The sequence below is a fragment of the Rattus rattus genome, chromosome 9, assembly GCF_011064425.1.
Source record: "Rattus rattus isolate New Zealand chromosome 9, Rrattus_CSIRO_v1, whole genome shotgun sequence".
In the NCBI taxonomy this organism is placed as follows: Eukaryota; Metazoa; Chordata; class Mammalia; order Rodentia; family Muridae; genus Rattus; species Rattus rattus.
The window spans coordinates 916,531-1,051,658 of record NC_046162.1 but is presented as its reverse complement, the minus strand read 5'-3'; the positions used below and the strand labels follow the sequence as shown (position 1 = coordinate 1,051,658).

General features: G+C 51.8%; 11 protein-coding genes and 3 long non-coding RNA genes across 17 annotated transcripts; 8 read left to right on the top strand and 6 right to left on the bottom strand.

Moving 5' to 3' along the window:
- Positions 1-2,170: 2,170 nt before the first annotated feature.
- Positions 2,171-4,426, bottom strand: LOC116910128. Its single transcript, XR_004389136.1, has 3 exons — positions 4,244-4,426; positions 4,061-4,171; positions 2,171-3,971 (listed from the first exon to the last, which is right to left on the bottom strand). It is a non-coding gene; the product is annotated as an uncharacterized LOC116910128 (long non-coding RNA).
- A 3,097-nt stretch (positions 4,427-7,523) lies between these two features.
- Kremen2 (kringle containing transmembrane protein 2) lies at positions 7,524-11,939 on the top strand. 3 transcript variants are annotated; one of them, XM_032914113.1, is made up of 10 exons: positions 7,524-7,584; positions 8,221-8,389; positions 8,633-8,807; positions 9,520-9,611; positions 9,687-9,811; positions 9,979-10,132; positions 10,416-10,748; positions 10,828-10,971; positions 11,035-11,113; positions 11,339-11,939. In XM_032914113.1, the coding sequence occupies exons 2-10, from the start codon at positions 8,299-8,301 to the stop codon at positions 11,547-11,549; spliced, it is 1,404 nt and encodes a 467-aa protein (XP_032770004.1). In that variant the 5' UTR covers positions 7,524-7,584; positions 8,221-8,298; the 3' UTR covers positions 11,550-11,939. The 3 variants fall into 3 exon arrangements, with proteins under 3 accessions (XP_032770004.1, XP_032770006.1, XP_032770005.1); XM_032914115.1 differs by lacking the exon at positions 7,524-7,584 and having other exon boundaries at positions 8,299-8,389; positions 10,072-10,132; positions 10,828-10,953; positions 11,339-11,549; XM_032914114.1 differs by lacking the exon at positions 7,524-7,584 and having other exon boundaries at positions 8,299-8,389; positions 10,828-10,953; positions 11,339-11,549.
- A 754-nt stretch (positions 11,940-12,693) lies between these two features.
- Positions 12,694-16,388, top strand: Paqr4 (progestin and adipoQ receptor family member 4). Its single transcript, XM_032912464.1, has 3 exons — positions 12,694-13,239; positions 14,760-14,981; positions 15,095-16,388. Exons 1-3 carry the CDS (start codon positions 13,074-13,076, stop codon positions 15,526-15,528), a joined length of 822 nt encoding a protein of 273 aa, XP_032768355.1. The 5' UTR covers positions 12,694-13,073; the 3' UTR covers positions 15,529-16,388.
- On the bottom strand, positions 16,374-26,733 carry Pkmyt1 (protein kinase, membrane associated tyrosine/threonine 1). Of its 2 annotated transcripts, XM_032912463.1 has the most exons (8): positions 26,518-26,733; positions 20,282-21,396; positions 18,832-19,325; positions 18,068-18,174; positions 17,768-17,940; positions 17,423-17,580; positions 16,689-16,766; positions 16,374-16,612 (listed from the first exon to the last, which is right to left on the bottom strand). In XM_032912463.1, exons 2-8 carry the CDS (start codon positions 20,630-20,632, stop codon positions 16,501-16,503), a joined length of 1,473 nt encoding a protein of 490 aa, XP_032768354.1. In that variant the 5' UTR covers positions 20,633-21,396; positions 26,518-26,733; the 3' UTR covers positions 16,374-16,500. The 2 variants fall into 2 exon arrangements, 1 of the variants encoding a protein (XP_032768354.1); XR_004389044.1 differs by having other exon boundaries at positions 17,423-17,940; positions 20,282-20,769.
- A 16,341-nt stretch (positions 26,734-43,074) lies between these two features.
- On the top strand, positions 43,075-43,696 carry LOC116910428. Its single transcript, XR_004389151.1, has 3 exons — positions 43,075-43,103; positions 43,194-43,229; positions 43,642-43,696. It is a non-coding gene; the product is annotated as an uncharacterized LOC116910428 (long non-coding RNA).
- A 722-nt stretch (positions 43,697-44,418) lies between these two features.
- LOC116910427 lies at positions 44,419-46,855 on the top strand. The gene is made up of 7 exons (XR_004389150.1): positions 44,419-44,457; positions 44,913-45,043; positions 45,188-45,232; positions 45,524-45,565; positions 45,681-45,713; positions 46,668-46,727; positions 46,825-46,855. It is a non-coding gene; the product is annotated as an uncharacterized LOC116910427 (long non-coding RNA).
- Positions 46,856-60,789: 13,934 nt separating this feature from the next.
- Positions 60,790-62,367, top strand: Cldn9 (claudin 9). The gene has a single exon (XM_032912532.1). The coding sequence runs from the start codon at positions 61,300-61,302 to the stop codon at positions 61,951-61,953; it is 654 nt and encodes a 217-aa protein (XP_032768423.1). The 5' UTR covers positions 60,790-61,299; the 3' UTR covers positions 61,954-62,367.
- Positions 62,368-62,975: 608 nt separating this feature from the next.
- Positions 62,976-63,958, bottom strand: Cldn6 (claudin 6). The gene has a single exon (XM_032913441.1). The coding sequence runs from the start codon at positions 63,871-63,873 to the stop codon at positions 63,214-63,216; it is 660 nt and encodes a 219-aa protein (XP_032769332.1). The 5' UTR covers positions 63,874-63,958; the 3' UTR covers positions 62,976-63,213.
- A 3,258-nt stretch (positions 63,959-67,216) lies between these two features.
- Tnfrsf12a (TNF receptor superfamily member 12A) lies at positions 67,217-69,232 on the top strand. Its single transcript, XM_032912413.1, has 4 exons — positions 67,217-67,368; positions 68,069-68,173; positions 68,403-68,537; positions 68,630-69,232. The coding sequence occupies exons 1-4, from the start codon at positions 67,275-67,277 to the stop codon at positions 68,683-68,685; spliced, it is 390 nt and encodes a 129-aa protein (XP_032768304.1). The 5' UTR covers positions 67,217-67,274; the 3' UTR covers positions 68,686-69,232.
- Positions 69,233-69,456: 224 nt separating this feature from the next.
- On the bottom strand, positions 69,457-71,081 carry Hcfc1r1 (host cell factor C1 regulator 1). The gene is made up of 4 exons (XM_032912412.1): positions 70,985-71,081; positions 70,624-70,723; positions 70,016-70,144; positions 69,457-69,804 (listed from the first exon to the last, which is right to left on the bottom strand). The coding sequence occupies exons 2-4, from the start codon at positions 70,707-70,709 to the stop codon at positions 69,669-69,671; spliced, it is 351 nt and encodes a 116-aa protein (XP_032768303.1). The 5' UTR covers positions 70,710-70,723; positions 70,985-71,081; the 3' UTR covers positions 69,457-69,668.
- On the top strand, positions 71,066-76,102 carry Thoc6 (THO complex 6). The gene is made up of 13 exons (XM_032912414.1): positions 71,066-71,174; positions 73,845-73,960; positions 74,063-74,127; positions 74,206-74,309; positions 74,399-74,436; positions 74,518-74,566; positions 74,668-74,739; positions 74,822-74,924; positions 75,161-75,210; positions 75,283-75,345; positions 75,428-75,538; positions 75,623-75,757; positions 75,836-76,102. The coding sequence occupies exons 1-13, from the start codon at positions 71,136-71,138 to the stop codon at positions 75,914-75,916; spliced, it is 1,026 nt and encodes a 341-aa protein (XP_032768305.1). The 5' UTR covers positions 71,066-71,135; the 3' UTR covers positions 75,917-76,102.
- Positions 76,103-76,139: 37 nt separating this feature from the next.
- Bicdl2 (BICD family like cargo adaptor 2) lies at positions 76,140-84,488 on the bottom strand. Its single transcript, XM_032912411.1, has 10 exons — positions 84,420-84,488; positions 82,909-83,203; positions 79,143-79,358; positions 78,893-79,009; positions 78,663-78,809; positions 77,744-77,941; positions 77,483-77,632; positions 77,012-77,142; positions 76,713-76,833; positions 76,140-76,621 (listed from the first exon to the last, which is right to left on the bottom strand). Exons 2-10 carry the CDS (start codon positions 83,188-83,190, stop codon positions 76,460-76,462), a joined length of 1,524 nt encoding a protein of 507 aa, XP_032768302.1. The 5' UTR covers positions 83,191-83,203; positions 84,420-84,488; the 3' UTR covers positions 76,140-76,459.
- Positions 84,489-97,900: 13,412 nt separating this feature from the next.
- On the top strand, positions 97,901-110,843 carry Mmp25 (matrix metallopeptidase 25). The gene is made up of 10 exons (XM_032913819.1): positions 97,901-98,161; positions 98,573-98,705; positions 100,836-100,971; positions 101,070-101,359; positions 108,169-108,345; positions 108,446-108,530; positions 109,301-109,383; positions 109,750-109,902; positions 109,981-110,238; positions 110,415-110,843. Exons 1-10 carry the CDS (start codon positions 97,901-97,903, stop codon positions 110,684-110,686), a joined length of 1,848 nt encoding a protein of 615 aa, XP_032769710.1. The 3' UTR covers positions 110,687-110,843.
- Positions 110,844-124,885: 14,042 nt separating this feature from the next.
- Positions 124,886-134,147, bottom strand: Zscan10 (zinc finger and SCAN domain containing 10). The gene is made up of 6 exons (XM_032913871.1): positions 133,989-134,147; positions 129,373-129,822; positions 128,206-128,467; positions 127,948-128,009; positions 127,742-127,799; positions 124,886-126,624 (listed from the first exon to the last, which is right to left on the bottom strand). The coding sequence occupies exons 2-6, from the start codon at positions 129,766-129,768 to the stop codon at positions 125,069-125,071; spliced, it is 2,334 nt and encodes a 777-aa protein (XP_032769762.1). The 5' UTR covers positions 129,769-129,822; positions 133,989-134,147; the 3' UTR covers positions 124,886-125,068.
- Between the last annotated feature and the right edge of the window lie 981 nt (positions 134,148-135,128).

Here is a 135,128-nt window from a genome sequence, read left to right as displayed (position 1 = left end):
TGCGCTTGGTGACAACTCTTTCCACTCTTCCAAACACCCAGGACCGTCACATTTCCTCAGAGGTCTCCCCGGAGGAGCACTTGGACTTTGGGTGGTAACCAAGCGGGATGGGTGGCCTGCAGGCCTGCCCCATGCTGCTCTCACCGTGACCTTAGCTGTGGAGAAGTGTGTGTGGACTGATAGACCTCTGCCCACTCTGCTGTCCAGGCCTCAGCACCATCTGCTTTCAGAGTATGCTGTCTGAGCTTTCCAGTGGGGTGTGACCCTGTGCGAGTGAGCATGGACTTCAGCAAAATGGAAGTCATCCCAAGTCAGGATATGTACGGGGACTTCCTGCCACTCTCTGAAGACAGTGCAAGTCACAGCAGGGTTTTGTTTTGTTATCTCTTAGGGACAGGTGTGAGGCCTTCCTGGTCTTTTGTCACTTGCTGCTTACTAAGGCACATCCAGCCCTGACCGTGGCAGAGCAGGCCAGGCTGAAGGCTTCGCTGTACCTTCCTGGCAGACTTTGCATCCTGTGTTCTTTGCTAACTTAAACCTATGTCCACAGTTCTTGGGCACCAGCCCAGAGGTCAGGAGGAGGTGACACCAGGTAGGCATGCTCTGGTGGCAGCAGCACCACTGAGAGTTGCCCACCTAGTGTCACATGATACACAAGGTCAGTAGGTGGCATCAAGCCCGCCTCCTATAGAAGAAGCTAGTTGGACTAAGGAGCCATGTTAGCAGTTTGCATTCTAGTGTCCCTGGGAATGCAGAATCTCCTGTGTGCTGCCCCTGGCCAGAGCTGTCCTCACCCTGTCTCAGAGCTGCATGCTCCTCTCCCTTAGCAAGCAAGCCATGGAGCAGCCACCCCTGTGGGATAGTAATGGCCTGGTGCCTACCACTGGCTTCTGCTCATCCGCTTCCCTCAATAAACCCTATGTAGTCTCACGGTACAGAGCTGCTGTGTGTCAGTAATTGTCTATGCTGCCACAAAACCACATGCCGTCTCTGCCAAATGCTGGACATCATGGGGGGTTGGTAACTCCTGGGCAGTGGTGTTTACTTGGCCTAGATCAAGATTTGGAGGGGACCTGCTGAGGCTCTATTCCCAGCCACAGAGAAGGCTAGCCCTCAGCTTGAGTTCTTTTGAGCTCATGGGAATGAGTTACAGTGAGCTCCAAATGGAAGTGGTACCCAAGCAAAGGCCAGGTTTGCTTCTGGAGACCCTGGATACCTCCTGGGCAGGTAACCCCCACTTTTCATCTTAGCTGTTACCCAGCTCTGACTGCCAGTCATCCTGGGCCTCCACCTGAGATCTGTCTCCAGTCAGAGAGGGTCTGGGAGCTGCAGAACGGCTCAGTAAAGTACCTGAGTCAGAATCCCAGCACTCCTGTGCACACGTCCGAAACCTCAGCACTGGGTAGGTAGAGAAGAGAGGATTTCAAGCAAAAACTCAACAGTGGGGTTGGGTTTGGTTTTTCGAGACCTGGTTTCTCTGTGTAAGTAATACCTCTCGGTAGTCCTGAAACTCACTCTGCAGACCAGCCTGGCCTACAACTGAGACCCACCCACCTCTGCCTCCGGAGTGCTGGGGTTAAAGATGTGCCACCACCTCCCAGCAACGGGGGATTTAATACATCCTCATCCCTCTGCTTCCAGCTCACCTGGGGCCCAGCTACTCGCCCTGTGACAGGAGCAGCTCCCATACCTACTTGTGCCTCAACCTGCCAATGCAGATTCCACAGTTCCTGCCATGGAGTTCTCTCCCCGGCTGGGTGTGTCAGGTATGATTACCTGACTTAAGGACCAGATACCAGAGATGTACTTAGGATGTTTCCAGGGCCCACTTGGGATACCACAGGCTTTAGGCCTTCCTCCACCTGCCTCAGCCTAGAGTCTCTTGCTCTGGAAGGCCAAAAGCTATCCAGTACTCTGGGGAGACCAATCTTCTGTTCTTATTCAGGAGGATTCTAATAGACTCAGTGTAACCTACCTGACCATAGCAGGGGCTCCTGCTGAAAAGGAGTGTATTAAAGATATATTTATTTATTTAATGTATGTGAGTACACTGTAGCTTCAGACACACCAGAAGAGGGCATCAGATCCCATTACAGGTGGTTGTGAGCTACCATGTGGGTGCTGGGGCTTGAACTCAGGACCTCTGGAACAGCAGTCAGTGCTCTTTTTTTTTTTTTTTTTTTTAAAGATTTATTCACTTATTATATATAAGTACACTGTAGCTGTCTTCAGACACACCAGAAGAGGGCATTGTGTGATCTCTTTACAGATGTTTGTGAGCCACCATGTGGTTGCTGGGAATTGAACTCAGGACCTTTGGAAGAGTAGTTGGATGCTCTTAACCGCTGAGCCACCTCTCCAGCCCCAAAAGGAGGGTGTTAGAAGCTCAGCAGGCTCTCCTGCAGCCCTGCCCACACTTGTCTCACTCCTCACTGCCCTCAAGCCCACCCTCCTGTCCTGTCCAGCGCACACGACTGCTTTGGAACAAATTACTGAGGTCAGCTGCCAAAAACTCATGCATTAGCTCATGGCTTTCGGTGAACCAGGACTCTGCGAGGGCTGAACAGCGTTCTTTGCCTGGGGGTCACACAGCCACACTCAAGGCTGTTAGCTCATCCTCTCCTGTGCAGCTATGGCAGAATCTAGACTCCAGAAAGTTCACTGACCAAATCAGGCCATCCGCCGTCCAGGTTCCAGGCCAGTCAAGCAGACCCCACTGAGAGTGAAGGCAGCGCTGTGCTTTGTTATCTAGGCTGACCTTGATGTCTTAGCCTCAAGTCATCCTGCTGCCTCAACCTGCCACATTTAGCTGAGCCCACAGCTGTGCCCCAGTGCTCCTGGCCCCATCTCTTACTTAACTCAGAGACGATTTAATTAATTAGAGACTATAATTAATCTGCATCAATCCCTCCACCATCTCCACATAGTGTGGCCTAATCAGAAGAGTGTTAGTGCATGCAGGGTTACGTCTACACTCCAGAGAACTGGCTCGTGACCCCGTGCATCTCCTGGGGCAGGAGTCCCTTCCAGACTCTACCCGACAGACCCTGACCTACGGCCATTACTAAATTCACCCTTCCTGACCCAGGGAAGCCCAGGAAAAAGTAATCAAGTGGTGCTAGGTGATCTCGGGGGTCCAGGTTATAGTGGGCACAGGGGGGTAGCCTGCAGCAGTGTCCTGACCCGGGAAGTTCCACGGGGCCTCATGCTCACCAGCCAGGGACCCCTGATCTGCTTCAGTGGGCCCCAACTTCTCTGGTGCCTGGGCCAAACCAAGAGAGCTCACGGGCTCCAAAGAGTGAGATTGCAGTGGTCCCAGGAAGGAGCCAGCTTAGACACGAGACCCGAGACCCCGAGAACCAAGAGCACTGTCTGGGCAGTGACAGAGCTTTTGGGAGAGGAGGTCAGACTGCTGAGGGGAGGTCCCTCTGCCTGCTGAGCCATTCATTGGCCACTCTGGAGGGCCTTGGGCTTTTGCTTCTAGCTCATGGCTTCCCCTTGGGTCAAGGCCTGACCCCCAGAAAAACGGGCCAAGATGGAGTAGCCAGAGCCTTGGCTTCTTGAGGGTGACTTTAGGGAGAGAAAGTTTCAGTGCCGTCACAAGAGAAGGCAAACACTTCTGCTAGCGTCACCTCTCCCTCATGCCCCACACCCGTGGGGTGAGAACCCACCCCTCGCCCCACATTATCACATGGATTCAACCACTAACACTAACAGCTGTTACAGGTGCAGGGGGCCTGGCAGACACAGCCACCTCCTCTGGAACATGGGTGACTCCAGACCCAAGGCTGAGGAGCTGTCCTGGGCCTTCAGAAGGACAGTGGAGAAGGCAGTGGAGCGCCATGGGGCTCTGAAGAGAGGGTCCCCAGCCGGCCCTGATCTGGGCAGTGGACGAAGACAAGCTGTAGGCTCTTTCCAGTTGGAGAACATGTCCAGCCCTCATGGCAAAGCTTCCATCTGCACTTCCAGGCCTGGGCACAGAGAGAGTCATGAGAAAGGGGAGCAGTTTCTAAGGAGAAGGCTGTGGGCAAGAGGCATAGAGTCAGGAGAAGGAAGATACCTCTCTGAGAAAATAACAAGCCAATGCCAAGAGGGCCAGAAGGGCTAGGACTCCAGCAGCAACTGGAACCCCCAAGGGCATTTGCAGCTCCCAGCTGGTGCCATAATTTTCCTGAGGAAAGAGGAAACAGAGTCAGGGGTCTGGGGAAGCAGGAAGGGAGGTTGGGCAGGGTGCAATTCCTACCTTTCTGCTCCAAACCAGTGGACTCTGAAACCAAGTCATGGTTGATTCCTCGCCAACCACTATTGGACCTCCAGGCTCTCAGTCTTCTTCCCAGAGGTCCCCACACCCGATACCCCGTCAGGTCAGTCACTGTAGCAACCACAAGGTCTAGTCTGATTGCAAGTGACCGAACAGGGCCTTTCTGTTTAGCCATCGCATCTTTCGAAAGTGAAACCCAGGACTCCTGTGAGGGAGGGGCAACGAAGTACTAGTATAACCCATAGCCCGAGTCAGTAGCCGCCCTTCCTGAGAGGCCCCTTCAGAAGAATTTCATGGGCGGAGCAGACGAACTGACTCCACCTCTCAGAATCACCAACCACAACGGCAACAGAGTTCTCTGGCGCCCCCTGGAGGCTGGAGGCAAATGTAACTAGCAAAAGTCGCTACCCTCCTTCCTCCCAGAGGGCCAACCTGCTGCAAGACGGCTGGACACACGTTTCCCCAATTGTGACATCCCTGTAGGGAAACTGAGGTAGAGGTAACTCAAGAAATGTTTTGACCTCACAGTAGATGGACAAAGTCAAGAGGGTGTCTGTGGCTAAGTGTTTCCCAGCCCTGCAGAGGCTGTGAGCGCTTATGACAAGCCAGCAGCAACTTATGTTACGATGAAGGTAAGGGTGGTCTGGAATTTCCGGCCTCAGAAACAATCACACATGCTCCCAGTACACTGGGGCAAGTGCTAAGCCCTGCCCTCTCACAGTTGGCCAGGCGGTGATGCAGACAGAGGAGCGAGGCTCAGGAGACTGACAAGGGGTAGCAATAGGCTTTAGAGAGCCAAAGCAGCAAACAGCACCCACACAAAGGTCTTTCATAAGACCTGTGACCAGGGAAGCAAGATTCAGGGAAGGTGTGATTCAGACCCAGATGTCAGATTGGGAATGGTGGGCTGCTGCACTGGGATCTACTCTCGTCCCGATGGATTCCCAAGAAGAAATGAGATGGGCTCAGATGTACCCTGGGTAATGCCACCTGATGCCTCCACCCTTACACACATATGTGCACACACATGCGCCTATACAAACACACACACACACACACACACACACACACACACACACACACACACACACACACACTGGGCAGGGCAAATCTGATATCATATGCTTCCAAGGAAAGACAAGAAAAGGCCACCCACCCTCATGTCCAAATTATCTGTTCTTTTCTCTCTGCTGTCCCCACATGACAAGTCTGTGCATGCAAATCTATTGAGGAAATAACAGGCCAAGAAACTTCTATGTCCACCAGCGTCAGGCTTAGGCACTGTGACCCTACACTAACTTTCAGTACTTTGGTTTCCCCAACTGTGAAAAAGCTCTACAGGGGAGCCTGCAGTGGGATTGCAGCCCTTATGGGAGGCATAGGAAAAGTAATGGGGGCTAGAGAGATGGCTCAGTGGTTAAAAGCACTGACTGCTCTTCCAGGGGTCCTGAGTTCAAATCCCAGCAACCACATGGTGGCTCACAATCATTTGTAATGGGATCCAATGCTTCTTCTGGTGTGTCTGAAGAGAGTGACAGTGTACCCACATTAAAATAAACAAATAAATCTTAAAAAGCAAAAAGGAAAAGTAATGGGACCTCTGGTCCAGGAAAAAGAGAACTGGAAAGTGGGCACGGTGACCCATGCTTTTAATTCTGGCACTCTGGGGGCAGAGGCAGGGGAATCTCTATGAATTCCAGCCCAACTTGGTCGACTACAGCAAGCTCTACAGTCCAATCAGGGCTACAAGTGAGACCTTGTCTAAAATATATAAGAATTTTTTTTTCCGACAGAGAGAGATATCTGGTGTCCCTCTATAGCACATGGTTCTGTGGAGTTAGAGAACCCCAAAGATGTGGATAGGGACAGTGGTGTCAGTGCCTAGCACCTAGATCAGACTCTGCTTGAAACCGGGCTTCGACCCTGAATAGCTAGTGAGCCCATGGTTGCCAAGGGCCCCTGAGCCCCAGTTCATGGATCTGCAGAATGGGGAGGTGCAACTGTTCCCCGAGGGCCTTGGGAATGCTAACAGGCTGCTGCCTGCACAGGGCTGAGTATGGAATGCTGGGGAAGTGTGTGCATCGAGGGGTGCAGGGCATGAAGCCTGTCTTACCTTTCAAAGGTTCCACAAGTGGCAGGGACACTCTTCCTCTTTCCACTCAGTGTCCCCAGCCTGGTAACTGAGCGCTCTTGTCCCTTTGCAGGAGACGGGATTGGGCAGATCCATCTTAAACCGTGGAGGGTTGTTTTAAGGCCCACTGTTCCTGGGCCAACTCTGCCATGCGTGAGGCCCTGAACGCTCACTTTTGTTCTTTGCTTCTTCCTCCACAGGACTGACTCTCTCACATCAAACGTGAGGGGACAGAACTACAGAGCCTCGACTTTCTTTTTTTGCCCTCAGGTGGAAAGCGAAGGAAAACCCAAGACAGGTCTTCTTGGGGCGTCCTTGTTAGATGTCTGGAGGGCTCTGGTAGGGTCAGTACAAGAGGGGGACTCCTGGGTCGAAGCTCAGCTTGGCTGGAGAGCGAGCTACCAGAGGTGACACCCCTCACTAGCCTACAACCTAAGCTTGTCCATCTCCTTGGAATACCCCCTTCCCGTCGCACTCCCTCCACCCCTCAAGAACCTTCGCATGAGGCATCAACTACACAACTGTAGGGCTCCCACAGCGAATCACTGATCTCTGCCGTGTGCCCTTTTGCCCCTGAGAATCCTCTCTATGAATCTTGCTTCTCCATCTGCTTCAGGACGCGTGTTAGGTAATAAAAGCTCAGGACTGTCAGAGCTGGGCCAGGTTAGTAAAGGGTGGGCAGGCTGGTCTGATGGGCAAGGGGTCTGGACTGGGTAGGGCTGAGTAGAGTTCCCCCCATCTCCCTCCCCTGCTCCCCGCCCCCGCCCTCCCACGCACCTGCGCTGGCCTCCCCCCAAGCCCCGGGGCAGCACTGGGAGATCAGAGGACTCGGAGGAGTCGGGCTCGGGGGAGGGGGCGGGGAATTTCCCCCCACGCCTGCCTGGGCCTGCTCCCCTCCCCCTCCCCTGCCAGGTGGGGGGCACCGCTTGGGGAATTCCGCCAAGGCAAGGCTCCGGAGAGCCTGGGCTGGGGTCCTAGAGAGTGGGAGAAATGGAAGCGGGAGAGGGGGCGGGCTGGAACCGGGGGCGCAGCTGCCTTCCTCCCCAGACACCAGCTGCCCCTGCCTGTCGTGGACTGAGAGTCCACGATTCCAGTCTGTCTCCCGAGATCAGGGTCAGGGAGTGGCGCTTTCTTATTCAAGCCAGCCGCGGCGGGACCTGGAGAGACAGAAGCGTGAGGATTCCGGGAAGATGTGCGTGTGAGCGTCTTACAATGAATGAATGGATTGAATGGGAGTGCGCGCGCGTACTTAAATCAGGGTGCTTGTTCCTTTTGACTGGGTGCTGCTGCGGGGAGGGAACCCGGTAACTCTCCCTTTAGTGTCTTCTAGAGGTCTGCTAACCTAGTCTCTGTCCTTCCATACCCTCCCAATAGAACCCACACCGACCATGGAAAAGAAAGAAGAAAGGGTGGAAAGGCATGTGTTGGGACGGTGGGGGTCCCGGGGATAGGCGTGGGAGGCGTCTGGACCTGCTGCCTGCGCTCCAGTCGCGGGCGGGGCTTCCAGTCTTCCCTAGGGGTGTGGGACAAGAGGGGAGGGACCTGAAGGGACACAAGGGGGGCAGGAGGCAGTGCTTTAGAGACCTGGGTGAGGGAGTCTCAAGGTGCAAGGCACAGTTCGATGGGTGAGTGTGGGGGCCCAGACACGGCCCAGAGACAGAAGGCCGAGCCTGAGATCATCCTCCGGCCAGTTACCTTCCCTAGAGACCCCTGAAGAGCGACAGCCGGGTAGAGATCCCGGGAAGATATTTCCTGGTCCCAGACGGGCAACGCTGACAAAAGTAAGATCAGGACAGAAGATCAAAGGACAACGCCCCCTGCCCTTCAGGTCACCTGGGAGACCCTAGACCCCGTGGGCATCCCAGGCCGTGTTCCGTCCAAGGCACCTTCTCTTTGGTTAGGGAAGATGGGGACACCAGATCTGCAGGGCCTCCTCCTCCTCTTCCCGCTGCTGCTGCGGCCGCACGGGGCCTCAGCAGGGAGCCTGCACAGTCCAGGTGAGTTAGGCAAGGCGGTCAGGCCAAAGTCACTGCTCGCTCCCGGGCTTCTGTCCCCAGAGAATGGGTCCCAAAGCTGGAGAGGCGGGACAGCAGGCGCCTTGGAGCAGTTGAGCAGCCCAAAGGCCCCCTCGGGAATGGGAACTGGGGGGGTACTGGCTAGGACCAGGCAGGAGTTGGGTGACGAGTGAGGAGGCTCAGTGAGTGTCCAGACTTCTCCAGATCCCGCGGTTTGCCGGGCAGGCCTGTCCGAATGTTTCCAGGTGAACGGCGCTGACTACCGCGGCCACCAGAACTACACCGGCCCGCGCGGAGCTGGACGCCCTTGTCTTTTCTGGGACCAGACGCAGCAGCACAGCTACAGCAGCGCCAGCGATCCCCAGGGCCGCTGGGGGCTGGGTGCGCACAACTTCTGTAGGTGAGGAGCGGGGGTGGATGGGTGGGAGGGTGGATGGGCGGGAGTGGGAGGGAGGGTGAGCTTCAGCAAGGCTGGACCAGTGGTGGCAGGAGGCGGGGCAAAGAGGAGTCGGAAAGATTTAGGGGCGGGCCCTATCTCACACGAGGTTCGCAAGGTTTGCAAAAACCCGGTTTTAAAGCTATGTGGGACTTAGGTGATAGTTTTCTACAAAACCTCTAGTCAGGGCCAGAACAAAAGGTTTACATTTTCAAGGGGCCGGGGGATGCCGAGTCTGGTTGGACCCGCCCCTGGAGTGATTTCACTGGCTCTGCCCTACTTGCTGGAGCAGCATCTACAACCCGCCATGTGAGGAGTTCAAAGCCACAGTTTTCTGCTGGAGCATCATCCGTCAGTGGCTGATGTGGGGGCCACTTTTCTGCCCAGCCACAAAGCTTAGAGCTTATCATTTGCACCAGTTTTATGCAAGAGTAGTGAGGACCCATTGAAGTCGGGGGGTGGGGTGGGGTGGGAGGGCTCTCATATGAGATCAAGAACAACAACCAGAGAAACAAACAAACAAACAAACAAAACCCTCCAGGCTTTTATAGAGACGTCTCCTTTGGGAGCCGGTGGAGAAAGTGTGCGGACAGAGAGAAGCGTGTCCTCTGTAACACGCACTGCTTAGACCATAGGCCGGAGAGTAGGCTTCTCACCACCGTCCTCCCAAACCCAGGAACCCGGACGGCGATGTGCAGCCCTGGTGCTATGTGGCAGAGACAGAAGAGGGCATCTACTGGCGCTACTGTGATATCCCCACGTGTCACAGTGAGTCAGCTCAAGAGCCCGCCCTGCCTGAGGGTCACTTTCAGAGCTGAGACTCTGACTCTGCTCCCTCCACAGTGCCTGGGTACCTGGGCTGCTTCGTAGACTCTGGGGCACCCCCTGCTCTCAGTGGTCCCAGCGGCACCTCCACAAAGCTCACAGTCCAGGTGTGCCTTCGATTCTGCCGCATGAAGGGCTACCAGGTACTGTCCTAGAGCCCAGACCAGTGACCCCCTGACCTTGACCTCAGGACCCTACCCAGCTCCCAACACAGATACCAAACTTGACCCTCACCACCCCTACTTCCACCCCACTACTCCACCCATATCCACCATCCCTGCCTTTGGGGTCACCCAGTCTGTGCTCCCAGCTGGCTGGCGTGGAGGCTGGTTATGCCTGCTTCTGTGGCTCTGAAAGTGACCTGGCCCGGGGACGTCCAGCCCCTGCCACCGACTGTGACCAGATCTGTTTTGGCCACCCAGGCCAACTGTGTGGAGGTGATGGACGACTGGGTATCTATGAAGGTGAGGTGTAGACCAGATTGAAGGGTGGAGTCTAGTGTACCATCCCCCCACCCCTGTAGGAGTGAAATCGGGGAAACCTATTGGAGTGGGGCGTGCATGATAGGGAGACTAAGAGGCAGGATCTGTAGTGGAATTGGTCTGAAGGCGGGGCCTAAGAAACTGGGCAGGGCCAGTACTGGGGCGGGAATGAGGCCTAGTGTGAAAAGGGGAGTCTTTCCATCCGCAACTCTGCGCTGGAAAGGTAGGCTGGCCTCTGTTTCTTGACTGCCTGCTCTGCCCACAGTGTCTGTGGGTTCCTGCCAGGGAAACTGGACGGCTCCTCAGGGTGTCATCTACTCCCCGGATTTTCCGGATGAGTATGGACCAGACCGGAACTGCAGCTGGGTACTGGGCCAACTGGGCGCTGTGCTAGAGCTCACCTTCCGCCTCTTCGAGTTGGCTGACTCTCGAGACCGGCTGGAGCTACGGGACGCCTCATCTGGCAACCTGCTCCGTGCCTTCGACGGCGCCCATCCGCCGCCGCCCGGGCCGCTGCACCTGCGCACTGCTGCACTGCTGCTCACCTTCCGCAGCGACGCACGAGGCCATGCTCAAGGCTTCGCGCTCACCTACCGGGGTGAGCCAGGGACCGGTCCTCCTACTGCCGCCTACATAAGCGTACTCCTGGTCTCCTCACCTCATACCTCTCTCCGCAGGGCTGCAGGATACAGTGGAGGACAGAGCGTCTCCAGAGGATTCAGCTGAGACTCTGGCAGGGAACCCCGATGGGGCTAACGTGAGCTGCAGCCCCAAGCCTGGAGCGGCACAGGCTTCCATAGGTGGTGAGGCTGATTTGCAAGGTGGGAGTTAAACATGGAGTGGCTTCTCAGAGGCCTGTCCTCATCGCACCCCTGTGCCCGCAGCCCGAGTCTTCTCCACCGTGATGGCCATCTCTGTGCTGCTGTTGCTGCTCCTGTCGCTACTGCGTTTGCTGCGTCGACGGTGCGGGCGCTGGGGCAGGGCCTGAGGGCAGAGCCCGCACTGGGCACCTGATGGCCTCGTGCCTCGGTGTGGGGTCTCTGGTGGGAAGCTTGGGCTGGGGAACAAAGTTAGGAAGGTCCTGGGTTCTTGAGTTGGCAAGGCCTTGGGAGAATTGGTTCGCAGGTAGAGCAGGATGTTAGAGGCAGGACTGGGTTTGGGTCCAGCTGACGTCTGCTCCCTCTCTAGGAGCTGTCTGCTGGCTCCAGGAAAAGGGTCTCTGGCCATGGGACCTTCCCGGGGCCCCGGGAGAAGCTGGGCTGTGTGGTACCGCCGGCCCCGAGGGGTGGCCCTGCCCTGTCCCCCAGGGGACTCTCAGGCTGAGGGTCCTGCTGCGGGCTACCGGCCCCTGAGTGCCTCCAGCCAGAGCTCCTTGCGCTCGCTCGTCTCTGCTCTCTGACCACAGACGTACGTGAGTCCATCACCTCTTCTGCCAGCGAGATGGACATCTGAGATATTATGCAGCACCCTACCTCGACCTTGTGCCCCTTTAAAGGCAGCTCGGTCTCTGGTCATCTCAGGGAGACCAGAAAAATCGGACAGGAAGCATCCAGTGCTATTTTGGGAACTTGGCTTGACCCTTGGGGTACAAATGGCTGAAGCCAAAGGGCAAGGGGAATCCAACACCCTAATTCATGGACCTTGATGCGATGGGTGGTGTTTGGTTTCAGGGTTCTTTGCGCCTCTTTTGGGGATGGTCCTGGACTGCTGTCCTCGATGAAAGGTTAGGGGCCAACAAAAGTGACCTAAAGACTCACTATAGACTTTAAATAAAAGGCCTATTTTGGTAGAGGCTTCAAGTTTTTTGCACGAGGAAAGACCTATGTTGATAAGGGTGTGGGCAGGGGAGCTGCAGGTGAGATGCTGGGTGTTCACAAGGTGAGCTTTCTCATGAGAGGATGTGGAAGTCGACCATGGGTAGTTTTATGAGGAAGAAGCGCCTTCCTTGTCCCTGCCAGAGTAGAAGGGAACCATGGGACTTTCCCTTTCTCCTGCCTTTGCCCGTTCCTTCCTGTACTGGGCAGGGCTGAGGGTGTGCTTTGTGGGCGATAACAGGGAATGAGTTGGGAGGAACCCAAGCTCTAAGCAGCCTAGCCGGAAGGGCTGGGCCTCGCTAAGGGCTCCAGGTGCACTACACGTCTTAGACGCTGATGGAAATATACCCCAAAGTGGGTGCGCGCCGGTGCTGCTCGGGACTCATCTGAAGGGGGCCTTAGCCAGCAGCACCTTGGACAGTGTCTGACTGTGAGGTTAGAGCTGGGTAGCCAGGTTGTATACTTAAGGTAGTTGCCCAAAGGTGCGACAACCTGAAGGTCATTAAGAAAGCCGGGGTGTGAAATGTTGGTAGACCCAAGGCGCTAGGCCACCCCAGTGGAGGAGCCCGACACCGAACATAGCGTCCCATGCCAATAGCCACTCCAAGCAAAGAAGGCTGGAACCGCATATGTTAAAGAGAAGGCCTGGGCGGTCTCGGGGCGGAGCATCCCCGCCCGCAGTGCTCATTGGTCCCTGCAACGTGAACGTCAGGAATCTAGCGCGCGAAACACAGCCAGGGTGGCGGGGGCTAGGAGCCGGGGTGGAGCTTGCTGTCCCCTCCGGCGTCCGGCCGCGCCCGTCCTCAGGGCTGCGGCGAGACGCCCGGCTGCCGTTGCGGCCCTCCGGAGCTCTCCGTCCGCCGCTTTGCCACGGTGGAGCTGAATGCACTGAGCTCCGACAGTGGGGTTGCCAGCTTCCTCTCCCTTGCGGGGGCGTCGAACTCGCGCGTGCGCAGCGTGTAAGGGAAGGGGGCCAGGACCCCCGGCTGACCCGGGCAGGGCGACCGGACAGCCGGAGGTGAATCGGGATGAGCTTCCCAGCGCTGCAGCTCCACTGAGAAGGAAACCCAGGAGCAGAGGGTCGCCGGTCGGCCGCAGTGCGTGAGGCCATGGCGTTCCTGACCGGGCCGCGTCTTCTGGACTGGGCTAGCTCGCCGCCACACCTGCAGTTCAATAAGTTCGTATTGACCGGCTACCGGCCGGCTAGCAGCGGCTCGGGCTGCCTGCGCAGCCTTTTCTACCTACACAACGAGCTGGGCAACATCTACACTCACGGTAGGTGAGCCGCACCCCGATTCATGCTTCTTGCACTCGCGGCCGCCTTGCCTGGGAGCACAGCAGCCCCCCAAGCCCAAGTCCTCGGCTGTCCCTGCCTTGGTTGGGTCAGGCGCTGTGGTGACAAAGCTGCCATTGTCCCAGGCTTCGTTGCCAGCTTCTGCTTTCCCAGTAGTGCCCCAAGGCAGGAGAGGGGAGCAGAATGGGAGCCAGCTTAATCCGGCTGAGCTCTAAGGGTAAGAATCTTGGTATCCCCTTGGTAATCCTGCGCTTTGGACACCCTCCCCCTCCAGCGCTCATCCTGGAGATGGGTGTTCACTGGCTAGGAGGAGTCAGAGAGAAGAAGACCGCCCCAGTCTGACCCTAGCCCCTCCTCGCGGTAGCCTAGGGTCCCCGCGACCAGAGCAGTACCGTGGGGCTCCGCCTGGTGGCTCATTCCCCACCCCACCCCCCCAAACACACTTCTTGCGGGCCCCTAGAGCTCTGCTGACACAGCCCTGGCCTGTCCTTGAGGCGCCCCAGCTGGGAGAGGGAACTAGAGCCAGCTAGGTTTAGAATCGGGCTTTTCTCTAGAGGAAGAGCGCTATTGTTCAGTCAGACCCCCACCAAGAGTGGGGCTGATGCCTGCATTTGTCTTCTATCCAGGCATTGCCAACTGCCTGTGGGGAACGGTGGGAATGTCCAAGAAAGGCCAGCATTGGGAGGAACCGAGCTCCTTCCTGAAAGCACCCCAGTGGAGATAGGATAGGCTTCTTCCAGTCCTTTCCCCTCCTTCTGGCCTTTTCTGGCTTTCTTTCTTTATGGAAAACAAAAAGACCCAAAGCCTCCATCTGCCTGGACATTTGACAGTGTTAAGTAACCCTGAGGCTGGTATGTCCCTCCTGTCCTAATCAGAACTCAGGCTGAGGTCATGCTTCTCCAGGTTTCTGCAGACACTCCAGGACAGACAGACAGACAGACCGACCAACCTGGTCTGGCCTGTGAGGCAGGGAGGAGCTGTGGCTTTAGGTAGGAATTAGGCTGCCCTGGTTCATCATCCTCTAAGCTTTGCCTACTGACTGGGCTCAGCTGGGACGGGTTACTCCAAGCCTGTTTCTGCACCTGCAAAGTGGGGCTCACTGCCTCTGCTTCCTCCACCCTGACAGGATCCCTTCTGAAAGTTTGTAGCCCACAAGACCTGCCTCTGTGTGGGCAGGCAACAGCACTGAATTCTGCCTTGCTCCGTCTTCCCTTTGTTCTCCATAGTCAGGCAGCTTTGGGTTTTTATGTTTATTTAACATTTATATATTGGTGTATGACTGGGTGGGTGGGTGTACTTCTGCCCAGGAATGAAGGTTAGAAGACGATCTGTGAGGATTGGTTCTCTCCTACCAGGGGGAGTCCAGGATCAAGCTGAGGTTGTCAGGCTTAAACAGCTTTCACCAACTAAGCTGTTTTCCTGGCTCCCACGGATACCTTTGTGGATGTGCGTCTCCTTTTACGCTGAATGTGTCTGATGTATAACTCTCCCTCCCGTCTAGGGCTAGCCCTGCTGGGCTTCCTGGTGCTAGTGCCAATGACCATGCCCTGGAGTCAGCTGGGCAAGGATGGCTGGCTAGGAGGCACACACTGTGTGGCCTGCCTGGCGCCCCCTGCAGCCTCTGTGCTCTATCACCTCTTCATGTGCCACCAGGGAGGCAGTCCTGTGTACACCCGGCTCCTTGCCCTGGATATGTGTGGAGTCTGCCTTGTCAACACCCTTGGTGAGCCTGGGCCCCAGGAAGGTGGAGGCAAGGGCCACTGGTGGGAGCCCCGGGCTGGGAAGGTCAGTTTGGACTTAAAAAACGTTCTCTGCTCTCTCTCTCTCTCTCTGCAGGGGCCCTACCCATCATCCACTGCACTCTGGCTTGCAGACCCTGGCTTCGCCCAGCTGCCCTGATGGGTTACACTGCACTGTCAGGTGTAGCCGGCTGGAGAGCCCTCACTGCCCCCTCCACCAGTGCCCGGCTTCGAGCCTTTGGTTGGCAAGCTGGGGCCCGCCTGCTGGTGTTTGGGGCCCGTGGAGTGGGGCTGGGCTCCGGGGCTCCAGGCTCCCTGCCCTGCTACCTGCGCATGGACGCACTGGCTCTGCTGGGAGGGCTGGTGAATGTGGCACGACTTCCAGAGCGCTGGGGGCCTGGCCGCTTCGACTACTGGGGCAACTCCCACCAGATCATGCACTTGCTGAGCGTGGGCTCCATCCTCCAGCTCCATGCTGGGGTTGTGCCTGACCTGCTCTGGGCTGCGCGCCACGCCTGTCCCCCAGACTGAGCTGCCTCCTAGCTACCAAACTGGCCTGCCCACAGCTTTCTGGGACAAATTACACCACCTTTCCTCCTGCTGGTCTGCAAGGGGCTGGTTCCCTGGAAGAACCAGCACATGGGACTTCCTAGTTGGGAGACCACTCTTCATTCCTCCCCATGGATTAACCTCTTCTTGCACCCAGGCCTTCAAACCCCAGCTACCCCTCTCCTTGCCATCTTCCCTCCAGCATACTGGTTTGCCGTCATTAGAAGGAAACCATTTTTTTTTTTTTCCAATTTACCCTGTTTGACCTGTGAGTCTCTGACAGTTGAGTCCTGCCAACTTACCAAGCCTCCAGCCCAGAACCACTACCCCTATGTTGCTGCTCCCATCCAACACCTCCTGGATTCTTGGACTAGCCTCTCTGACCCTGCTTCCTGACCTCCATCTTCCTGCTCTGCATGCCACACCTCTCAGCAGCCAGAATCTTGCTGTCCCTGTCATTCCTGCAGTGAGGGTGCAGAGGAGAGGACCAGGACCTTCTCTCAGAACCAAGTGGGCATTGGTCCTGCTTGTATTATCTGACCAAGAGACACGAGGGGAGCTGCTGCTTTTCCTAGGCAAAAGGCGCAGATGTGGAATGGAGGGGTTGGACTCAGGCTTCACTGGACCAACAACTCATCTCTTCAGTGCCATGGTCTGACTGACTGACCTGCCCATCAGAGACTTGTCTGCTCAGGAAACCTCTACACAGTGGATGACTCCAGCCTGCTGGCCCAAGGGCACTCTATAGCAGGGGATTGACTCAGAGCCAGACATCCCAAAGGCCTAAGACCCTAGGCAACATCAATAAAGGGACAAGAAGCACTCTGTTGCCATATGAGCAACCTTGGGTGTTCCCAAGACTCATTACTTTTTATTAGATACAGAAGTTTCAGGGGGAGAGGTGGGCAAGAAGTTCAGAGGTTTAAAAGCACCAAGGCTGACTGGGCCTGTGGCTCAGGCTGGGTCTAGGGAGTCCTCAAACAGGCTGAGGAGATTCCTTGGCTCAAAGGTGGGGCAGGGACCTCTTGGAGGCTCTGAGTCCATATCAGTTAGGTCCAGGACATCCCTTGGGGGAGAAAAGAGTTGTAAGACACGGATCCTACAGACAACTGTGACCGCCCACAGTTGGCTCACCTCCTCACCTTGGTGTGTACCTGCCCCGAGGGGTAGAGGTTCTCCTCGTGATCCGGGACAGGATGGTCTCTGGGGAAAGTGAGGGGCTACAAGAAAGAGGACAAGCAGAGCATTGAGGATTGGGCAAAGCAGGATAAAAACAGCTCTGATCCTTCTGAGTTCCAGGCCCCTGTTTGGTGAAGGAACAAGGCCATAACTGAAATAAACACTGGCAGCTGACAAGTCCTCCCATCTGACCACGTTCACGGGCTAGCTCTGTCCCTTTTCAGGTTCAACTGAGCTGGGTGTCCAGTTTTGGTAAATGAAGCTTTTCTAGCATTTTGCTATGTTAGAGTGAGCCTTCGGAGTGCGGGGAATGGCACTATAAAGGGAGGAGTCCTGAGAGTGCATGGTGTCTCACTGCAGCAGTTTCTTAATTATATATGCACTCTCCCTTGGCAGACACCCGGGAGCAAGGGAATCCTCTCAGGCAGGGCTTACCAGATGCTGGGAGGCATCCACTCAGAGGAAGACAGCACTTTATCTCTGAACAGGGGTGGCCTCTGCAGAGGTGGGACTGCAATCCTGCACTGAATGTCACGGCTGCCCACACAAACCACAAGCTACCTCTACACTAGCAGTCTTTGTCCCCTGAGTGTGACAGAGGCCCATTCACCCACCTTCTGCATAGGGCCCGAGACCCCTTGCACTGACCAGTGATGTACACACATGCCACCCCTGTGTCCAGGATTCTCTCACCCACCCTATGCTGTCATCATCCCAGTTGCTGGAGAGGGTGCTGTCCAGGAGGGGACTGCATGGTGGAGAGCCAGGTGGTGTGGCTGGTGGGCCTGGAGGCTGCAGCCAACTGGCAGGATGAACTAGGCCATGCCAGAGCCAGCAGAGCAGAGTGACCAGGACCTAAGGAAAAAGTGAGCCTCAGAAACCAAGCCTGTGACAGATCACAGCACTTGTGAGGCTGAGGTAGGAAGATGAGTTCAAGGACAACCCGATCCATACCGTAAGTTCAGAAGAAGTGAGCCTCAGGAGACCAGGAAGGCCCCCTAGGCAAGGTACAGGTAGGATAGCCCAGCACATAAAGGCTTACCTGCCACAGGGCCCAACCTCGACTCAGGGCTTCTGCAGCCATATACCACAGAACATTCCAGGGACGTGGCTGCCTCAGCATGGGCAAGGCCAGCAGGGCCTCAGCCGTGGCTCGAAGCTGGGGGTCAGGCTCCAACATCATGGTGAGGACAGAACGCAGCTCAGAAGACAGACCTGCCAATGAGGCAGGGCCATGTCAGGGGTCAGGGCACTGACTGGGCCCTTGCTGCAATGGCGCCCCCTAGTACTTGCCACCCCTTGCCAGAGCTGTGATAGCTGGCTCTTCTGAACCCCCACTCACCAGCAGTGAACTCGGGGGGCAAGTACCCCTGACGCAGCTGCTGCCATCCCTCCCCACCATGGGGCAGTTCCATGTTGCAGGCCACTTCCAAGATGGTGAGACCCAGACTAGGAAGGACGGGGCATGAAGACAAAGAGGCAGTCAGCTGTGTGATGCAGATCCAAGATACTCAGCATCTAGGTGGGAAAGGGCTGTTCTCTTCGACTGTAAACCTTAGTCAGTGAGACGTGAGGAGCTTTGAGAGAGCCCTGGAGGGCCAGTGAGCAGCAATTAGGATGGACTCCGTGTTATGAAATGTGGACCCCACATTCAAGCAGTTAACCCAGTGCATAGAGTCCATCAGAACCACACTGACATGCAAATTGGTTTCCATGGTTATTAGGGCTGGCATCAACATTCTGTAGTCGTAGGCAGAGCACACTGACACAGAGTAGTAGAAGTCAGTATGGACTCAAAACCCCGGGCCTGGCTGTAGTCCCAGATGTCAACTGTGGACCTGACAAGTCCCTCTGCCTCATTACTCTCCCTGTCCTGGAGCACAGCCACGGAGCTGCAAGGAGGTGGCCAGCCTATAACATAAAGGGGCCTCTGGCGGGCTTGATGCTTACTCTGGAAACCTCTCAGCTAGCAGGGAGGGGCAGCACCTCCCGGGCCTGAATGCCTTCCTGCCCTAGTGCCAGGAAAGAACTCCTCTATTGGGCAGTCCCTTCCTTTTTGCTGATCAGCCACCAATAAAGGGCTGACAGTCCCCATCCCAGCCTCACCTGAACACATCTGCAGCTGTCCCATAGGAGCCCCGCAGCAGTTCTGGAGCCATGTAGCGAGGATCTCCCTCCTGGGCCTCGCCAGCACCGGCTGAACCCAGCTCCACCAGTAGTCCAAAGTCACCCAGCTTGCAGCGGCCCCGGGGGCCCAAGAAGATGTTGGCAGGCTTAACATCCAGGTGAACTAGGCCTTGACTGTGTAGGTGGTCCAGAGCCAGAAGAGTGTCCCGCAAGTAGCCCCAGACCTGGGCCTCTGGCAGGCTGGCCCCCCAGGCTTCACAGTGTTGCTGCAGGCTGGGCCCACAGAGCTCTGTCTGCAGGTATAGGATGCCACCCTCCTCCCAGGCCCGCTCCAGTCTCACACAGTGTGGGTGCTGCCCCACCTTCTCGTGGCCGCCTACCTCAGCCAGCTTACGAGTCCGATCTTTGGGGCCTCGAAATGGTGACATGGAGCGCTTAACAGCATAGAGTCGCCCATCTTCCTTTGAGCGCACCTGGAAGGGAGGCGTTGCCCAGAAGCAGAATTTGGGGGGGTGGTGACAGTCAAAGAATGCTGTCACAGTTGCCCAATGTAGGGGAATACATGCCTTAGACCTCTGCATGATAACTGGACGCATGTGCACTGCAGGACGGTGCGCCGGAGACCCAGCAACAGGTTAGACCTATGCTCTGACCAGTCTAGTGCCAAGAGGATATAGAAGTCCCCAAATGTGGCAGTGTGCTCTGCTGTCTGAGCTCTCCACTGCTGAGGAAAGCTGGTCTGTGGCCTGGGCTGCTTGCCTTTGAAATAAAATTGCTTCCACGTAATGCTTGCATAAAGGAAAGCTATTATTTTACAAGATATATACTTGGAAAATTAAAATCATATTAAAGAAAATAATGGGCTGGAGAGATGGCTCAGTGGTTAAGAGCACTGACTGCTCTTCCAGAGGTCCTGAGTTCAAATCCCAGCAACCACATGGTGGCTCACAACCATCTATAATGAGATCAGATGTCCTCTTCTGGTGTGTCTGAAGACAGCTACAGTGTACTCATATACAAAATAAATAAATATAAAAATAAGTGTTTTTTAAAAAAAAATCTTAATAGAAAAGAAAATGATGACGGACCAGGGGAAGGAACAGCTTTTGAGCCTGCTAGCCTAGGGACTGCGGTGGGCACTGGGATCAGCTCCAGTCAGACAGACCAGTCATGGAGCCCAGCACAACCATCTCTAGGCAGAGCGGAGACCTGCTGTGTGCTGTGCTAGGCCTGGACACGAGGCCAGTGTGTTCGAGGCAGCTCTCGGAGGCACTTGATCTTGGGATGGGGAAGTGGCTGTTAGCCCAGGAGAGGCAGGCTGTCAGAGAAAAAGGGCAGCAGGATGCCTAAGACACTATCCCACCGACGGGGGAGGGGACCCCACGGCAGAGGCTCCCTGGAGAAGCCTGGGAAACCACCCTTCATTTACCTTGAAGACTTCTCCATAGGAGCCATGACCCAGTCGGCTGAGCCTCTGGAAATTCTGCTGAAAGAAGGACTCTGGCCGGCTCGGGTCGTACCCAGGGCTCTGCAGCGTCTCTGAGGTCTCGCACAGGAAAGACACCCTCCGGGGCTGGGGCTGCTGCCAGCCGGGGGTCCGAGGGGGGAATAGACGGCTGACAGGGATGCTGCCCTTGGCAGGGGGCCGAGGTGGAAGGCTCCGGCTGAGGCCCCCAGGCCTTTTGAGGGAGAAACCAGGTTCTGCATGTCGGAAGTAAGCTGGAACTGGGATGGGGGTACCACTTAGGGGTGGTGGGGTGCCCTCAGTGGGCATGGACATGGTCAGTGCTAGAGGATCAGAGCACAAGGCGGTGTGTCCCCTCAAACAGAGCTGGATCCTGTGGCCCACAAGAGAGCCACTTCTTTGCTACACACAAGTTCTATTGTCCGCATGAAGGTTGTGTAGGACACAAGTACCTGCAGAGAAGGAAAAGGACAGGCCATCACACACCTGTATCAGTGCCGTCTGAGGTTGGGAGGTGGCAATTATACGAAGTCAGGACCAGATCCTGTGTCCCTGGATCCCTGAGGGCCTCATACTTGGCAGGGAAACGCTAAGCCTGGCAGCCCCACAGTTGTCCATTCAGCCTTCCTCCCTGAAGCCTCCCCCAAGGTCCCTCATCACCAGTTTAAAACAATAAAAACAACTTCTGAGTTCCAAAACTTCCTTCCTCTATTTTCAGAGTTATCGTACTAGAATTGATTCTCTTCTAGAATATCCCTACTTAATATGAGACCTGGGGACTTCTCCTCAGAAATAGAATAGAGGGGAACTATGCATCTTAAGTCTCTGAACGTAGTACTACAGACGGAGAAGTGAAGGGTTTACAGAAGAAAATCTAGCAAATCTTGCTGAGAGTGTGGAATGGTCGCCGGCTGTGTGCAGGGCCCGGAGGTGAGGCTCTGCTGCCTCTGCTCCCTGTCACAGTTAGTGTTTGCCTGGAAGAGCAGGCTCTCAGCATCACTCAGTCTCTCAGCAACTCCACAGGGCAGAGGCTAGTTTTCAGTTGAGTGGTAGACTAGCCAAGACCTTTCTTCTCTCTCCTGAAAGACAAGATGGAAGTTCTACATCGGGCCAGCAGGGTGAGAAACCCATGGTTCAAGCCCCAGCTCATTCATAGGAAGAGTTGCACATCAGAAGAGGCAGTGAGGGATGCCAGAGGCCTGGGCATGTCTCAGCACTCTGCTTCTAAGGCAAGAGGGCTAGGCAGGAAAAAGCGCATCACTGTCCCACAGTCCAGCTTAGATACACTGCCCAGGGTAGAGGCGATCTGTTAAACAGAGCCCCGAGGCTGTGCCCAGGGAAACTTGACTTTGAAATACTGAGATGTTCATATCTGACAATACTGTTTAAAAAAGTAAGAGAGAGGGCTGGAGAGATGGCTCAGTGGTTAAGAGCACTGACTGCTCTCCCAGAGGTCCTGCGTTCAATTCCCAGCAACTTCGTGGTGGCTCACAACCATCTGTAATGAGATCTGATGCCCTCTTCTGGTGTACAGACAGATATGCAGGCAGAACACTATACATAATAAATAAATCTTTTTTTTTTTAGATTTATTTATTTTATGTGTAAGTACAGTGTAGCTGTCCTCAGACACACCAGAAGAGGGCATCAAATCTCATTACAGATGGTTGTGAGCCACCATGTGGTTGCTTGGATTTGAACTCAGGATGTCTGGAAGAGCAGTCAGAGCTCTTAACCACTGAGTTATCTCTCCAGTCCCCAATAAATAAATCTTAAAAAAAAAAAAAAAAAAAAAAGAGTAAGGTGGAGGGGTGAAAGGAGCTGGGCACAGTGACTGTCACCTATAATCCCGGTACTTGGGAGGCAGAGGCAAAAGGATAAGGAGTTTAAGGCTGTCCTTGGCTACAGATAGAGGTCAAGACCAACATGAGTTTAAAACCCAAGTATCCAGATTTTGTCTCAAAAAGAAGAAAAAAGGGGCTGGAGAGGTAGCTGAGCAGTAAAGAGGAGCGACTGCTCTTCTAGAATTTTCAGCACTCGCATGGCTGCTTGGGAATCTGACACCCTCTTTTAGCCTCCACCCACACTCACTTATAAAACACAGGATACATTCAGGCAAAACACCCATATACATAAAATAAACAAAACAAACAAGCAACTAGGAGGAACTGCTGGGCATGATGGCGGATGCCTTTAATGTTAGCATTCGGAAGGCATAGAATCTTTATGAGCTTGAGACCAACTCAAGATCACAGAGAGATCCAGGCTAGCCAGGGCTATATATATAGTGAGACCCTGTCTAGAAAAAAAGGAAAGGAGATGGGGGAGAGAGGGAGAGGGAGAGGGAGAGGGAGGAGAGGGAAGAGAGGGAGAGGGAGAGGGAGGGGAGAGGGAGAGGAAAAAGAGGAGGAAGAAGATCAAGAGGAGGAGAAGAAATGTAGCTCACTAGCTCAGTGGAGGAGCACTTCCCTGTCAAGTGACCGGCCCTGGTTTGATCCCTATTACCCAAACCAAAATGAATGGATCTATGCTCGGGGCACAGATGTCCTTGTACTCACAGTCAGCACTAGGAACACCAGAAACATTAAACACACATCGTTGTCTTTTCAGAAGGCTAGGAATAGAGGTGACTAGTAGTCTAATCCCTGTGCTAGAGAGCCTGGCCATACCTGTCTCCCCAGGCTTCCCCAAGCAGAACGGAGGTGGCTAATAGCTCAGATGACTACTGACAGTTCCTCCCCTAGGCCTTAAGATAACACATATAGCCTATCTACAGAACTGAGGGGAGTTTTGATCTAGTTATGCTTCCTTGTGCAGAGGGGATTCTGTTACAGCAGGAAGCCCGTTCCAAACTGTATTATAGTTAAATATACCAATAATAAACTACCCAGTGTCAAATTCTACAAGTTTGAACCAACACCAGCTACTGAGTCGGGTTGAAATGGATTTTCTTCTTGCCTCACAGAGATCAATCCTTTGCAGGCCCTAGTGGTTGCAGAGACCTCCCCCCCACACACACACATGCACATAGGAAGAACTAAAGGTCTAACTAAAAGGGGAGACCTGTTCACTGCAATGGTCTTGAAGTTGCAGACTGGTATACAGTTACAGTGTTACCAGGCTTTCCTCAGTTCACACTGTACAATCCTGGATCCCCGCTAAGATCCCAGCTGGCTTCATCACTGAAAGCAATGAGCATCCTAGCCGTGGTGGTGCACGCCTTTAATCCCAGCACTTGGGAGGCAGAGGCAGGTGGATCTCTGTGAGTTTGAGGCCAGCCTGGTCTACAGAGGGAGTTCCAGGACTGCTAGGGTTACAAAGAGAAACCTTGTCTCAGAAAAATGAAAGTGGGGAAAAAAAAATAACAAGTTGCTTCTATAATTTGTATGTGAGTTCAGGAGACCCGAGCACCCCACTTCCAGTCAAACTCTTGTAAAAGACTAAATTTGGAAGACTCATAATTCCAAATTTTCAAACTTTCTACAAAGCCACAGTAATCAAGAAAGTTTATTTGCATAAAGATGAAGGGGTAAACTAAGGGTTCTAAAACTTATGGTTAAATCATTTTTTCTTTGAAGCTGAGCACAGTGGCACACACCTTTAACCCCAGCACTTGGGAGGCTAAAGCAGGCTGATCTGTGAGTTCAAGGCCAGTCTAGTCTATAAAGCAAGTTTTTTTTCTTGAGCTGAGGACCGAACCCAGGGCCTTGCGCTTGCTAGGCAAGCGCTATAAAGCAAGTTTTAAGACAGCCAGGTCTACACGGAGTGACCCTGTCCTAAATTTTTTTTTTTTGTTTTGTGTTTTTTCCCCCTCAAGACAGGACTCGTTATGTAGTTCAAGCTGGCTTTGAGCAGCCTCCTGGCTCAACCTCCAGAGAGCTGGAAATGCTTATTTCAAAAAGGGTGCCGAACAATCCAACAGGAAAGAAGAATCTTCTCACAACTGGGCAGCTCCACGAAAAAAAAAAATTACTTCAGGGGAAAAAAAATCAACTTTATCTAGTTTTCTCACCCAGAAATTTATAGTTTTGTTTTGAGAAAAGTCTATGTAGTTTGGACTGATCTTGAACTTGAAGCAATCATCCTGCCTCAGCCTTCTGAGTGCTAGAATTACAAGCATGAGCTAGGACCATTAGCTGACATTCAAGGACAGAAATATTAGTGTTTGATCTTGGAATGGATGCCCCAGATTCACCAGGGGTGGGGATATATAGATATATATAGATGTATATGAAAGCGTATATACATTATAACATATATTATATATAAAAAGCATATGTATATATATTATATAAAGCATATATCCATATGTATATATATGCTTTCTTAGGATGCTTATTCATTTACGGATCAAACCGTTATTTAAAAGCTATTAGTCACTATGGGTCAAACCAAGGGGCTAACAGGCCAGGAAAGCATTCTAGCAGAGCTACACCTCAGGCCTTCATCTGTGCTTTCTAAATCTGAGATTTATTTTTGTTTTGTTTTGTTTTCTGAGACAGGTTCTCTAGTGTAGGTTGTCTTCAAGCTCTCTGGCTGTGCAGTCAAGGAAAACTGAGGTTTTGATCCTCCTGACACCATCTCTAGGGAGCTAGGATCACAGCCTTGTCCCACTACATGTGGGGCTATATATTGAACTTAGGGCATGATTCATGTTAGGCAAATGCTAAACCAACAAACTTATTAATCTAACTCCAGGCCCTAAATCTGCTCTGCACGGACATACAGAACGTTGAAGGACTTAAGACTGGTGTCTAGCATGAATGCTAACTGCTGTCTTAATCAGTGCTTTAGCTAGTAGTTGAAATGACTCAAGTATAGTAGTGTCACCGTGTCAGAAGTATAGTAGTGTCACCGTGTCAGTTAACTAACTGTGTGTGGGGGGGGCAGAAGGGGCAGAAGGTTGCTACAATGTTGTAATTGATACAAAGGTAAGAAAGCAACAGAAAGAGTCCATTTTTGGGGAAGCCACAATGTATCAAAAGATGCCACACCTAGCCTCTGGTGCTGGGTAGATCAAATTACTACTTTGGTTAGGTACTTAAATTAAGAGGCTTGGCTGGAAGGCTCTCTTGTTATGGCTCTATTTACTTCAAGAATCCCATCTCAGAGGTGGCCTTTAGCTTGGTGATAAGAGTACCTGCCTAGCACAATCAGGGTCCTGTGTTTGATGCCCCCTCACCCCCAGATAACAAACACAAATCCCATCCCAGGTCTTCTTGAAGGAATTAGACTGCCACGATCCATGAGAATGCTGATTAATTAAACCTACAACTGTGAAGGGACAACCTTAAGGGGGGTGGGTGGTAAGAGAACTTGCTGCCCTTCCAAAGGACCAGGTTTGTTTCTCTGACACACTGACATCACAAGCATCTGCAACTCCAATTCCAAGAGGTTCTGACACCCTTTTCTGACCTATGTGGCACTAGGCACAAACGTAGTGCACAAACACACATACAGACAAAAATACCCATATGTTAAAAAAAAAAAATAACAAGAAGACTTTTTTTTAAAGGAAGAAGGAATACAGATTCCATGCCTAGCACCTAGGAGTCCATCACCTTCTGTCTTCAGCCAGAAAGGCTCTCTCCTCTTAATGTCATCTTCGTTTCAAAGTCACTGGTCATTTACATTATAATACCTCTGGCCTGGTCAAACAGCCTTTATGGGGTGAAAAGGGTTGGTAGTGGAGTCCTGGCTGCGTCCAGAGTGGTCCTGAGCCACCAGTCAGCCAGGAGACCTCCGAGGTTTCCAGGGGCCTCACCCTTACTGAGCTGTGGACACATCTGATGACCACCATCTAGCTTAGACTGAGTTCCTCTCGTGCAGGGCCGCTGCTAAATTCGCTCAGTGGGCTGGGGAACTCTGACAAACAATTGCGTAGACAGGCTGTCACTAGGTCAAGGGGCTCTTCCCAGAGAGTGGCGGGAGAGGGGGGCGGAGAGGGGCAGACCCAGTGGGAAGGGACAGAGGGCCCGGGGGGAGTAGGCGGGGCGTGGGCGACAGCGCTGACCTGGCGTCATCCGAGGGCTAGCCGAGCCCGTGACAAACAGGGAGGGGTGGGGCTGCTGCAGGGGTGCGACCGGACACTGAGGGGAGGCTGGGGGTCCGTCACGGGGCGCAGTGCAGCAGGAGCGCGGGCCAGGGCGCCGGGCAGAAGAGCGGCGCGGCCGGGAGATCTCACTCCGGTATGGGCTCACCTGGGGAGGCTGGGCGGGGCGCAGCACGGCGCAGCAGCGAGGTCCCAGGTTCCGGGTCGGCGGAGGCCGCTGGGGACCTCGCAGAAGCCAGGCAGGCCGGGATCGGGCAGCGGGGCCTCTGGACACCAGGACGAAGCACCCTCCAAGAAGGGGAACGGCCCGTGAACGCGCGCGGAGCCAGCTCGCGCCAAAAATTCCAAACCGGCCTCGAGGCCCCGCCCAGGCTCGTCTGTGGCCCCGCCCCCTCCTGGTACAGCCGGTCAGGCGCCCGGGGCACTGGCTCCGCCTCGCGTCCTGCGTGCGCACCGAGGTCTCCCCGCCCCCGAAGTTTGGCCAAGCGCTCTCCCTGCGCAGGCGCACCTCTTCGGGGACTATTGCCGACTAGGTAGCTAAATTCTTAGTCCTAGATACCAGGTGGGAACGATCCTTGACCTGTCGGTGTCCTCCGGACATTTGTCGGCCTTCAAACTATGGTCCTCCTACCCTCTGCTCTCCATTGGCTGCCTTAATATTCATGTCCATAAAAGGGGCATTTCCTCAGGAAGTTGCCACTGGGGCAGCTCAAGCTAATGTCCCCGCTACGCATGATCTTATGCACATTCAGATACCTGTTCTCTTCACCACAGGATCGCGATTAAGAGTGCCTCGTCTAAGATGGAGTCTCCTTACTTCAGTTACTTCTGAGGCAGTTTACATCCTTTAGTTCTGAACTTAATGTTCAACTCAGACCCCTCTCAGTCTCTTCCTGCCCTCATAACTGCCGGTACATGCTGGGCATTCCCAAGCTTGAGATTGTCACCTCTCTTCGAGACATGGAGCCAAGGAACCTAAGATGATTTCTGCAGAAGGCCTGCGTGAGCAAACGTGGGATGGTGCTTGCTTCTGCAGGAAAGGGACCTTTATCGATTTCATGTAGAAGTGAGGTATCATGCTTTACAGCCAGTCTCCCTAAAATGTTCTGGCAATCTCTTAGGAAGGAAGGCCAGGCCCTACCTAGACCCAAGATCAAGAGCAGCACACTTCCAAGCCCTTCCCTTTGCATTAGCGTCTCTGAGAGCCAGAACCTTGTGACCTGGGTTAGTCCCTGTTGAGGACCCCAGGCAGGTCCCTCTCCAACTATTTAGAACTACTTTCTGCCGGCCCCATTTTCTGGACAGGCCCTGCCCCCTTCTAACTACTCATTCCTCAAAGTCTAATTCATAATGATTAAAACAAACAAACAAACAAACAAACACAATAACTAAAAATACTGCAACGGTACATGCCTATACCCCAAGCACGGAGGCAGCTGAGGCAGAATGAACACATGAGCCCAGGAACTGGAGGCCAGTTGGGCACTATAACAAGACCCCTATCTTAAAATCAATCAAATAAACAATAAGTAAAAGTTGGGTAAAGTGGTATATAGCTCTGTAACCCAGCACTGAGGAACGGGAGGCTAAGGCAGGAGACTACCCTAATAGAAATCAGAAGTTCCAGGCCCTTTAGAAGAAGGAGGAGGAAGAGGAGGAGGAGGAGGAGGAGAGGGAGAGAGGGAGGGAGGGAGGGAAGGGAGGAAGGAAGAAAGAAAGGAGGGAAGGAAGGAAGGAAGGAAGAAAGGCAGGCTGGAGAGATCCTCAGCAGTTTAGAGCACTGACTGCTCTTCCAGAGGCTCTAGTTCAATTCCCAGCAACCACATGGTGGCTCACAACCCTGTTCTGAAGACAGCTACAGTGTACTCCTATACATAAAATAAATAAATCTTTAGAAGAAGGAGGAGGAGGGAGGAGGGAGGAGGAGGAGGAGGAGGAGGAGGAGGAGGAGGAGGAGAAGAAGAAGAAGAAGAAGAAGAAGAAGAAGAAGAAGAAGAAGAAGAAGAAGAAGAAGAAGAAGAAGAAGAAGAAGAAGAAGAAGAAGAAGAAGTTGTTGTTGTTTCAGGCCAGCCTGGGCTACATAGTGAGACACTGTCTCAAAACCCGGGGCAGTTTTAGCAATTTGAACCCTGTTTCATAAAGGCAAGGGAAAAGGGAGTAAAAAAGCTAGGATGTCAGTTCAGTGGTAGCTAGCGGGTGTGAAGCCCTAGGCTCCGTCCCCAGCATTACAGTGAGACGTAAAACGGTTTCAGTGGCATACGGCAGCAGTCAACATCGCACTCTGCAGGGAAAGACCATACTATAGATGCAATCAATATAAATTAGTAGCGGTTACAGGTAAAAGTGTACGGATGTTGTATTAGGGAACTGAAGGCTGTAGTCTCCACACGTGTAAAATGAATAATAGCTCCTCCCTACCTGAAGGAATGAGCGCTAACTGAGAAAATATACATGAATCGCTTTTGTTGACGGAGGGGCAGATTAGAGGTCTGCCCTTTTCTGCCCAGGTTCATGGTCTCATTGGTTTAAAAAGAAAACATGACTAGAAACAGATGGCCAGCAATCGAAAGTTTGGTTTAGAAAGTGAAAGTTAACACTGAGAAGCATCAGAGGACCGCCCCCCCACACATATCTGCCAAAGTTGGTTTAGTGCTTTTTATCAGTATGGGTGAGACCCACTAGTGTTCTCAACCTGTGGGTCACGACCCATTTAGAACCATCTACAGATTTTTTTTTTTTTTTTTTGAGCTGGGGACCGAACCTAGGGCCTTGCACTTGCTAGGCAAGCGCTCTACCACTGAGCTAAATCCCCAACCCTCACTGAGCTAAATCCCCGACCCTGATTTTTTCACAGAGGTTGCCTAAGACCATCAGAAAACACAGACGTTTACATTAAAGTTTATAACAGTAGAAAAATTACAGTTATGAAGTGGCAGCAATGATAAATTTATGGTTGGGGGTCACCACAACATGAAGCAGAAGTATCAAAGGGTTTCAGCTTTAGGAAGGTTGAGAACCACTGATCTAGTGTAAGAATCTTCTCTCCCTTTGATGCAAAACGGGCCCACAGGTTGCATCGGTCAAGGCAAGAGCAGCTGCTGGGTAAGTCGGGAGTCATCTTTATCCATGCTGCAATGGTACAGACAACAGACAGAGGCATGTTCCCAAAGGGATCAAAACCAGGACTCTAGGGGGATGGGGGAGGGGATAGGGGGTTTATGGATGGGAAACCAGGGAAAGGGGATAACATTTGAAATGCAAATAAATTTTTAAAATATCCAATTAAAAAAACAAACCAGGACTCTTAGCTGGCCATGGCAGTGCACGCCTTTAATTCCAGCACTCAGAGCCAGAAGCAGGCAGATCTCACGGATCTCATTGCAAGTCTCAGGCCACAAGACTACATGTAGAGACCTTGTCTCATCAACAACAAAAGCAAAAAACAAAACACTAGGACTCTTGCACTGAAGACTTCAAACCTCCCCTAGGTACTCTTCCATAAGCCCCACCCCTCATCCAGCACTGCCAGTGTGGCACTTCACCACAATAGAAGTACAGAACTGTACACACTTCCAGACTCTTAGGAAGATTCTCTTGCTCAGATGCACAAAATGAGTGGAGTGACAAGAAAGGAAGGCAAAGATGATCCTCAAATGGAACCCTGGAGAACGGAAGGAAGCCTTGACGGTGGCTTCTGAGGACTGGCTACCTTCTATTTCTGTTGCATAGTGTTTGCGAGCATTTGTTACAGTGTATATTTCTGTCTAGTGTATGCTCGCTTCTCTATGTATATCACATTTCACGGTTGCAACAATTCTAATACTTGACAGGAGTGGGAGAGGAGGTTAATAGAGGTCAGCTTTACCCATTTGTGGGTAACTGGGTAATGTCTGGGAAGGTGTCCCAAAGGCAGCCAAGGGAAATCGGAAGCTCAGATCCAGCCTAAAGAGCTGCCGACACAGGGTGGAGGGGGGCAGCTGAGGGGCAGCAGCACAGCTGCTGGTACAGGAGGTGTCTGCCCACAGGCGCCTGACTGTGCCTCCAGCTGTCCTCCCAAATTCCCACCCTCACAGGTGCTGCTGGAGGTTAAGCAACTGTGAGGGAATCCTTTAACACAGACCGCCATTTTAAGTACCATTTGTCCTAGACATCAGTCCTGCATGTCCAGCAGCTACTATCTCCTTGCCCTTGATCCCTGCCACATACCTCTCCTGTTTAGATATTTAGATACTCTGTCCCTTGTCCCCTTCACCTCAGGGTGCTCAGCAGCCCAGACTAGTGCTCTAGGAGGGGTGGTTTGAGCTCCCAACTCTGAGTTCTTAGACTACCTGGATGGAGTTGGTGTGGTGATCCTGCAGGGCTTGAGTAGAAATCAAGCTGACCTGAGGACCAAGACTGGCTGGTATTTTCCACAGGGCTGTGCCAGCTCCCAGGCAGCCTGGCACTGGCCAAGCAGGCAGTCAGAGTACCTCCTGTGTAGCCCCTTGGAATCTCTCCCTCTACCTCCCTGGCGCCGTGCAATGAGTACTGTGTGTCTGTATGTCTGGCTCTGCTTAGGGGGCCTTCAGCTGCCCCAGCTCTGAGTCTTACTGACATAACTGGACCTGGGCCTGCTCAGGAGAGCGGGGAAGTTTAAGAGCAGGAGAGAAATGGGGAGCTTCTACAGGATGAAATCTGGACTAGAGGATGTCAGCCCTCTTCTGGTGTGTGCTGGCAGGGATGCCAGGCTGCGGCCATCTGCCATCCCTTCCCCACTTTGGATACTTTTTGATAATATAAATATATCTGTATATTTTACCCTAAAAAAAAAAGAGCAGGAGAGAAAACCCCTTGGTTTGAGTGCTTGGATCCGACTCTAGGCCATCTTAGGAGTTGTACCATTTGGACCAAATACCTTTCCTTCTCTGCCTCGGTTTCCCCAACTACAAAACAAGAAACCCCAGTGGCCCTGGCCCCTGGCTTTTACTGCCAGGACTCAGCCTCAGAAAGGCCATATGACTCCCCAAGGTCCAAGATCAACTCACCACCCTGCCTAGGACCCACTGAGCTGGGTCCTTTCAGGGAAACCAATCAGAAAAACCAAGGCCTTGCAGGCAGTGTAGCGTGAACGTTCTTTCTATCCAGTTGTCCTGGACTCGAAGGTAGTGGTTGGGGCCAGAACATACCTGCATCCTTCTCGGTGACTAGTGGAAGATACAGTCCATTTTCCTCCAAGCAGGATGGAAATGGGCAAGTGGGGTGCTGATGTACTGAGGTGCTGGGCTAAGGGACCCTGCCATTGGTTTTCACAAAAGGTGAGGTTTTGGGAGAAGACAGAGAGACACCACGGGACTAGTCATATGCATGCATGTCTATAGTAGTCCAGAGTAGGGCGATATTACCAGTGGGGCGTAGCCCTGAATTCAGGAGGTCCAAGAGTGGAGTGATCTATAGAGCTAGCTTGGACTGGGGTTGCCTATGAGTGAAGGGTACTGAGCACAAGACTGCTGGCTGCTGGCTGCAAAACTGGGCTTCAAAGTGTGGTGGGCTCAGAGGTCCCCACTGTCCTATCCTTACTGCTCTCCAGACCTCCACCCTGTCTGGAAGCCAGCATTGGCAAAGTGGCCTCCTCAGCCGGAAGCTCCAGGAGGGCCTGAAGTTTGAGAAGAGCCAACAGACAGACAGGATGTGGGGCTTTCTGGACTTGAGTCCAAGGTCCAGGTTCTGAGTCAATGCTGTCCTTAGCCAGCTCAGTGGGGTCCACAGATTCATTTTGCTATGAGTGGGGACATTTCCTGGCCAGACACCATCGTTGTGTATCCCAGGCTTGCCTCTCCTAAGCACAATCTGCCAGGCCCCCTGAAGCAAGCCCAGCCCCAGGTTCAACTGCCCAGGCCCCAAGAATGAAAGGTGCACCCGCACAGCTTGCCCCATCCATCCTAAGCAACAGATCCTGAGTTTACCCCTAAAGTCAATTTGGACAAAGAAGAGAAGACAGCAGAAAACGGAGTAATTTGTCCCTGTGTGCCACTGCCCCCATGGGGAATGAGGAGAAACACTGGATGAGGATTGGAGATTGGGGTACCCCTCTAGTAAACCAGTCCTCAGTTAGGGGCAAAAAGATCTGTTTCTAGTGATCCGTGGAGGAATCAGCCAGGACAAGAGCAAGCTCTTGCGAAGAGTTCACATATCCCAGGCTTGGATAGCTTCTGATACACTGTTGCATCGCCTCTTTGCCTTTCTAGTAACATAGTTAACTTTCCTAGGGCTCTGGACCAGCTATGCACAGATCTCTGGCCCTGCTCCCACCTATCCCACAGCTGTGTTTAGGCTGAGCCTAGAGTGCCAGCCTGCTCCTCTCCAGCTGCTGGGGGAACATCTGAACCCTTCCAGTCTGGTGCCAGTCTGACAGGGTGGAGGAGCCCCAGGGAGGCCTATCCCAGCTGTCAGCACCAATGATGGATGAGGGGGTACATCATAGGGAGGCCCAGAAGACCAGGCGCCTTTTCTGCTCCAGGGGGGAGCCCCTGGACTGGCCTCCTGGGGTCTACAAGCAGAGTCTCTGCCCCTCCCAGCTGGGGACCTGAGGAATATCCCGGTAAGGCTGCTTAAAGGCCCAAAGGGTGCTGAGCCTTCCCACTCTCTGGACATCATGGGCATCTGGGTCTTTCCCATTGCCCTCTTCCTGCTCTGCCTGACTTCTGAGAGCCTGCAAGGCGGTGAGGGTGGGCTTCTCAGGAGGGTCCAGGCTGTGCCTGGGGCTGAGATTTGACTAGAACATGAGTTAGCTGACTAGTTTCTGGGGGGTGGGGATGGAATGAATGCAGTTGGTAGTGTTTCCAATATAACCAGAAGTTCAAGATCATTTTTGACCTCATGGCTATATAACTACAGAGCAAGTCTGAGGCTAGACCGGGGTACATAAGCCCTCTCCCAAAAGTTTGAGCTCCAGCTGATCAGGGTTGGGTGGGCATTGGGGTTAGGGAAGCCTGGGCAAGCAGAGAATTCAGATTTTGGGGGCATTGCACTGGAGGCAGATGTAGGTTTGAGTCTTACCTCCTTTCAGTTTCTGAGATCACAGCCCTGAATAATAAGTACCCTTTGCTTCCCTAGGACTTCCCCGACTCCCTCCCAACCTGGGGAAAGGTAAGTGGCCCTCTGGACACTTTTGACCCCAGGGACCTTTGGAGCTTTCTAGATATTCCCTTAGATATTCCCCAGCTCTGAGATTCCAGTTATGAAGGCCAGGGGAGCGAGGAGTCTCCTCCCAGCAGGCAGCAATAGCAATGTCTTCTTGAGGATGTGGAGCTCAGAAACCCATCGTCTTGGGAGAGTTGGGAGGTTTGACCCTGAGAACACAGGGCCCCTGAAGGAGGGGCCTGGAGGGGGCTGGGACGACAGGGAGGAAGGAGGCTCTGGCAGCATCCAAGGGCAGAGTGCTGGAGTGGAACGGGAGGGGGACCAGTGAGCTGAGAGGCTTCAAGACTTTGAGACTGAGCATCATGAAGGGGGCCTATGGAGTTCTAAGGTAGGAGGAGGGATCCTTGAGATTGAATGAAGAGGAGGAGAAGAGGGAACAGGAAGCATCCATAGATGAGGCTGGGGGTGGGGGAGGGCCCTAACACAGTGAATAGGAGAGTGAAGTGTGCTCTGCCCCTCAAATATCCAGGGGTATAACTTGGACACCCCATCCATGCCAGGAAACAATCTTCAGTCCCCCAATCCTAGACTATCCCCGGTTCTGTCCTTATACCTCCTGTGACCAGAGGGGAAACTGAGGCAGAGATTCGGCATCCTGGTTCCCTTCTCAATTCTCCCCACTCAACAGGCCAGATGGCTATGTATGAAACTAAGTCTTCAGAGATAGAAGCAGAGTGGACCGGAGGCTCCTGCCCTGCTGTGTCCCTAAACTAAACCCTCATTTCTCCCCCAGGATACAGCCCCTCCGGTGGCCTGGGAACAGGTGAGATGAAGGGAGAACTCAGGAACCAGGGCCAGGACACTCTGGTCTCTCTCCCCAACAAAGGAGGGCAAGACAGCAGCAGAGAAAGAGGATACAGGCAATCAAACATCTCAGACTTGTGGAAAGCTGGGTGTGGTGGTTCACACCAGTAAAACCCCAAACTCAAAACTTGAGGCAGGAAGGTGTCTGAGAGCTCAAGTGAGTGAGCCTGGACTACAGAGTGTGAGTTCCAGGCCGGCTTGGGTTACAGAGTAAGACTGTGTTCTATCCCCTCCTCCCAGAGGAAGGTAGGGATATAGTAATGGGCACTGGGTACTGGGTAGATACCCATTCTTCTTCACGTGGTTTGATCTAAGCATAGTCCCAGAAAGTGGGGCGACCCACTGATGAGAATGACTATGTAAGTAATGGGTAGTTCTGAGGAGACCCTCAGCCTGGTACCCCTAGCTACTCACATGCTTTCTTTCTCCCCCAGCCTTTGGAGGAGATGCTAAACCTCAAAAGTCAGGTGAGCTCTACCAGCCTAGCTCTCCACCTTTCTGTCTCTCTTCCTCACACTCTCCCCTCCCTAACCAGGACTCAGGAACCCCCGGCGAGCATCAGATGGTGGGAGGATGTCAGCATCTGAGATCTTCTCTTGTCTCTGAGGCAAACTGGTGGCTGAGGAGACATTTAAGATATTTTGTTTCGGGGTTGGGGATTTAGCTCAGTGGTAGAGCGCTTGCCTAGGAAGCGCAAGACCCTGGGTTCCGTCCCCAGCTCCGAAAACAAAAGAAAAGGAAAAAAAAAGATATTTTGTTTCTAGTTTAATCTCAGGGAAGAATTTCAAGGCTCCCACACCCCCACTTCAGCTGGGACCCCCACACTTCCTCAACTCTGCTCTTTTTCTCCTCACAGGCTCTCTAAGTCAAAATGGCTATGGAACAGGTAGAAGTGGGGCTGCCATGGGGAGAAAGAAATCAAGGGTTGTCCTTAGGAAGAGGGAATCCTGTGACCTTCAGTTGACCTTCATCTCTTTCTCAGGTGTTGGAGGCGGTATGGAACCCCCAAAGCCAGGTGAGCCCTCCTCAGCTGCTGCCTGTTCTCCCCACCTCTGCAGCCTCCCTGTATATCCTGGAGACCTTCCCTGCCTCTGCCCCTCCCCCCCAAAAAATGTGCCTCCCTGACAACCCTACCCTGTCTCTGTGGTGTTTGGTAATGGCCTTGCTCTAGAAGCAGGAACTTTCCCAAGTAGAGCATACTATTTCTGAGGTGTAGGAAAATGGGGGTGTTCCTGTTTGGGGGTACGGTGCCACTAGGTTAATTCCCCTGAGCCTCAAGAAGATAGACCTGCTGGCTTAGGGAAGGCAGACAGGAGGCATGGCGGCCTCTGGCGTCAGATGTAGGAAGGGGAGAACGGGGCACCCTGTCTCACCACTGCTTTAGCTGGGCCCCAGACACCACCTTAGTTCACAATAGATACAGAACAGAGAGCCCAGGAGGAGGCTTGGTCCCAGGGGTTCCATCATCTGCCTCCTCTCTCTCCTCAGGCTTTGGAGGGGCTGTGAAGCCCCAGAAATCAGGTGAGAGCTGTCTCCATGCCTGTCCCTCTCTCAGCCTGGTGCCCCCACACCCCTTTATTCTTCTTCCTGGCTCTTTATCCTAGGATATGGACTTGGGCTGAGAGTCTTTCCAGGAGTGGGAGCTCAGCCAGGTAAGGACCACTGGGTACAAAAGGAAAGACGCTGGTTCTGGACAATGGCAGGGCTTGGCTTTCTACCAGCCCGGGCCTGGAAGGGGAGAAACTCTCAGAGCTGGGGGCTTGAGGTTCCTCCCTACTCATGTCTTAGCTCCATCTCTTTCCCATGGCTCCCTGTGTCCCTCAAATATGCCCACCCATGCCCCGCAGCCTTCTCCCCAGGATTTAATGGCAGGAATGGCTTGGGCATCAGTGCATCCCCTAAGGCAGGAAGTTTGCCAGGTGAGAGTTACTGAGCAGGGATTGTGGGGGAGCAGGGGTGTGAAGAGGACAGGAAGTCAATCTTGTTATGTCTCTCTCTGGCCAGGAGGGGGCACGAAACCTCAGAAACCAGGTGCCTTCTTCTGCACCAGTTCTGTGTGTTTGTTTGTTTGTTTGTTTGTTTCCTCCCTGTGATGCTGTATCCTCAGCTCAGCTCTGTCATCTCTAGGTTCCAGCTCTCCTTGTCCCAGCTCTGTCTGTGCTTTAGCCCCCAAGAACAGGTCCCTTCACTGGCTGCCTTGAGAAGTAGTGTCCAGTCTAGGGATGGTTTCCTGAGCTGATCTTTTAGTTCCCTAAGAGAACTGCAGAGGGCTTCGGACACAAATGTCTGGGGTAGGGATACCACAAGAGTGGTCTAGCCTCATACCAGCCAGGCTGTAATCTCTGCCTCTTTCTACTCACAGCCCCTGCACCTCAGAATGGCCATGGAGCAGGTAAAGGAAGGAATGGAAGGGGTTGGGGTGTTTAGGCTGGGGCTCTGGGGAGCTCTCAGTTCCTCATCTGCTCCCTATGTCTTTCTCAGGTACCAGCGAGGGCATGAAACCTCCGAAGCCAGGTGAGGTCTGCCCTGTGCCAGTGCCCGTGGGCAGCCCACTCACCCCACATAGCCTGGACTCCCTTACGCCTTTCTGCTGTCTCCCAGGGTTCAGCAATGGGAACGGAATAGGAGCTGGGGCCTTCCCAGGAGTTGGAGCCCAGCCAGGTGAGGGAGCCAGGGAACTGGGGCTCTGGAGATGAGGGTAAGGGATAATTGAGGGGAAATCAGGAAATCATGGATTAAGAGAGCAAAAGCTGACTCCTGGTTCCTGGTGTGGTGCACGTCTTTAATACCAGCGCCTAGGAGGCAGAGGCAGGTGGATCTCTCTGAGTTCTGGGTCAGTCTAATATATGTATGTAGAGAGAGTTTCATGTAAGGTAGGACTGCATAGTGAGACTTTCTCAGTAAATAAACACATAAAGATAAATTGGCGGTGCACACCTTTAATCCCAGCCCTCGAGAGGCAGAGGCAGGCAGATCTCTGAGTCCAAGGCCAGCTTGGTCTACAGCCAGGCTGTAGTTTCAGGATAGCCAAGGCTACCCTGAAAAACTCTGTCCCAAAATAATGGAAAGAGAACAAAAAGGTAAAGGGGTGTGTGTGTGTGTGTGTGTGTGTGTGTGTGTGTGTGTGTGTGTGTGTAAGAAAATACCAAATCCATTAAATTCATGAATAAAATTGTCAAAGAACTTTAAAATAGATTAAAATAAATAAAGTTATGGGATATAGTTTAGTGGGAAGGGCATTCCCCTGGTGTGCATAGAGCCTCAAATTTAACCTCTAGTACTGAAAAGAAAAAGAAACAAGAAAATGGATTTCTTGGACAATAGGAGTAGTAACAGGGTCTGCACAGGGCTCAGTTTCCCTGGGTCTTTCCGCAGGCTTGGGAGCTGGTACGAAGCCTCAGAAGGCAGGTGAGCAGGCCCCTGTCTGTCCCATTGTCCTCTTGGCTGTGTCCCCACCCACCTGAGACCTTCTACTCCCAAGCCCTCCTCAAACCCTCTGCTCACACCCACTTTTCTCCTTAGGATTTGGCAATGGAAACACCTTGGGGGCCCAGCCAGGTAAGCACGGTGAGGGTGGCATGTCTGAGGCCCTGCCTGGGGACCTGGAGCCGGCGTTTCTAGGAGCTCACTCACTTGACCACTCTCTTCCAAGTTCATCCCTCAGCCAGGCCTGAGGTCGAGTCCTATGGACACCATGGAGCCCACGTTCAACTCATACACAGGCTGAGGGCTCACTTTATAGGTCAAGAGCCAAAGCTCCTACAGGGCATGTTGGCTTACACCTGGAATCTCCATCCGGGGGCCAGGGCAGGAGAATCAAGAGTCCCAGGGAGCCATGGCGAATCCCAGACTAGTCTGAATAACGAGGACGAGCTTGGTGGTACAAGTCTGCAAACCTAGCACTTGGGAGGTAGAGACCCTCTTCGCCCTAGGCTGATATGAGTTAGAGGCCCTCAGCTACAAGAAACATTGTCCTGAAAACAAAACAAAGCTAAACATAGTGATAAAGACCTTTAATCCCAGCACACGGAAAAAACAGACATGTGTATGTGAGTTCAAGGACAGCCTATTCTATAAAGAGTTCCAGACCAGTTAAGGGACTACATATAGTGAGACCCTGTCTCAAAAACAAACAAACAAATGAACGAGCGAATGAACATCCAACTGGAAAGGGATTTAAAGCAGAAGAACAGGTCCACGAGCCGAGAGCAAGCTGAGCAGTGGCTTCATGCACCTTAAGGTGCATCCACACAGTTCCTGTGTCAACTCTCTCTTCTCCTAATCAGGTCCTGCAGTTCAGAATGGCTTTGGAGCAGGTAAGGGGTGGGGGTGGGGGAGCAGGGCCAGGGCCAGATGCACAGTGTCCTTGGCAGAGTTTCTGGAAGGGAGCTGCCTCAGAGAGGGGGGCACCCACCTATACATCTCTCTCTTCCAGGCTTTGGAGGGGTTGGAAAAGCCCAGAAGCCAGGTGACACTCTTACTGCATCCACTCTCGTTCATATACAGCTGCACTCCTCCCAGACTCTAATCTCATTCCTTTTCACTGTCTCCCCAGGACTTGGGAACGGAAATGAGCAGGGAGCTGGGACCATCCAGGGAACTGGAGCCCAACCAGGTGAAGCCCGGTGATGTTCCAAGCACCCCTGGATGGGAGTGCTAGTGTGGAGGCCTGAAAGTCTCTCTTTTTCCCCAGGCCTTGGAGGAGGACTGAGACCCCAGAAGCCAGGTGAGACCCACCGGCTTAACCCCACACAGCCAACACTCAGTCAACAAACCACGCCTGCAGCATGGTACTGAGGCTAGATCACAAGAGCCAAGCTGAGCATTCTAGAACAGAAGTAGAAGCTAGGAAGTAGGCTGTGGTCCACTAAAAATTGAAGACTTGAGGAACACTGAAGAGAAGTCCACAGAATGACGCTGTGGGCTCGGGAAATGGCTGAGGGAACAACAAGGCAGGAGAGAGTATTGATGGAAGAGAGGAGGAGGAGGGGGGGATGAGGAGGAGGAGGAAGAGGAAGAAGAAGAGGAGGAAGAGGAGGAGGAAGAAGAGGAGGAATAGTTTTGTTTTGTTTTGTTTTGTTTTGACTGAATGTGATACCCAAAGAAGGACCCAGGCAAGTGGAAGTGGATATGGCCTCCAGAGCTTTAGAGAGGCAAGACCTAAGAAGAAGGTTAAAAGGCCCATTACCACAGACGACAGAACCATCACCTTCTAGAGCATGAACAGAAGAAAGGGACCCAGGAAAACCCAGGAAGAGACCGAGAAGCAGCAGAGGACAGAAGAGGGACAGAAAGTGAGGGACTGCCAAAACCCAGACCTAGGGGAAACAGAAGCTCAGGCATGGCTGCCATATGCAATGAGGGTCTGACTACCCAGAGGCCACTAGGGCATAGAGAAGGTGAGAGGAACCTGACATTCAGAGTCTCTTTCTTTCCCCCTACTAGGCCCTGCACCTCAGAATAACCACCAACCAGGCAGGAGCAGGGCTGGGTTCCTCGGGAGGTCCCAAAATAGGAATGTAGGTCCTTCACCTTGATCTGTCTTTCTTCCAGGCTATGGAGGAGTGAAGTCCCAGAAATCTGGTAAACCCTGTTCTGACCTGTTTCTCTGTCTATCTCTCCTGGAGCCCCCAGCTTCCCTTCCCTCAGTCACACCCTTCTGTGCCCCCAGGATTCGGGAACAGGAGTGGATTTGGCCTGGGAGCCCAGCCAGGTGATGGAGGTGGGCTCTGGGGTGTATTCCCCATGCCTATAACTTGCTTTTCCCTCCTGGGCTTTGAGGGGCAAGGCCAGTCAGGGAGGAGGAGGATTAGGGAAGTCCTCAGGGGCCCTAGATTTTCACCTGGCCTTAAAGTGGGGACTTTGTCCCTTGTTCATCCTTCTCTTTCCCACAGGTCCCCCAGCTCAGAATGGCCATGGAGCAGGTAAAGGAAGGAATGGAAGGGGTTGGGGTGTTTAGGCTGGGGCTCCGGGGAGCTCTCAGTTCCTCATCTGCTCCCTATGTCTTTCTCAGGTACCAGCGAGGGCATGAAACCTCCGAAGCCAGGTGAGGTCTGTCCTGTGCCAGTGCCCATGGGCAGCCCACTCACCCCACATAGCCTGGACTCCCTTACGCCTTTCTGCTGTCTCCCAGGGTTCAGCAATGGGAACGGAATAGGAGCTGGGGCCTTCCCAGGAGTTGGAGCCCAGCCAGGTGAGGGACCCAGGGAACTGGGAGAGGTCAGAGCCAGGGCGCTAGGGTTCTGAGGGAGGCTTTCTTGAGTCCTCCCCGCTCCCCACTTCTCTCTCTTGCAAGCAAAGCCTCGGAAGGCAGGTGAGAGTCACTCCTGCCAGTGACTCTGTCTCCTCCCAAGTTTAGTGCTGGCTCCTTGATGGTCCCCGGGGTTTGGGAATGGAGCTGGACTGGGAGCCCAGCCTGGTGAGATAGGAACCTGAGGGACCCAATCTGGGGTGTCCTGTGCTCCCCTTCCAGGCCACAGAAGGGAAGATTTAGGGGGTTGCCTAGAGCCAGGATTCTAGGTTCCTAGTTTTGTTCGGGAGAGGAGACCTTCCCCTTCTCCTCTGCTGAACCCCAAATCCTATTTTCTCCTTCACACAGGCCTGGTAGCCCAGAATGGAATTGGAGCAGGTAGGGGCAGGGGCCCAGGGGGGACTGGGAGTCTTTTTTTCTTTTTTTTTCCCCTTTTCTTTTCTTTTCTTTTTTTTTTTTTTCCTGGAGCTGGGGACCGAACCCAGGGCCTTGTGCTCGCCAGGCAAGCGCTCTGCCGCTGAGCTAAATCCCCAACCCCGACTGGGAGTCTTTTATATGTGTATGAGGGTGGGGGCTCACCAGCTGTGCATGTCTCCTACAGGTTTCAGAGAGGGCAGGAAACCCCAGAAGCCAGGTGGGCCTTGTCTGCTTTGAGTCTGTCCCTGCCTTAGTTTGGGTTTCTATTACTGTGGTAAAACACCATGACAGGGCTGGAGAGATGGCTCAGTGGTTAAGAGCACTGACTGCTCTTCCAGAGGTCCTGAGTTCAATCCCCAGCAACCACATGGTGGCTCACAACCATCTGTAATGGGATTTGATGCCCTCTTCTGGTGTGTCTGACGACAGCGATGGTGTACTCGTAGACATAAAATAAATAAATGTTCTTTTAAAAAAAAAAAAAAACCAGGGCTGGAGAGATGCCTAAGTAGTTAAGGGCACCGACCTGCTCTTCCAGAGGTCCTGAGTTCAATTCCCAGCAACCACATGGTGGCTCACAACCATCCCTCTTCTGGTGTGTCTGAAGACAGCTACAGTGTGTTCATATAAATAAAATAAATCTTAAAAAACAAAAAAACAAAAAAAACCAAAACGGGGTTGGAGATTTGGCTCAGTGGTAGAGCGCTTGCTAGGCCCTGGGTTCCCCAGCTCTGGGTTCGATCCCCAGCTCCGAAAAAAAGAATAGAAAAAAACAAAACAAAACAAAACACCATGATAAACGTAACGTAGGGAGGGAAGGCTCTATTTAGCCTTCAATGTCCTGATCCCAGTCTTTCATAAAGGGAAGACAGGGCAGGAAAGAGGCAGGCACTGGAGCACAGCCCTTGGAGGCTGTTTATTGGTTTGCTCCTCCTGGCTTCCTCAGCCTGCTTTCTTGTACACAGGACCACAGCACTGTGCACAGTGAGCTGAACCCTTCCACATCAGTCAGCAATCAAGAAAGTGCCCCACAGGCAGGCCAATTCGATGCAGGCATTTTCTCAGTTCAGGGGCCCTCTTCCCAGAAACTCTAGGCTTGTGTCGAGTTGAGAAAAACCAACCAGCAGAGTGCCCTGACCAAGCACTCCTGAATCCACACACACCCTTGCTCCCATCTCTCTGGAAATGCACTGGGAGCTGGGGCCTTTCCTAGAACAGGATCTCAGCCAGGTGAAGACCTGGTGAAGGCCTTAGGCAAAGACAGGCCTCTTGGAGGTCTGGAGCTGGGACCACGCAGGCCTGATTGAGTGGTGGACAGATAGGTGGTCTGTCCTGAGGCTTGGATTCTGTCTTCCTTCATAGACCTGGAAGGGGTATGAAGCCCCCAAGCTGGACACCTAGGAGTCCAGGGGAGGGGAAAGTCTTCTCATTCCCCTGCCTGTCTTGGAGATTACCTCCTCCTGAGGGCCCCATTTCACCCCACTCCCTTTTCTTGCCAGGATATGGGAACGAGAATGGACTGGATGCCCTGCCAGGTGTGGTCTTCTGGGCACGAGTGTTGGGAAACCAGGCAGAGGGAGAGATGGGCTAGGGCAGGTATCAGGAGGACAGGGGGGTGAGGGGCTTTTCTGACACAAGTGTTTCTTGACAGATGTAGGAGTAGGTGGGAAGCTTCGGAAGACAGGTGAGGAGAACCTGTCCTTTCTATCTGTCTCTGTCACCGTCCTTGGTCCTTAAGCTCATGGTAGGAGTGGTTTTCCTGTGCTTGACTCCAAGGAGAAGTCAACCTTAGTTCCTAAGTGGAAAAGTGGAAGGGAGTATATAAATCAGTAGAACTGGTGGGGATCCTGGAGCTGGGGAAGGAGGTAAGGGACGCTAAGGGACCCCTCGCTCTGGCCTCTGCTTCTGTGGTCCACTGATGTCATTTCCCTATCCTCTCACAGCCCCTGCTGCTCGAAATGGCTACCAACAAGGTAGGAGCAGGGTCATGCTTATGAGGCTGAGAGGCAGGGAATGTAGCAGCTCTCACCTGTACCCTGTATTTCTTCCAGGTTATGGAATGGACTTGAAGGCTCAGAAACCAGGTGAGCCCAGCTCTAGCCTGTGTTTCTGCCTGGCCACCAGCCCTACCCTCTTGTCACCTTTTTTAATGTTCCCTCCATCTGTATTCCCAGGATCTTGGAATGGCCATGGCCTTGGAGTCCAGCTGGGTAAGGGAGCTTGTGTCTGGCTCCTCTGTCACTGTCCACTTTCAGGTCAGCAGGGGCAGGTCCAAAGAAGTCTCCAGTTTCTGGCTTGAGTCTTTAAGGAGTCTAAAGTCCCTTCCTCCCTAACTTTAGCTCCACCCAGTTCAGAACGGTAATAAACTGGTACTAGGGGCTGGGGGTGGGGTGGTGGCTGGGAAGGTGGAGAAAAGGAAACAGATGGATGCTCACTCTAGGCCCTATGTGAGGGACCCCATGGCTTCTGCAAAACCAGAAGCAGACTCTTTCTGCCAAATAGACATTGCAGTTCCCGTCAGCTACGGAGCAGGAAGCAGAGCGGAGGTGCAGTAGGCTAGAGGGTAGATAGAGACGGGAAGAAAGGTCTTTAGAGGAGGGGTAACCCCACTTTTCCCCATAGGGTACAGAAATGGGCTGGGGCCTAGAACCTTCCAAGGCCAGGGGCCACGGCCAGGTAAGGGGAACAAGTCAGCTCATGTACAAATGGGAAGGGGCAGGGGCAAGGTGGGGTTCCCTGTCCCCTGCACATCTCAGGACTGGGGGAGGCTGGGCAACTTCTGAAGCCAGGTGAAACCCTTTCTGTCTCTCTTCCTGCTTCCCTTGGTATTCCCACCCCTAATGTCCACCCCGTCCTCATAGTCTTCCTTCCTCCCAGGGTACAGGTTGGGAATCCCACTAGGTGAGTGCTGGGGAGTGTGTGTGTGTATGTGTGTGTATGTGTGTATTTGTGTGTATTTGTGTGTATTTGTGTGTGTATGTGTGTATGTATTTGTGTGTGTATTTGTGTGTGTATGTATTTGTGTGTGTGTATGTGTGTATGCGTGTGTATGTGTGTGTATGTCTGTGTGTGTGTGTGTGTGTGTGTGTGTCTGTGTGTGTGTGTGTGTGTATATGTGTGTGTGTGTGTATGTGTGTGTGTGTGTGTGTGTGTGTGTGTGTGTGTATGTGTGTGTGTGTGTGTGTGTGTGTGTGTGTGTGTGTGTGTGTGTATGTGTGTGTGTGTGTGTGTGTGTGTGTGTGTATTTTTGACCAATTCTTTCTGTCTCCCCCAGGCCTGGGAGTAGGTATGAAACCTCCGAAGGCAGGCAAGTGAGAGACCCCTGCACCTCTGCTTCCTGTCCCTGCCCCTCCCCGCAGCCCCACCTCATCCTTCCCCTCCCTTACCCTCTTTCTTCTCCAGGATACAACCTTGGAAATGGAGTGGCAGCCCAGCCAGGTGAGTGCTCCAGCCAAGTTGAGAGAGGGGTCAGATGGCATGGCCAGGAGGTAGAGGGGTCGGGTGGCTGACAGTAAGACCCTTTTGCCTATGTGAGCTCCCTTATCCCCCTGAGCAGTATGGCCCACTGAAGCTGGGCTGTCTCTCACCTAGTAGATGTCTCCTGAGAATGGTGGGAATGTTCTCGGAGCCACTGCAAACCATGGCTTGTCCTAGTCCAGGTGTCCTGAGAGGCACAGGGCAAGCAGCTACCTGCAGCCAGTTTCTCTCTCTCTCTCTCTCTCTCTCTCTCTCTCTCTCTCTCTCTCTCTCTGTGTGTGTGTCTCTCTCTCTCTCTCTCTCTCTCTCTCTCTCTCTCTCTCTCTCTCTCTCTCTCTCTCTCTCCCTCTCCCTCTCTCTCTCTCTCTCTCTCCCTCTCTCTCTCTCCTCTCTCTCTCTGTCTCTCTCTAATCTAGGTTCCTGCAATGGTGGCATTGCTCCACCACAATTCCTCCCTGGGCCCCCACGACAGTCCCTTCAGATAAAGGAGGTGACTGGATCTTGAAATCTCAGCTCCCACCACCAGTGCAGAATGGTAAATTCCCAGGTCAGTGTGGAGCTTGGGGTAGGCGGTACCAGCAGGCACATGGCTCTGGGAGGGACTGGGCCTGCCTACATATTCTGGTGTCATAGCTGAACTGAAGCTCAGAGAGGCACTGTGTTGGGCTCATTTCTGTGTTCCTTGTTGTAGCACCAACCCCGGCCATTCAGTGGGGACCGAAGCCTCAGAAAGCAGGTATGGATGTCACCAAGTCCTGAATCTCAGAGGGACAAGCCCTCTCTGCCTGTCTCTGAGTATCTGGGCATCCACCACCCTGTTCTCAAGCTGCCTCAGGGACCCTAAAGCCAGGAAGGCCCTCCTACAGTCTACCCTCGAAGTCTCTTGTTGCTAAGGTCTTCCTGAGTTTCTATTCCATGCAAACGGGGCAAGTCCCTGCCTGTTCCTCAAGGTTCCGTAGGTGAAATGTGGCCCCTAAGGAGATCACACGGTCTCTGCCCTCCATCTCTGACCTCTACTCTTCCACAGGTTACCAGCCCTCCAATGGCTATGGAGCTGGAGCACAACTGGGTGAGAAGGCTGTTTCCTCCCCCTCCCCTATATCTCTTTGTCTTCATTCCACCTCCCAAAAGTGGGGAGGGAAAGGCCAGAGTCACGTCTGACCCACCGTCTTCTCTCCCCTCAGGCTTCCATGGTGGCCTCAAGCTGCAGAAAGTTGGTGAGCCCTCCAAAATGGCCATCTGGGCTCAAGCAAGTCTATCTTATGGGCAGACCCTCTGGCCCTCTCTATTTATTCTGGCCCCTTCTGTCTTTGTCGTCCTTTTGTGTTTGTCTGAACAGAATCTCACTACCTAGGCTGGCCTGAAATTCGTAGAGCTCTGCCTGCCTCTGCCCCTCTGCTGCAGAGCACTGGGGCTACAGGCATGTGCCACCGCTGTTCTGTTCCTTATTCACCCAACACCCAGGCCTCCATGATGGTGGCCAGGGCCAGTAGTGACCCTGCCTGACGTGAAGGAAACTGGGAAGAAAGCAGCTTTAGAAGTTGCTGAGAAGGAAAGTCGGGGAGGGCTTCCTGGAGGTGACAGTGGGCAAGTTGAACTTGGGGGTACAAGAGTGGTCAGGGTGAATGTAGCCAAAACTATCACAGCCTTTTTTTTTTAAAACTTTTTTTATATCATCATCATCACCACCACCACCACCACCACCAGGTTTTGTTTTTGGTCTTTTGAGACAGGTTCTCTCTACATAGCCCTGGTGTCTTGGATCTCACTCTGTAGATCAGGCAGGCCTGGAACCCATAGAGGTCTGCCTGCCTCTGCCTCCCGAGTGCTGGGATTGAAGGCGTGTACCACCACACCAGGCCTTTTCACTCTTTTCAAAAATGTATTGTTATGAGTGAGTGGTGAACGTACCTTGACATACATATGGGGCTCGGAGGATAACTTTATGGGGTCATCTCTCTCCACCTTTGTGTGGCTTCTAGAAATCACACTCAGGCTTGCACACCTGGGCTTTACCCATTAGCATCAGCCTCCCAAGTGTTACACGCCTCCAACACCAGGGGGCGCTCTGCCTGTGCAAGCTGAGCTGATCTTTCTGTATTGCCTCGCTTGAGAGCTGGCTACTGGGCTGCCCTGCCCTGGCCCTCCCTGCTTCACTCTCTCTCGTGCAGGTTTCCATTATGGAAATGCAGCTCTGGAAGCTGGAATTTTGCCAGAGACTCTGCAGTCAGGTGCTTGGGGAGGGGACGGGACTGGGGACTGAGATGGCGGACAGGAAGGTCAGGTCAACAGCACTGCCCTCTCTAAACCTTCTCTTTCATCCTCCAGGGTTCCCCATAGCCAATGGCTTTAGTAATGGTGAGTTGGGCTCTGGGTACCAGAAACGATGAGGAAGAGGATGGGTTGTAGTCAAACAGTCGGATAGGAATAACGAGTTGATCCTTTGCAGGACTCAGGGAGGAGACTCTTCTCTATCCTAAAGCGACAGTTCCAACCCTTGAGAGACACGGTAAAATAATAATGATAATAATAATAATAACAACAACAATAACAACAACCACCACCCAGCAAGGGAGGTCAAGAGGGTTCCAAAGTCCAGAGGACTGGGGCTTCCTGAGCACCCAGTTCTGGGGGGATGGTGTACCTACACTAGTTCTCCTCTTGCAGGTCAGGCTGGGGCCTTCCAGCCCTGGGGGGCTGGAGTGAAGCCAGAATATGGATATGCAGGTCTTGGGATCCAGACAGGTAAGTGGGGTATGTGAACAAGGGTGGGTAGGCAGTATCAGGGCCCTGAGTCCAGGCCTAACATACAGCGCTGGGGGATGGGGAGGAGCACATACCCATAGCTAAGGGAATGGCATGAGGGTACCATAAGGCTAAGTGGAGGCCCTGAGCCCAGCCTGAACTCTGCACTGAAGTTTGAAGGAAAAGAAGTCGGAGGATATGTAGTTAATCAACCATAACCCCTCCCTTCCAGGGCCCTATGGGCAGCTGAGGCCAGAGCTGCGTCTGGAGCATCTGGGTGAGTTGAGCATCTTTATGAGCCTGGGATGAAGGAGCTGGGAAGGCAGACGTCCCTGGTGTCACACATATCCCTGTTTCGTGGTCCGTGTTGTAGGGGATCCTGAACTGAAGACATATACCAACAGCCCGTTGGGAAATGGTTACAGAGGTAAGAGGAGTCTTGGTGGCTCATAGGTTCCTCCCAGGTGTCCCAGACCTTGGCAGGGATAGCAGGCTCCAAGGCCTTAGAGTGCTGAGTAGCGACCCTAGACATCACCGGTGTCCCACCCTGTTCTGCCTCTCCCCAGGACACTGCCCCTCTGGGGAATGCTGAATGGAAGCTCCCCTGCCTACCCTGAGGGTCTCTGCATTACAGCCTGGCTGGAGAAGCACAGCAGGAGGACTTGCCTAGGCCACTGCCCTGTCCCTGTCTCCTCTGGGCTGAAGTATTAATAAAAGCTATATGGTTCCCCGTTTGCCTCTGTGTGCTGTGGGGGGATGCCGACTTCGGGGAGGGTGGCACACGGCACATCCGTTCATCATCATCCGCCCATCAAGCGACAGCGGCCTCTGTGATAGATAGGTCTCCAAACGGAAGACAACCTGAAAAAAAAAAAAAACAAAAACCTGTCCCAAGGGGGGCTGGGGATTTAGCTCAGTGGTAGAGCGCTTGCTTAGGAAGTGAAAGGCCCTGGGTTCCGTCCCCAGCTCAGGAAAAAAAAAAAAAGTAAAAAAAAAAGAATGCTTTATAGCTTGTTTTAACTTGTAATCCATTTGCTAAGGTTGCTAAAGAGGCTGGGTGTGATGGCCCCATCCAAATGAACGGGGGAGACAGGAAGTCTGAAAAGCTGAGGCATGGGAATTCAGAGTTCAAGGCTAAGCGCAGGCTACATGGTGTGATCCTATCTCAAAAAAAAAAAAAAAAAAAAAAAAAAAAGTTGGGGTCTGGAGGGATGGCTCCGTGGTTAAGAGCTTGCTGCTTTTCTGGAGGACCCAAGTTCAATCCTCAGCCCTTACATGGTGACTCTCAACTGTCTGTAACTCAAGAGATCCAGCCCCCTCTCTGGCTTCCAAGGGCGCACATAGCATACAGACCGGCATGCAAGGAAAACACCCATGCACATGAAACAATGATTCAAATAAAAATGTTTCCTAGCTTAATTGACTTATTATTCTTGCACGTGTGTGGCTTGTGTGGCATGATGGTAGGTGCGTGAATGGCACTGCTCACAAGCAGTGGCCAGAGGACAACTTTTAGGAGCCAGTTCTCCCTTCTACTGTGGGTTCCAGACCTCAAAGTCAGGTTGCAGTCAGGATCCCAGGCCAAGCCGGCTCGCCAGCCGTGCTCTGGTTCCTTGTTCTTGTCTTTTTTGTTTTGAGGCAGGATCTTACAGTTACATAAGTGAGAGGCTGGCTCTAACTTGCTGTATAGCCGAGGCTTGGTTTGAACTCCTGAGCCGTAGAGGTATTTACAGAGTTAACTGCTTTGCTCTGGCAGGTTGCTCACTCTCACTGCAGTGTCTGGATTCTCAAATGAAACACACACACACACACACACACACACACACACACACACACACACAGAGTTAATTTTAATGTGCCTTGAGTAGCTCAAAGGCTGGGCAGTTCTAATCCTCCCAGCAGCTAGCACACATCTCTCTCTGGTACTCCTGGCTTAACACCCTCTTAGTTCTATATTTTATCTTTGTTGCCCTGGCTCCTTCTGCGCAGCACTTCCCAGGGACACATTCCTTCTCACCATTTCGGATGATTTTCCTTCTACAGCTCTGGCAGGCTGGAAGAGGGCACTCGACCCCTAGAACTGAAGTTACAGATGAGACATGGAGACACCCAGTGGGTGTTGGGAATCGAACGCTGTGTCCTCTGCAGGATCAACAAGTGCTCTTAACCACGGAACCGTCTAACCACTGCCCTCCAGTTCAGACTTTGCAGAGATCGTCCCCTTTCCCCTTTCTGCTCCTTCTTTTGTTGTTTCATTTCATTTTTGAGGTAGATTCTTGGGCAGTTCAAGGCAGCCTCAAACTAGCTGTATAGCTGAGGCCAGTCTTGGGTCTCCTGATCCTCCTGTGTCCACCCCCAAGTGCTAGGATGACAGGCTTGAGGTTTTTTTTTTTTGGTTTTTTTTTTGGTTTTTTTTTCGGAGCTGGGGATCGAACCCAGGGCCTTGCGCTTCCTAGGCAAGCGCTCTAACCACTGAGCTAAATCCCCAACCCCCAGGCTTGAGTTTTATTTATTTATTATTTTCTTTCTCTACCAGAATCCCACCCATTTGCCATTCAGAATTATTGGGAACCTTAACGTATATACTGCATATGGCCACCAATCTCCCCCACTCCCTTCTCAGGATCTCACCTAGCTAAGACTAGCCTTGAATTTGGCTATGTGGTTGAGGTCAACCTCGAGCTTCTTCCGATTTTCCCGCCTCCATCTCTCCTGAGTTCTGGCATTACAGACATTATACCTGCTTTGCGTGGGGCTGAGGACTGGACTCAGAGCCTCATACACCTACGGAAGTACTTCATCAGCAGAGCTGCACACTGAACCCAAAACACTGCATCTGAGTGCTTTTATTTACATTTTGCTTATTTATTTAGTGTACGTGTGCGTGTGTTCCTGACACGGGTTTGGGGACACCGCCGGGCTTGAGCTCGGGACCACCGCCACCCTCGGCGCTCGCTCTAGTTCCTGACAACTAATAGGAGTTGGTTCTCTTCTTCCACTATGTGGGTCTCCGGATTGAACTCAGTCCTTAGGCTTGGAGGTAAGCAACCTTACCCACTTGGTGGTCTGTAATCCCAGACCCAAGAAGAGGAAGTAGGAGGACCTCGAGTGCAACAGCATCCTGAGCTTCTTATTGATACCAGCCTGGGGCACCTTTTCTCAAAAGAGAAAATGGGATGAAAATATGCATCATTTCAGAGTCACCATGGACAAACAGCAACAATTGCGGAGCGGCGACTCATTCAATACCGGTGCCACACGGCCTGGAGATTGCAGCCTCTCAGAGCACCGTCGGACCAGGAGAGGGCGCCCAGGGCGCGTATGCACCAACCGGAGCATGGCGGGACACGGTGATTGGTTGGGGTGCCGAGGCAGCAAGCGCACCAGCTTGTGTTTGGTTGGCATGCGTTGCAGGCGACTCCAATAGGCCGAGCGGACCTAGCGGACTCGTAGCCCATGCTCATAGGCTGCGGCGGGCAGCGTGCACTGGGTCCTGGAGTAGCAGCGGCGGCCAAGCTGGCGGCGCGGTGGCCCCGCTCCCGCTCGCACCCGCGGCGCGACCGCGGCCGCTTGCACTCTCGCCTGAGCCGGTCTCGCGCGTCCCTGCCGCCCACCTCGCCGCCCGCGGAGTCCCTGCCGCACCCGCCACTGCCGGGGTTACCGCCGGGCTTGAGCTCGGGACCGCCGCCACCCTCGGCGCTCGCTCTAGCTGAGTTGCCCCCGCTGCCTGCACTCCCGCTGCGCCCGGAGCTGCTGGCGCCCTGGGGCCCCGGGGTCCACCTGGCTCTGCCCGAGCTGCCGCCCGAGGTCTGCGCGCCCGCGCCTCCCCCAGCCGCGCTCGCCCTTCAGGATCTGCCGCGTCTGCCTGCGCCCGCGCCGCCGCCCGCTCACTTGCCTCTGCCGCCGCTGCCCGAGGCCGCGGTCGCCGCTATCCAGGACCGGTGGGTGCTCGCGGTCGGCCCCCGCTGCTTGCCGAGCCTCCCCGCAGCCGCTGCCGCCGCTGCCCGCGCGACCCTCACCCTTCACCCTGCTGGCGCCGCCGCTCCCCCGCGAGCCCTGGCCGCTCCCGCCTTTCCCCCGCCGCTGCCGCCCCCGCCTCCGCCGCCCTACTTCTTCCTGTCGCCGCCCTGCTGACCGCCTGACTCCGCGGGGGATACAAGCCGGTGAGTCCGTGCCTGGACACCGGCAGGCTCGGAAGGCCAGGCCAGAGCTCGGCTGGGAATAAGACCAGAATGCCAGGACTGCAGCCAAGGCTTGGGGAGAAAAAAAAAGTAAACCTGGCATTAAGATGAGGGATGTCAGCTGGGGCTGGCGGCACACTCCCGTAATCCCAACTTTAGGGATACTTAAGTAGAGAGATCACGAGTTGAGAGGTCAGCCTTTGTTACTTCGTGAGACCCTGACTCAAAACAATTTAAAAGAAAGATAAGGGATTTTTTGCCCCGCCCCCGCCCCTCTTGTCCTGCCGCGTCCTCCCTAGGTAATTGGAGAAGTAACTCATCAAAGTACTGATAAAACTAGCAGTTGCTTTGGGACTTCGGAGCCCATGTGAAAGAAACCTGGGTCCTGTGGATGAAAACAGAAGGTTGATTTTTTTTGTTTGAGTTTTTGAGAGAGATCTTTTTTTGTTCTTGTTGTTGTTTAGGGCTTTGTTTTTGTTTTTCAAAACACGATTTCTCTGTAAAATAGCCCCGGCTGCCCTGGACCCGCTTTGTAGATCAGGTTGGCCCCAAAGTCACAGAGATCCACCAGCCTTTGTTTCCCAGAGATAGACTTATTTGCTATGTAGTACAGCTGTACCTGGAATCCAGCAATTCTGTTATCCTGTCAGCCTTCCAAGGGCTGGGTTAAATAGTTAAGATACCAAGCTGGGCTTAGTGATCAAAAACTTCAAACGCCACAGCCAGGGTCTGGAATGACACATTGTCCTTTATCCACGGTGTACGTGCTCTACTGAGGCCTTCTTCACTTACCTTCGGAAACTCTCGAGTCTTAGGAGTCAAACTTCCAACTGAAATAGATCCAGGAGTCCTCCTACCCACACATGATGCTGGTGGACAGTTGATACTGGGCATGAGAATCACATGCAAGGACTATGAAGTCATTTCCAGGAGAGAAGAGACTCCTCTCCCCGCCTTCCCGGCCCCTCACCCCCACTGCTGGTTTCTGTGCAGCCAGGGCACCTTAATTAATATAAAGTTCTCTTTGTTTCGCAGGTAGCCTGGGCTTGGGTAACCAAGTGGATGGCAGACCTCTTCGGCACTCAGGAGTGGTATCAGGAAGCCAGCCTTGACCTTGGGGGACCTCTGAGAGCCCAGGTCCCATCAGCAAGATCAATTTTTTTTTATTAGGTTCCTGTGACTGGAATAACAAATTATGCAAACTGGGTGGACGGACAATAGGAATGTGTTCTCTTAACAGTGCATGTGGCCAGAGGTCTAACAAAGGATCTGCAGTGTCCACAGCAGCCTGAGACGTGGCCTCCCTTTCTGCCTTTGACAGGACTTTGTTCTTCCTCTGGTGCTAGGGAAGTACTTCCTTTACCTCAGCTTCTAAGGTCATTGCCTTTCTTAAATCTGAGTTGACGTCTTCATATTGAGATCCTCCATTGAGCCATGGTACTTTGATCAGCTGGATGTGGTGGCACATGTCTTTATTTTTTTTAATTAATTAATTTATTTTTTTTAAAGATTTATTTATTATATATAAGTACACTGTAGCTGTCTTCAGACACACCAGAAGAGGGCATCAGATCTCATTATAGATGGTTGTGAGCCACCATGTGGTTGCTGGGATTTGAACTCAGGACCTCTGGAAGAGCAGTCTGTGCTCTTAACCGCTGAGCCATCTCTCCAGCCCTAATTAATTTATTATATATAAGTACACTGTAGCTGTACTCTCAGACACACCAGAAGAGGGCATCAGATCTCACTATACATGGTTGTGAGCCACCATGCGGTTGCTGGGAATTGAACTCAGGACCTCTAGAAGAGCAGTCAGTGCTCTTAACCACTGAGCCATCTCTCCAGCCCAGCACATGTCTTTAATCTCAGCATTTGGGAGGCAGAGACAAGTGGATCTCTGAGTTCAAGGCCAGATCTGGGCTAATAAGAATGATAGAGCGAGAACTTTGAGAAAGCAAACCAAAGACACTCATCACATGAGGTCTCACACCCAAGCTCCATCAACCATCCAGTTTGCACAGGCTAGGCCTTCTCTTTAGTCCAGGCTACCTTTGAACTTGGCGCCTGAACGCTTCTGCTACCCAAGTAGCTGGATTATAGGATTGGGCTGCCAACCCTGGCTGAGGAGACCTACCTGTCTCCTCAGAACTTAACTGTTTTCTAGGCCATGTTCCTCACTGGCCTGGGGCCTTGAGTGGTCTGAGAGCCCGTGGGCAGTAGCGGACACACTGACCCTGGTACAGGGAAAAATATGCCTGCTTTTCACAGTGCCTGACTTTCTGCTTCTCTGTCTTCCTAGTGCCTCCTTTCCTCCTCGGTCCCCACCCTATTGTCTTTCTGCCTTCCTACTCTCTCTCTTTCCTGATGTGTAGCTCTCCTCTCCCCGCTGAGAGGCAGAGACTATCAGGAGAGAGGGTGGGTGTTATCTTTTAAAGACAACTCTTATGGGAGCCCAGTTCTCCAGGCTTGAGAGCCATAACTACTGCTGGGGGGTGAACACTGATCAAGACGGATAATAAAGTTAATCGTTACCCAGCCCTCGGTTGTGACCTTCCCAGGTGATACTACAGTCAGGTTCTTGACAGAATACCTTTGTCTGGGACCTCAGTGGGGGGCTCTAGAAACTGCTCATCCTGGCCCCGTGTGGGGTAGTTCCTGTTCCTTTACAATCCAGCCAGAACTGCACTGGAAATGGGGCGTCTGTGACTCTGACATACCCAGAGAGGCTCAGAGGTGGGAGCCTGAGCTGCTGCTTGTGAAGACTTTCTACGCTAGCGTCCCAGGCACTGGGAATGAACCCAGGGTGGAAAGGGGCTTCCCAACAAAGTCAAGCACATATTACACATGCACGCACATGAGAGGCTCTGTCTGGGGAACTTCCCCAGGTGATGTAAATGATACTCTGCAGGGGAAAGATGCCTTACAGTCTACCCCATGCTGATGGATGGGTACTCAGAGGCCTGCCTGCCTGCCTGCCCTGTTGAGAGAGTCGCAGACTTAGAAATCAGGGTCTTGCTTCATGTGCCTCCTGTTGCCTGTATGTATACACAGCCTAGCTTTTTTTTTCTTTTTAAAGATTTTATTTTATGTATGTGAGTACACTGTCACTGTCTTCAGACATACCTGAAGAGGGTATCGGATCCCATTACAGACGGTTGTGAGCCACTATGTGGTTGCTGGGAATTGAACTCAGGACCTCTGGAAGAGCAGCCAGTGCTCTTAACCACTGAGCCATCTCTCCAGCCCACAGCCTAGCTTTTTTAGTGCTCTGGGCCCCTTTCCTATCTGTAGTAGGTGGCTTGTGAGCTGCTGAGAATCGGGAAGTCTTCGGTCTTTATTTCCTAGTCACCAAAGGTTCAGGAGCTAGGGAAGTGGCTCATCTCCCTTTGTAAAGCCACTGGGCTATGGGGTTCTTCAAGATACCCAGGAAGATGTAGCCTGAGGGTTCTGACCTTCCCCTGTCATTAAGCCACTTTGCACTTCAAGGAAACCCACTTAGGCCCCATTCAAGCAAACTGAACCCGAGTTTGTACTGCCCCGCAGAGCCTACTAGTCCCTGAGGGACCTTACTCAGCCAGGACAAAGAATGTTGTTTAGTTACTCTAGATGGGACTGGGGGTGGGGCACACCTCCGTTTCCTCTAGCCAGTGGGACACTGGGGAAAATTTCTCATATCCTTCCTAGCCTAGGGAGATGGGGGTGGGGATTCTGGAGGACCTGTTAAAATCTCATGGAGCTGATAACTGCTGGGGGGGGGGGGTAAGGCTGCCTCTTCATATCAGTGGAACTGCATTCCAGTCAGTAAATCCAAACTTGGTTAACCTTTGATTTCCCAGGACCCGACTGAGGTGAGACAGATGGCCAGATAACCTAATTGAAATCTGGGGCCACCCAGGTAGTCCCAAGGAAAACAAAGGACCCAACAAGTGTAGTAAGCCGGCCTTGGCAGCCTGACCTAGAGTCCTCTAAGGAGCAGTGCCCATCTTTCAGGTTTCTGGAATTATGGGCTGTTCCCCACGTTTGCTCTCCCTGGACCTGAATGTTAGAAATAGTGAAGCTTGATGGTGTTAGTGTTGGTTACACCTTTAATCCCAGCACCTGGGAGGCAGAGGCAGGTGGATCTCTGTGAGTTCAAGGCCAGCCTGGTCTCCAGAGGGAGTTCTGGGTCAGCCAGAGCCACTGGGAGAAACTGTCTTGAAAAAACAAAGTCCAGTGGGAGACATGCTACCTGAGCCACTTGAAGGCCAGTCCAACTAAAACTGATGGCTGGTGACCTGGCTGTCCTGTCTGCAACTCGAACTTTCCTGTGGTTGGTGAGTCCCTGGCATTATGTGTGCTTCCTACTCTGCTCTAGATAAAGGACAGGAAGCACCCCGCATATTGGGGCTACAGAGGAATTGGGGGCCTCTTGGCCCCTGCTTCCTGAGACTGCTTACTGTTTACTGGCTTGTGTACTGCTGCGCTCAGTCTGCCAGGGCGTCTGAGCTATCTGTAGGATCGATGAGCTACCTGGCCAAGCCTTCTGTAGATTAACCAACTCCCAATCTTACATGCAGAACCCAAAAACCCAATCTTGAATCAGTCCTCAAGCTCAAAATATCCAGGGCCAAGCAGGGCAAGCTGGCCTCCAACTCCCGAAGCCAGAAGACTTTCTCTGTGCCTGGTGAAGTTGCTCCAGGCTTGGGGTTGGAGAGGGTGGAATCCTTGGCCCCTAGACCCAGGCTAGCCTCAGTCTCAGATACCTAACCAAACCTGTGTGACCAGATTCCAGGAGGCCCCTGGAAGGCTTTGAAGAAGCCTCTAGGGGGTACTGGATTCTATGGCTCTATTTTACAGCCTCTCCCTCATAACATCCTGTGAAATCCTTGCCCCAGGAGGCAGATGAGTTGGGCAAACCTGACCTATCACCAGAGGGCTGGAAACTGGCCACTGATCTGAAGAGCCTCCCAGTCCTGACTCAGACACTACAGAAAAGAGATCCCCACTGGCCATCAAAACGGCTGTGTGTAAAAAATATACTTGCCCACAAGCCTGACAGACTGAGTTTAAGGTTCTGTGTTGAGGAGGAAGAAGAGAACCACCAACTGCTTACTGTAAGTCGTCCTCTGACGTCACACAAATACACACCCTGGATGCCTGGATGCCACAAATACACACCCGCCCGCAGTTAGGTAAAATGTTGTAAGACCTTATCAGCGGGAAAGATGGCTCGGGCAATTCTGAATGTGCACTGCTCCTCCAGAGACTCAGAGGAGTGTTCCCAGCACGAATGTCGGTAGGCTAGGCTCATAACCACCTATAGCCCCAGCTCCAGGGGGACTCGATGCCTCTGGCCTCTGCAGGCACCTGCACTCATGTGTCCGTACCTACACATGCACCTCTGACAAAGTTAAGGGGGGAAAAAAAGTAAATAATGTATTAACAAAAGAAAAGGGCCTTTTTTTTCTTCTTCTTCTATTTTTGAGATATGGTTTCTCTGTAGCCCTGCTTGTCCTAGAAATCCCTTTGTAGATCAGACCTCAAAGTAAGAGACCCACCTCCCTCTGCATCTGTGCAGGGATTAAAAGTGTGTGCCCTGGGAGATTTCTAATACTCTGGGGTCTGAGACGGTCTCCTCAGTAGGAAGAGGTAGATGGGAGGTCCCGCCCACTTTTCTGAGCAGATGAGCCTTTTTATTTGCTAGGAGAGCTTCTCAAGTTTTTGGAGTCACCGATCTATCCTTTTGTAATCGGATGCTAACAAACTTCCAAAAAGTACCAAAACCCATACCCAGGAGTGATGAGTACACCACACCCTGGGTTCCAACACCCAACACCGTGATATCGAGATGACGCAGCTGGTAAAGGTGCCTCCTGCTAATGTCATTGCCCGAGTTCTAGCTCCATGTTCCAGATGATGGAAAGAAAACTGACTCCTGCAAGTTATCCTTCCTGTCTGTGTCTGTCTGTCTCTCTCTCACACACACACACACATGCTGTGGCTCAGGTATACAGAGTAAATTAAGGAAAAATATAGTAGGGCAACACCTAAAACTCTCTGTGGGGTGTGTGTGTGTGTGTGTGTGTGTGTGTGTGTGTGTGTGTGTGTGTGTGTGTGTGTGTGTGTGTGTGTGTGTGTGTGTGTGTGTGGTGTGTGTGTGTATGTGGGTGGTATGTGGGTGTGTATGTGTGTATATGTGGTGTATGGTATGTGTGTGTGGTGTATGTGTGTGTATGTGTGTGTGTGTGGTGTGTATGTGGTCTGTGTATGCGTCTGTGTGTGTCGTGTGTGTATGTGTGTGTGTGCTGTGTATCTGTGTGGTATGTGTGTTTATGTGTGTGTGGTGTGTGGTGTGGTGTGTGTGTATGTGTGTGTGTGTGTGTGTGTGTGTGTGTGTGTGTGTGTGTGTGTGTGTGTGTGTGTGTGTGTGGTGTGTGTGTGTGGTGTGTGTGTGTGTGTGTGTGTGTGTGTGTATGTGTGTGTGTGTGTGTGTGTGTGTGTGTGTGTGTGTGTGTGTGTGTGTGTGTGTGTGTGTGTGTGTGTGTGTGTGTTCTGTGTGTATGTGTGTGTATGTGTGTGTGTGTGTGTGTGTGTGTGTGTGTGTGTGTGTGGTGTGGTGTGGTGTGTGTGTGTGTGTGTGTGTGTGTGTGTGTGTGTGTGGTGTGTGCCTCCCAGCCCTGCCCCATCAGTGTCTCCCTGACATGAGGGACTGTCCTCCCCGACATCAAGAAGCTCTTTCTCTGAAGAATAAAAAGGATGTTCACATTGCTCCCCGATCCCTTGAGTCTTTTTTTCAGTGCTGGAAATGCTGCACGGGCCTGGTATATCTGGTATTGGCAGAGTGAGTCCTCCACCCTGACCCACACCTCTAGCACCTCCCTTTCTATTAGTATGCAGTGCTTATTGTTCAGAACTATAATGTCAAGACAATATTTTCATTATGTATATATCACATGCTTTACCAAAACCTATTCCTTTGTCCTTTTTTTTTTTTTTTTTTTTTGGTTCTTTTTTTTGAGCTGGGGACCGAACCCAGGGCCTTGCGCTTCCTAGGCAAGCGCTCTACTACTGAGCTAAATCCCCAACCCCCTTTGTCCTTTCTTAAAAGATGTGTATTTTCCTTTTTATTTCCTTTCTTCCTTCCTTCCTTTCTTCCTTCCTTTCTTCCTTCCTTCTTGTCTTTCTTTCTTCCTTCCTTCCTGTCTTCCTTCCTTCCTTCCTTCCTTCCTTCCTTCCTTCCTTCCTTCCTTTCTTTCTTTTCTTTTTTTAAAGACAGGGTTTCATGGGGTAGCCTTGGCTGTCCTGGAACTCACTCTATAGACCAGGCTGGCCTCAGAGAGATCCGCCTGCCTCTGCCTCTTGAGTGCTGGGATTAAATTTAGAGACCACACCCAGCTTTTCTTCTTTGTTTTGTTGTTTCTTTCTTTGTTTCTCTCTTTTTAAAGATGTATTTAATTTTTCTTTGTTTCTTTTTTTTTAAAAAAACATTATTTCAAGTAGGTGCAGCCTTTACTCCCAGCACTCAGAGGCAGAGGGCAAGTGGATCTCTGAGTTCAAGGTCAGCCTGATCTACAGAGGGAGTTTTAGGACAGCCTGGGTTACACAGAGAAACCCTGTCTCCAAAAAAATTTTTATTTAATTTCATGTGTAACTGTATGTGCTTGCAGGTGCCCAGAGGCTAGAAGGTGTCAGATACTTAAGAACTGGAGTTATAGGCAGTGTGAGAGCTACTTAATGAGACACCAAATCCAGGTCCTCTCGGAGAGCATCAATCACTCAACTGCTGAGCCGTTTCTCCAGCTGTACCCTCTTCCTTTTTTAAAGACAAGAGTTTCACTGTGCAGCCCTACCCTTTTGTATATCACACCATCACACACACACACACACACACACACACGCGCGCGCGCGCGTGTTGCACATGCTCACTTTCACCCAGGTGCACTTGCCTGGGGATAAGTGACATTGGAGATGTCATATATATATATATAATTTTTTTTTTGAGACAGGATTTTTCTGTGTAGCCCTGGCTGTTCTTGAACTCAGCCACCTGCCTGCCTCAGCCTGCCTCCCGAGTACTGTGGTTGAAAGATGTGTCCCGCTGACTACTTTTTTTTGTTTTCTTTTTTTCTTCCTCTCTATGTATTTGACACTGAAATTGTCCTGGCTGTCTTGGAATCCTGAAGCTCACTGTGTAGATCTGTCTAACCTCGAACTCACAGAGATCCACTCGTCTCTGCCTCCTGAGTGGTGGGGTTAAGCAAAGTACGTGTCACCATGCCTGCACAGCAGATCTGTCCTTTAAACAACAGTCCTCAGAGCTAGGCACAGGGGCACACACCTTTAACCTTAGCACTCAGGAGGCAGGGGAAGGCAGATTTCTCTATGAGTTCGAAGTCAGCCAGGTCTACACAATGAGTTCCAGGTTAGCCAGGATTACGAAGAGACCTTGTGCGTAAAAAGAAGCCTCTGGAAGGAATTGTTCATGACTCACTAAGCACTATGCACATATTGGTGGGGAGCTCTTTTGCCAAGTTCTCTGTGCAGGCACCCCATGCAAACTCTTTACATTTTTTCAACCGCCTGTCTGATCTCAGTAGGTTAAGACGCCTGACCCTCCCTGACCACCCTTGGTAGGATCAGAATTTGAGCTCTAAGCAGGCAGTGCTCTGTAAGCAGGAGACTCTAAGGGCTTTTCTGTGGACTGGAAGTCAGGGCTCGGGGCCATTTTAACCCTCTGGGCCTTGCTCCGTTGCCCACCTCTGTGGTATCTGGGCCTGGCTGGCTATTCATGTGACAGTAGGAAAGAGTACTTTTGCTCAGGGTCCCCCTTGTCCCTTCTTGCTCCAGGCCTCTTTCTGCCCCTCCCCACCTCCACAAAAGACTCTTTGTCACTAGGCCATTAGAGACCTTAGGCAGCTCAGCTCGGCCCCCTAGTTTCGGCAGTGAGGGTGGAGTGGGAACACCTGAGCCGAGGTAGAAGCGTGTGCGTGTGTAGGTGCGAGGGGAGGGGGGATAGTTTTCTAGGCCGTTGCCTTGGTAATGCCACCTGAGCTGGGCGCCAGGCACCTGTTGTCTGGGAAACTGTAGGCGGGGCCTCTCCCCTAGGAACTGCCAGGGTTATTGAGCTGAGACTGGAGACAGATCAGATTCCAGAGTCCTGAAAGGATGGGGGAGGGGGAGGGGATATGATGATGGATAAGGGGGGTAATATTTACCCCCCCAACACAGAGTGAGTTAGAGGGGTGGCAAAGAGGGTGCAGGCTCAGGCCGAGAGCTCATCTGCCCATTCCAAGCCAATTAACGGGCTCCTCTCTCCCCTTTTCTGTTTGTCCCATCTTCCCGGAATTTCTTTGTTTTGAGTTTCCACTTGGTCCTGGCACCAGACTCTAACCCCGAGGGCCCCCATCCATTCCCTTTTCACCATTGCTCTGGTTCTGCTACCCAATAGCAGCCTCCAGGTCTCTTGCTGGACTCCTCCCCTGCCTAGGCCTTAAAACCCCGCCTGCAGCCAGCGCCCTCAGACGCCCCAAGTGGCACCTCACAGTTCCCTGTTTTGAGACAAGCTGTATACCAGCTGAGAGAAGACTTCAACCAAGAAAGAACGTGAGCGGCCAGCAGAGAGGGACGCGGCTCTTCCTAGGAGGATCTGGAGGGGCTGTGATGGGCCGAAGGCTTCCAGGAAGACACAAGCAATACAGCTGAGCGGGACCTAAGGACTTCTTCATATTCAGTGAGTATCAGATGTGTGAGAGGCCCGCAGATGTGAGGTCTGGCCTGGCCTGAAATCAACAGCTTCCCCTCCTGAGCAGTGAGAACCACCCGAACTCCAACACGGTGCTCCCAACCCTGTTGAGTGATTCAGGCTGAGAGCTGTGAAGACCGGAGGAGCAGATAGATGGCTTCCACTGGCCTTGAACTCCTCGGCATGACCCTGGCTGTGCTAGGCTGGCTAGGAACCCTGGTGTCCTGTGCCCTGCCACTGTGGAAGGTGACTGCCTTCATCGGCAACAGCATCGTTGTGGCCCAAGTGGTATGGGAGGGGCTGTGGATGTCCTGTGTGGTCCAGAGCACTGGGCAGATGCAGTGCAAGGTGTACGACTCACTGCTGGCGCTGCCCCAGGACCTGCAGGCTGCCAGAGCCCTCTGTGTCGTGGCCCTCCTGCTGGCATTGCTGGGCCTGCTGGTGGCTATCACGGGCGCCCAGTGCACCACATGTGTGGAGGACGAAGGTGCCAAGGCACGTATCGTGCTCACCGCAGGGGTCCTCCTCCTCCTCTCGGGCATCCTGGTGCTCATCCCCGTCTGCTGGACAGCCCATGCCATCATCCAGGACTTTTATAACCCACTGGTTGCTGAAGCTCTCAAGAGAGAGCTGGGGGCTTCCCTCTACCTGGGCTGGGCCGCCGCTGCACTGCTCATGCTCGGAGGAGGGCTCCTCTGCTGTACGTGTCCCCCATCCCACTTCGAGCGGCCCCGCGGCCCCAGGCTGGGCTATTCCATCCCTTCCCGTTCAGGTGCTTCGGGACTGGATAAGAGGGACTATGTGTGAGCTGAGGCTTCTTCCAGAAGCTTCCACCTTTCGGCCTTATGCCTGGCACTGGGCTACATCCTCCTATCTCATCGAATTCATGCGCCTGGGAAATTCACTTCTTTATTTGGCCAGGACTTGGCTCTAGAGGATGTCAGCTGGTTTGGCTTGAGCCAACCCTCTGCGGTGGCAGCAACCTTGAGAAAACTGCAGATACTGGGTACCCTGCCCATCGCCGTCTCCCAGGATATTGCTGTGATTTGCTTTCCTGGACTGATTTACTCTGGAACCTGGGCCTCAGGCCCCTTGCCTTCAAAATTAGATGTGGACTGTGACCTACCAGGCTTTCAGCTGGTCAAGTCCAGCCCAAGCAGTCCCTGAATTCAAGTTGCTCAGCCCCCTGCCCAACCTGGGAATAAAAGCACATTGTAACTGGGCTTCCTCTGGTCTGTGAAAGGAGGGCGTGTGGACTGGGGAGGGGGGCAGGGTAATCTCCAACCAGTGAGCAGCTCGCTTAGACTGACTGCTAGCTAGGCTTCTACTGAACACCAAGAGACATCGGAGGCACAGTATAAAAAAAACCATGTTTTATTAAGTAAAACATTGTGTGGGCAGGGAAATGTGCAAGGTTAGAGGTAAGGGGGAGGAGGGTCTACAGCACAGCTGGGACCGTATGTGGGGAGAGTACACAGTAACCTTGGTGATGGGATTCAGGGGCCAAAGGTTGGAAGACTGAGTTGAAAATTCTTAGGTAACTTATCACCTGCCCTTCCAGGACTGGGAAGAGTTTGACCAGGAGCGGGTGTGTCTGTCCTGTGAGTTACCTCCAGCCACAGCAGGAACTCTCGGGACAGGCCATTTTGAGAATTGCAAAGGCCAGATTTCACAGGCAGCCTTAGAACACTTTGCACAGTAGATCCCCAGAATGAATAAAGACACAGGAACTCAGGGTCAAATCCCTCCAGCTACAGTACGTAAAAGTGAGAAATGCCGGAGTTCCGACTCAGGGTGAGACAGGAAAAAAAACGAGAGCTGGAGGTCAGTCAGAGCACCATTAGGGAGAGCCTGTCTCAAACACAGGTGGAACCAACCCTAGGGGGCAGGGTACCACACAGCTCACTGTGGAGTGCTTGCCTACCAGATATGCGGGGCCCCAGGTTTCATACCCAGCATTGCAAAAGGAAAACAAGGAACAAGACAAACCCCAAAAACTACCCCACATCATTTCTCACGGCTCAGCTCAGGTTCTCTGGCCAGTAGAGCCTCACTCCCCAGCGGGCATCAGACATAATTCTTGGTGGGGTATTCGGAGGGTCCCCGAGAATGTGGGACAGGCGAAGAATAGCGGGCCACGTAATGGCTGGGTCCCTGGGTCCCTCCAGAAGAGCAGGCGCAGCATAGCAGCCCTCCACCTATCAGCAAAAGGCCTGAGGCGGCCCAGCCCAGGTAGAGGGAGGCCCCTAGCTCCCGCTTTTGAGCGTCAGCGACCAAGGGGTTGTAGAAGTCCTGGATGATGGCGTGGGCAGTCCAGCAGACGGGAATGAGGGTCAGGACCCCGGAGAGGACGAAGATGACACCAGAGATGAGCACCAGACGAGACTTGGAATTCTTGTCTTCCACACAGGTAGTGCACTTGGCTCCGGCAAGGTACAGGAGTAGGCCAAGCAGGACAATGAGGAGGGTGATGACACAGAGGGCTCTGGCAGCCTGCAGGTCCTGGGGCAGTGCCAGCAGCGAGTCGTACACCTTGCACTGCATCTGACCAGTACTCTGGACCACACAGGACATCCACAGCCCCTCCCACACCATCTGGGCCACAACGATGCTGTTGCCGATGAAGGCGGTCACCTTCCACATGGGCAGGGCACAGGACACCAGGGCGTTGACCCAGCCAAGCAGGGTCAGGACAATCCCCAAGATTTGCAGACCAGTAGAGGCCATGATGAGGTTGAGGGGGGCTGTTACAGTGTGAGGGAGATAAAAGAAGAAAAATGTTAAAGAGAGGCAGATCTGGACATCCCTTCTCACCAGCTGTGATACCAGCACTAAGCACCTTGATGGCCGACCACGGGTGTCCTGCAGTGTGGATAGATACACTCCCTGGGTCAATCAAAAGCAGACTAAGAATTTAATTCTTCCCTAGACTGTGACAGGTGGAGAATGAAATCCTGTTGGTTTTCATGCAGAGGACAGGAAATAGGACGCACCTGAGGCACAGGCCAGCCCACAGCGACAGCTGGGTTCTAGTTTTTAGGTTTTGTTTTTAATTTTAGCTGAGACAGGGTCTTATGTAGTAGCCCAGGGTGGCTGACTTTGAGCTCCTGATCATTCAGTGTCCACCTCCCTGGATGCTGGGACTACAGGTGTTTAACCACCAAAGGTGTAAACACCTCACCCAGTTAGTGCTGCGGTGGGGACTAAAGGCAGGCTTTGTGCAGGCCAGGCAAGCGTTCTAGGAGCCGAGCCACATCCTCAGGTACATTTTATCAAAACAAAGACAGTGAAATGTCAGGAGTGTAATTTTGGAACGGCCAGGCTCTCCCCACAAGTTTCAGGCCCGACCTTATCACTTCGGCACTCAGATGAAACCCCAAGCTTCCTCCCACTACCTAAGCAAGGTTCAAGTGGAAAACGACAGCTCTTTCAGGTAGCTCTAATTCCTTGGAATCCCGCCCTCCCCATGTTCGGTCATCTCCTCCCAATCCCTGGTAGTTGCTGGAAACCCTTCCAGGCCAGGCCCAACCCACCCTGTAGGGCAAGAGAGATAAGGAAAAACAAGCCCTTTTAACCCAAAGCAGATTTTTCTAGACTACCAGTTCATTCTGGGTCCACCTCCACCTCTAAGAGTCAAGGCGCATGCTTCAAGGCTGGGAGTATTCTTTTGACTTTTAGACCAAAGGCTACCTATCCCCTCTCGACACAGTTTTAGGAGTTAAAGCTCAAGACCCCAATGCCTTCTGTAACAGGCTGCACCTGTGTCCTTCACGTCGCTCTTCACGATGTTGATACTAAGGGAATCAGTTCTGCTTTGCTCCATGCCGTGGCTCCCCGTTACCCTCTCTTCTAAATGTCCACCTGGCCCCTAAGAATGGCATAGGCCCGCCCCTTTCGACTCCTCTCACCTGCAGTCTCTCGCTGGAGACCATTCTCCTTTCTCTCATCTCTGTCCCTCTCTACTTACCGAATGCTCAGTCAGCTTTGTCTAAGGGCGTCCTGTCCGGTTCGGCCACCCACGATATCCAAGCCTAGGAGTGCGAGACCAGGAGGGGCTTAATGGCGGCGCCCGCAGAGCTGGGTCCGCGCCTGCAGGTGAGGGGGAAGGGAGTCCCGCCCCAAAGTGGCCAAGCAGGTGGAGGAGGGGCGTCCTAGGTTTCGGTGTCTTTGTCCCAGGGGAGGGGGAGGGGCGTTTAACTTTTCTGGGGCCGCGGGGACCTGATCGCCTCGCGGGGCTCAACACAACACTCTTCTGCCTAGGGACATGCTTCCCCAGGTGGCCGCCACCAGGATCAAAGCTCCAGCACTCTACTCAGGCCCGCACGCATTCTGCCACATCCCCTGCCTGCGTATTTTCACACCCACAATTTACACATTCCCCAGGCTCACCTGCAAAAGAGACCGCTAAGATTCCCAGGTCGAAAGTGGAATGAGGGCGGAGGCAAGGGGTCTTAAAGTCTCAATGACGTCACGGGACCACCTCTCTCTGGGAGGAGCAGAGACCCCGGCCGCGATAGCCACCTGAGTGTGTTTCCCAACGTTCCCATTAGTCACCGGCCACTCCGAGGGCGGCACCTGTTGAGTTCAGCAACCTCGGCTGTGACTTGAGAATTTACTCAACTTTCCCCAGTTCCAGTTTCTCATTTTGCGAATGAAGACAGGTCTGTATGTTACCTAAAGATACATAACTTTTGCGGGTTTTGGGGGGCGGGGACGGGAGAGGACCTGTCACACTGCATACCTCTGGTCAGAGTTGGTTCTCCTCTTCCACTCTGTGGACCCCAGGGATCGAACTCAGGTTGCCAGGTTTGGCAGCAGACACTCTTATCCACTGAGTCATCTCGTGCCGTACGTTGTTGTTGTTATATTCCCGAGGCCCTTAAGAAAGCAACATAAAGGGGCTGGAGAGATGGCTCAGCGGTTAAGAGAACTGACTGCTCTTCCAGAGGTCCCAAGTTCAATTCCCAGCAACCACATGGTGGCTCACAACCATCTGTAATGGGATCTGATGCCCTCTTCTGGTGTGTCTGAAGACAGCGACAGTGTACTTATAAATAATAAATAAATCTTTAAAAAAGAAAGAAAGCAACATTTGTGACCCGAGATGGTGACACATGCCTTTAACCACAGACCTGGGAAGGCAGAGAGGCAGGCAGATCTCTGTCAGTTCCAGGTCAGCCTGGTTTACTTCTTGTATTCCAGGATAGTCAGGGCACAGAGAAACCTTGTCACAAAAAAACCAACCACACAACCAAAAAGAAAAAAGCGGCACGTGTGTCTGGAAAGATGGTTCATGGGTTATGAGCCTTTCTGCTTTTCCAGGTTTTTGCTCCCATCTTATAACTACCTGAGATTCCATTTCCAGAAGATCCGTTGCCCTCTTCTGGACTCCAGAGACACTCATATATGTGGCACACCCACACACACAAATAAAATATATCTCTCCAAAAAGAAAGTAGCATATAATATATATGCTAGTGGTACTGCGTACTGGAGTATACCAAGATCAAGACCAGCCTAAGCTATACAGCAAGATTCTGTCTCCAAAAAACCCAAAGCAAACCAAAGAAAATCTGGGTGTGGTGGCGTCTGCCTGCAGTCCTAGCACTTGGGAGGCTGAGTGTTTCGAATTAGAGGCTACCCTAGGATAGAGTGTGAGATCTTGTCTCAAGAAAACCAAGTCTGGACAAAGCAAGCAAACGTAAAGGGTGTGTGGATATAACTCAGTACTCGCCTGGTACGTTCGAGCCTCTGTCTCCACCCCAGAACTGCAAAATGATAGACAAACAAATATAATTTATTTGAACTTAAAAAGAGGAAAACCCCAACTATGCAGTTATGTCTTATAACTGATTTCCTCAGCTCCATATCCTGGGGACTCAAGTTCGCAGAGGGCAGAGCAGGGTAGACACTTGGAGGGGCTGTGTTGAATGAATGATTTAACTTAACTGACTGGGTTTAACTTCACGGAACTGAACAACTTTCGGCGTCGCAGAGCAGAGTGGCTGCAGGGGCGGGCCGAGGCAAAGGCTCCGCCCCGGAAGGCGGGGGCGGGGGCGGAGCCGCAGCCCGGAGTCTTGGCTGGCCGGTGGTGGGAGCAGACCGTTCTTGCCTCTGAACCGGCAATCATGGCTCCGGGTTGGCCGCGGCCTCTGCCGCAGCTCCTCGTGTTGGGATTCGGGTTGGTGTTGATACGCGCCACCGCCGGGGAGCAAGCACCAGGTATGCATGGCTCAGAGGACAGTAAACCTCGGACTTGGGGGTGTCAGAAACGGAATTTGAGTGTCTGGTGAACGGAGTGAAACCGGGGAACCGGGAAGACACGAGGATCTGCGGTCCGTGCTCTTCAGGCAGCGTGTTCCAAATGGGGAAGGTCTCACTCCAAGTTTTATCCGCAGTCCGAGCTTCAGTTTCGCTACCTGTCCAATTGAGGTGTGGGGGTCTTCTGTCCCAAAAGTGAGAGCCAGAGTAGAGAGAGAAAGTAAACTTGAGGGCGGGAGGTTTGTTTTGGGAAGGGGCACGCCCTCACACTGGTCTGTAATGCGGTCTGTCCGGTCTTGGTATCTAAGAATCGCGAAGGGGCAATGGGGACTTCGCCCTCTATACCATGTGGGGGTGCCCCTTCCATCCGGTGACTTCAATGCCCAGTTATGCGGGGGGGGAGGGACTGGGGTCGGGCCCGGTGCCCAGGAGTGAGTCACACTGTGGCGAGGGGGGGAAACTGTCCCCCCTCCCAAGTCCCGCGTTACCCGACCCCCTCCCGCACTGCCGTGTCTGGGTCAGGCGGTGCGGTCACCTGTGTGGAATGCGGGGGTGGGGGGGGCGATGGTGACTCACGTTATTCGAGCCGACTGACCCTGACCTCAGCCCCCAGAATAGCCGCACCCAGCCGCCAGCTTCTGACCTGCAGCCCCCTCCCCAGGCAACGCCCCATGCTCAAGCGGCAGCTCCTGGAGCGCGGACCTCGACAAGTGCATGGACTGCGCTTCTTGTCCAGCGCGACCACACAGCGACTTCTGCCTGGGATGTGAGTGGGGGTGGGGACGGGGCTGGTGGCAAGCGGATCCTAGACCTGGGTAGGTGGTTGTTGGGGCAGAAAGGAGGTCGTAGACTTAGGATATAGGAAACCAGGGAAAACTGACTGAGGAAGGGACTTTTATAAGGGTGTGCGTTGGGAGGGGGTAAGCTTGAGACCCTTTGAGGGCAGACTGGATTGGCGTCCCAAGAGCAAGATCTGATTTGAACCCGATCACTAGGCGCAGCAGCACCTCCTGCCCACTTCAGGATGCTATGGCCCATTCTGGGAGGCGCTCTTAGTCTGGCCCTGGTTTTGGCGCTGGTTTCTGGTTTCCTGGTCTGGAGACGATGCCGCCGGAGAGAAAAGTTTACTAGTAAGTGAGCTCTCCACCCTCGCTCCTCCCACCCCCTTCATCACGTCCCTAATTGTCCCCTAATCGCAACAACCCCACTTCTTATCTTCCAGCCCCCATAGAGGAGACTGGTGGAGAAGGCTGCCCAGGTGTGGCACTGATCCAGTGAGGAGCACCCGCGCTGGTGCCCATTCATCGTCCATTCATTCATTCTGGAGCCAGCCTGGCTTTCCAGAGACAAGCCGCGCCAGACTCTTCCAACCACAAGGGGGTGGGGCGAGGTGGTGATTCACCTCCAAGGACTGGGCTTAGGGTTCAGGGGAGCCTTCCAGGGTGTCTAATTGCCCTGTCTCTGGTTCTGGGGCAGACAGAGAGCCTCAAGTTAGGTCACAAAGCGACTCATACTAAGGATCTGCAGCATTTGCACAAGGGAATCTCTTGCTCCCCACAAGTCCTGGAGGCCTGGCCGACTTGAGGGGCAGACACAACACTGGGTTCCACCCACTCGATTGGACTGAAATGCCACTACCCTGAGTTTTAGCCCTGAGAGTGGGTTAGATTGAGGGACCTGTTCATAACACTAAGGGGGCTGGCCCTCTGGGAGGGCTGGTCCCAGTACACACAAACACAACCTCCCCCAAGGGGGTGATATTTATTTTGGGGACAAAGTTTGGAGGGGAGGGAGACTTATTAATAAAAGAATCTTTAACTTTAAATGGTTTGGCGTATGGCCTCATCCCTAGTTTGACTCCCCAGAACTGGAGGGAGGGAGTTAGTCGGCCACTGCGGGGGCGGGGGCGAGGCTCTGACTCACACATTCTCAATGCCTGGAGCCCAGCCTGCCAGGACCTGGCTTGCCCTCACCGTTTTCCAGGGAAGATTTTAAGGAGAAAACCCCAGCTTCCAGTACCCCACCCTCCCCAAAGGCTGCTGAGAAACCTTCAACTGCTCACAGGTCTTTATTCACTAATGGGGTGACACTTTCTCTTCCCAGGCTGCCTCGAATCTAGTTCCACCAAGCTCAGTGTCCTCCTGTCAGGGGAAGGTCCTGGTGGCCAGGCACCGGGTTTGGAGAAGGCCTTCATCCCTTTCTGGGAGTTGCTGGTCTCTATAGTCAGGAAGAAGGTGGGGAGGAACACAGGTCATCGACACTCAGAGCTCCATGATCTCCCCAGCTGGGGACGCAGAGTAGTAGGGACTGGGGTTATCCCCCAGCCTCAGCAGCCGGAGGGCCTCAGGAATCAGGCTCCCGGGATAGCGCCAGAGAAGCAGCTCGGGGCAAGGGCTCCTGAAAGAAGAAAAAGGAAGAGTGAAAGTACAAGGCAGAAGGCTGGCCTGGCAGAGCCACCTCCTACCAGGTCCAGGTCCCCAGGAGCCAAAGATGGAAAACAGCACAGAAGTTGGCTGGACGCTAAAAATAGCACGAGGAGGCAGAGCATGAGGAGGGGCTCTGAAGACCGGATGTGATCTCTAGAAAGCCCTCAAGGGGAGGTACCTACCTGAGTGGTGGCAGGGCTTCGGGAAAAGTCACAGGGGGACTGCAGTAGGGGTGGTCATTATGTAGGCTGAGTCGGGAGAAATGGGTGGCCATGTTCTCCTCAGACAGGAACTGCTTGTGCAAGGGTTCCCTGGGGGAAAGACCAGAGAAGAATAGATGCAGGGATGTTGAGAGTGGAGGCAAACTGACGAGGACCAAAGGTGACATTTTGGGACCCCATCTGCCCCTACACTTAGGAGTTGCTTCTCCGGGGCTCTCCATGTTCATTGGCACAGGTCCTCGGAGAGGGGAGCTGCGAAATAGCGCCAGGTGTAGTCCACCCTCTTTGCCCCTTCCCAAAGATCTGTCCACCTGAGTCTGAAGGGTAAACCAGGATTACAGAATCAGCACTGTCTTGTGTGGCCTAAGCCACCTTCCTCTCCCAGGCTGTACACCAGGCTACCTCGGAAATCTTGACCTTGGCTTCACAGCTTCAACACAAGCTCAAGCATCACGGTTTCCTGCACCGCCTCGCCACTTTCTAGGATCCCCCTACTGACCAACCCTAGATCCCCCAGCCAAAACTCCTGCCCTCCGCTAGTCCGGCCCACTCAGGGATCGCTTACGCACCTGGTATCCAGGCCAAGAGTCACCCCAGTGGTGGCCCGTGGGTCCCGCCCTGGGGGGCCTCGCTCCAGGGGCTGTTGCAGGATCATTACGGCTCGGGGTCCTGCAGATAGAGGGGTGGGATTCAAGCAGCAGAGGCGGAGCCTTTGAGGGCGTGGTACAGCGCGAGGGGCGGGGCCACCGGCGTGCGCACTGGAGACGTTCTACGCAGGCGCGGAAGACGACCCGTACGAGGTTAGAAGGCGGGACAGGTCGGCGCGGTGGGGGAGGGGATCCGGCGTGGCTGGACAGCTCTGGGAGCTGCTTAGCATAAGGGTGCTTCGTGGAGTTCTCCTAGGTTTCTGTGGTTCGAGACAGCACGGACCTGCCGTCTTAGTTGTTGAGCGACAGGCAGTGCCAGGTCTTGGGGCGCAACGAGAAGAGCCACTCTCAGGCACGTCCGGAGTCGAGAGGTTGTGTCGCGCGTCGAGAGATTGTGTCACACGTAGAGCCTTCTGGGACTTGTAGTTCTCAAGATGGAACATGCCACACCGCTCGCGGTGCCTCTGGGTCAGGTGAGTCGAGCGTGTGCACACTGCCTTCTGGGGTTTGTAGTCTTGCTACTGACATCTGACCCTGGAGTGTTCCAGGAAACCCAGTGTTCAAAAATGATTTGTGGGACTCAAACTCTGAGCCCCCTACCCCCAAAGTGACCCCGAACTTTGGGATGTAATAGTGACAGAAGGATTCTATGTCGATACATTTTACTGTGCGGGATAATAGAGCCATTTAAAAAATTTAGCACCGTTGGATGAGGTGCCACATTTAAATCCTAGCATTGGGAAGACAGAGGGAGACACATCTCTGTAAGTTAGAAACTAACCTGTACACAATATAGTTAGGCCCTGACTCCCTCCCCTTTAAACTTAGGGTCTTGGACGTTGTAAAAACATGCTGTATCATTTAGTTACACCTCAGCCCAGTGCTTACTGTTGTGAGACAGTCTCGTTAAGTCTTGGACTTTGTTATATACTGGAGAATGACCTTGGAGTTCTGTTCCTCCTGCCTTAACCTCCCACTGAGTGTTTCAAGCTATTTAGTGTGCTCCCAAGCCCAATATGTACAATGCTGGTGCTCAAGCACTGGGCTTTGGGTAAGAACAGGCTTTAGGGGCTGGACTAAGAGCAGAGGATCTGAGTTGGGTGCCAGCACTCAAGTTCAAAGCTTGTGGTTGCCTGTTAACTCCAGCTACAGGGGATTCAATCCTCTGGCCCCTGTGGACTCATTTATATATACTTCCCTCACATACCTATACAAATAATTAAGAGCAGTAAAGAAAGGAAGAAGAAAAGAGCATGGTCTAACAACTGAGCAGTTATTCTCAGCTCCAAGGTGCGTGCGCGCGTACACACACACACACACACACACACACACACACACACACACGCAGGTATTTTGAGACAGGGCTCCTTGGCTGTCCTGGAACTTGCTCTGTAGACCAGGCTGGCCTCAATTTTACAGAGATCCACCTCTGCCTCCCAAGTGCTGGGATTAAAAGCCTGCACTACCACTGCCATAACACATGCATGTGCACGCGCACACACGCATGTGCACGCGCGCACACGCGCGCGCACACACACACACACGTATATATTTAAACAAGGACTCATGATGTACATCAAGCTGGCCTAGAACTCGAAGATCTACCTGCCCCTGCCTCCCAAGTGCTAGGACTGAAGGCCTGCATCACCATTGCCCTAATTATTTTATATATATATGTGTGTGTGTGTGTATATATATATGTGTGTGTGTGTGTGTGTGTGTTTAAATAAGGACTCATGATGTAAACTGGCCTAGAACTCAGAGATCTACGGGCCTCTGCCACCTCTGAATTGCTGGGATGAATTAAAGGCATGCCACCCCACTTGGCTTACTTATTTCCTTGTAAAATGTTCTCATTGTTTTATGTAAGTGCTTCGCTTACATGTTGTATGTGTGCTTATGGTACCCTCGGAGGCCAGAAGAGGCCTCACAGGGGAGTGGAGGAATGGCCCAGTGTTAAAAGCACTTGCTACTCTTCCAAAGGAACCAAGTTCAGGTCCTAATACCCATATAGGGGTGGGCTTACAGCAGCTTGTAATTCAGTTCCACGACATGCAACCCTCTCTAGTAATCTTCATAGACATTGGTACCAACACACACACACACACACACACACACCTTAAACAAAAACAAAAACCAAGGTCTTATAACTTAATGCCTTTAATCCCAGCACTTACAAGGCAGAAACAAGATCTCTCTCTCGGGCCAGCCTGATCTACATAGTGAGTTCTGGGCCAGAGAGGGCTTCTTGGGAGACCCCTTTCTGAGGGGGCGTTTGGCTGTCCTGGAACTGGAGGTGCGGGTAGTTGCGACCCGCCATATGTGAGCGTCCTCTGCAAGAGTAGCGCCCTTTTACCTGCTAAGCCGTCTTCCAGACCGCCTCCCCCACACCCCCTGGTTTGTTTGTTTGTTTGTTTTTTCTTTTCTTTTTTTTCCGGAGCTGGGGACTGAACCCAGGGCCTTGCGCTTGCTAGGCAAGCGCTCTACCACTGAGCTAAATCCCCAACCCCCACCCCCTGTTGTTTAAAGATTGATTATTTTGAGCCACTTAGTTTTTTGAGATTGGGTCTGAGATGTTTCAGGCTGACCCGAGGTTTGTCACGTAGTGGGACGTGTCCTCCTGCTTGTGCCTTCTGTGTGCTGGGATCACAGGCTATCCGTGTGTGCTTGCTTTATTTATGCAGTGTGCCATGCTAAGCAGGCACTCTACCGGTTCAATTACATCCTTAGTGTGTGTTTGAGACTATCTCATGTAGTCCAGGCTACCTTTGAATTCACTGTATAGCTGAAGATAACCTTGAATTACCACTGATTTTCCTGCCTACGACTATCAAGTGCTGGGATTACATCCTGTACTCCCCCCACCCCCCACCCCGGGGGCAGTGCTCTCACCATTTATTAGTTTACCTAATCGTGGCAGAATTTCCTGTGAGTGCCATCTGTCTGCTAAACCAATGGGAGAGGTTTGGTTTTGCTCAAAGTCTTAGGCATGGCTTCTCTGTTCTTTTTCTCACTCTCTTCCTGGAGTCCCTCCTGTACAGGCTGATGCCTGTGGTCTTGGCTGAGACCGGCTGAGAAGCCTGGGCAGGGGAGGCAGGTCTGTAGGAGAAGGCCCCAGACTTCTCAGGCTCTCTTTTCCACAGGCTGAGGTATTTCAGGCCTTGCAGCGGCTGCACATGACCATCTTTTCCCAGAGTGTCTCGCCCTGTGGGAAGTTCCTGGCAGCTGGCAACAATTATGGGCAGATTGCCATCTTCAGGTACCCTCAACTCTGATTCCCAGCACATGTGAGCCCTAGCATGTGCGTCTTCTTGGGCTTAGAGCTCCCTGCTTCTGACTTGGCTCCCTACCTCTCCTTCAGTTTGTCTGCTGCCTTAAGTTCAGAAGCCAAAGAAGAAAGCAAAAAGCCTATGGTGACCTTCCATGGTGGGTATAGCCCTTGAGTCTGGTTCAGGTGATCACAGGAGAGAGAAGGACTCATTAGAGTTTTCTGTGTCTCATTAGCCCACGACGGGCCTGTCTACAGCATGGTCTCCACGGACCGACATCTACTCAGTGCTGGGGACGGAGAGGTCAAGGGCTGGCTTTGGGCAGAAATTCTGAAGAAGGTAGGAAGTCTAGAGCCTGGGAAAGAGCCAAGCCTCACTACCTCGGAAGGCTTGGGGATCAGTGTTTCCTTCTGTGTTTCTCTCCGAAGGGCTGTAAGGAACTGTGGCGTCGCCAGCCTCCATATAGGTGAGCCAGGACCACAGTGGTGGAGGCATGGGAGGTCATGGACACTCTCTGTGATTTTGACCCTTCTCTTCCTCCACCCAGGACCAGCCTGGAAGTTCCTGAAATCAACGCCTTGCTGCTTGTCCCCAAGGTCTGATCTTTGCAACCATTCTAGGCCAAAACATCGATTCTTTACCCCTTCTCTACCCCGATGGACACAGACTTTCAACTCTCTCCTGCCTCCCTCCATAGGAGAATTCACTTATCCTAGCTGGGGGAGATTGTCAGCTGCACACCATGGATCTGGAAACTGGGACCTTCACAGTGAGTAGGGGTCTGGAACTAGGGTAAGTCTGGGCCTGTCCTGTGCTTCCTGGGTTCCCTGAGCCTTCCCTCTTCCCCGCAGCGGGCCCTCCGGGGCCACACAGACTACATCCATTGCCTGGCACTGAGGGAACGCAGCCCTGAGGTATTGTCCGGTGGCGAGGATGGAGCTGTGCGGCTTTGGGGTAAGGAAAAGTGAGTTAGAAGGTAAAAAAGTAAGCCAGGCCTAGTGGCTCAAGCCTTTAATCCCAGCACTTGGGAGGCAGAGGCCAGCCTGGTCTACAGAGTGAGTTCCAGGACAGCCTGAGCTATGTAGAGACCTTGTCTAGAAAAATAAAACAAAACAAAAACTGAGAAAGCTGGGGGTAGGGCCTTGGGCTTTGGGCTCATCAGGGGCTCTGGCGGTTTTATTTCCCCACAGATCTCCGTATAGCCAAAGAGGTCCAGACCATCGAAGTCTACAAGCATGAGGTAGGAGCACCTGCACCCCTGTCCCCTTCCTCATCTGCCCTCAGATGCCCTCATGTCTGTTCTCCTTTGCAGGAGTGCTCAAGGCCCCACAATGGGCGCTGGATTGGATGCTTGGCAACTGACTCAGACTGGATGGTAGGCTGGGCAGAGGTGGGATGGCGTGGCCACTGAAAGTCCATGGCTCACAGTGACGGGAGCCTGCCACCTCTCTGCCCAGGTCTGTGGAGGGGGCCCCGCCCTCACCCTCTGGCACCTCAGGTCTTCCACACCCACTACGGTCTTTCCCATTCGAGCACCACAGAAGCATGTCACCTTCTACCAGGACCTGGTAAGACCCTCTGTGTTCATTCTGTCCCACTGTCCAGTGGCCCCATGCAGACCTGACCCCTCCACCTCCTCTTTGTCTCCACAGATCCTGTCTGCTGGCCAGGGCTGTTGTGTCAATCACTGGCAACTGAGTGGGGAGCTTAAGGCCCAGGTGCCTGGCTCCTCCCCAGGACTGCTCAGCCTGAGCCTCAACCAGCAGCCAGCAGCCCCAGAGTGTAAGGTAGGTCTTGGACTGGATGCGGGGTCTCCTGGGGCCTGCGGGGTGGGGGAGTCAGCCACCTGTCTTCTTCGCCTCCAGGTCCTGACTGCATCGGGCAACAGCTGTCGAGTAGACGTCTTTACCAACCTGGGCTACCGAGCCTTCTCCTTGTCCTTCTGACATCACGATCCTCCATTCCAGGAGCTGGAGGGGTGTTTGTGTTTTGGATGGGGGTCTTATACTTTAGCCCAGGCTGGCCTGGAACTCTGTGGCTTAGCTTGGTCTCAGACTCCTGTCTGAGATTTAGATCTGTGAACCATAACATCCAGCTTTTGTTTTCCTGTCAAAATAAAATTTTAGGCTTTTCTTGTTTGCGTTTTCTTCCCCCAAAAAAGGAGACCAATTAAGTATAGTGGTTTATATATTGCTCTGACTTATCCTTACACATAAATACTTGTCCCCACCCCTCTTGCACAGATGGGGCAGGGCCTGGCGCTTAGAAAAGATAGCTCTATATAGGTTCAAAAAATAAACAGCTTTGCCCCCGCCACCCTCCTGGGGCTCCTGCCCCAAAGCTGGTCCCTGCTCCCAAAGTGCCTCTGTCCACCTCTTGGGGCATGGAAGACAATGACCTCCCTTGGAAGTCATTTAGGCCCCGTGGTTTCATTGGCTGTTAGGAAATTGAGCTCCAGAGTGAGAAAAGGTAGTCCTGGCCCCCAACCCTCAGGTCCTTCGGAAGAAGTTGCTTAGAAAGCCTCCACTCTGCCCGGATCCCAGGCGCAATGAAAAGCGGGTCTTCGCACGTCTTGGGGCGGCTGCAGCCTCACTGAGCTCTTTCTGGCGCTGGGAGCGCAGCTGCTGTCCAATCACTACCTGCATGTCATCCTGCAGGTAGGAGGCAAAGCAGGGTGGGTATGGGGGTGGGGTCAGGTCAAGATGCCTGTCCACCAGTCCTTCTCAGGGCCTGCCCTCTCACCTGCCAAGCCTCGAGCTCCTGCGTCAGCGCCACCTTCTGGCGGATGGCGCGCATCAACTCCCGGGACAGAGAGTCCCGCTCTAGGGAGACGCGATTGAGCTCCAGTGACAGCTTCAAGGCCCTATGAATCAAAGGAGTAGAGAGCATGGTCGGGTGTTGGAACCTCCTGGATTGGGGCTGAAGCTTCTGAGTCAGGATGAAGGTTATACTCTTGTCAGGGTGGTGGAAGTCAGGGACCCAGAAGGACCAGAATACAAGACCCACCGAGGCAGTGGGGGAGACTAGAATGTGGGGCTCACTTGTTCACTGCTTCATCCCGGTCAGAGAGTGCACAGCTCAGGGCTTCCTCTGGATTGTCCTGAGCCCTCAGCTCCTTCTGTCGCTGCAGCTCATCCCGCAGCGACTGTAGCTCTGTGCGGTGCAGCGAGATCTACAGGCCAGGGAAGAAGGCAGATTGGTACAAAAGCCTTGAAGGACAACCTGCCTTCCCACAACCTATGCCTCTATAAACACTGCAGGCAACTCAGCCTGTGTTCAAACTTGGAGTGAATCCTTTGACTCAGACAGGTGGGGGTGGTGTAGTACCCTACCCTTCAACAGGACGGATGCAGGGAGAAGTTTAGAGAGGACACAGTAGAGCCCTGGAAGGTTTCCTGGAGGTATAGACCAGCTCAGGAAGACTACGGGTTCATTGAAGAGGGGGCTCGACAGTGGAGATGGGAAAGAATTGGACACCCGCGGGCTTTGTGTGCAGTACCATGCTCTCCCACCTCATCCTGCAGCCTGGCCACTTCTGCCTCCTTTTCCTCCAGTATCTCCACTGGGCTCAGGGATGCTCGCTTCTTGGGTGGCTCCAAACTCTCTTCCTGGATTGAAGGCTGGGGACTGGATGCCTCTTCAGTCTCAGGGGACGATATGGTCTGTATGTCAAAGGAATTGGTCAGTGATGTATGTTACCCCTGGGGAAAAAAGGAGTAGAGCCTGCATCCTTCATTAACTATTTGAGTGGGGCTGGTAGGCTGCAAGCTCACCTGAGAGGCTCTGCATTCATTGACTTGCTGGTCTTGGTCCTGATCGCTGTCAAGGCTGTGGGCGAGCTCGGTCTGCAGGGAGGCGCCGGAGATCTCGGCGTCCTGGAGTCGCGACTCCTCCTCCAGCTCCGACACCCGCCGCTGCAGCCTCCTCAGCGTGCTCAGCGCCTCTCCAGCCTCGAAGCGAGCGCGTTCCAGCTGCAGGTCATACAGATCATTCCGGCTGTCTACAGGAAGCCGGCCCTCTGTGGTGGGCCCACAGGGGGCGCCCGAGGGCAATGCAAGGGTCGGCACCCTGGTGGACTAGGGCTGCTCTCCTGAATCACAGGTACCTAGCTAGAACACACATCTTCCCTTTCAAAGGCACCAATTTCCTCGGCTATAAAGCAGGGCGTGACTGGCATCATCCTCTGCCCCAGGCCTGGCCCCATCAGGTCAACTCAGGGAGTGGGTCCCCTCCCCTGTGCAGTCTTCCTTCTAATTCACTAGTTGCTTTGATCTAGCATTTATTGATTCTTTTGAGTCCTACAGCTTCACCACAGTCCTTTGAGGTGATACCACCCCCTTTCACAAATGGGGAAACTGAGGCAGGGTGTGGCTAAGAAGCCAAACCGTCTGAGACGGTCCTCCCTTTTCACTCCTTTCCACCGTGTCCACAGCCCCAGACTGTCCAGGCCAGGTACTTCTGTCCTGAGTTCTGGCCTTGGCCCTCTTCCTGGCCTGCCAGGCTGTCGGATGTACTTTAAAAGTGCCTGTCCCTCACTCAATACACTTTCTCGGTTCCCACTTGCCCTCAGGATCCCCTTTGCTCTTGGTGATTTAACTGGCCACATCTCCCAGAAAGTCAGAGGTCCTTGCCCAGCTGGCTGGTCCCTCCCCCAATCCCTCCCCACGTCTCTCTCCTAGCCCCTCTGATCACCTCCAACTTGTGCTCTTTTCTCTCTCTACGAAGCAGCAGCAACTCCTCATGGGTGGTCTGTAGCCTGCCCTGACCTTTGTCCACTTCTTCACGAAGGCCTCGAATCTGGGCCTCCAGGTCCTGCCGGCGGTCTTGCAGCATCTGATTCTGGGGCCAGATATCAGAGATGAGCAGTGGTTGGGGCACGGGGCTGCCTGGGCCAGTCTCAGGGAGCTCCATCTGCTACTCACCTCTGCCTGTAGACTCTCTAGCCTCGTTCTCAGCTCTGCCCCTGCCAGGGCCTGAGTCTGACACTGCCCCCGAAGGGTATCCAGCTCCCGCTGAAGTTCCTGTTCAGTCCTGGAGGCCTGAGGAGGGGAGCTGACAGTGGAGCCATCCGACAGTCTGGATTTAACACTAACCCAGCCTGTCCACTGCCTGCCCCCCAACTGAGGACCTGTGCAGCAGCCCCCGTCTCTCCAGGGGCCAGGGCCATCCCACCTGGGCCAGCTGCTGGCTGAGCCTGAGATTTTGCTCGCTGAGTTCACCAAGGGCCCTTGCCCGTTCTCGACCACTGTCCTGCTGCTCTGACCGCTGCTCCCCAAGCTGGGCCCGCAGGGCTTCCACATCTCCTTCCAGTTCCACAGCTCTGGCCTCCCACTCAGCACCCCGGGCTGCCAGTCCTCGACGGAGCTCATGATTCTCCTGCTGCAGCCTCTGTGGAGAGGGGGAAAACAAAGCCACCTAAGATTGGAGCAGACTTGGGGACAGATGAAGGGAAGGACATCCAGATCATCTGTGAAAGAGGCCAGTCCGTCTAAGGCAGGCAGGCAGGCAGGGAAAAAAAAAAAAAAAAAGAGCAGCAAGTCAGTAAAAGGCAGAAAGGGAGCTAGGAAGAAGACTCCAGGCCAAATAGGTGGGCTCACACAGGCAGTGTTGGGAGCCATAGCCCTGATGCTAACTCACCTCCTGCTGCCGCCTGGGCTTCTGGACCCGAAGTCGTAACCGACGTTTTTGGCGTCTGAGTCTGGTAGAATTTAAGCCCCGGCCCATAGCCTCTCACACATTGAAGTCTTCTGGAACTTCTGTGGGCCAGCCTCTCTTCCTATCTCCCTCTAATTACTCCTGGGCTGTCCAACCCAGAGCCCCACCCCTCGATCTGCCCTCCCCCAAACCTGTTGGACTAGGGGGAAGAAGTCGGGGGAGGGGGTGGGCGGTGGTGGCGGAGAGAAACACTTGACACACTGAGGTGCCCAGCATGCATGGGAAGACAGACAAGTCTGGGAGGCTCACTGTCTCTTGAGGTCTTAAAGCAGGAAGGGATGGGCCAAATGACTCTGACCACAGTTGCTACAATTATTAACAGGTGTTCCTGCCGGGAGCTTTGCTGGCTCCCTATCTGCATTACTTCAGTTCAGCCACTAGAGGGGGATCATCTTCAAACGAGGAAACAGGGTCAGAAGCTGGAAGCGTGGGACCGCAAGCTAGGTAGCCAAACTCTTACTCAATATTGCTAGGGCAATAAAAGACTGCTTGGTGCTTAGTTCTGCTACTGCTATATAGTTTTGACAAGTCCTTTTAACACCTCCAAGCCCTTTGTCCTTCAACCCGTACTGACACATACCACTCCCATTCAATATTTCCCACGTTCCTTCTATTCTAGGGTCTGGCTATTAAGGGATGAAGGAGACCTTCACTGCCAGAGGGTCACAAGCAAATGGGCACATGCCTGAATCAGGTGAATTCAGGGGGGGGGGGAGACAGAGACAGAGAGAGACAGGACAGAGAGACAGAGAGACAGAGACAGAGACAGAAACAGAGCTAACTATGGAAAACTCAGGAAAGTGAGAAAAGGGAAGCAGAACCGGGGTTCACTTCAGGAGGAGCTGATGTTTGCATTGGCCCCTGCAGAGCATGGGAGGCCAACCAGAAAGAGGGGGGCAGATGGAACAGCCAGTACAAAGCAGGAGCAAAGGCTCATGTGTAATTTCAACATCTGGGGAACTAAAGATTGGAGGCTGGCGAGTTTAAGGCCAGTCCTGAGCTGCATAGCAAACCTGACTCAAACGTGGGGCAGGCAGGCAAATGTAAAAGCCCTAAGGAGAAGGCCTATGTCACTGGAGGAACTGAAAAAGACCCTGTCAAAAGAAGGATGGTGTCACTGCTACTAGAGGCCACAAGTTCCCTGGACTTTCAGGCCACAGCAAGGAATTTCAGTTCTGTGATGAGAGTTGCGGTTCAGGAATTAAGTCATAAGCCAGATGATTGCTTTTTCTTTTCTTGAAAGGTTTTTCTGTATATCCTGGAACTTGCTCCTAGACCTGGCTTGGTCTTGGATTCACAGAGACCCACCTGCCTTTGCCTCCCAAGTGCTGGAATTAAAGGCACCACGTGCCACTGTGCCCAGCCTGATCCCACTTTTTTTTTAAAGATGTATTTATTTATATGAGTACACTGTAGCTGTCTTCAGACACATCAGAAGAGGGCATCAGATCCCATTACAGATGGTTGTGAGCCACCATGTGGTTGCTGGGATTTGAACTCAGGACCTCTAGAAGAGCAGTCAGTGCTCTTAACCACTGAGCCATCTCTCCAGCCACTTTTTTTTTTTCTGATCCCACTTTTGATGTTCATTGGCTACCACAGTCACAGAGTCCAGGAAAGCTGTGGCCAGGGTGGGGATCCCGCAGAGCCTGAGGCGGAACCATGAGTCCTGCACCAGGATGGGGAACTTGGAAGCAGGTGTAGAAGATTCTTGGAGCCTTACAGGTGTGCACAGAGGCCTGCACACCATTTATGTGCACATGCGGGTGGGTGGCTACCAAGGTCAGCTTAGAGCAGGGATCCAGGTCTACAATGTGGGTACACGAGGACATTTCCAAATGCAGGTACGAACCCCAGGATGAGAGTGGGGCTGACAACAGACCAAGCAGAGGGAAGGCCTGACCCTACAACCTAGAATCAGACAAGAATGAAGGAGAGGTATATGGGGACACTTAGCTGCCCACAGTCTGGCAGTGGCTGCCAGTGGCAGGGCTTGTTGATGAGCGAACCTTTAGATTTAGAGAGGACCAACGTTGTACCCAGGGTCACAGAGCCAGACAGGGATCTGAACACAGGTTTTTCCTTAAGTTTTTTATCTGTCATTGAGATGGGATCTCACTATGCAGTCCTGGCTGGTCCGGAGCTTGTGGAGACCAGCTTGGCTTCACATACCTGCCTGTCCCTGCCTCCTGGGATCCCCGGATTGAGCTGTGCTCTACCACATCTTGCCTGAGATATTTATTGATTATGTATTGCTGGGCTGGGGACTGAACCCAAGGCCTTGCACATGTTACAAAAATACCTTGTTACTGAACTACACCTCCAATTTAGAGTTCTTGCTGTCCTTCTTTCTTTTTTTTCGGGTCTCATGGAGCCCAAGATGGGTTCAAACTCAGTATGTAGCCAAGTACAGCCTTGAATGTCCTGCTTTCACTTTCCAAGGGCTGCATTCAGGAGCTGCTGGTTTGCGTTTACCTGGCAAGAACTCGGTCATCATACCAAGTACCCCTCATCCCCCGCTGCTCTTCTTTTTTTAGCTTTTATTTTTTAAATTAATGTGTATGTGCGAGTCCTTTCTGTATGTGTATGTTTTCTTCCTTCTTTCTTTCTTTCTTTCCTTCTTTCTTTCTTTCTCTCTCATATTTTTGGTTGTGAGCCTATCCTTAAACGGCTGAGCCATCTCTCCAGCCCCTTTCTTTCTTAAAGATATACAAGTACACTGTCGCTGTCTTGAGTACACTGTCATTGTCTTCAGACACACCAGAAGAGGGCATCAGATCCCATTACAGATGGTTGTGAGCCACCATGTGGTTGCTGGGAATTGAACTCAGGACCTCTGGAAGAGCAGTTGGGTGCTCTTAACCACTGAGCCATCTCTCCAGCCCCTCTTCCTTCCTTCTTTTTTTTTTTTTCCCCCGAGACAGGATTTTACTCTGTAGACCAGGCTGGCCTTGAACCCACAGAGATCATTCTGCCTCTGCCTTCCAAGTGTTGGGATTAAAGGTTTGTGCTACCACGCCTGGCTCTTTTTCTCTGGGGACAGGATGTAGTCTTTCTCAGCCTCTGGAGTGTTGGGACTACAGGCTTGCCCTCTCCCTGGCTTCCCTGCCCAGATCTGTTTGAGACGCATTGGTCTCCCATGTGTCCTCTCTCCTTCTCCTCGCTTGGCTCTTCCCGTCTATCCCAGCCCTGCCTGCGCCCCATCTGTCCCCGGCCAGCTTACTTCTTCATGCTCCAAGTGCTGAGCGTTCAGTGTTTCCAGCTGCCTCCGAAGCTCCTCATTGCGCTCCAGAAGCATCTTGCCAAGCTCGGCGGCCAGCAACAGGTCCTTTTCTTTTTGTTGCAGCTGCAGTGCCAGGTCCTCTGGTTCTTCTGGCCCTGGGCCTCCTCCCAGGAAGGAGTCTCGACGCTCCAGCACAAAGGGAAAGAATCCTTCATCGCCACTAGGAGAAGCACCCCCTGAGAGCAGCCCGGAAGAGAAGCTTGGCCCACCAGGGGAGTCCATGGTGCCTACGCATCTGTGAAGACAGGTTGTTGCTGAACATGACCATTCTGCAGCAGCCCCCCCCGGGCTCGCCCCCTAGTGGCAAACACCTAAGCTTCTCAATCTTGTAGCCTGGGCCAACAAGGGTTAATGATCCTTGTTGGCCACGCTCCGTTAATGACCTCAGGGTAGATTGAGGCTGGAAGCAGAATGAAACCAGCCACCTTGCTCTCCACCTCTCCTGCCTTTGTCACCCATTCGTTGGAAGATTTGTCCCTGTACTCTGGTGCCACAAGCAACCCACTGACAGACCCTGCTCCTCTTCCTAGTTCCTCACCACTTGGGCACTAATCCTAGAATGGTAGGCTCACGTAGACGCAGTCTTAGGGATGAAACCAACTCCCTATCCTGAGAGTGCAGTTCTCACCAGTGGGAACAGCTGTGTCTTGACCCTTTAGCCACAGGGATCCAACTCCTTCCCCTTCCAGAAACTCAGATCTCTGGCTCTTTGCCTTCCCATATCCTTGCCTACTTTCTCAGGACCCAAGTGCGTTACACTTGGTTTAGCCTTGTCAGCTTTGATGGCCATCGCGCCCCTCTCCTGGATTCCAAGTGGGATCTCCTGAATCCTTATTTTATCAAGACTCAGGTATTCCTGCCTCTACCCCTCCTGACTTAGGAGCCTTCGTCCGCAGACCCCCAGTTTCCTTGATCCCTGGCGCTGACCCAGCACAGGGCGAGGTAACAGGTTGTGCCAGCCAGCGCGCCACAGCCTCCACTTCGGGTTTCTGTTTACTTCCCGGCCCGCCCCTGGGGATGGGAGCCCTGTGCTTTACGAGGGCCGCCCAGGGAGAGGGGTTCAGGGGCTCCAGAGGAAAGGCCTGACACTCTGATTTCTCCACGCCAATCCCGGGAGGGTCCCGCCCCCTACTCACCCGGGATCCCACGAACACCTGTTCACCTCCCCTCGACAGGTGCCAAGTACAGCTGGGCCGGAAAATCCCAGGTGTTATACATGTCCGGGTCCAGCTGTCCTAGGGGCTGGGCACAGTGGGTTCCCGGAGCCCTGTTTTTGGATATCCAATGCCCAGCCACCACTCTCATTGCTGCAGGTGTCCTGGCTTCCCGGAGTTACTTCCAGAGTCCCTAGAGGCTGTTCCCGATCGCCTTCATCCTACCGTTCCGACTGGTCCTCCCCAACCATGCCCCAAACCTAGGTGTCCCGCCCTCAGCACCCCCTAGGCTCTCACCTGTCGCCACCCGGCTCTCTTCGAGGTTCCCCGATCCCCGAAGACCTCTTCCGGAGGCGGCGCCAGGTGCAGGCTTGCACAGGTGAGGGGGCGGTGCCGCGGGAGGGGCTGGGTCGCCCCCTGGTGGTGGGAATGACTGGACACTGCCAAAGGAAAGTCCCATCCATCCTCTTAAAGTAAAGATCTATCTTGCTCCTACTGGGCACATTAATTGAACACCTACTGTGTGCAGCTCTATAGGCTGAGCAAAGTAGTCAGCTTCTTCCTTTTTTGCTTGCCCTTGTGATAGAAAATTATTAGTAAGGATACAGTGGTAAGCCCTCCACTAAGAAAGGAATTTATTTTTCCCTTTGTGACATCCTAAGGAAGCAGCAGCTACTGACAGGTTTTTTTTTTTTAAACTTGGGGTACAAGTTTGTTGTCTTACTCATTTTTATATTGCTGTGACAAGCATTATGATCAAGGCACTATAAAAGAAAGGGAATTTATTTTTCCTTGGAGACATGGCTGGGAGCTGACAGCAGGCAGGCAGGCTTGGTAGTGGAGCAGTAGCTGAGAGCTTACCTCTGATACATGGGCAGGAAGGAGAGTGAGGACCTGGCATGAGCTTGTCTTCCAATAGAGTTTGGCTTCCTAATCCTTCCCAAACAGATCAACTAACTGGGGATAAAGCCTTCAAAAAGCCAATGGGGGCTAAGGCAACTTATAAAAAAACAGGAACAGTTTATTTTGTGGGGGGGGCTTCATGTAACATGGGTGGCCTCAAACTCATGGCAGCAGAGGACTGGGGCAGGCTCCACCCCTGGTGGTATGGTGACTGAGCATGTACCACCCCCAGAGCTAATGCTGGGTTTGAATCAGTGCCCGTGGGCTAGGAAGGAGAGTGGAGGATGAGTGAGGACCTGGCATGAGGTGGCTTGTTGAAGCAATAGAGTTTGGCTTCCTGCAATCCTTCCAAACCAGTTCAACTAAGCCAGGCAGTGATGTCGGCTCACAAAGTGAAACCCCAGCCTTGGTCTAAATATATGAGCCAACCTGGGGAACAAACACATTTCTGGGAGGCGCAGGCATTCAAAACACTGGGGCCCTTAGGGAACAGTGAAAGCTGTAGGTAAATACGTCTCTCTAGGAGGATTTGAGTTACTACAAGAATATTTGCTGAGTGTAGTAGGAAAGGTATATAATTAGAGAGAGAGAGAGAGAGAGAGAGAGAGAGAGAGAGAGAGAGAGAGAGAGAGAGAGAGAGATGCTGAATTGAACCCAGAGTTTTTACACATACTACCCAAGAGCTCTACCACTGAGCTACGTTTCTCATTTTCAGCTTCCCCACGAGTAAATAGGACGTAGGCCAGGAGGTGGCAGTGCAGTCTTTAATCCCAGCACTTGGGAGGCAGAGGCAGGTGGATCTCTGAGTTCAAGTCTAGCTTGATCTACAGCACAAGATTCAGGACAGCCAGGGCTGCATAGGGAAACCCTGTCTTACAAAACCAAAAACCAAAACCAAAACAAGGCTGGGAAGTGGTGACCTGGGAGGCAGACACAGGAGGATGTCTGTGAGTTTGGGGCCAGCCTGGTCTACAGAGCAAGTTCCTGGACAGCTTGGGCCACACAGAGACTATGTCTCAAATAAACAAAGAAAACACAGCAAAACAAAAATGAGTAAGAAATTGGGACTTGAAACTTGTAGGGAAAGGGACCCAAAGACCACTTGAAGAGGCAGCTCAGGGGCTGGGACTCCCGGGTCCTGGGGATGAGACTAGGCTTCCTGACAGCAGGAACATGGAAGGCAACGGGAGTTACAGACTGAAAACCTCCTGGGCTTCTTGCGAGGACGTCATTTGCCTCATACCCCCACCCAGAACTCACAGGAACAAACTTTGGAGGCTGAAGACACCACTGAAGACTCCCCTTGTTACCAATGACCCCTTTGAAAATCAAGCAAAGCGTCCCCTCCGATTGGTCACCTGGACCCCACCCAGCACACCACACTCTGGCGACTTTGGCAAAGGCCTTCCAATTAGGCAGGTGCTGAGCTCATCTGGACATGATGAGACTACCACCCTCCCTCTGGGAGGCTCACAGCACACCCAGGATGTGGGAGGGAGCATGGACCTATGGACTGGAAACAAACCAATAAAACTCGAGAACAAAGGAGCTTCGTCCCTGGGCGCTGACATCACGTGGCTTCGTTTCTAATTCCAGTTTGGCTGTTGGCCAGATGTGTGTGTCTGTGTCACTCAGCTGACTGACCCCTGCGGCCCTCGGTTTCCTTATCTGTAAGTGGGGGCAACGGCAGTTCTTGGCTTGAAGGAGGGTAAAGATTCAGTGACAATGAAGAACTGTACTTGGTGACTCATCTGTGTATTCCATTGTCTCTCTCCCTCGGGATCAAACCTATGAGGTCACCGCAGTGATAGGTGAGCAGTCCAGATGTGAGAGGTAAAGTCAGGTGTTTGAGGTACCCATAGGCCTTCACACCAGATAGTCCAGCACTGGGTCCCAGATATGCCTTTTTTTTTTTTTTTTGAAATGGAGTCCTCCTATATCACCCAGACTGGCCCTGAATTCTCAATTCTCCTACTTTAGTCTCTACAGCATTAAAGTTTTTAGACATCCGAATGTAGTTCCCGCCTCTACACCCAGCTGTGGGCAACCCTACCTTTGGAGACTTCCAGTTCTACTCCCACTCTCTACTCCTTTGGAAGAAGCTGGACAGGAGGGACAAAGTGTCCCCAGGGAGGCCCAGGAGTAGCTGGGGATGAGGGATCATTCAACAGTCCCCCCCAGCTCTTCAGCGGTGCTCACAAGCGAGCCAGCTTCCTAGAAGTCCAGGCCTCACGGCCACACTCTGCTCACCTCCTCTGCATCTAACTAGCTCCTAGTGAGAAGTGGAGGGAGGGAGTCGCCTTCGTTTCCCCACGAAGGAAGCCTTTTCAGAACTTGCAATGCCTTGGCCGAGCTTTGCCGGGTGCCTAGAGGCCGTGAGAGCCGTGAGAGCCATGAGACATCCCTTTCTCCACAGGCAACTGGATGGGAAGGTTACTGATTCCAAGCCACAGAGCCTTAGGCTTTTTATGACATGTATGAAGTCTATGAACAATGACTGTATTGTGGGGAGAACTTAAAACCTTTGTACGAGAGGGTTGGGGATTTAGCTCAGTGGTAGAGCGCTTGCCTAGCAAGCGCAAGGCCCTGGGTTCGGTCCCCAGCTCCGGGAAAAAAAAAAAAAAAGAAAAGAAAAGAAAAAAAAAAACCTTTGTGTGAACTAGTTCACACTGAAGGCACTGTTAATTTATTCTTAAAAGTTACTTAGATGCTTTTGGAGGTGTCAAGAAAGTAGCTGCCATAATTTTTTTGTTGTTGTTGTTTTTTATGCAATGGCAGAGTAGTCTTTAGCTAACACAATGATGTCATACGTGTTATATCAAAGGCGACGAGATGAAAGGAATGCTGTCCCTATATACAGCTAATTTGCTTCATATGTCCACAAGAACCTGTTTCAAAGCCTGCCCCTGAGAGGCTGACGTTTCAGAACAGTGATCTTGAGTCCAGCCTGATCTACATAGCAAGACCCTGGCTCGAACCCCAGGACATAAAGTTTCTTCAGCCTTGCACTTCACTTTTTTTTTTTTTCCTTAGGAAAGGTAAGTTATTTTGGGCAGAGTGGTGCATGTCTATGGTATGAGCTCAGGCAGCTGAACTCAATCCAGCTTGGCCTATGTAGGAAGTTCTAGGCTATCCTGGGTTACAACATAAGACTCAACCTCAAAACCCTGGGCAGGGGGAGAAGAGTGAGTTGTGTTGTGATGGGAGGGACACTTTATAGACAAGGGGGAAATCCTTCTAAACCCAAGTCGTCCATCATCTTCATCATCCTCTTGCTCCTCCAGGAATCCCAGTGCTCGGGAAGCAGAGGCAGGAGGATTTCTGGGAGTTTGAGACCAGCCTGTTCTACATAGCAAGTTTCAGGATAGCCAGAGCTACGTAGTGACCTACTGTCTCAAAACGGACAAGCAAGCAAGCAAACAAAAACTCCAACAGTCCACCAGCAGCAAAGGCATCACTTTTTGCCTGCTTGCATTCACTCTTGCTGGCAGCTTCATCTACCAGCAATAGGGGCTTCTGCTACCTATTTTCCCCCATCACTGTCCCGTATGCCTCAGTGGGGACAGAACTGCCTATTCAGGAAGGTATAGGGCTAGCTCTGGAGTCTTTTGGAATCCCATGCCTATGTCTGTCACCTGCTGTCAGAGGGGTGCATAGAGCAGCAAGCACAAGCACTCCCTTTGTGTGAGGGAGGCCTGGGATACTGAAGACGGGAGCCAGTAATCCTGAGAGACCTGCACCTAGGATTTTCAGGTCCCAGGCCACTCCTGTTGTACTCATAGCCGGGCCATTTCTCTGAGGACAGTTGGGCAAGGAGCTGCTTGCTGTGCCCTGAGGTTTCTCCACTTGGGAGACAAACCCAGAGAGCTTCCTGAAGAAGCAGGAAGGACACCCTGGCTGGGTTCCTAAACCTGCAACCCAGAAGTTGCCACAGGCATCTCCAGGAAGGCTGAGCCCCTCCGGCCTGCCTGCCCAGAGCCAATTGGCAAAGCTTTGCTCTTTCAGATCTCTGGGCTCCAGGTAATAACTGCCAGAGTCTTGTCAATGGCCAACCCTACTCCCAAACAGTGGGTCCCCAGCTTCCCTCTTCCTTAACCAGGTGTGCAATCCCAGCACCCAGAGGGGTGGATGTAGGAGGATCAGTAGTTCAAAGCCATGCCAAGGCTACAGGAAACCCTGACTCTGAAGAAAAATAAGCAAATCCTCTCTCGGTGCATCCAGATCCCTTTTTATTTCCCCTTTAGGAGAAATATAGGTTTTAATTTCTCTTTCATAAGTGCCTTTTCCAGTAAGGACATTTTTTTTTTTCCCTCATTTGCAGATCCACTCTCCTAGAAAGCCCTGTGGGTAGTAGCACATCCCACTCCTGACACATGGGAGGTAGAGGTAGGAGCTTCTGGGGGCTGAAGAGCAGCCTCGGCTACACAAGTTCAAGGTCAGCCTGGGTAGAAAGAAGAAAGAAAAGGAGAGAGGGAGGGTGGGAGGAAGGGAGAGAGAGAGAGACTGGGGGTAGGGAGAGAGATGGGGAAGGACACAAATGCAGAGACAGGGAACTGTGATTTCTGGTCACTTCCTGTGCTTCTCCAGGAAACGTGCGCCAACGATGCCTGTGGTGACATCAGCCTCTGCCTGCCTCTGCTGCTTTAGAATTTCCCTTGCCTGTGTTCTCAGGACCCTTACCACTCTCTATAGAGCTATGCACTTACTGCTTAGTACGTTGCCTTTTTTTTTTTTAAATGTGTGTGTGCCTGAGTGTACGTATGTGCACCACAAGTGTACAGGAGCCCATAGAAGTCAGAAGGGCAGAAGAAGGTATCGTGCCGTGTGGAACTGACTTATAACAGTCATGAGCTTTCATGTAGGGGATGGGAACAGAAACTGAGTCCTCCTTGAGATTAGGAAGTGTTGTTGCAAAATTATAAAAAATGCTGTCCTTTTTCCCGCTCTAGGTCCGGCAACACAGTGCCCCAAGATATCTGGTAGACATCTTCATCTCAGTCAGCAAAGCCTCTCACCCGCTCTGCTCCATCCCATATCACACTGCCGATGGCTTTTCTCTGAGCCTGGCAGCAATCTCTCTACCCATCCAGTTCCCAAGGCAGGCTGCCACCATGCCAGACATACACATCCCAATTTCATGGCGGGCTAGCGTGTTTAGCCACCAACCATTCTCTTGAACTTAAATCGCCACCTGAAAGAACACACAACACAATAACCTTTGATCCAGTTGATAAGATACAATTGCCCTCCTAGACATACAAAGCCCTGTACACATCCATCCCTTAAGAACATTCATAACAACCTGTAAATGTGCAGAGAGAGGAATCTTAACATCCGCGTCCACGTTCTCTCTGCTGCTTCTCTCTCCTCACTCCAGTCTCCTCCCCTCTCTGAAACTTTTCCCCGCCCATCCTTCCTTCTCGTCCAATGACAGGCCTCGTTCTATCTTGTACCTGCCTTCACCTGTATAATGACATCATCCTACAAGGAAGCGCTATGCCCAACTTTTTTTTTTTTTAAATTGTTTCCGAAGGTCTGGTGATATGGTTCAACCCCTGCCATTAAGACTGAACTGAACCCCCAGGACCTACACAGTGGAAAAAAAAAACTAACTTCTGTAAATTGTCCTCCGACCTCCACACACGGGCAATGTCATGCTACATGCACCCCAGGCACCCAAAGTGGATGAATAAAAAGACTTCCTAAATCCACCCCCAGATAAAACAGGTGAGCCAAGGGTGAGGGTGCAGGTCTTTGACCCCAGCACTCCAGGAAGACTGCCATTGTTGGAGTAGCCTGCGCTGCACAGTAAATCCCAGGCCGGCTTGGACTGCCTATCAAGACCGGGTCTCAGCTGAGCGTCACAGGAAAGGCCTGTAAGCCCAGCTTTCACCAGATGCACGGGCAGGAAGACCAGCTGTTTGTAGTTATCCTAGGCTACATAGCTAGTCTGGGGCCAATCCGAGCAACGTGAGACTCGGCTTCAAAACCAGCAACAGCAACAAACCCTATCCTAAAAGTCAAGCAAGCAAACAAAACAGTCTTACTGACTTGGGATTAGCTTCTCAGGATTGATGGACCTGATTGTCCCATGCAGCAGGACTTGACCACAGCAATGCACCTCTTCACCGTTCTGGAGGGTGTGAGTCTGCAACCAGAGCCACTTCCTGTTTTTCAAGGTAGCGTTTTTTCTGTGTGGCCCTGGCTGTCCCGGAACTCTCTCTCTCTGTGTAGACCAGGCTGGCCTCGAACTCAGAGGCCTGTCTGCTCTGCCTCCCAAGTGCTGGAATCAATGGTATGTGGCACCACCACTTGGCTACATTTAAAATGTGAAAGGTTTTTTTTTTTTTTTTTTGAACATGTGTTTTTCCATTGCAGAGACTGAACTAAGGCCTCCAGAACTCTCAGATACACTCACAGCACAGCTCTTAAGTGTTTTGTTTTGTTTTTTATACAAGATCTCTTCCTGCTTGCCTGGGATTACCTATATAGCTAAAGTTGACTCTGAATTTCTGACCGCCTTGTTCACATCTACTGGACGCTGAGTGACAGACCTGTGCCACTAATCCTCATTTATGTGGTGCTGGGAACGGGACCCAGAGTACATGCTAGATGTACTCCGCCAATTAAACGGCATCCCTAATTCATGGCTGTTTTAAATAGGGTGAGTTTCGACTGAAATGGAACATAACATAAATCCCTAGCCATGATTAACCCCCCACCCCCAAAGTTCTCCATGGCCTTTGCAGTCAGGGTCTAACCCCTGGCAACAACTGGACTATGTTGCATGGATTTTCCACAGTGCCCCCCAGAGGAAGTAGATTGGGGCTGGAGGGATGGCTCGGTGGTTGAAGAGCACTGGCTGCTTTTGCAGAGGACTCGGTTCCCAGCACTCACAAGGGGACTCAACTGTCTGAACTTCAGTTCGAGGTGATGTGACCCCCTCTTCTGGCATTCTTGGGAACCAGGCACTATGGTGCACGTGCTAGTCACCCACACACAGGAGTAAATAGGTAAACATTTGTAAAAGGCTTATTTATTTCATGTGTATGAGAACACTCAGTTGTCTTCAGACACACCAGAAGAGGACATCGGATCCCATTACAGATTGAACGTAGGACCTCTGGAGTCAGAACTGGACTTTAGAGCAGTCCGTGCTCTAAACCACTGAGCCATCTCTGCTCTTAACCACTGAGCCATCCCTCCAGCTCCTAACCACTGAGCCATCCCTCCAGCTCCTAACCCCTGAGCCATCCCTCCAGCTCCTAACCCCTGAGCCATCCCTCCAGCTCCTAACCCCTGAGCCATCCCTCCAGCTCCTAACCCCTGAGCCATCCCTCCAGTTCTCCTAACCACTGAGCCATCCCTCCAGCTCCTAACCACTGAGCCATCTCTCCAGTTCCTAACCACTGAGCCATCTCTCCAGTTCCCCTCATCTTTTCTTTCATTTGCATTTTTGTTTTTAGTGGGTATTTTGTTTTGTTCTGAGGGGTTCGGGGGGGAGGGTCTCACTGTGTAGCCTTGGCTGGACTGGGCCTTGATTTGTAGTAGATCAGACTGGCCTCTAACTCACAGAGATCCACCTGTATCTGTCTCCCATGTGCTGGGATTAAAGTCTGCATCACCACACCAGGATTCATCTTTACTTTTTGTGACAAGGTCTCTCGCTGAACCAGAAGTTTCCAGGTTCCACGAGGCTGGCAGGCCAATGAGCTTCAGGGATTCATCCCTGATGTTACAGATGTGGAACTCCAGGCTCAGCTTTTTCCATGAGTGTGCACTTTACTGAATGAGCTATGTCCTCAGGCTGGCTTCCTGGTCAGACTAGAGTACTCTGACACTCACCACCATTGAATGAATCAGTGGGATCGATAGGTTTGAGAACCCTTAAAGAGGTTATGGAATAGTGTGATGGCTGCCACCACCTCCCTCAGACTAGGAATGGTGTATAGACAAATACGCTCACACCATTCTGGGTAGATCATTGTCTACTTTAGCTCATCTCTAGGACACAAAGATTTATTTCTCTCTGTCTGCCTGTCTGTCTGTTTCTCTGTGTGTGTGTCTGTCTCTGTATGTGTGTCTTTGTCTCTTTGTCTCTCCTCTCTCTCTCTCTCTCTTTTGGTTTTTTTCAAGACAGGGTTTCTCTGTGTAGCCCTGGCTGTCCTGGAACTTCCTCTGTAGACCAGATTGGCCTTGAACTCACAGAATCTACCTGCCTCTGCTTTCCAGTGTTGGGATTAAAGATGTGAATCTTGGCTTAGAATTTGCTCTCAGCACACTTGACAAGCTGAACATTGATTAAATGACTACCATATCTTACCTAACACGTAGTCAATCTTCAGATGGTCCCAGGAATGTCTGGTCTGCATGTTTCCTGCCAGGCACAAAGGCAGGAGCCTGCAGTCATTCACATATCTCAAAACCTCTCCCTCCCCCTCCCCCAGTAATTGGACCAGCCTGATCTACAGAGCTAGTGTTAGGGCAGCCGAGGCTACACAGAGAAACACTGTCTAAAAAAAACAAACAAACAAAAACCCAAACACAGTACTTAGTGAACATCTCTATGGACACATGGGAGGGAGTTTCACTCTGCCTTATACACAGGGTGGAGTTAATGGGGTGGGGGTGGGGTGGGAGTGTTACAGGATCCCTCGATGCACAATAATTACCTCATAACCTGGATGCTTAACATCCTTTTTTGGGGGGGAGGGGCAGCGGGAGGGATGGGCCAAGGCTTTCCACATGACAGGCAAGTGCTCCTAGAATCACACCTCTAGATCAATAGTTCTTAAAATCCTCTCTCTCACACTTGAGAGGTTGGCAGATCGGCCCGGTGGCTCTCGATGGACTCACGGGCAGGTTGTGCTGGGGTGTGTGTGGTGAAATCAATGGAAGTTTTCTCTACACCCACACCTGTGTCTGGGCTGGCTGGGTAGATCAGTACAGGGTGAAGGCCAGATGCCACCTCTTAAGAGACAAGGAGCTGGCAGCCATCTTTCGCCTTCACGGTGGCGGACTCTTCAGCGCTGTCTAATATCATCACACGCTAACTCCTGAGCACAGAGCTCCATTCTCACCCCGCAGTAGGATCCCGACTCTGTCGTGTTGGATCATTTGCGGATTGTTCTTGAGGCAAGGTCTCACATAGCCCAGGCTGACCTCTAACTCCATATATAGCTGAGAATGAACTTCTGATCCTCCAGCCTTTACCTACAGAGGCCTTGCATTATAGGGGAGCACTCTCATCTCTCCAGCCCTGACCTTGAACCTTTGATCCTTCTGCCTCCAACTTTCAGGTATTGGGAATAAGATGTGTTGGACAATACCTGCTTACCTCTAGCTCCTTTTAAAAAATGCTTAGTTACAGACTGGAGAGATGGCTCAGCTGTTAAAGCCCAAGATCACAACCAAAAATATTTATTTGCTGATGGCTTTCAAACTTTGTGCCTTCCTCACGATAGCTGCGGACTCTTCTGCCCACTCTCCGGTTTCCGAAATAATGACTCTGAGACTTATTATAATAAGTGCCTAGGCTGAACTGGAGAGATGGCTCAGTGGTTAAGAGCCCTGACTGCTCTTCCAGAGGTCCTGAGTTCAATTCCCAGCAACCACATGGTGGCTCACAACCATCTGTAATGGGATCCGATGCCTTCTTCTGGTGTGTCTGAAGACAGCGACAGTGTACTTATATGTAATAAATAAATCTTTAAATAAGTAAATACACAAATAGGTGCCTAGGCCACAAGCTTTGGCTCGCTCCCCAGTGAGCTTGTAACTTAAACAAGCTGTTTATTCTATTCTTTGAGTGCCACGTGGCTGGTTACCTCTCCTCGGATTCAGAGGACTCCTGCCGCGGCCTCACCACCTAGGCACAATAAAAGCCATTCCTTGATGGATTAGTGGTGCACACTTGTAATCTTGATGGTCCAGAGGCTGAGGCAGGAGGATTGCCATGAGCTCGAAGTCTATTACAGAGTAGACTACAGAGTAAAATTCAGTCTCTTTTGTTTGGTTTTTCAAGACAGGGTTTCTCTATGTAGCCCTGCCTGTCCTGAAACTCACTATGTAGACCAGGCTGGTCTAGAACTCAGAGATCTGCCTGCAGAGTGCTGTGATTAAAGGCTTTTGCCACCACCACCATTACCACCACCACTGCCAGGAAATCTGATGTCCTGTTGCCCTCAGTGGGCACCCCACTACAACATAGGCGCGCACGAATAAAAATAAAGGCAAAAAATAAAAATAAAGTAAATCTTTAAAAGAAAGTTAGGGGTTGGGGATTTAGCTCAGTGGTAGAGCGCTTGCCTAGCAAGCGCAAGGCCCTGGGTTCGGTCCCCAGCTCCGAAAAAAGGAAAAAAAAAAAAAAAGTTAGGCCAGGCATGGTGGCATCTGTAATTCCAGCACTTGAGAGGCAGAGATAGGCAGATTCCTGTGCGTTCAAGGCCAGCTTCATGTACATAGTCAACACTACACAGGGAGACCCTGTCTCAAAAATAAAGACAGAGACTAGCCAGCCACCAAGAGGCATGGCGGGCAGTGGATACCCAGTGGCCTCCACCCCATGAGGCTCAGGAGAGTGAGAGTCAGCCAGAGGCCAGCCCGCTGACACGCTACGAGGTGAGGGTGAGGAGAAGATGCCCAGAGGCCAGCCTTCCACCATGCAGCATGGGCGGGCCGTAGATATGTGCACGTGGAGAGATGGAGAGCGGAAGAGGTGGTGCAGTTTGATCACCATGAAGAGAAGCAGAACTGCAGACTGGAGGGTGGAGAGAGGCGGCTCGGTACGAGCAGCTTGCCCTTCTACCTGAGGCCACGGTGGGTGGAGTCATAGCTCATGCTGAAGGCCATGTCTGCCTCTGTTTCCCTGTAAGCATCAGGGTCTGTGTTAATGTCTGTGGCTCTCATTACCTCTAGAGACAATTTGGATGTCCCTGGTCTGGGGTGCCTCCTGGGACCATGTGGATGTTCAAGGGCTGGGCAGAGCTGGCCCCGGCCCTCACTGGTTGTGGCACTCTGGAGAGCTGGCCACACCTCTCTCCAGGTGAAGCACACTGAGAGAGGGCCCTTCATTTTGCCTGGGCGGCACAGGAGAGCTGGCTGTGGTGGTGAGACTCGGGGGGAGCCAGCCCCGGAGCATGAGAACAGGAGAGCCGTCTCTGCGCCTTGTCCATATTGGGCGAGCTAGCCAGGGCAGTGCTGGACGCTCACCCTGGAGGAAGTTGGGTGTGGGAGAACTGGCCTGCTGACCAACCAGCTCAGCTGCCACCTAGAACCAGAGCCAGGGCTTTGAGTTGGCCCAACCCAACATCTCTCCATCTATGAAGTGCGGGAGCACACGAAGGGTGGTCTGGTCCTCCAGAGCCAAAGCTGCAGGCTCTCCATGACACAGGACAATAACAGGATGTCTGAGAAGAGTCCCAGCAAGGATCTGATATTGACGGTGTAGCAGAAGTCAGAGGCCTTGAATCAAAACAATCACTTATTTCAATGAACATTTGCAATGTGTGGGTGAGATTTTTTTTTAATGTTTTTTTTTTTTTTTTTGTTTTCTTTTGGGGGTAGGTTCCATGGTGGAGGGCAGATATGAAGGAACAGGGAGATGAGTGGGATTGGTACATGATGTGAAACTTACAAAGAATCAATACAAGGTTAAAAATAAAAACAAAATAAAGTTAGAGGATGTCCCGGTATGTTTTTATGCTTAATCTCGAATTCCCATTGCTTGGGAATGTGTTTACTTTAAGGTCTGGGGAAGACATCCCAGGGGTGCCATGAACCGGATATGACCATGTAAAGAGACCGGCAAAGGGGTGGCCCTCTCTACGCCTAGAGTTCTCAGAAGAAACCGAAGCACTGGCTCCTGGACCTTTGGGGACTGAGAGAACGAATTTCTTTCTGTATTAACTCACCCAGTCTGTGGCATTTGTTCACAGCTTTGCAGAGGAATACAGGATACCAGTGTTTTAGTTTACATCTGCAGTTTCTTCATCCTGCCTGCTATTTATTTGGTCTAAAATGCAGATGGATCTCCCCCTGCTGCTCAAGGTACCGGCAGTCAACAAGTCCCAGTGGCCACTTTCCTTCCATTCTGATCCGCAGCCTGCGCCCTAATTACTCGTCATTACCTTTTTTTTTTTTTTTTCTTCTCCTCGCGTGCAGGTTTTGGATTTAAAGTCCGGGGAGGGCTGGGGCACCTTGAGATGGGAACAGGACCTGAGTTTAGAGTCTAGAGGTGCTCAAAACAGAGGTTTGCACATCTGGGTGGGTTGGAACAATGGTCCGGGGCAACCATACTGCGCACAGCAGGCTCCGGCTGGGATCCCGCGGCGAAAGGAAGCTACGGAGCTCTGACGGCCAGCAGCCTGGGGTCCCCAGGCAGGACGACAGGATGCGTGGGGGAGGGGAGCTCCGGCTACCCCGCCCCGGGCCCGCGGTCCTGAGGAAGCAGAAGAGAGCCCTGCGACAGAGCATGGATCTGGGAACAGAAACTTTTAGACTGAGGCGGAGAAGTAGGGGACATGTCAGCCGACTTGCCCCACAGTAGTTAACCCTTGAGGTCATAGGAGAGTCCCTGCGTGCGGGCGGGGAACAGGAGAACCCCTGGCCCTTCTCTGGGACACTGGCTTCGGAAGATTGGACTACTTCCCCTACTGCGCCCTTAACGCTTCTCTGGGTGAGCCCCGCCCCATTCAGGCTCCCACTAGAAGACTGGGCAGTTGGCGCCTCGCCCAAGCCGGACAAGCACCTGGAGGAGACCGGAGTAGGGGACCTCATTGCCAGACCTCTGGTCCTTCTTGCGCCTTCTCCACGCTCCCAGGATCCCTCACTCCCCATCCCCACCTCGACCCTCGGCTATCGCCGCTCAGCCCGTGATGTGCCTCCCAGGATCCCAGATTTCTCCTGCCCATCTCTACTACCCTGTGTCGGCTCCCTGCCGCGCCGGGTCCCTGACCTCCTCGATCCCTCCAGGGCGGCGGGAGTCAGGGCTCTTTCGAATGCCCCTGCGGTCCGTCCAAGCTGAACGCATCCTGAGGCTGCAAGCTCTGGGTCTCCCGTTACTGGTGCTTCTGTTGGTTCTGCTGCAGCCGGTGCGAGCTCAGAATCTCAGGGCGCAGGACGTGAGCATGGGCGTGGTGAGTTGGGGTCTGCCGGCTTCTGGGGTCACACAGAACCGGTAAAAGGAAAGGAGAGGGCGGACTTCTGAGTCTGAAAGAAAGGGGGGTGGCTTCAAATGTCCTGAAGAGTGACTGAGGGTGGGCTCTCGGAGCCCTGAATTACTGGCTCTATCAGGAGGTTTGGTGACTGGGATTCAGAAGTCTGGAAAGGAGCTAAAGTGGGAAGCTGGGGCCTCAGCTTGCTGGATCTATAAAAATGGCAAACCCAGGACTGGGGGCCGTGGCTGTGTGTGTAAAGAAGGTAGGTTCTATCATCCAGGGCTGGGCGCTGTGGCTCTGGCTTCCCTGGAGGGCGGGACTTTCAAATAGTAGTGAGAAGCGAAAGCCCTGTCCCTTTTAGGGTTTCATCAGTCCTCTCCTATGTCCTAGGACTGGCTGACTCGCTATGGCTACCTGCCACCGGCGGATCCTGTCCACGCCCAGATGCAGAGTCTAGGGAAGCTGCAGGATGCGATCAAAGTCATGCAGAGATTTGCCGGACTACCTGAGACTGGACAAATGGGTAGGTAGCCCGCCCTGCTGCGGGGCAGTCCTGCCTCTGTGATTCGCCCGGAGTCTTTAAACCTCAAGGTTGTGCCTGATTCTCAAGAGGTTGAAGATGTTGGTCTCAGGTCCCAGCCCCCAGACCTTGGAATCCCCCTGGCCCGGCTTTGTCTGGCTTCAGCTTCCGGGATAGGACAGATCCATCCCCATTCCAACAAAGAAAGAACATTAAAATGCAAAATTATTTCAGATGAGGCCATTCTGATGCTAAGAGCTGCAGTCTGATTAGGGTAGGCCACCGTTTTGTTTTTGTTGACCATCTTCCTCCGTAGCACAGATTGGCTTCGAACTCTGTATCCTCCTGCCTCAGTCTGAATTCTGGAATTCCAGGTCGGTACTATACATCCAGCTGAGCAGACCACTCTGAAATATGTCCTATGAGAGTATAAACTTCGGTCACAAATAGGACACAGCCACAGGAAGACATCTTAGTAACTGCAGAACTGTGACAGGCACAAGTTCATCTGCCTGGAGTGAAAGACAGGCTGAGGAGCTTAGGTGATCTGGGAAGAGGTTTCAAAGAAGGGGGGTGGGGTGGTCAAAGGGGAAGAGTAACCTCATATAAGTTGCAGGGTTAGCTAGTTTTACTGTGGAGGTGAGCATTCCTCTCTGTTTCCTAGGCTGGCCTTGAACATGTGGTCCTCCTGCTTTAGCCCCCTGAGTAGATGGAATACAGTTGCCAGGCCTTTGAGCTCAGCTCTGGTTTGGTCTTAAGCTTCTCTCGTTTGCTGATGGGGAGCAGAGGTGGGAATGGGGCAGAAGCTGAGTCCAGGGAGTATATTTTGGAGGTAGAGCCAAGGGCTTCCCTCTGGAGTTAAATAGAAAGGCAGAAGGAGCTTGGAGAATCTTCAATAGCTACAAGGAAAAAAATTCCCCTCCCCTGCCGGTTCCTTCTCAAACAATTAGAACAGAGTCTGAGATCACTACGTTCTTGGTTACTGTCTGCTATTGCTACCAGTGAGTTGTGGTTTGATCTTATTTGAAGATGAAATGACTTCTGAAAATGCGTGGTGCTTAAAAAAAAAAAAAGGCTTTACAGATAGAGCTGATTTGAGAATAGATGGTTATCTACTGGGGGCGGAGACGACAACTGCTGGTCTTCAGACTTTGATCAGAATCCTGTGAAGATGTAAACCAGGCCAGGTGGTGGTGGCACACGCCTTTAATCCCCACACTCAGGAGGAAGAGGCAGGCTGATCTTCAGAGTGAGTTCCAGGACACCATGGTCTACACAGAGAAACCCTGACTCAAAATAAAAAACCAGGAAGAAAAAAAGATGATGGACAGACTTAAGGGGAGAGGTGGCTTAGTGGAGCTCTGGGCCCTAAAAGGAAAGGGGAGACGGCAGGGCTGGCAACTAAGTACTGGCCTCCTCGAAAGCCTGAGAGTTTGATCTCTAGAATCCAGCTCGAGAGGGCCCTGATGGAGTGCCCTTGTAACCCCAACTCTGGGGCGGCAGAGATGCAGACCTTTGGGGCTCACTGCCCAGACTAACCTAGTTGGGGGGCTCTGGACCAAGTCAGAGATTCTGTTTCAACCCCAAACTAATGGCAGCCCTTGTGGAGCAACAGCCAAGGCTGAGCTCTGGCCTCCACACTCACAGGGGCACATGTGTCCCCCCACACATACATATACAATCCATTTCTCCAGCATCTACCTATTGGGTCTAGGGAAGTGGTACAAGGGACCCAGCTTAAGCCTCTAAGTGCCTTGGATAGTGGCCAGTCCACTCATGGCCCAGTAGAAAGGGGGCCTGGCTTGAGCTGCCTTTTACTGTGACTGTCTAGGCTCCACATCAGGCCATGAAGCCTTACCCAACTTCTTTCTTAAAGATTTATTTACTTTTACATATTTGGTTGTTTGGACTGTGTGTGTATGTTTATGCATCATGGAGGTCAGAAGAGAATGTCGTGTCCTTTGGAACTGCAGTTACAGACCGTTGTGAGCCACTATGTGGTTGCTGAGACACAAACTTGGGTCTTCTAGAGGAATAGCCAGTGGTCTTCAGTGTTGGGTCGATGTCTTGGTTAGTTGGTGTCACACATCAAGGACTGTCCTATTGTTCACCATGCCTTGCTGTCTCCCACAGACCCAATAACAATAGCCACCATGCACAAGCCCCGTTGCTCCCTGCCTGATATTCTGGGGCCTGCTGGGCTGGTCAGGCGCCGGCGTCGCTATACTCTGAGTGGCAGCGTGTGGAAGAAGCGCACCCTGACGTGGAGGTAAGCCTCGGTCTGCCCCTCCCTTGGCCTGCTGACTAGACCCCAAACTTGCCTGGCCATTTCCTCCACAGCCACAGGATCTCCTTCTCTCTCCTCAGTATCCAGTCCTTCTCTCAGAGCTCCCAGTTGAGCCAGTCTGTTGTCCGGACCCTTGTGAGCTATGCCCTAGATGTCTGGGCTGTTGCGTCAGGCCTAACGTTCCAAGAGGTGGATTCTCAGTACCAGGAGCCTGACATCGTTATCCACTTTTCCCGGGCCTACCACCAAGACAGTTACCCCTTTGACGGGCCTGGTGGCACCCTGGCTCACGCCTTCTTCCCTGGAGAGCACCCCATCTCTGGAGACACTCACTTTGACGATGAAGAGACCTGGACTTTTGGGTCAACAGGTAAAACTTTCCATCTTCAGTGGGGTTGCCTCTTCAGATCTGTCTGTGCCAAAGAACTAGGTTTGAATTAATGGATTGATGGAAGCTGTGTCAGTTGGTCATGGATCCCCAGAGGGATAGGAAGTATAGACTACTGTGGTATACTGCTTATCTGCACACACAAACACGTACACACACAGCCCAGCACGGTAACACATAGCTTTAATCCCAGCACTTAGGAGACAGTCAAGTGGCTGGTTAGTCTGGTCTGCATAGTGAGCCCAGCCTGGGTTACACAGTGAGAGCCACAAACAAACAAACAAAAACTTTTAAATTTCATGTGTATGGATGTTTTGTTTACCAGAGTGTCTGTGTACCACATGTATTGCCTGGTTCTGTGGCAAGCCATTCGGGCGTGTGGAACCAGTATCACATATGGATATGACCTACCATGTAGGTGTTGGGAATTGAACCTGGATCCTATGGAAGAGTAGCAGCCAGTGCTCCTAAACCACTAAACTACCTCTCCAGTTCCTAGCCTCCTCTGCACCGCACCCCCACCCCCCAAAATTTTTTTAAAATAGATTTTTTTGAGACCTAGTCTTATCATTGTACCCCGGCTGGTTTTGAGTTCACTATCTATTCTAGGCTTTCCTGAAAGAGATTTACTTTAAGGAAATGGCTCGTGGGGACTGTGGGAACTAGCACAGCCAAATTTTGTAAGGCAGAATGAAAATTCATGCCAGATTTCTGCTTCGGTCTTGAGACAGAATTCCTTCCCTAGATCCCTCAGTGTCTGCTGTCAGAGCCCTTTTGTGCTTGGTCCGTCTGCACTGGGGTGACCTGTGTCACCGAGAGTGGATGGCGGTCAGGTCTGAAATACCTTTACAGCAACATCTGGACCAGTGTTTGGCCAGTCCATTGAGACACAACCAAATCCACTTAAAATTACCACTACAGGGGCCTTTCAAGTGCCCAGCTCAAGGCTGAGCTGGTGTAAAACATTCCATCAGGTGAGGTGGAAGCATGGCTGGTACTTACTATACACGCAGAGGCAATTGCCAGAACTCGCAACAGAAAGTCCTGAGGAGGAGGCGGTCTGTGCTCTTGGATAGGGTGGCGGTGACTTTCTGCTCAAATACATACCAAGTGCGGGATATGGCGGTACTAAGGGTAACGGCACATGCCGGCAATCACGGTGCTTGAAAAGCTGAGGCAGGAGGATTGTAAGACTTTTGAGACCAGCTAAAGGGATACAGCAAGACTCTAACTCAAGACAAGCACTTTTATTTTATTTTTCTTTTTTTCGGAGCTGGGGACCGAACCCAGGGCCTTGTGCTTGCTAGGCAAGTGCTCTACCGCTGAGCTAAATCCCCAACAGCACTTTTCTTTTAAAGACAGGCTTCCGAGCAGTTGTGTGTGGAAGGCTAAAGCAGGTTTGTAGCAAGTGTGAGGCCAACCTGGGGCTACATAGTGGGATGAAGGCCAGCCTAGGCTACAAAGACTGATCCTGTCTCAAACAAAGAAAAACAAAGAACCTCGAGCACCATGGGCATCACTGGCCAGATGGGCAAAAGCACAGGGGACGCACAGGGAGAGCACACAAACCAGTGAGTGGAGTGCTGTGTAGCCGCAGATGGGAGGAGCTATTGAGTGGAGCACGGTCTGGAACACCCATGTCTAGAAACCAAAGTTGTGGCCTCAGCGGGGATGTCACACATGCGTGGACCCTGTGTTGTAAAGGGTTTCGGGAAATAAACAGAATTTAAACAACAGGTTTCGGGAAGCAGGGAGGACCCATCAGGTAGCTCTGCGTCCTAGAATGTTCCTGGATGCATGGGGAAGTGGAGTGGAGGGAGGCAATGAGGCAGGAGTGGACAAAGAATCCAGGGAGGAGGATCTGGGGGCTGATGGCGGACGGCTAGACCTGAGGGACGTTGGAGTAGGCCCAGATTATGAGCTCTCCAGATCCTCTGGTGACAGGGAGGATGGGATGGTAGCTTAGCATCCTACAAGATTGCTACTGTTAGATTAACCTACTCAGGGGACGGAGCAGTGGGAGGGCAGAAAGTGCAGGCGGCCCAGAACATAAACATCCTCTTTAGAACCTCCATCCCGGGGCTGGGGAGATGGCATCTCGGTAAGAGCACTGGCTGCTCTTCCCCAGGATCTGGGTTCAATTTTCAGCACCCACGCGGCAGCTCACAACTGTGTGTACCTCAGTTCCAGGGTTGCTAACACCCTCACACAGACACACATGCAGGTCTTGGGCTCCGGGTTCTATCCCTGGTCAGGTTTCCCAGAAGAAGAGTTTCAGATAGAAATTCTTTTGTTATTTTGTCCCCCCCCCCCTCCCCATCTGAGGACATAACCCACCTTGGCTCTACCACTGAGCCCCAATCCCCCAGAAATTCTTTTTTTTTTTTCCCCTCACCCTGCACTGAAGATTAACCTCTTGGTTTTCTTTTTTTTTTTTTTCCGGAGCTGGGGACCAACCCCAGGGCCTTGCGCCTCACCACTGAGCTAAATCCCCAACCCCTCCTCTTTGTTTTTTTTTCTTTTTCAGATTTTTTTTTCCCAGGGGGGTTTTTTTTTTTCCGGGAGGGGGGGGGGGGCAGGGTTTCTCTGCCAGGGTTCCTCAGGTAGCCCTGGCTGTCCTGGAACTCTCTCTGTAGTCCAGACTAGACTTGAGCTCAGAAATCCACCTGTCTCTGCCTCCTGGGGGCTGGGGTTAAAGGTGTGCACCTTCACCTCCCTGCCAGATAGAAACTCTTAAGCAAGTAATTTCTCAGGGGAAGGGGTAGCAGGAGGAAGAAATAATGGAGTTGAGCAAGGATGTGGGGCCAGTTCTTCTCAGTTTGCTGTGCTGGGGTAGGATGATGGGGAGGAGACAGCTGTGTCTGGTGCCCAGGCTCTGTGGGGCACTCACTGAGGCTGGAGATGCAGGCTGTGCGGATGCTGTGAGTGCTCTGCCACTGAGCCACACACATCTCCCGTGCAAGTAGGTCAGCTTCGAAGCTGAATCAGTTTAGCTTCTTCTGATTGCGGTAAGCACAGATGACGCTGCCGTCTTGCACTGTTTCCTCAGCTAGAGATGAGGTAAGGAGGGTGTCCGGTGGGTGTTTCCTTCTCACTTGTGGGCACCAGCTGCAGGGCTGCTGCCTGGATTCCAGCCTGGGGAGAGGGATCGGCAAGGTTTGCCCAGAAGAAATGGGAGAATTTGAAAGTCAAGAAGAGAGCAATGGAGAACCTGGAAGTCAAGAAGTAGTGGCTGGGAAGGAGGAGTTAAGAGAGGTGGGGAGCTGGGTGTGGCAGTACACGCCTATAATGTCAGCATTTGGAGGCAAAGGCAGGGTGGTCTATGTGAGTGACCAGCCAGTGAACAAGTTAAAGAGTTCTAGGCCAGCAGGCAAGACACATGGCCTTTAAAAAAAAGACAAACAAGGGCTGGAGAGATGGCTCAGAGGTTAAGAGCACTGACTGCTCTTCCCAAGGTCCTGAGTTCAAATCCCAGCAACCACATGGTGGCTCACAACCATCTGTAATGAGATCTGATGCCCTTTTCTGGTTTGTCTGAAGACAGCTATAGTGTACTTACACATAAAATAAATAAATATTTAAAAAAAAAAAAAAAAACAAGATGCAAAAAACCAAAACAAAACCAAATAACAGCAACAACGACGAAAAAACCCCAGACCTAAAAAAATGAAGGTGGTGAGAAAAGGAGAAGTAGTTAGACATTGCCACACCACAAACAAATGGCAGAATGTTTACCTGGCCAGGATTTGGTTATGTGGGAACAAGTGACCTTTCTGTGCCTATAAATTACATCTCCATGGATGTGAGAATTCCAAAGTAGAGTTCAGCATGAGAAGAATCGAGAAAGTGGAGGCTGTTATCACTGAAAGGCCAAGCAGCAAGGGCAGAACCTAATGTGACTGAATCCTGGCAGTCAGGCCCAAAGAGTGTCTCAGGATGACCTGTTTAAGCACTGGACCTTCCACTGAGTAAGTAGAAAGCAGGACGGATGTGGATGCATTTAGAGAAAGAGTGCACGTGGCATGCCTTTAATCCCGGCACTCGGCAGACAGAAGCAGGCAGATCTCGGTGTGTGGTGACAACTTTGGGATTTCTTTTTTTAAAGAAAAACACAGAGATGGTATAAGAGTATGTTTTCGTTTTAATCCTAGGCGTGGGATATGGGGCCGCTTCCGATTGTCCACAGAAGCCGATGGTGATTTGCCTCGTGCTCTGAAGGGGGCGTGATTTTGCCATCTGCAGATAGTTTCTGCGATTGTGTGACCTTTGGCATTCTGGGGACTTTTTCAGAGGACTGGTGAGGGTGGGTGGGTTGTTATTGGTTGGTGTGGCTTGTTAACTAGTTATGCAAAAAGAAGAAACAAGAAGAAGAAGGAATTCGCCATCTTGACAGTGAAGGTCAAGCTTGCCTGGAGGAACTCAATGTCTCTAGTCAGCAGGTGGTAGTCAGTAACCATATCATCACCCCTTTTCCGCACCCTGACTTATTCAGGGAGCTCTTTCCTTTCCCATCTATCCTTTTTTCTCTCTTATCTAGTGTTGTGAGGTTGAAAGGGTGGAAGAAAAGAGGTGAAGAACGGTGGACAAAGGAACCCACAAAAGTAGTCAAAGGCAGCTACTACATCTGTGAGCTAAGGATTACCTTGGATTCCTGAATACCTTGAAGCCCTGGGGACTACACATGCTAGGCAAGCACTCTGCCAGCTAAGCCACATCCCGGCTCTGCCTGTCTTGGGGACATAGGAAGTACATTCCCCATCTTTGAAGGGTTATGGACCTAGAGTACACGTTGAGAGGATCAAAGGAGCCATCTGCTAGGCCAAAGACAAAGGCAGGTGGTGACAGGGACCTGAACATTGTCCACCAGGGCTCTCAGGGTTAGTTTAGGTGATTGGGTAACTTTCCCTGTGTGCTTTAGCATGAGAAAAATGCAGTAAGAGGTTCCTGACCCGGAAGCCCCATGTTGCCCCAAGAGAGGTGAGATAAGGAAGGGAGAAGAGAACACCCGGTTAAGACACCGAACTTCCTCCGATTTCTCAGTAAAAGGATTCAGAGCAGTAAGCTGACCTGCAGCCAACATGGAAGTTCAAATGTAGTTCGAGGAGATTCACCTGAAAACGCCACATGTCGAAAGCTAGGGGCAGAGTCAGGGCACGGAGAGCGCCTATCTGAGCTCTGCTGCAGTCTTTGCTGATTCTTTTCCCTCTGCGAAATGATAAAAGACGGAGGTCTAAGATGTACGGAAGCCTAGCGTTAGCTCTTCCTACAATATGCTGAGTAGAGAGGCTTTACCAGAGGTGCTTGCACTTAGGAGGCAGAGGCAAGGGGACTGCATCACGATCTGATCTGACTGATCTGAATAGTGAATTAAAGTCTAGTCAGGGCTTCACAGTGAGACCAAGGCTTCAAAAAGAGAAGTCTTTCCTTGTTCTTTTTGCTTATAGACTCAGCAGCTGAGGACAAGACGATCCTCAGTTTACCTGTCAGTCCCAATAACCTCACTTTCAACTTGGTTAATGCTGGTTAGAAACGAGGCCGGCCCAACATCCGGGAACTTGGGCCGTGTGGACGGGTCACCTGACTCAGTCTCTTCCAGTCAAGCCTTATGCGATGAAGTCAGAGATCGATGAAGCCAAGCCTGAAGAGGCTCTGGTCTGACCTGGGTGGGATCCCAGGAGGAGAAGTGCTGCGGTAGCAAAGCCTGGCCGTGAGGCAGGGCGCCAGAGCCGCCGACTCTGCGGTCTGAGAGTGCTTGTTGTTAGGAGCTCTGAGCTCTGTTTGCTCCTACCATTAGAAGAGCTTCGAGTGGGAAGGGCAGGGGCCCTGGGGAGGAAGGAAAGATGGAGAGAGGAGAGGTGAGGTCTGAGAACTGACCAGAAAATGTGGATCCAAAGACAGGAGGGGATGAAGTCCCCCTGGACTGAAGATGGGGGAGCTTGGGGGTTGGTGTGTGTGTGTGTCTGTCTGTCTGGTCTGTATTGAGACACAGTCTCTCTATGTAGCCCTGTCTAAATTTTTTTTTTTTTTTGGTTCTTTTTTTCGGAGCTGGGGACCGAACCCAGGGCCTTGCGCTTGCTAGGCAAGCGCTCTACCACTGAGCTAAATCCCCAACCCCACCCTGTCTAAATTTTAATTTACTCTGTAGAGCAGGCTGGCCTCACACTCACAGATTTGCCTGCCTCTGCCGTGCCTTTTGAGTGGTAAGATTAGAGATGTGCACCACCACACCCGGCAGAATGGGTTTGTTGTTCCTTCCTTGCTTTCTTTTTCAAGGCAGGGTTTCTCTGGGTAGCCCTTGTCTTAGAACTTGCTCTGTAGACCAGGCTGGCCTTGAAACTCAGAGGTCCCCCTGCCTCTGCCTCCCCAGTGCTGGAACTAAAGGTGTACACCACTCCCTGCCCTACCCAACCCCCAGCTAGAGTGAGGGTTTCTAACCACAGGTTGAAATTAGTCAAGGATATTCTAAGTACCGGATACCCCAGGTTCCTGCCCTTAAGTTTCTGTATGCAGTCTTTCTTTCCCAGATGAGGGGGACCCCTTCTGTCCTTTTGGGTTTCATTCTTCCCCTACTCTAATGTCACTATTGCCAAGAAGAGATACTCAAAAATATTCACTGAATGGTTGCAGGAACGTCAGAACAATGATGCCATTTAGGAAGGGTTGGGCAGAGCAGAGGGAGGTCCTACTCCAGAGTCTCCTGGGTCTTCCACTTGGCCATTGGACCCCAGTCCTTGTGCTCTCTTCCCAATATGGGATGGCCACAACTTTAGCCTTTGGTCCTCTCTCTCCAGATGGTGAAGGAACCGACCTATTTGCAGTAGCAGTTCATGAATTTGGCCATGCCCTAGGCCTTGGCCACTCTTCTGCACCCAACTCCATTATGAGGCCCTTCTACCAGGGCCCGGTGGGTGACCCTGGCACATACCGCTTGTCCCAGGATGACCGTGATGGATTGCAGCAGCTCTATGGTATGGGAAGAGGGATGCCCTGAACCAGCCCCAGAAGTAGATTCCTTGTGGCCTATACAGCAGGTCCAGGGGACCCATATCTGTCTGACTCTCCCCACAGGGAGAGTGTCCCAAACTCCGAATGACAAGCCCACAAGGAAACCTCTGGTACCACCTCCCCAGCCTCCAGTCATGCCCCCTGACAGGTAAGTCTCCTACCAGCTGTGTGACCAGCTCCCTGTCCTCCATTAAAGGGGTTGGGAGTGCTGGAGAGATGGTTCAGTGTCTAAGAGTACTTGCTGCTCTATCGGAAGACCCAAGTTGAGGTCTCAGCGCCTACTTCAAGAGGCCCACTACCATCTGTAACCCCAGTTCTGGAGGATCTGACACCTTGTGACCCTTTCAGATACACACACGCATGGTATATACAAACACAATTAAAACTGAAAAGATGATCCCTTTGGTAAAGTGCCTGCTGTGGAAGCAAGAGGTGTGGATCCATTATCCCATCACTCAGACAGAGACAGGCAGATCCCTGAAGCTCACTGGCAGGGCCAGCCTTGGTGAATCAATGAACTCCAGGTTCAGCAAGAGAACTCATCTAAAAAAAACAAACAAACAAGGTATGACCAGGTATGGGGGAGCACACCTTTAATTCCAAAACTCTGGAGGCAGAGGCAGGCAGATCTCTGTGAGTTCAAGACCTGCCTGGTCTACATAACAAGTTCCAGGACAGCCAGGACTGCACAGAGGGACAAACGAAAACCCAAGAAACACAAGGCGAACAGCAGCAGAGGAAGCCGAGTTTTGTCAACCGTTGGCTCACACATACACAGATGCGTGTGCACCGCTGTCCGTGCAAGCGCACACAAGACACCCATGGGAAGCGTTCTTCCTTGCTAGAGTGCAGTCAACTGCAGTCAAGAGCAAGGAACCGGGGAGCCCTACCCCCTGCTCAGTCCCTTTTCCTCCCCAGCCCCTCCACACCTGTGCCTGATCGATGTAAGGGCAATTTTGATGCTGTTGCCAACATCCGAGGGGAAATTTTCTTCTTCAAAGGTATGCACTTTAGATGGCCCTTGGATCTGCATAAATGGCTTCTTATTTCTGGTGGACATACCCAGGCTGCAAAGCTTCCTGGGAGGTGGGATTGCTGTATGCGCGTGCGTGCGTGCATGTGTACATGCGTGCATGTATGTGTGCGTGTGTGTGTGTGTGTGTCATCCTGGTCAAGCCATGAAATGATCATCGTATGTCTGGTTATTTGCTATATAGAGGGATCCTACCCCTGCATACATTTTATGGGACAGGAAGCTGCAGCCCCCTGCCCAGCTACTCACTGGGTCAGACAGAGGGATGTTAGGGAGGGGGTAAGATCCCTTACCACATCACATCTACATGCTTTATTTTTTTCTTCCCCTGCAGGCCCCTGGTTCTGGCGCCTCCAACCCTCAGGACAGCTGGTATCACCCCGCCCTGCTGGGTTGCACCGCTTTTGGGAGGGGCTGCCAAACGATGTGAGGGTCATTCAGGCTGCCTATGCCCGACCCCAAGATGGCCGAATCATCCTCTTCAGCGGTGGGTAGAGGTCATGGGTCCTGGATAGGGTGGGTCTAGGGAACCCCCCTGCCCCCTTACCAACATGCCTTCTTCCAGGCCCGCAGTTCTGGGTGTTCCAGGAACGACAGCTTCAGGGTGCAGCGAGGCCACTGGTAGAGTTTGGGCTGCCCCCGGGAGAAGAAGTGGATGCTGTGTTCTCATGGCCTTTCAACGGCAAGACATACCTGATCCGAGGCCAAAAGTACTGGCGGTATGACGAAGTGGCCGGGAGCCCAGACCCTGATTACCCGCGTCCTCTGAGTCTCTGGGAGGGCGCGCCCTTTGCCCCAGATGACGTCACCATCAGCAACACAGGTGTGGGGAGCGCTGGAAGTCCTCATCTCTAAATTGTGGTCCCTGGGGGAGAAAAGGGAGGGAGGAAGATGGAGAGAGGGAATGGCAGATGGGGCATCCTGGGAGTTGGAATGAGAAAGGAGCATTGGCTTTGGGGCAGGTCTAGACCAAGACTCTGAATTGTCTCCTCCCTACAGGTGACACTTACTTTTTCAAAGGCACCCATTCCTGGCGCTTTGCGAAGGGCAGTGTCAAATCTGAGTCAGATTCCCCCCAGCCCATTGGGCCCACGTGGCTGGACTGCCCTGCCCCGAACTCTGATCCTCAAGTCCCCAGTCCCCCGAAAACGACACCCGAAACCGGAAGCTGTGATTGCCACTGCGAACTCAATCAAACCTCGGAGCAGCTGTCACCGACCTTCCTGCTGCCCCTCCTGCCCCTATTGGCTGGAGCCATCTTTTCTTGCTGAAACCTGGTCCTACCTTGCAGACTTCCTATACAGAAGGAAGACAGAGTCTCCCGCAGCTGGACCTAGTGTAGGGTCTAGGGATGCTGTGAATCCTCACGATCTGTTTCCACGTGCACAGAGCTGATCGCATTCCTAAAAGAAGCCCGCGGACACCTGAGCTTTCCTTCCTGAGCTTGCTTTCTGTTAAGGCGCAGGGAGCTGTGGCCATAGTGAGGGTGGCCGCCGCCAGGGGGCGGTGTGCACCTTCTCCATCGCCAGGAAGGGCCGGCCGGCCGCAGCCACTGGAACCCGTGAGAATTGCAGCTTGGACACACAGTGCGCCACCCTGTCCCATTGCTCCTTAAACCAAGGCAACACCACACCAAGGTTGTGTGCTGACTTCTGCTGAGTTGATGGCTTTCTGGGAATCCCCACTCCTCTGATTCTCCACAACTGGTCACACTGGTCACAGTGGGTTGATGACTGTACCCTGACTAGATGTGTTAAACAGGACCAGGACCTCTTGTAGCCTCTGAATGTGTTCCTGAACCTTCCTACCATGTTCTACTCCCTCTATGTCCCTTTAAAGTCCTTGCCACAGGGTAGGGATGTAAGCCCAAGCACCGTCACCTCCTCTGAGGGTGTGTGTCGAGTCTTGGCTGACTTCAGTGTTGATGTGGATGGGATTTCTCCATGTCTGGCCCAGATGATATCATTTTAGGTCACCCTTATCCCAGAACACAACCTGGGGTGATCACCCTGAATTCAGGATTGCCCAGAGTCAGTCAGGGATCTTATGATACCCGTCTCTGTCGCCAACTGAAGTGGCCATAGCTTCTATCTTAGGACAGTTTGGTTTCCATCTGCACAGTGCAGCTGAGGCTGGCTGAGGGGGCTGAAGGTTCTGGATCATGGGTGTAGGACTCGGATCCTCTACAAGGGCAGCTTTTAACCGCTGAGCCGGGGCCCAAGCCCCTGCCATTGCCTTCCTAGCACTCCCAGGGTGCCCAATGATACGTGGTGAGCAGTGGAAAAAATCTGAGGTAGCTTCCTTCACACCAACTTCCCCACAGATTCAGGACCTAGATCATCGCTTCTAGAATAGTCCACATCAGAATCGTCTCACGGGATTTTTTTTTTTTTTTCTGAGACAGGGTTTTTCTCTGTAGCCCTGGCTGTCCTGAAACTCACTCTGTAGACCAGGCTGGCCTCAAACTCCGAGATCTGCCTTTCTCTTCCTTCTGAGTGCTGTGTTCAAAGGTGTGTGCCACCACCGCCCAGCGTCTCATGAGTTTAAGAATGAAGTTCCCCTTCTCTTACCCTGAGTCCTCATTTAGGAATGAATGCAGTCAAGAGGCATAGACAGTTTGAGTCGTTTATTTAATAAGGCAAAAGAACCAAGCTTGGGCTGGAGGGTTGGCTCAGCGGTTAAGAGCCCTGATGGCTCTTCCAAAGCTCCTGAGTTCAATTCCTAGCAACCACATGGTGTCTCACAATCATCTGTAATGAGATCTGGTGCCACCTTCTGGCCTGCAGGTGTACATGCAGGCAGAATGATGTACATGCAGGCTGTATGATGTATACATAACAAGTAAATATTTACAAGGGCACTGACTGCTCTTCCAGAGGTCCTGAGTTCAAATCCCAGCAACCACATGGTGGCTCACAACCATCTGTAATGAGATCTGATGCCCTCTTCTGGTGTGTCTGAAGACAGAGCTACAGTGCACTTATATGCATAAAATAAATAAATCTTAAAAACCAAGCTAAGTGGACTACCTCAGTGTGGGGGAAGCAGTCTAATGGACTCAACCAGCGAGGGGTTTATGAATATGAGAGGTGGGATATTTATTGGGCAATATGACCTTATTTCCATCTCAAATCAATTCCATTGTTAGCTCCACAAAAGGGAAGGAGTACAAAAGTATTAGGAACTTTTGTTTTATATACACACAATATTCAATATTATATATATTGAAGGTTTGTAGGTTGAGTGTCCTTGTGGTTTATTTTCTGGTGTTGTGGGGACAGTGTAACTGCAGCTTCAAGGAAATATAGGTACAAGAAGGGTAGTCTGGCTACCAGGGGACAGCCACCAAGACGCAGCTGTCCTAACCCATCTGGTTCCTTGATACAGGATGGTCTCTACTGGAACCTGAAGGATTTTAGAGAAGCCATTAGGAGAGTGTGTGAAAGGTCAGCAGCGCCTTGTACCAGTCCCTCATGGGCCTCATCAGGTTCTGATTGGAGCCTCATACTGAGACGGTAGTTACTGGCTTTTCTGTAGAGCCACGTGCTTCCGATTCGGTCAGCTTTGCTATTTCATCCCCAGTGGCAAAGACTCTTATTTTTCACCTTCAGTGTTTTGTTTGTTTAAGATGGCTGGCCTGAGACTGTCTGTGTAGACCAGGATGGCCTCATACAGAGATAACCTTAATCCTCTGCTGGGATTAAAGGTGCGTGCTATCCCAAAGGGCTCCAAAGTGTTCTTTATCTCCACGATTTAATCAAATTAATTCAGTTTAATTCAAATATTAGAATGAGGGGGTGGGGTAGCTGAGTTTGACTCAGGAAGAGAACGAAACATCAAACCATGGTTGGAGCGGCTGGAGAAATGCTCTACATTCACAGAGCATTCCGTTTTGGTTCCTGGCATCGGAATGGCGGTAACTCCAGTTCCAGGGGATCTGATGCCCCCTTTGGACCTCTGTAGGCATGTGGTATGTTTGCAAGGGAAACACTCATATACACCAAAGTTAAACCTTTTTAAAAGGGTGGTCAGAGAGAGCCTTTCATTTCTTGTGAGCACTGATGGATCTGGGGCAGCAGGAATAAGACTGATAAGAATTCTCTGTCAGGGGTTGGGGATTTAGCTCAGTGGTAGAGCGCTTGCCTAGGAAGCGCAAGGCCCTGGGTTCGGTCCCCAGCTCCGAAAAAAAGAACCAAAAAAAAAAAAAAAAAAAAAAAAAGAATTCTCTGTCAGGAGAAGCTGCAGGCTTGGATGAGGTGGGATGTGGGGTGTTGATTTTAAAAGGAATGGAGGACCCAGTTGTTGTGAGGTTACAGGAGTCTTAAATGGTGAGGGAGGAGTGTTGTGAGGTCAGCAGTTTCTTCGGCCTCCTAGAAGAGTCATTTTGCTCTAAGAAAACTGGCTAGCTCTGGACAACACCAGACTGTCTTGGAGCCCTGAAACCTCAAGTCCTCGCCTCTTTCAAAGAACATTCTAATATTTACTTGGCCCCCTTATTCAGGCTGTGCACATTTGCTTTGACTCTATCCTTGGGACCCCCCTGTACCTTCACCCCAATTCTTTTTCCAGTCACTCTAGTCCTCTCCTGAGTAACAAAAGCTGTTCCTCAGGGTCAGGTGCCAGAGCTGTGGTCATCATGGGGTGGGCAAGGCTGCATCTCAGGGAGCTGGAGTTTGTGAATTTGAAAGAGTCATCCACCCGGTGCTGCTTTTAAAGGGTCAAGGGTTGCAGGCCTGAGGGGGTCGTGGCTGGCAGCTGAGGCCTGGTCCCTGCTGGAAGAATCTGAGTCCCCAAGGAGAGGTGAAGTTATAGCCTCGCTTATATCCTGGGACACTGCTGATGTCAGAAACACGGGGAGCCTGCTTTCTTACTTCAAGATGGCACAGACATGGGGTTGGGGATTTAGCTCAGTGGTAGAGCGCTTGCCTAGCAAGCGCAAGGCCCTGGGTTCGGTCCCCAGCTCCGAAAAAAAGAAAAGAAAAAAAAAAAAAAAAAAAAAAAAAGATGGCACAGACATAGTTGGAGTAAGGCGAAACCAAACTCTAATTGCATAAATTGCTCAATGTCCAACGTCTGGGTCCTCTGCTCTCCTCTAACGGGCTTGGGTCATGTCTCTGGCTCCGCCTTCTGTAGCATACGCAGTTTCTCGCATGTGTCTAGATGCTCCGCTCCACTGTCTCTGCTCTTCGTGGTAGTCACCCTACGGTATTGGAACCGCCAAATGCTGGGCTCTTCTGCTGAAACTTGCACCAGTAGCTTCTCCTGGGCTCTTTCAGGAACCCCAACCCTGCACACTGCTCACCACAATCTCTTCATGGCTTCCAAACAGTACCGCCTGATTTCGGTGAATCTTATGCTACTACCAAGTTTGGCTGCCAGCAGGCGGTACAACCCAGGCTGTCTTCGGAACACGGCTTCTGGGTGCTGACTCTCGGGAAACCCTTCCCAGATTCCACCTCCATGAGGTGGGGCTCTTCTTTTTTGGGGTGGGGTAAGGAGGAGGTTTTTTGAGACACGGTTTCTCTGTGTGTCCCTGGCTGTCCTTAAACTCACTCTGTAGACCGGGCTGACCTCAAACTCACAGAGATTCACCTGCTTCTGATTTCCAAGTGCTGGGATTAAAGGTGTGCACCACCACTGCCTGGTCGTAGGTCTTTTAATTACAACTGATTCTTTAGCTCCAGCTGACCAGCATCCCTTGTCCCAAATGTTTTACTCTAGTGGTTCTGGTCTCTTGTTAATAACAGCTAATTCTTCAGCTCCAGCTGACCAGACACCACAAATTCTTCATGAAACAATGGCCTGATAGAGCCTGTGCTTCCTTCTGGAACTCAACAGCCAGCCCTCCACTATCTGCACGGCCTTTGGTATTCTTATTGCCCAAGCTCTTACAGGAGCTCACTCAGCTCTCAATGCTCAAAGGGTCTTCTAGTCCAAAGCTTCAAAGTCTTTCCAAGGTCTCTCCTTCACAAGGCTGAATCACCACTATACACAGGAGCAATGGTCACCATGTGGGACTAGGTTTGTAGTAAGGCCTGGAAGGCTCACCCATGTTTGCTGTTCTCAGAGAGCCAGGCAGATCATAAGTACTCAGTGAACACCCAGTCCTGGGTCAGCACTGAGGGGCCTTCAGGGGCTGCCTGCCCTGTCTGGTCTGGCACAGGCTTTGCTTCCTGTCATTTCTGTTTTGACATGGGTCTCGTTCCTGGAACATCAGACCGTACATTCAGGAGTAAATGTATCTATTGACCAGATTGATGGAAAAGTTTGGCTAAAAGGCCTGAGGAGATGATGGCTCAATTGGTAAAACGCTTTCCAGACAAGCTGGAGGAGCTGACTTTGCTCTCTAGAATTCATGTAAGGAAGCTGGGGGATGACCCAAATGGATAAAGCACTAGATGCACAAGAGAGAGGAGTGGAGGTTAGAGTCCCCAGTATCAGGTAGCGTGCAGCAGTGTGGGAACTGCCTGAACCTCTTCACATAAGAGGCAGACAAGGGGGTGGGGGCTGGAGAGATGACTCAGCTGTTAAGAGCACCGACTGCTCTTCCAGAGGTCATGAGTTCAATTCCCAGCAATCACATGGTGGCTCACAGCCATCTGTAATGGGATCTGATGCCCTCTTCTGGTGTGTCTGAAGACAGCGACAGTATATATATATATATATATATATATATATATATATATATATATATACAGAGCACACTGCCCTCCCGAGTCAAATGCCATCTGTGCAGTTGGGATGTGTGCGTGTCACATGGATGCCCATGTAACACCGATGGAGGGAGCTAATTTGAGATTCTCTCCCCCTCTCTCTTTATCTTCAAGACAGGGTTTCTCTGTGTAGCTTTTGGCTGTCCTGGAACTCACTTTGTAGACCAGGCTGGCCTTGAACTCGCAGAGATCCACCTGCCTCTACCTCCCAAGTGCTGGACTTAGTGGTGTGTTCCTCCACCACCCGGTGACATTCTCTTACAGTCATATTTCCCCCAAAACATTAAATTCCAACTGGAACCAAAAAACCAGAAACCACTTTTAGTCACAGAGACCTTTGGCCCTTATTACTGCCACACGTTTAGATTCCAGCCAATGAGAAACCATGCTGTTACAGTGAAGCTTGGTCTAGTATCGTTCATGCCAAAGGCAACCGCTTCATAAACATGCTATAAGTCTAATTTCTGCTCCAAACAGTAGATAATTAACTTGGTGCTGGTCCTTTTATCTTGCAGCACTCCTTTTAGATAACAGACTGGCATCAAATCTCAAAGCAGACCCCGTGATATACTTCCTCCAGAAAAGCTACAGACTTGTGCTAACAGGGCTGCTGCATGGACGAAACGCATTCGTTGTTGATTCCAAGCCACAGTGCGTCAGTGTCTCATTAAAGGAAGGAGATCAAAGCTCTTCTCCCTTGGTGTTGTTAACATGAGTAAGCCCAGGTTTGAATTCTTTACTTCATGCTGCTGTACCTTCCATCCTCTGTCCGTGAGTCTAAGCCTGAGCCTGCCTGAGTCTGTGCTTAACAAATGACTTCTATTTATCTGTCTGTCTGTCTACCTATCTACCATCTATCATTTATCTCTATATCTTTTATTTAATTATTTCTGAATAATAAATTGTATTTTAATTACAATATTTCTCCCTTTTCTTTCCTTATCCCAAACGCTCCCATATACCCTCCCTGCCCTTCTTCAAACTCATGGTCTCTCTATTTTAAATCAATTGTTATTGCGTGCATGTATGTATACATATATGTGCATATAGAGTATATATAGTTCTACATATAACCTGCTCGGTCTGTATAATGTTACTGGAGTGTGTTTTTAAGGCTGACTGACACTGGAGAACCAGCTGGTATGCTCGCCCGGGAAGGACCGTCTCCGGCTCTTAGGTTCACTCAGCTGCCTATCGTTCTTGTGTGGGGTTGAGGCTGTACACAGTGTCGTTCAGCATGTTCACTGGAGTCTCCACTCTCTGGATTAAAAAAAAAAAAAAAAAAAAAAGGTTGGGGATTTACTCAGTGGTAGAGTGCTTGCCTATCAAGCGCAAGGCCCTGGGTTTGGTCCCCAGCTCCGAAAAAAAAAAAAAAAAAAAAAAAAAAAAAAAAAAAACCCCCCCCAAAAAAAAACCAAACCACCGATTAAGTCAATTTATTAGAGTAGTTGACTCAGGCGTCTGCCGCTGTGACTTCACCCTCCATTCCTGACTCACTACCGAAGGGAATTATGTTTCCCCCTCTTGGAAGGACTGTGTAAGTCAGGAAATGACCCCACGTCTTAGAACTGTCACCACAGGGTGTTTCTCCCCATCGTACTTTTTATTAATTATTTGGAACATTCATACAATGTACTCCAATCACATCCACTTCCCATTCCTTCCAGGCCCACCCTTCCAACCCCCCCCCCAAAAAAAAATACCAAGTCCGATTTGTGTTGCCTATGTACTGAATGGAGCATGGTTAAAGTCCCAGTGGCAGCCCCTTAAAGAAACCGAGTCTTTCACCTCCTGACCCCCGCCAGCAGCCATCAACTGTGAAATGCTGCACTTCAACATCCCCGTCACAATTTCTAAGGAGCCTCTTCAGTGGCTTCTTGTCTACACTATTTTTTGGGGGGTGGAGGTGGGGGGCTGTCGCGGAATCTTTCAACTATCGATGAGACTGCAGTCATGGCTACAAGGGCAAAAGAAGCTTCCTTGCCCATAGCAGGCATCTCTAGAAGCATGGACTTCCTCATCATGAATGTCAGCCTGGTCTCTGGTGACAGGGATCACGTCAACATGGTCTCCGGAGGCAGCATGGACCACGGACATCAGCATAGTTTCCAGTGACAGCACGGATCATTGGTCATCAACAGGGCCTCTCCTGTGTCAGCATGGAGTATAGACCTCAGCATGGCTTCTGGCTGCAGCACCGACTGTGGACAACAGCACCACCTTTGGCGGTAGCATGGACCGTGGGAATACCTCACGGAGACTCAGTCCAGAAAATGAACCTCTCTTCATCTCAGACGTTCTGCTGCTGCTCAGAGTCAGGGTGATGGTGGGGTTGGGCAGCGTGTTTGGTGACAGGACCCACGAGTGCTCCAGGCTATTACACATCATCCTACCAGTACTCCAAGTACCGCTGTCTGGTTTGCATCCTGTTTGCAGCCTCCGGGCAGTGCCTTGGTCCCAGCTCTCCTCCCCTGCACGTTGAGCGGCTGATGGTAGCTGGAGCTTCCCAGTAACCCAGAATGGACCGCATTCTGCAACGGCGTGTTCCGTTGTCTGTGGTGGTCTTGCTCCCCTACCTGTCACGGCCGCTGTGTCAAGGTGTTTTTAGTGAGTCTGTGTCTTGTAGGCATGCGCACTCACTGGTCCTTTCAGTTTCTTTTCTTTTGCGCCTTTGATCAAGTCTGCATACACCTTCACCGGCAACTTCACGTTGCAGCTGATGAGCGTGATCCGGACTCGGTGAACTGCCGCCTCAGGTTCCACAGGCGTCTTTCCAGTATCTTTAAAAATCATGGCCGTGGTGCAGCTTCATGACCAACTTGTTGGTTAGTCAGGACAGGAGCCGACTGAGCGGAGCTCTGACTCATGCTCAAACCACATCATTTTTTTTTTTAAAGGTGTGTTTATTTATAATACACTGTAGCTGTCTTCAGACACACCAGAAGAGGGCATCAGATCTCTTTACAGATGGTTGTGAGCCACCATGTGGGTGCTGGGATTTGAACTCAGGACCTCTGGAAGAGCAGTCAGTGCTCTTAACCACTGAGCCATCTCTCCAACCCCCTCAAACCACATCTTAGAACAAAGCTCAGATGTATGCATGAACCACATCTTAGAAAGTCTCTGGCTCTTAAAGTCTGAGTTTGAGGCCAGCTTGGTCTACATAGCTGGCTGTTCACCTGCATCTTGCGTGTGTGTGTGTGTGTGTGTGTGTGTGTGTGTGTGTGTGTGTGCGTGGTTCTTTTTTTTTTTTTTTCGTGTTGGGGAAAATCTTTTAATTTAGGACAAAATCTTAATTTACCAAGAAAAAAAGTCCCTTCTTTTTTTTTTTTTTATAATATTATAGATGGGACATTTTTGCACCTTGATTTTTTTAAAAAAGACTTATATACTTATCTTATGTGTGTGAGTACACAGTCACTGTCTTCAGTCACACCAGAAGAGGGCATCAGATCCCACTACAGGTGGTTGTGAGCCACCATGTGGTTGCTGGGAATTGAACTCAGGACCTCTGGAAGAGCAGACAGTGCTCTTAACTGCTGAGCCATCTCTCCAGCCCTAAAGTTTTATGTTGTTGTTGTGTTTTAAAGATTTATTTATGTATGTGAGTACACTGTAACTCTCTTCAGACACATCAGAAGAGGGCATCAGATCTCATTACAGATGGTTGTGAGCCACATGTGGTTGCTGGGATTTGAACTCAGGACCTCTGGAAGAGCAGTCAGTGCTCTTTTTTTTTTTTTTTGGTTCTCTTTTTCCGGAGCTGGGGACCGAACCCAGGGCCTTGCGCTTCCTAGGCAAGCGCTCTACCACTGAGCTAGATCCCCAGCCCCCAGTCAGTGCTCTTAACCACTGAGCAATCTCTCCAGTCCCAAGTCCTCTCCTTTTAATTAATGGATTGATTAATTTTTATTTTATAATACCTCGAGTCCAGTTAGTACTGCCTGCTAGGCAACCGGACATGCCCAGGGGCACTTACTGGGCAGGGGAATGGGGAAGGAAAGGGATCTAACCTGGATGTTCCTGGTGCTGCAGGCCTGGTGCAGGCAGGCAGAGGGGTGGCCTGGCAATGGAGCTCGAGGAGGTAGGGGGACAGCATGAGATTCAGGACACTCCCGTATCTGTTAAAGCTCTCAGAATAACAGTCTCGTGCCTCTGCCCTCACTGGCTTGACCTTGTGCGTTTGTGGATGGGCAGAGCTGCAGTGAGCGGTGAGATCATCCGCACAGTGGCTGTGTACAGAAGCCAGTTTTTCACAGCTCTCTTTCCCATCCTCCTGCTCCTCCCCCCCTTCCGTCTCTCTTCCTCAATGTGCCCTGAGCCTTAGTCTGGGGCGGAGGCATTTGATGTAGGGATTTAGGGATGCGCACCGCTTCTTACCACACTGACCAGGTTTGAGTCTCGGCATTAACTGCTGCCCATTATATAGAGAAACTTCTTGGAATGACAGAGCAGCGCTGGCCTCTGAGTATGACAGTAAATAGTTAGAGGGCAGTTTAACATGTTCATTTAACAAGGGCTGGAAAGGTGGCTCAGTGCTTAAGAGCACTGTCTGCTCTTCCAGAGGTCCTGAGTTCAAATCCCAGCCACCACAGGGTGGCTCACAACCATCTGTAATGGGATCCCATGCCCTCTGATGGTGTGTCTGAAGACAGCGACAGCATATTCATATAAAATAAATTTTATTCATATAATTTATTCATATAAAATAAATTAATTGGGGTTGGGGATTTAGCTCAGCGGTAGAGCGCTTGCCTAGAGAGTGCAAGGCCCTGGGTTCGGTCCCCAGCTCCGAAAAAAAGAAAAAAGAAAAAAGAAAGAAAAAAGAAAAAAAAATAAATTAATTAAAAAAAACCAGTTAACGATATTATCTTTTCTCCTCTGGCCTATGGGTTCCTGAGCCATGGGCTTTTAAAATCAGATTTATTCTATTATCTCTTATATTATGTGCATGTGTGTGGGTCTCTAAGTGCCAATGCCTGGGTGGGGTCAGAAGCATGGGGTACCCTGGATCTGCAGTTACAGGTGGTCGTGAGCCACCTGAACCTCTGAGAGCAGGACATATTCTTAACCGCTAATCCATTTCTCTGGTCTCCCCACAAACAATTGGTTTTAGCCTTTAGCACTCTAGGACTTTAGGGCTTTGCAAAATTAGGTATGAAATCTCTCAGTGGAGCAGATCTCAGACTCAATCCAAAGGTATTTGGTTACCCCTGTAGCCTCCGTGACAGTCTTTCACCAGTGCACGCTCAGCCTGATTTTAGCTCATCAGGGAGCTAGGCGGCCATTTGTCAGATTCCTCTTCAGGTAGGAGAAGACAGTGACTAAATGTGAGAATAGATGTGTCTAGAGAAAGCCTTTCACTTCTTGAGAGTACTGAACACAAGGTAGCAAGAACTGGGCAGACCTCAACCACTCTGCCTTGCTGAAGCTGAACCAGGGTTGGTAGAAGCAAGGCTGTTGAAGGAGGAGGAAGTGGGGCAGGGTTGAAGGAAGAAGCAGAGAGAGAGAGGGGAAGTCCAGAGGAAAGATGAGCATCCTGAAACATTTAGATGGTTTGAGAGCTGCATGTTAACTTTCCCACCCTCAGTACTTTATTTAGTCCATTACACACACACACACACACACACACACACACACAGTCGTGTTCAAGTGGTTACTGTTATTTTCGAACCATACCAGTAAGCCACGTGTGGTGGCTCCTGCCCCAAATCCTAGGAATCAGGAGACTGATTCCTACAGCACTCTGTATCTAAGGCCGGCTTGGTCGACAGAGGGAGCTTCAAACAAGCCTAGACTTTGTAAAGTGACCTCATCAACCACTCTTCACTTTCCACAACCCACACTGCTTAGGTCTGGAAAGCTGTGATGGTGAGGGAATAAAGGACAGACACATAGACAGAACATGCACAGACAACCTGGGGTCAGGTGGGGTGCACATGATCTGATGGAACAGCACATAGTATGGCCACACCCCGAAACCTCAGAATGTTTATTGCGTACACCACAGCGGGAGGACTTGGCTAATCTCAGTATGAGATCTCTGTAGGATCGCAGTCCTAGGCAGCGAATGTCAGCAAATGTCCGGGGGAGGAGGAAGGCCCAGTTGCTGGATTTCTTTTTTTTTTTTTTTCTTTTCTTTTCTTTTTTTTCGGAGCTGGGGACCGAACCCGGGGCCTTGCCCTTGCTAGGCAAGCGCTCTACCACTGAGCCAAATCCCCAACCCCTAGTCGCTGGATTTCTATGCACACTGACCAAACATCTGTAAACACTCTTGGGCAGGACGAAAGTGAGCTTTGCCAACTTCAAGCTCTGCCAGTGTGGAAACTGCTTTGAGGTTTTGGTCTTTGTCGTGGCTGTGAACACAATACACCCAGGATTCCAGTCACTCAGGGCTCCTTCTGCTCCCTGCGCTCACAACCAGAGCAAAGGAGATCTAATCACAAGTAAGGGTCTATAGTGTGGAAAACTCAGGAGTGTTGGGTACATCCTCTACACAGGGGTTGAGACAGCTATTCTTGGTTGTCAGTGTGGCTACATCTGAAAGAAACTACAGTCCAGAAATGGAGGGCACACCTGTGAGAGATTTTTGTTTGATTAGAAGTTGGTGACTCGGGCTGGAGAGATGGCTCAGCAGTTAAGAGCACCCGACTGCTCTTCCAGAGGTCCTGAGTTCAATTCCCAGCAACCACATGGTGGCTCACAACCATCTGCAATGGGATCTGCACCCTCTTCTGGTGTGTCAGCAATAGCATACTTACATACATAAAATAAATCTTTAAAAAGGAAAAAAAAAAAAAAGACCCTTTCCTGTTTGGCGTGTGCTGTTGAGGCAGGGATCGCTGCCGCCGGTCTCTTGACACTTCTGCTGCAAAGGTGGTCAACGTACCTAAAACCCGAAGAAATGTGGCAAGCACAAAGTGACCCAGTATAAGAAGGGCAAGGGGGTTGGGGATTTAGCTCAGTGGTAGAGCGCTTGCCTAGGGCGCAAGGCCCTGGTTCGATCCAAAAAAAAAGAACAAAAAAAAAAAAAAAAAAAAAAGAAGGGCAAGGATTCCCCGTATGCCCAAGGAAAGCGGCGTTACAACCGGAAGCGGAGCAGCTACAGCGGGCAGATAAAGAGAAGTTCAAAAGAAGGCTGAAACCACAAAGAAGATTGTGCTCAGGCTTGAGTGTGTTGAGCCCAATTGCAGATCTAAGAGGACGTTGGCCATTAAGAGATGCAAGCATTTTGAACTGGGAGGTGACAAGAAGAGGAAGGGCCAAATGATCCAGTTCCAAAACTTGTGTTTTCTGAGATGAAAATACTGAAGCAGTAGAAAAATGACCTGCTAGAGAATACAAGTGATTGTTAATGATAAAAAGAAAAAAAAAGAAAGAAAGAAAGAAAGAAAAGTAACTAAGGTACCAGAAAAATCATGCAACAGACACCCACTAGGTTCAGGATGCGGGCAGAGGTCAGATTTCCAGGTCTGAGGTTTCTCCTTATCTGGAACTATACGGGGTCCAGGATCAAGACTTAAGTGAGGCAGCTGCTGCCACTATTTTGGAGGTAAACTCTCCCTTCCTACCTTAGCTAATAACACGCACCTCAGGTCCCATCGAGTGGTGAATGGCGTCCAGTGTGGGATAAGGACACCGATGTGTCCTGGGGTTCTAGAACCCCCAGAGTAGAAAAAAAGAGGGGAACAGGGCTGGAGCACGAGGAAGGGACATCATAGCAGAGGTATTTTTTCCTGTTTGCCCTGGACTGTGCACAGCCTCTGGGAAGGGGACTCTTGAATGTTCTGGAAGTGTATGTAGGAGAGGGTTGGGTACTTGGAGCCATCAGCGAGGGCAGGCACTTCTGAGTCAGTTCTCAGCTTTCTTCTCTGATCCTTTCAGACGACAGGAGCTGACTGCATTTTTATTTATTTATTTTTGATCACTCGTCCCTCTTGAGTCCAGTTTGGCAGAAGAAAGAGCCCTCATTGTTGTCTTGCTGACCTCATCAATCCTAAAGGACTGTTTACTACAACACACGCCCACTAGCTCCAGCAGTGCGGTGGGGAGATCGTCAACAGAAAGGCTCTTCCTTGAACCTCTTAGCCCTAGTCCACCTTCCAGTGTTACAGCACCCCATTTTTGTGCTTTTTGTGTATAGGATGGTTAGCTGGTCTCAACAGACATTTGCCGTGCTAGCAGATTTTATTCAATTGCTGGCATGCTCGGTTTGGGAAAAATCACGACTCTACACCAAGTTTCCCAGTGTACCTCAACTTAACCCTGGATTCTACATTAACAAGTGCCTAGAGCTACAGGAAGCCTGACATGTTGTGTTGGCTAACACTGATTTTTAGGAAGAATCCCAGGAAAGCCCAGTGCTGGACTTCTGCCACAGCTGGTTGTCACTGTTGGTCACCCTTGCCCTTTTACCCTGCTAGAGGACCTTCTGCAGTCATGAGGGAGATGGAACCACGTCACTAAGGGGAATGTGGTGACTGATGGCACTTCGCTGGCCTTAAACAAGAGAGGATAGCTCAGTGCTCCAGCGCCTGGGTTGCATCCTCAGAATACGGGGAAGTTCAGTAGGTTGACTGCCTTGAAGGTCCTAGGTTTGAAGCCCAGGACTGCATAAACCAATAAATACACGGTGGCATTATCTCTAATCCAAACACGCATAAGATAGAGGCAGGAAGACCAGAAGTTCAAGGGTACCCCAAGATACACTATACCCTGTCCCCAAGGAGAGAAAGAAAAAAAAAATCAGAAGGATCAACTTTGAGAAGACAGCTTTACTTATAAACTCTAAAAACAAATTTCTGGAGTCAGGGGAAGAGGTAAACAGTGGGGAGGCCAAACGTGGAGGAACCGGGAGAAGGTATGTGTGAAGGAACACCATAGGGAATCTTATTCATGCAGGGAAGCGATATGGGACAGGCTGCCAGAACACGGGTGGAGCTAGTACAGCGTCTCCCGGGCGTGGGTTCGCAGGTGGCGCAGCAGGTGCGAATTGCGGCTGAAGCCGCGGCCGCACAGCACACAGGAGTAAGGCCTTGCGCCTGTGTGAAGCAGCAGGTGGCGCAGCAAGTTGGAGCTGCGATTGAAGCTCTTGCCACACTCAGGGCACTCCTGGGGGTCTTCCGTTTCTTGCTTTGACCCTGTGTGTGTGACCAGGTGGCGCTGCAGGTGCGCATTGCGCCGGAAACTACGGCCGCAGGTTGGACAGCTGTAGGGCCGTTCCCCAGTGTGACTGCGGCGGTGGCGGGCCAAGTTGGAGCTGTTACGGAAGCGGTGACCACAGGTGTCACAGGCGTGGGGCTTCTCCCCGGTGTGGATGCGTTGGTGGCGTGCCAGGTGGGCATTCTGGCTGAACCCCTCTCCGCATTCGTTGCATCGGCAGGGCTTCTCCCCTGTGTGGCAGCGTAGGTGGCGGGTCAGATCTCGCATTTGGCAGAAGCTTTTGCCACACTGGGCACAGTGGTAAGGCCGGAGGCCACCGTGGGTCAACAGATGGCGAGCAAGGCCAGCCCGTCTCACAAAGCGTTTGCTGCACTGAGGACAGGCGTGGGGCTTCTCACCTGTGTGCACCTGCTGGTGGTTGATCAGCTGAGAATTTTGGGTGAAGCAGCGGCCACAGACCTGGCAGGAGAAGGGCCGTTCACGGGTATGGACTCGCCTGTGGGTTATCAGGTGCTCGCTTTGTCGGAAAACCTTGCCACAGTCACTGCACACATAGGATTCACTCTCCTGGTGAGAGCTAAGGTTGCCAGGGTCTTCAGAGGACTGATGATGGTCCTTGTCCTTGGCATGGATACGCAGGTGACGCTTTAAGCTAGAGCGCCTCTGGAAGGTCTGCCCGCAGTGGGAACAGAGGACAGCTGCCACCGCTGGCACTTTTGTCTTGCCTTCTGGGTTTGGCGTGGGATTTTGTTCCTGGGCATGTGCCATCAGGTGGTGCATGAGGCTGGAGCGACGCCGGAAGCCCTGGTTACACTCAGCGCACCGGAAGGTAGGCTCAGAGAAATGCGTTAGCAAGTGCTTCCTCAGGTGTGAGCTCTGGCGGAAGCGGTGGCTGCAGAGATGGCAGGCGTGGGGTCGCTCGTCTGTGTGCGTGCGCATGTGCAGCTTGAGGATGGAGCTGCGTCCAAAAGTCTTCCCGCACCACAGACACCGAAAGGATCGAGAGCTTGGGTGAGGTTCAGAGCTGGGGTGAGATTGCAGCTGGTGGGCCTGTAGATGGGACATCTGTGAGAAGTTCACTCCACAAGCTGTACATATGAACTGCGCCTCCGCCTGAGGCTTTGAGGCATCCGTAGTTCCCCTAACCTCCACAGCTTCACCGCTGTCAGCAGGGGTACCTCCCGAATCACGTCTGCTTGTTTCCTTCCCAAGAGTCTGCGTAAGAGGCTCTCCTGCACCTCCAGGTTTGTCTGTCTGGGACTCTGCTCCGACGGCGGCAGGTTTCCGTTCTTCAACTTTGAGTTCCTCGCTGCCCGGCATTCTGCTTCCAACTCCTGGAGAAGAGGCAAACGGAGAGGGCTCGGAAAGGTGACGCGACACTTTAATCCCAGCAAGTTGGGAGGCAGAGGGGGGTCGATTTATGAGTTTGCTGCTAGCCTGGTCTACACAGGCAGTTCCAGAGCAGCCAGGGCTTCATAGAAACCCAAAACAACAAAAAGATGAAGGGGGAAGCAGCAGCAGCAGCAGCATCGGGCCTTTCTGAAAGAGCTACTGGGCACCATCAGAACCTAATGGGTCCAGAAAGGAATCCAGAATTCTGCAAAGCTGGAGACCGGCAGAGCCTGAGAATGCCTACTCATTCTCTACTCCGCCATTTCCTGCTATTTTTCAGACAGCATCTCCATATTGCCTGCAACTAGGAACCCCACCACCTCAGCCTCCCAAATGCTAAGATTACATCACACTGCACTACCTCCTTTTAAAGTGTAGAGTTTAGGTCCATTAAATATATTCCATGTCATACAACAGTCACAGCTATTTCATAACCACTAGCAGTTATCCCTTGACCACTTCTTTTTTTTTATTTTTTAACATGTACATGTATTTTGTATGTATGCATATATGTGCACTGTATGCATGCAGTGCCCACAGAAGTCAGGAGACATAGCTGGTTGTAGCAGTGCAGGCCTCTCTAGTCCCAGCACTCAGGTGGCAGAAGCAGGGGGATCTTGAGTTGAAGATTGGCCTGGGCTACTTAATGATCATGTCTAAAAGTAACTGGGGAAAAAAGGCACAAAGGTGGGCTGGAGAGATGGCTCAGTGGTTAAGAGCACTGACTGCTCTTCCAGAGGTCCTGAGTTCAAATCCCAACAACCACATGGTGGTCACAACCATCTGTAATGAGATCTGATGCCCTCTTCTGGTGTGTCTGAAGACAGCTACAGTGTACTTATATATAATAAATAAATAAATTAAAGAAGGGGAAAAAAAGGTTGTCAGAAAGGGTGAAAGGAAGATTTCCTAGATTTGGTTATGGGCGCCACTAAACAAATAAATGAACAAAACAACAGAAGACTGTCAGTGTCCACCCAGCAAAAGGTTACAATGCCACATGGTATCTGGAACTGTAAGCAAAGAGCCTTCGGTGGTCATGACCCAGGACAAGCTTACCAAGAGGGTTTGCAGGCCAAGCTCTCTTCTCTGAGGTATCCTCAAAGGTGAGGGATTCCTGCAATAAAAATCAAGATTGTGAGCGAAGTGTGGACTCTGGGGCCTGAGAGAAACAGAAGCACACTAGGATTAAACAGAAGGAATCATGGGCTGCTAAAAGCCAGACGCTAGAGAATATTCTAGAGCCTGAGATCAGCTCAACTTACCAACACAGCTGCCAGCTCTTGGTCTCTGGAATCCTCAAGCCCTGAGGGGCCCTGCGTGGGGTCTGACAGTGTTGGGAGACAATGATGTTAGAAGGCAGTATTGCCAGCTATGTAGGGCTTTAAAGAAATGGCTACCCACCCCCCACAAAACCATGAAGTTACCCTAGCACTCTCTAGCCGCACACTCCTCCCTGGCTTCTACCCCCCTCCCCACCTCCCCAAATATCCAGTCTGTTTCCTGGAACACCAGCTCCTCACTGCTTTCTTGTGGGTCCTGGAGTATCTCCTGGGGCTCTGGGCTCATTGGCCAATTTGAACTTGGGGCAAGTTTCCACTCCTCCGATTCGGCAGGCTTCGTGGGCACTGGCTGAGATGGAGATAACTCATTCAATGGATGCAGGGCTGGAATCTCTTCTGAGGGCAACTCCGTCTGGGGGCTGTGGCTGGGAACCTGGGGAGGGCTACTTTGTTCCTCTGAGACGTCTACAGGGGCATTCTTGCCAGCACTGAAGCTAAAATCCTGTTGAAAACATCAGTCTTAGGAGGCAGACAGGACTCATGTCATAGTCTACCAAGTCTCCCAGGATAGTACAGAGAGACAGGGAGTGTTACATAGTTACAGGTAAGTACAAGTTAGTGGATGTGACAAGGGACAGGAGATCAGAAGGGGCATTTTTATAGTCTACATTGTAAGAACATACTGGTACTTCATACTGTTGAAAGGAACCTACATGTATATGCTATCAGCTTAAAGCACAGAGTTAACTGTTCTAAGTTAAACCCCTGTGCTGATCTAGATGCCTCTGAAGTACAAGGCTGGTGACAGCAGCAGCGGCAGTGTTGAAGAAGAGCTCAGACCCAGACATCAACGGAACAAGAAAAGAGCATAGGGGTGATACAAGAGACCCCGGCATGACAAGCACTAGAAATGGATGTGGTGGGGAGTGACCTTACTCCCAGCACTTGCAAGGCAGGGGCAAGTGGGTCATTGTGTGTTCAAAGCCAGAATGGACTACATTGACAGAGATACTGGACAGCTAGGACTACACAGAGAGACCCTGTCTCAAAACAAACCAACCAACCAACCAAAAACACACCCTGAAATGTGACCGCAGGGATGGCAGACTGAATGGTTCTCTTGACTGGAGCCCCTCCCCCTTCTGGCTGCCTGGAGAGGAAAGGCACCCTTCCGGGTTTGTTTAAGGTGTTGATCTGCTGCCTTCTAAACACTGGCTGTCTGCATAAAGGGCCACTTAAAGAATCGGCTCCACGATCTGCTCACTGCCTTTGTAGTGACGGGCAGCATGAACGCTAGGATTCTCGTCACAGACGGAGGCCAGTGGAATTCGCAGGTTTCTTCAGGAGGTTATCAGTTTCTGTCCACTCACCCCAGCCCCTACAGATCCAGACCAGTCCCCATCTCACCAGTGGCCCCGTATGGCTGTTGTCTCTGGGTGTCACACCCTCCAACAGCTGTACCATCTCCTCTCCATTCCGGAGCGGTTGGCCATGCAGTCGGCTCAGCACATGCGGGGGCAGGACGCTCAGGAACTGCTCCAGAACCAGCAGCTCCAGGATCTGCTTCTTGGTATGCAGAGCCGGTCGCAGCCAGTGGTTGCAGAGTTCCCGGAGCCGACCCAGAGATGCCCGTGGCCCCATATCTTCCTGATACTGGAAACATCTGAAAAGCTGGTGGGCCACCTCAGGCCTAGGCCTGGACTCCGCCCGCCTGGGATCCTCCTCGCCAACCTCATCCTCCTCCAGCTTCACGGCTCCGGAATGCTCTTGTTCCGGGGCATCTGGGACTGCTTCCGCCATCATCTTTCACAATTCCCACACTTGGGCCGCTCTTACCTTCTTCAGCTCCTCCTACACCTGTGGAGCCGAAGATCCTATGTTAAAATCCGCTACCGAAGCCAGGCACCTGTTTTCCCAGCACTCAGGATGTGGAGACTAGAGGACTAGGAGTTCATGGCCAGCCTTACACACACACACACACACACACACACACACACACACACACACACACACACACACACACACACACACACACACACACACACAAAAAGCACGGTATACTGAGGGAAGCTAACCCCTATTTAGTTCCAGGCATGGTGGCTCACCATGCTCTACATAAGAGTTCCAGGATAGCCAGGACTAAATAGAAAGAGCATGTCTTAAATAAAAGAATTTGGGACTGGAAAGATGGCGTAGGGGTGAAGAGCACTGACTGCTCTTCCAGAGGTCCTGAGTTCAATTCCCAGCCACTACGGGTGGTTCACAACCATCTGTAATGGGATTTGGTGCCCTCTTCTGGTGCATCTGAAGAAATACATAAAGTAAATAAGTCAATCTAAAAAAATTTGAATGTGGCTTTCCGAGGAGTCCTTTCCCCACCGTCAAGGTCAATCACTCACAGCAGTAGAAGGTGAGGATAGAGCAATCACACAAGGGTAGAAAACTCAGGTAGGGCTGAGGGCTGGGCCCGGAATTCAGGTGGTAGAGTGCTAGCCTAGCAGTACAAACTTCTGGGTTCAGTCCCCAGCCAGCACTGCAAAACTGGGCATGGTGAGACAGGCCTATAACCAGGAGCTGGAGGCAAGAAGAGCAGAAGTTCGAAGTCATTCTCAGCAGCTACATACGAAGTTTTAGGCTAACCTGGGCTAGGGGTTTTGTCTCAAAGTGGGGTGGGAGTGGAATTGGTGAAGGTGGGAATGGAGATAGTTCGCGATCGAGAGCGATTGCCACGAAAGCATGGGGCCCAGAGCTCAGATCTCAGGCTCCACGTAACAAGCAAGACATGTTCCCACACGAGGCAGAGACAGGAGGGTCTGTGGGGTTGCTGGCTGCCAGTGTAAAGGGCCCAGGTCCTGTCTCAGTAAGCATTTGGTGGTTTCCATCTATCTGTAACTCCAGTTCCCAGTGATCTAGTGCTCTCCTCTGGCCTCCAGGGATCCCAGGTAAACACACAGTGCACATACAAGCATGTAGGCAAAACAGTTGTCTGTATAGAATAAAAATAAACAAATCCTTAAAAAACAAACAAACCTGTTTTTCATTTCAATCTTTTTAGGCCAGTAGCTTGGAGAAGCAATTCAACAAGTTTTATCTTGGACATCAGGAAGGGATCTAGGTTCTCCACAATCAATCAAGCCTCATGGGGAGCACTGTTCTAAAGCAGATTTATCATCCACCCTTCCTTTTTACATTTGAAAAAAATAGTTTGAGGACAATCTAACAGAGCTGTGGTAAACAGTAACAAGAGTCCCACCGCCTAGCATTGCATTCAGCTGTTCCTCATCTCCAAGTGTGATTACAACTCACTTTCTCCGCCATCCCTCCAGCTCGCCTTGGAAAGTTTTACGACTGTCCACCAGAGGGCACTAGTCCTACAGGCACGAGCCCCTCCTCCAACCTTTTCCTCCAGCTCAGAGGGCTACTTCTTCCTAAGGATGCTACTCAAAGCAAATTCAGTCCTGCTCAATTCAGTCTTATAGTACTGCTCAAAAGGTCTAACTCCTCTTTCAAGGCAGGGGGCATGGAGCCCAAAACTCAAGAGCCCCAGGAATGTTAGGCAAATATTCCACTGGGCCACACGTCAACCAGTTTAAGTTCCTTAGACACTTTGGCTGTGTCTCCCAAGCCGACCTCCCCCTCCCCTGCCTTCTCACTAACAGTGGGAGTCCTGATAGGGGGATGGGACCAGAGCCTCAGGCAGAACTTTCCTCCCCAGTAACTGCGGGCAGAGCAGCAGCACACAGGGAGAGCTCGTGGTCATTGTTCTTGTCGTTATTGATTGTAACATGTTATCAAAGCTACCTGGGCTAGGCAAAGTGTCTCTGCCCCGAATTTTGGATAGATAGTGTCCATGATGGAGAGATCTCTAAATTCCCTTCGCAGGAGAGCGGAAGGGGTGGAAGTGTTACAGAACAAAAGAAATACAGATTTTTAGCTGGCCTTGGGAAAGAAGAGGGATGTGGTGTGAGATGTTGACCCAGGCCTAAGTCCTGCCTCCGGTCATGTTTCCTCCTTCCTGATCCTCTCCCTCCTGCTCACAGCCTGTCCAGTATGGGCTCTTTCACTCTGTCGGTGCTTTGCCTATTGCCACGACCTCTTGCAGTTCAGGAACCCTGAAACACATCACCTACTAGCGAACGTACCCCAATCAATGCTCATTGAAATCTCTTCTCTTGGCTTGAGCAAGAGGCATTGTGTCAAGGTCAATAAGTTTTTGCCTGGCATTTGAAGTGACTTACTTTAATGATGGAATATGTGCAAGGAAACAGCAGCAATAATAATAATAATAATAATAATAATAATAATAATAATGCCACCTTGAAGTCCTAAGAATCAAAGCTCAGTAGTTCAGGGCAGAAAAAGTCTATAATAAACATCCCAAAACTAGGGGCTGGGGCTTGAGATGTAGCTCTTTTGATACAGTGCTAGCCCACCAAGCATGCTCTAAGCCTCAGGATTGGTCCTCAGCACACACATTCCAGGGGTCATGACACAAACCCTCTAAATCCTAGAACTTGGGAGGTAGAGACAGGCAGCTCAATGGAGTTCAAGGTCATTCTCCTCTCTGTTGGGGATTCGAGGAGAGTTTGGGATATGTGACTCTGTCTCAGAAAGTAACAAACACATTAGAAACAAAAAGGCAAAAGGGAGAGGGGCTATTGAGCCAGTCAAGGGATGGGTGAGGCGGGATTGAAAGTCTCAGGCTTGCCCGGACTGCATCTTCAGTGAGGTAAGAACCCTTCTCAAAATAAGAACACAGAGGGGTTGGAGAAGTATCTTAGGAATAGGGCATTAATTCAGCCAGCACACCAAGCCCTAAGCTCGATCCCACACACAGAAATGGCATTTCATTCCGCTGTTTAAAGAAGCACATGAAAAAAATATGGAAGCACTCCAGGTTCAGAGCACAGGCTGCTTTTCTGGGGCTCATGAGATTTCCAGAGGTCCTAAGTACCATCAGCCGCCAGTCGACTCCCAACCGTTTATGGGCTCCAACTCCCTCTTCGGCGGTGCAGATGCACATGCAGACCAAACCCTCCATAGACATACATACATATAAAATAAATATACAGAAATAAAGACAACTAGAGAGTGAAATCACTCTGGCAGGCCACTCTGCAGTAGACGCTAGTGAGTACCAAGAGTTTATCAACCCAGTCAGCCGTCTGATGCTTACTTCATCCTGCCTGGCCTCGCTTGCTAGATCAACCATTTAATCTAACAAGTTCGGAGAGACCAAGAGTGACATACTCACAGCTCCACCTGGTGCTTTGGTGATGCTTGCTAATGTGAAAATGGGGTTCCGAACCCATTACTTCCACCCTGCCCTGTGAGATTTTGCCGGCATTAGCTTGGAGTGTGACAGAGTAGAGAAGAAACAGAGAATTCCAGATTCAGGTCAAAGACACGCCTACCTACACAAAGCATCCGGAATTTCTAGGTGAGGCCTTGCCACTGGGTTTCCAGGAGGTGGAATTCGGACAAGTTGGCCTTAGAAAGTCAGTCCCTCCCCCAGGGCTCCAGGACAAAAGGCCGATCAATATGCATCTCTGTAGGGGGTTCCCTGGGTGCGGGGCGAGAAAGCTCTAAAGGAAATCTGGCCGGTCTAAATTTATACAGGTTCTGCTATAAAACCCACCCACACTAGGGAGCTCAGAGGCCAGAGTGGTCCCCAGCAAGAAATAACCCCTCTCCCTGCGCCATGCAAGCAGTCTAAATTGCTCAACTTTGCTGACTGACTTGGGTTCTTTTCTTTTCTTTTCTTTCTTTCTTTTTTTTTTTTTTTTTGACCATGCTCCCTCCCCTTCTGGTGCCGGGAACGCATGGCTTCCCCACTTCTGGGACCCCTCCCTCAGGTCCCCAAGGCCACAAATGCATCATGCTGTGTGGCCTTGGAGTCCCCAGCACACAGTTACCCGATCATTATAACCAAGACTTTCTTAACCGTCAACCCACCAGTAGGTCCCCAAACACCCTTCACTCTCCACAATTCGGGAAGCCTACACCCCAGCCCACGAACTCACCACTCCGGGTACCGACTCCTGAGGCCGAGATGTTGGGGGATCCTTGGAAGGATCCAGGACAAGAGACGGCCCGTGGAAGGACTCCAGGGAAATGGAACAGGAAGTTCCCAGCCTGTCCCATCCCTTTCAGGTAAGGGGATAAAGGGGCTTCCAGGAATTAACCCTTCACCTCCCAGTTTGGGTGGGGCGGGGAAGAGGGAGGAGCCGGAAAAATCGTGGCAAAAGTGATGACTCCAGATTCAAACTTTGCCAAGCCCAGGTAAGAGTTAAATTACTCTAAACCAGAGCTCCCCATCTACACGGGGACAGACTTCCGCCCTTTTGGGGGCAAGAGCTTCTGTTTTTAGTGCTTGCTGTACGTGTAGGCCTTTTGCTTACCTTCTCATTCATACAACCAATATTTAGCTACATGTGTATCAAACAGCAGGCTCTAAGGACATAGGGCTGAAATGAGGAACCAGGCTCTGTCCCGGGTGTATTTGGAGTGTGGGGTTACATTCTAGGGAACAGAAGAGACAGCCGTTGTAAGAAAATAAGACAAGCCAGTCAGACTGGCGAACACCTTTAATCCCAGCACTCAGGAGGCAGAGGCAGGTGGATCCCTGTGAGTTCAAGACCAGCCTGGTCTACGGAGTGAGTTACAGGTTATAGTTAAGTAGTGAGATCTTGTCTCAGAAAAGAAGAGGGCAGGGAACAGAAGCCAGGTGTGGTGGGTGGCTGAGGCTGTAAGAGTACCATGAAGTCCAGATGGGCTTGGTCTACACAGTGAACTTGTCCCCAAAACCCAAAAATCAAAGGGGTACATCTCAGTTGGTATTGTGCTCGCCTGGCAGGCAGGAAGCACACATCGGAAATTGGGCGTGATTGTGCACACTTGTAATAGCCGCATCTGGGAAATGGAGGCTTCCCTCAGCTAAAATGAAGTTTGAGGTCAGACTGAGCTACATGAAATCCTGCTTCAAAACAAACAAACAGCTGGGCCAGTGACTCCCGTAAGTTGTCCCCACGACGTCCACATGTGATCCCCTCCCAACCTCTAAATAAATAAATACATGTAGTATAAATAAAGAAATAAATAAATAAAGTTAAATAAATAAATCCCCAACACACACGGGGTGGGGTGGGGGAGTAAGATGTGAT

Bases quoted from the DNA above. Each gene is read 5' to 3' on its own strand.
- Bicdl2 (XM_032912411.1), bottom strand. From the start codon at position 83,190: ATGGACTCCCCTGGTGGGCCAAGCTTCTCTTCCGGGCTGCTCTCAGGG. The intron at 77,143-77,482 runs GTGGGAGAGCAT...CCTGGCCTGTAG, and splicing joins TGGCCAGGCTGCAGGATGAG to ATCTCGCTGCACCGCACAGA. The intron at 76,834-77,011 runs GTGAGCCCCACA...TTTGATTCATAG, and splicing joins CGGGATGAAGCAGTGAACAA to GGCCTTGAAGCTGTCACTGG.
- Hcfc1r1 (XM_032912412.1), bottom strand. From the start codon at position 70,709: ATGATCCTGCAACAGCCCCTGGAGCGAGGCCCCCCAGGGCGGGACCCA. The intron at 70,145-70,623 runs GTGCGTAAGCGA...TCTTTCCCCCAG, and splicing joins ACTCTTGGCCTGGATACCAG to GGAACCCTTGCACAAGCAGT. The intron at 69,805-70,015 runs GTAGGTACCTCC...TTCTTCTTTCAG, and splicing joins GAAGCCCTGCCACCACTCAG to GAGCCCTTGCCCCGAGCTGC.
- Cldn6 (XM_032913441.1), bottom strand. From the start codon at position 63,873: ATGGCCTCTACTGGTCTGCAAATCTTGGGGATTGTCCTGACCCTGCTT.
- Cldn9 (XM_032912532.1), top strand. From the start codon at position 61,300: ATGGCTTCCACTGGCCTTGAACTCCTCGGCATGACCCTGGCTGTGCTA.
- Thoc6 (XM_032912414.1), top strand. From the start codon at position 71,136: ATGGAACATGCCACACCGCTCGCGGTGCCTCTGGGTCAG. The intron at 73,961-74,062 runs GTACCCTCAACT...CCTCTCCTTCAG, and splicing joins GGGCAGATTGCCATCTTCAG to TTTGTCTGCTGCCTTAAGTT. The intron at 74,310-74,398 runs GTAGGAAGTCTA...TTCTCTCCGAAG, and splicing joins GGGCAGAAATTCTGAAGAAG to GGCTGTAAGGAACTGTGGCG.
- Paqr4 (XM_032912464.1), top strand. From the start codon at position 13,074: ATGGCGTTCCTGACCGGGCCGCGTCTTCTGGACTGGGCTAGCTCGCCG. The intron at 13,240-14,759 runs GTAGGTGAGCCG...CCTCCCGTCTAG, and splicing joins GGGCAACATCTACACTCACG to GGCTAGCCCTGCTGGGCTTC. The intron at 14,982-15,094 runs GTGAGCCTGGGC...CTCTCTCTGCAG, and splicing joins CTGCCTTGTCAACACCCTTG to GGGCCCTACCCATCATCCAC.
- Kremen2 (XM_032914113.1), top strand. From the start codon at position 8,299: ATGGGGACACCAGATCTGCAGGGCCTCCTCCTCCTCTTCCCGCTGCTG. The intron at 8,390-8,632 runs GTGAGTTAGGCA...TTTGCCGGGCAG, and splicing joins AGGGAGCCTGCACAGTCCAG to GCCTGTCCGAATGTTTCCAG. The intron at 10,749-10,827 runs GTGAGCCAGGGA...CTCTCTCCGCAG, and splicing joins CTTCGCGCTCACCTACCGGG to GGCTGCAGGATACAGTGGAG.
- Zscan10 (XM_032913871.1), bottom strand. From the start codon at position 129,768: ATGATGGCGGAAGCAGTCCCAGATGCCCCGGAACAAGAGCATTCCGGA. The intron at 128,468-129,372 runs GTGAGATGGGGA...TGTTTTCAACAG, and splicing joins ACAGCCATACGGGGCCACTG to GATTTTAGCTTCAGTGCTGG. The intron at 126,625-127,741 runs GTAAGCTTGTCC...CCTCTTCTCCAG, and splicing joins TTGGCCTGCAAACCCTCTTG to GAGTTGGAAGCAGAATGCCG.
- Mmp25 (XM_032913819.1), top strand. From the start codon at position 97,901: ATGTGCCTCCCAGGATCCCAGATTTCTCCTGCCCATCTCTACTACCCT. The intron at 98,706-100,835 runs GTAGGTAGCCCG...TGTCTCCCACAG, and splicing joins ACCTGAGACTGGACAAATGG to ACCCAATAACAATAGCCACC. The intron at 109,384-109,749 runs GTATGCACTTTA...CTTCCCCTGCAG, and splicing joins GGAAATTTTCTTCTTCAAAG to GCCCCTGGTTCTGGCGCCTC.
- Pkmyt1 (XM_032912463.1), bottom strand. From the start codon at position 20,632: ATGTCCATGCCCACTGAGGGCACCCCACCACCCCTAAGTGGTACCCCC. The intron at 18,175-18,831 runs GTGAGGCTGGGA...CGTCCTTCCTAG, and splicing joins ACAGCTGCAGATGTGTTCAG to TCTGGGTCTCACCATCTTGG. The intron at 16,767-17,422 runs GTGGGTGAGAGA...TCTTTCTTGTAG, and splicing joins TGGGATGATGACAGCATAGG to CCCCTCACTTTCCCCAGAGA.
- Tnfrsf12a (XM_032912413.1), top strand. From the start codon at position 67,275: ATGGCTCCGGGTTGGCCGCGGCCTCTGCCGCAGCTCCTCGTGTTGGGA. The intron at 68,174-68,402 runs GTGAGTGGGGGT...CCCGATCACTAG, and splicing joins CAGCGACTTCTGCCTGGGAT to GCGCAGCAGCACCTCCTGCC. The intron at 68,538-68,629 runs GTAAGTGAGCTC...CTTATCTTCCAG, and splicing joins CCGGAGAGAAAAGTTTACTA to CCCCCATAGAGGAGACTGGT.